This window comes from Typopeltis vanoorti, chromosome 6 (assembly GCF_054136105.1).
Source record: "Typopeltis vanoorti isolate ZY-2024b chromosome 6, IOZ_Tvanoo_1.0, whole genome shotgun sequence".
In the NCBI taxonomy this organism is placed as follows: Eukaryota; Metazoa; Arthropoda; class Arachnida; order Uropygi; family Thelyphonidae; genus Typopeltis; species Typopeltis vanoorti.
Window position 1 is genome coordinate 96,757,188 of NC_143554.1, and position 111,111 is coordinate 96,868,298.

The 111,111-nt window shown below is 35.3% G+C and overlaps 1 protein-coding gene across 2 annotated transcripts; it reads left to right on the top strand.

Moving 5' to 3' along the window:
- The first annotated feature begins 5,126 nt into the window (after positions 1-5,126).
- LOC150105729 (proton channel OtopLc-like) lies at positions 5,127-99,377 on the top strand. Of its 2 annotated transcripts, none has more exons than XM_090394325.1 (6): positions 5,127-5,223; positions 70,636-70,750; positions 76,111-76,372; positions 85,103-85,263; positions 85,539-85,713; positions 98,223-99,377. In XM_090394325.1, coding segments are annotated over exons 1-6 (1,629 nt in total). In that variant the 5' UTR covers positions 5,127-5,221; the 3' UTR covers positions 99,137-99,377. The 2 variants fall into 2 exon arrangements, with proteins under 2 accessions (XP_090250451.1, XP_090250450.1); XM_090394324.1 differs by lacking the exon at positions 5,127-5,223 and adding an exon at positions 13,879-14,009.
- The last annotated feature ends 11,734 nt before the right edge of the window (positions 99,378-111,111 follow it).

Genomic DNA, 111,111 nt, shown 5'->3' on the forward strand with positions numbered 1-111,111 from the left:
AGGATCGATAATATTTAACTGAGAACCGTAGTCACAACAGTTCAAATTTGAGTCCTAACGATTTATTCAATGTCCTACGTAAATGGCTTTTGAGTTAATGCCGCGACGTTCGGTGTATTTCGATCTGAATATAGAATCTTATAGCTTTTCACATAAACAAAGGGAACACATTGGAAAAGCAAATTGTAGTTTTGAAACAAAACGATTAAACTTCAGAAACAATCACGGGCGATTCAGTGGTTTTATACTATTTTAATCAAGTGAAGTTTACCTCAGAATCCACTGACTTATATTTTTAAGAACTTCCCTGTGTTTCAGCATTTTCCTTGCTTTCCTCTGTCGTGTGAGATGATCTACATTCTTCTCCGATTTATTTTTTTATTTTATTTATTTATTTATTTATTTTTTTGCTTCACAGGTATCACCTGCAGCGTTCTTGCTTTCACATTCAAGATGTTAATCGTCTTTTATAAAAAGACGATTAACATCTTGAATGTGAAATATGCGACGAAATGCAATCTTCAGTTCAATTTCATTATTATTACACCCTAAGTGTGACTAGGAATAACGAAATGCTGAATTAAATTCTCTACGGAGATCAGATTTCATCATTATGAATCTCATCTCGTCTCATCTTCTTTATACCCTCTTTTACATTTCGGTGTCGAGGGTTAGTTAATCATCGGACCTCAAACCTTTCACAGGATAAGGTGGTCAGTCAGCCCTACGCTCCGGTGTATCCTATCCTTGTAGTGTTGAGTTCTCAAGGCCGGTTTGCCTGCTTTGGGGGATGAAAAACCCCAGGATAAACTGGGAAGAAAACCCTACTGTCCACGCCCAAGGCAGGCTAACTTGGCTATGTCTGAGGAAGATCCTTCAATTCCTCACGTCACCGACGGGAATCGAACCTAGGACACTCCTTCCCCAGGCACATAGTTGCGAAGCACACAGCCACTAGACTAACCGCGCGGACATCATTATGAATAAATAAAAAAATATATTTCAGTAGAATACAGATTCAAAACGTGATGATTTTTCAACTAATTATGGCCAGAAAAATCTAACTGGTTCTTTTTTGCGTTCAAACAATTGCACTATTGGTTTCGTTGTGTTGCTGATTCTTCTTCTTCTTCTTCTGCAGCTTGTCCCGCTTAAGCGGGGTCGCTGTTTCTGATGAGTCTCCTCCATATTCTCCTGTTTTGGGCTGTAACCACATCCAAGTTCTTCATCCTCAAGTCCTCTTCCACCAGCCCTCTCCATCTCTTCTTTGGCCGCCCACGCTTCCTCTCCCTTGCACATCCATCTGCATGACCTTTCTTCCCACATATTCGTCCTCCATCCTTATTACATGACCAAACCATCTCAACCTTGCCTCCTGTATCTTCGCTCCTAAGTTCGTAACTTTCACCGTTCCCCTCATATAGTCATTTCTCAGATGATCCTTTCTGGTCACACCGCACATCAATCTAAGAATTCTTATCTCCGCTATCTCCATCCTGCTGATGTTATTTTTCCTCAGGGCCACAGTTTCCATAGCATACGTCATAGCTGGTCTCACTACTGTCCTATAGATTTTGCCTTTCAGATTGATCGGCACCCTCTTATCGCATAGCACTCCAGCCATCTCTCTCCAGTTCCTTCAACCGGCTTGTATCCTGCATCCCACTTCCTTCTCAGCCACTCCACTTCTTCCACTGTTGAACCTAAGTATCTAAAGTCCCTCACCTTCCTTATGACATTTCTTTCCAGCTCTAGATCTGTCTCCTGGCCGCCGCCGCTTTGCAACACATATACTCTGTCTTACTTCTGTTTAGTCCTCTCTACTCTATCTGTATTGTTAACCTCTCTCTCTTCCAGTACTTTCCTCCATCTTTCCAGTTTAGCTGCCACTTCTTCTTTTGAATCTGCACACAGCAAGATGTCATCTGCATACAACATTGTCCAGGGCGCGTCTTCTCTCACCACCTCCGTCACCACCTCCATCACAATATTAAACAGAAACGGACTTAATGCTGACCCTTGATGCAAGCCAACTGTCACTTGAAAACTTTCTGTTTGTCCCAGACAGATCCGAACTCTTGTCTTCACATTTCTGTTCATCTCCTGCACCAGCCTGACATATTACTCTGGTACCTTCTTCTCCCTCAGACACTTCAAGACTTCTTGCCTTGGCACTCTATCGTAGCAACTCTATCTGTGTTGTTAATATCTATTGAAATGGAAAGTAAGGTGCATTTTGTGGACATGACATAACAGGTGACCAGTACATAGTTCATTTTTATATTTCGTTAAAAGGTTGAAATATCATGTTGAAATATAAGTGTATATTTCTCATTGTAAAATATTAGAATTAGGGTATATAAATATGAAAATGGGCCATAAATTCGGAAAGTTTTGAAAGATGAAAGACGTATTACTAATAACAACTATATGAATAATAAATATCTCCTAATTTAATCGCTAAGTTTTCTTAGCATAATAACAGGGCTTTGATGGTATCAAATAAAAAGTTAGTTCGCTTTGTGCAAAGGTTTTTTTCTTTAACAATAATTAAGCCCTTGATTCTGTAATGACAAAAAGAAAGGGAAAAAACAAACAAACAGAAGCGCTGCGTGGAAATATCTAAATGTGATAACGCGCTCATACTTCCAGAAAGAGAATGACGATACTTTTAGCATTCTTTGATTATACGAATGAGAAGTTTCAGTTAATGATGATGATTAAGAAGAATATGAACCGTCCAGACCCCATTATACATTTGGACATTTTGAACAGTTCAGTGCATGTTTGTAACTATGTAAAGGCGGGACTTTTATCTGCAAACTTGAGTACCCTTTCACCCGAAACGCCCCTCCTCTCGCCTGCGTCATCGTTATTCATGTTCAGTTACAAAAATTCAAAAGATTAACCCCTCAATTGTCTTCTCTCTCTCGCTCGCTTGCTCTCGACGAGAATAGAATAGTTAATATACGGCAGAGCAGGATTGCTACTCTGTCGTAATTCAGACTACGCGAGCACGAGGTGGGAAGAGTTGCTGAAGAAACTCAACGAAGGATATCATAACTGATCCCAGATTAGTGCTGTGTGTGTGTGTGTGTGTGTGTGTGTGTGTGTGTGTGTGTGTGTGTGTGTGTGTGTGTGTGTGTGTGTGTGTGTGTGTGTGTGTTTTGAAAAGATTGACTTCGCATTCAAAGGACATAATTATCGAATGAGTTTGTAGATTAGAGACACAAATGAGTCTCAATATATGGCAGCTTTATGAAACTGGATAATATAGACATATTTTTAAAATACAGATAGTAATATTTCTTATCAGAAACTTAAATTCTTTAGTTCATTTTAAGCGCATCAATATCTTATGAAATCTATTACTCACTATAATGTTTTAATACTTTTTAAATTATTTCCAGCATAGTCACGTAAACAAATATTTGCTAAGAAATGATACAGAAGTGAAATATTCTCATCAGTCAGTGCTTACATGTGAAAACGACCACCTACTTTTACAGAGAATGTTTATTGATATTATTGAAGGGAAATAAGAATATATGAGATACAATGTGTTAAAATGCACTTATTGGCAAAATCGAAAAGAAGAAAAAAGCTATGCAACGAAACTTCCGAATTTTAATTATTGTGCATCACGTCAATGAATGTTTAAGACAAAACCATGGATAATATAACCGTTCGAGGCGAAATCACGGCACTCACTGGGGGATGGGAATTGGCGATATGAGAGAGAGAGAGAGAGAGGCGCATCCTAGTAATGATACACCATATTAAAAATTGATTTTAAGAATCCCGGACGTCTGATTCGTTGTTTTATGGTATGTTTATAACATACCATAAAATAACATACCTGAAAAGAGTTCACTGCGCGGCTGTTTGAATATTTGCTAAAAATAAAAACTTGGGATTCCGGGAGGAAAAGTCCAGCGGCTTCGCATGTTATTGGCTACCTCACTTTAGTTAAAAGTGTTTTTATAAATATTCCTTCCTATTACTATGGACATCACCGTAGCTCAGTCAGGTAGATGACCAAATATACGCCCTTTGGTTGGGTAAAAAATAAAAAAAAAAATTTTTTTTAAAGTTATCCGGTTTCATAAGAAAGCACAGCAAGTCCCCCCCCCCCCCCCCCCCCCCAACACACACAACATGGGCTGAGAGCAACATTACAGTAAGTCAGCCAAGAATATCAGAGCGTATTGTAAGCAAGCAAAAAGTAGTCTGAATGCATTAAAGAACTAGTCTTCCTTCAATTAGCTCCTTAATCTAAGGAAGGGAAGACTAAGATATTTATTGAGCGTGTCTAGACGGGATCTGAATTAAGGATTAGAATACTGGAAACTCGATTCAGGGATATACGAAAAATCGGAAACCTGTTTCAAACTGAGCAGATGTTGATCTCGAACTGTAGATTCAGGTTTCATTCTATGTCCATAGAACGTGTTCAGTTATGTTTTATGCTTATGTGTAGAATCACACACTACCATGCAAGCTTTCGAAACCAGATCCGATGGAACAGAATGGTTAATTATTATTTCTGTAGTTCTCTTATGTTTGTATATTACACGTGTTCTTCTGTTCTGCAGGATTAAATACTCGATCTTCCGGTAGAAAAAAAAAAACTTTGCCACCGCCGTATGAGACCGGCTAACTCAATTTCACTTTAATGAAAAGACCAAATAAAGGCTGTTCACGACTTACACGGTATTAATACTCAGATATTTCCAACCAAAGGGCATCATCGAAGTCGACTTTGCTATGGAGGCTCCAGAACGTGTTACACAGATATAATTACATATTAAGTACTGATATTATATGAGTGCTTTCAGTACCACGTTGGGCTGATTAGAACGAAGAAAATATTTCTGCTTGGAAATAGCCACACAGCAAGTCTTTATTTCGTAGGGCAAGAAAACAGATTCACAATTATCGCTTCTCTGCGAATTACAACTCATGAAATGAAGATCGCGGACGCGATCTTGCATTTCATTCAGTATTTACTTTTTTTTTTCCCCCTTTCGTACATATTTCTTCACTGCGCATAGCATCTCGTGTTTCTCAAACTTCACCGAACACCAATGAGTCCGTGCTGTGCTGGCGCTTCAGCTGTGGTAAGACTACTCCTGTGTACGTGTGTCTGTAGGAAGGCGTCTTGGTCAGAGTGGGATGTTATACCACGTGTCCCGAAACGGTCATTTGAGACGATTGGAAAATGTAAGTCACTTTTTTTTAATGTTTTAATTATTTTTTAAAGAATATTTTAACTTACGCTCATGGAGAATAGCACCTACAGTACGGTAAAATCTGTTACTTTTGATTGTACCAACATTAAAAACCAATAGGATTTTAAAATTAAGTGACATCGGCGTTTTGCTTGAAGTTTTAATATAATAGCGAGAGTTTGTATAAAGACAAAACGGATTATCCAAGTGGTATATACATATGCTATTGTTCAAATTAAGCTGCATTTTAATGACAGTAGCTGTAAGCAACATCGACACGTTTCTAAGGACAGAGTAAAGCAATCTTTCAACATCTGCATTTTATTATTATGGCAGGCGCGCCCAGATGTTTTTCATGTCAATGGCTGGTATTCGGCTACTAAAACTGTATAACGAACTATTAAAATTTTAAGCACTATTGTAAAGGAAGCATTTATCATCAACTGTTCATGAGCTAGCTGATGATATCAGAGTTGTTTCAACAGATATCAGGGAAGAAAAAAAAAAAAACATAAACGATTTGTCTCCTCTTCGCTTAATACCATAAGAGTTGGAAAAAAAAAGTTTCATGCATGGTAATTAGTACAACTATGAATTTAGTGAGATCGGATATTCCTTCACTAATCCGAGACGCTTTTTTGGATCTTATTAAAGACCGTCTTCAGCAATTAATTACAAACCCAAGCGAACACTACTTCAGTCTGTATCGAAATTTATGTAAATCGTATGTTCTCCGAATAGAAATATAAAATTTTAAATCAGCAGATGCAGAAAACAGGTTCCATTCTTTGATCAAAGTATAATAGTGCGAGTGAGTACAGGATTACCATTTTTAATCACATCCACTCGAACAAACGTTTGTAAAGGGAAGTTTCTGAGTGTTTGTTTCCATAGAAAATAGAACCACCGTATTTTAAAGTTGCCTCAGTTCAGTATACAGATCTAATATTCTTTTTTGTTGTCGCGTAGCACCAGCAGTCAGGGCACTGCTGGTGTTTACGCGACTGCTAGTGTTTTACGTGCTTGTATAATTTAAACATGTATACAAACGAGTGTAAATGCAGCCTACACATTGCGATTTAAAATATTGCTATTCATTTGGCCGATGATTTTGTAGTTTATTGATTCGCAACGTGTGGCTACTGGGTGTGACCATTTTGCATCCATTTTGTTCGCATCTAGTCTAGTTAGCGGTCTCGTAACCAAAGACGGCCGACATAATGCATACACCGTATTTCGCAATAACAGTACGCGCTTGGCGATCAGCCCAGTGATGGGAGATTTTGTTTCGGTGTTAAAACTTAGTTATACTGCTGGCTACAAGTAAGTGGAAGGCATTCATTTCACAACAGGAAACATCAATGAAAAAAAAAAATTCCATGCAGGTTTTAATTTAATATTCATAATGTAATAAATGACTTCTCAACTTCTCACAATGATAATCAGTGATAGCTCTCACACTTCTTTAATGTATATTAGTGTGAAAGCTACACTGGTTTAATAGTTCTGACCTTACCAAACCCAGGTTACCATGCTTCTGAGTAGGAGATCGGCTCAAATCAAACTTGTTATTCCGGCAAAACAGCAAACCTGCTAGTTGGCACAAGCACTTCAAAAGTGAAGGGGGGGGGGGGGAAATAGACTGTGGATGTAGGACTTGATCACCGCATATATAAACCATTGTCACTGGCTAAGTAGTATAACAAATTTCAATTGTCCACATAATGAAATAATAATTTTCAGTAGTCGCCTTATTTCTTTGCAGTATTGTACATGTGAAGTATTCAATGAAAACATTCAATTTTGAAATAATATCTGCCTGTGTAATCTTCTGGCAACATATCTGATTCCACTAATGTTAGTACACTAAAAAAGAAAATCCATTATATGTTTACACGTGTGACTACGGTCATTGACTAGACAAATTTTTTCTAGGTCTTTTTTGCAGCAGTTCTTGAGATATTTGAGTTTTGAGATAGGCAAATACGACTTTTTCGTTAAAATCCGGTTAATCGGATTTTAATCCTGAAAACCAGTAAAAATCGACCATAGAACTCAGACTGTTTTAGAGCACAATACAAGCTGAGCTTCTGCAATTTATATAGTTATTGGTTATGTTGAAATCATTGAGAGTTCAGGTATAATATCGATATTATAACAGAACTCTCAATAATTTCAGCTCTTCAGATGAAGTGTATAAAATGGTATATATGACACTAGTAGAGAAGTGTAGAACTAATAAATGTGTTCTTTATACTAAAACTTTCGACAATAATACGAGTTGTTTGGAATCACGACAGGTTGGCAGTTGCCTACCATACTTTCTCCAAGATGACTTCAAAATCATCAGCCGCCATATGCTGTGTGTTCAGCTATTGGTGACGACTACGGGTGGAGCCTGACTGTCTACCGATTCTTAGTATCAGTTCGGACTAAGTAGTCCCCCCCCACCCACCCACCTCACTTGGGGATTAAAAAAGGCGTTAAAGGATTTCTTAAATCCACTAATTGTATATCTCTGTTGATATTATTTAAAAATAGTTATAACAAAGCAGGAGCGCGCGCGCGCGCGCACACACACACACACACACACACACACACACACACACACACACACACAGGATAGGAGAAGGTTGAGAGAAACAAAGAGCATGCCTAATCCTGCAGTAATCTGAAAATATGATTAGATTAGTTATTATACAAAGTTTTATATTCCTATTAAATCAGCAAATTTTTCTTATTTGTAATGCGGATAAGATGAATGTCATAAATATAAATGGGATGGCATTATCGTTCCTAATAAGCTAAGGATTACTTCTTAATAATGATTTCAGTTAAGTATTAGTCACCAAAGTGTTCTTAAATCGGTAATGCAATTTGACTTTCTTATTAGTAGCAATACAATAAGCTTCGATATCAGCAATTCATCAGACTTCTGGGTAGTAACACATCTGTATGACGTCACAACAATCTCAAGTGTAAGATGAATGACTGTTATATGAAATCACAAAAAAAAAAAAAAAACGTTTTCCTTGAATTGTGATTACACAATTATAACTTCGAATTAAATCATCATAGAAATGAGAAATCGCGAATGTTTCTTTTCAGTATATATATATATATATTTATTCCGTATGAATTCGGTGATTCATTATCTAACACTGAAGTTCCGCTTATATTTTGTTTTAAATGAAATGGTTTCTCTTATTTCATGGACCAGTAATGTTAGCCATTAAAACGTAACCCGTGAAAGACGCGCATACGTTATACTCACGCGCACACAATTCCATCCCAAGTCATCGCGTTTAGAGGTAAAAGAGACAACTACGAAAAACTGCCATTGTGAAACTAGACTGCGTACGCTTCGTCTCGTCTAGTTTCGCTTCAGTTTCGTAGTCTCGTGCCTGTTCCGTGGCACCACCTATGACAGCTATATTTTAATGACAAAAATATATTATGCATAAATAATATTATGATTTTAAAATTCACTTTAGGAGAGAAAAAATTCTGCTATTTTTGAACTTAAAATTTTATTTCTTTTTTAGTTGGATGTGTCCACAATCCCAATGACAGACTAAAATTAAAAAACTAAAGACATGTCAAAATACTTTAGGTTACGTGTGCCTGCGTGAAATGTAAGATAAAGTATGTAGCGTACCAGCTAATTTGTCCAAACACATTAGCCCGTTACTAGATTGTGAATGGAAATCTGGGAAGCCTACCAGCTATTTTGAGCTTGACGCCCGTATTATTATTATTATTATTATTATATCATTGATGGTGTGTCAAAGATCACAATCTTAATAAGTCTTAATTTGCCCTCTAAGACTGCAGTAGATATTATTTTAAAATGATACTGATGTTTTTAAAATGCAGGGACGATTGCAAAAATTGCAATCGTCCCTGCAGATAAGAAATACAGAAAAGTTTCTGTATTTTTATCTTTTTTTGGAATTTGATATCTTCCTTATAAGTTTAAGTGTTTATTTTTTAAAAAAAAATGAATACCAGATAAACTATAAAATTAAGCATGAATGGGTGAATATATCGAAAAGTCGAATTATTGCAAGTCATTTTCACGTCAGATGTAGCGGAGCTTCTTCGTCAAGAGTCGTTTTATTGCAGAATCCTTCTTCACAGTACACTTTATCTGTTCATCGCAGTCATTCGTATCTTTTATTCTTCAAAAGATTACCTGCTGATAAATGCATTGAGATAAAATGTCTTTGCGATAACAATATTACGATATTACGATCTGCTGACCTACAACTAAAAATAAAATACTATAACAATATAATGCTCATCTTCCACAACTACTCTGGTGCAGACAATTAACAGTGCGTAAAACGTGCGCGCGCGAATGTATGATAGAAAGAGAGAGAGAGATTTTCATTGCTCAAGATAAACATGCATGGACTATTCGTCATCACTCTAATTTGCTAATGGTCAAAATTCAAAATTCAGCAATGAACCAATTCTGCATACCAGCGGTTCGGTTCGGTTCCGATAGACCTTTTGATAATCTTGAAGTTGAACTAGAAACGCATTTGTCCATTATTAGATTATGAATGGAAAGACACGTATCTGCAGAGGTCATTGACTATGAGACTGCTTACACGGTCTACTACGGTTTCTCCTTTTCAATTGTAACTTAACCATGGTTTTTCTTCTTCTTATAACTAGATACTGCTAATTAACCTTTTCACCTTTACGTGATTACCCATTGAGGGCAGATAGTTCCTCTACACAAGGCATGTCAAATATGCGGTCTCACTTGTTAACAGCAAAAAAAGGCCATAGTGGGTAGACGCATTGTTTTAGGATAATACGAACTGTCAGCCATGTGTATCTAGAGAATAATTACAAAGGCCACGTCTTTGAACAGCCACATTTCACATCATATATTTTTTTCTTCTTCTCATTTTTCATTATATACTTAATGTACAACATATAATATACTTAATGTTAATGAAGAAAACGATGTAAAAAAATCTAATGTAGGCAAGTGCTTAAGCTCCCCAAACCTTTTTTTTTTAATTTTTTTTTTTATAGAGGACTGTGCCACGGAATATACATATTATCCAGTTTTCTCTCCCACCTTTTACAAACATTTCTTCAAAACATTGCAAACGATATATAGAATTAACGATTACAAGATTACAAAATACTTAGTTCTAATCGTCAAATCGTAGGGCTTTTACCACCCAACCAATAGAATTTTTAAGAACGAAAAGCTCCCGTGGTAACTGATAATAATAAAGTTATCCAAATGCGTTCTGTCGTGCTATTTATTCTAGATGAAAAAAATAAAATACTAATATTCTAATATTGTGAATGGTTACAGTACAGTAGACAGGACAAAGCATGCAGCCCACGTTCTCGTTCTAGCAGCTGAAAATTGTCAACAATTGCGTTGAATCATGAGATGAGTGGGTTCTATCTGTGTTAGCCGATCCCATACGGCGGTAGCAGGGTTCCGGAAACTCGGGTTTTTCATCCCGTGTATAAGCAAATCGGCCATGCGAACACATGCAATCTACAGACAGAAAAAACACTGTTGTTAGTGGTGATAGGCGGTAGATGGCGTTGATGGTGGGGGTGATAGTAGTAGTGTCAAAGTGTGTGTGTGTAGATGGAGAATTGAATAGCAGGGAAGACGGTGAGATGCGTGTAGCGGAGTAAAGTAGAGTACCCTTGCGAGATGAGTCCTTGGAGGTGTCGTGTAATAATAATAATAATAATAATAATAATATATCAGTTGAGTATATTCACTGGTCTGTTTAATGCAGTATAATCGATATCGCTTTTGAGAGGGACTTGGGGATTTTATTAGGAATGGTTATTGTACAATGCGATCAAGAGCATCTCTTAAGAATTCTATTCGATTTCTATATTCTGATTGATGCTTCGCAATATTTTCTTACTTGTATCGGATTTGCATACTAAATTAAAAGATACTGAATTTAACTTAGGTCCCTGTATTTCCAAGCAGAAAGCCTCTCTAAAAAATTGAAATGATGTGGGACTTAGAGATTAACTATAACCAGGCTAAAGGATCATCAAAAGCAACTGAAGCTGATGTGGTTGTACAGCGAAATCTGAAACTCAAACTGGCTGCATCACATTACTTCTGGTGTATGTATCAGGAGAATAGTGGAATTAGTCACCTAAAACTTCTTCATCCATAGAAGTAGTATAATTTTCTGATATTTATGATACAGGGGAAAATTACAGTATTTAACATCCAAAATAATGCGAGTTTACAAAACATAGCATCCGGTTGATTACTTACGAAAACCTACTGAGAAAACCTTTATTTACTTATCGCTGAAGTTAATCAAAGAATTCTGCCAGCACATTTAGATCGTAATTGAGAGTTTGTCAGTATGCTTGAGAGTGTAGCGACTAATTAGTGTTTCATATTATCTTTTGAAATAGAGATGTACGCTATCAAAAAAAATCGAAGTGAGGTATGAATTTTATTATCTGGTTTTTACTAGATAGATTGTGTCTAACATAGTCCTTGTTGTAAATATAAGAAGAGTAGTATATTTTAGTTAATGCTTTGTAGCATGTACCTTCCTCAAAGTAATAGTTAAAACGGGCAGCTGCCAACTTACGATTTTTGTTTTCAATTTCATTTCTTTGAACTGACCCATTTTCTATAATATCGTATTTCTTTTCTATAGAGAGTATTGAAAATTTAGTAAAGATTTACATTTAGTATTGGCTTTTCTATAAGACTGTACATATCCAAAATGTCATTCAGTTTCGTTATCACTAAGCATGGGCATAAAGTACGTGATAAGCTAAGTACATGATTCCCAGTTCTTTAGAAGATAGACTTTACTTCTAGGCTTGATTTAAAAATGGATAGCAGACAAAATTAATAGATCGACTTCATTCATCTGTAAATAAAATTTTTCTCCGAGAGTTAATGTCAGTGGCATAACAATGGTAACGATTTTGTGAAGGTATATCTAATTAAAGTTTATACAAACTCATACATACCAAACTTAGGCTTATCTCTTCTTCCAAGAATCTTATTCCCACTAAGGAGTTTGACCTACTTCAAAAAATTTCCCGTAGACGATCATAAACAAGCGTTCATATTAATCGTCCATCACGTTATATGTTCAAAAGCAGAATGCTATTAAACGCAACTATTAATTTTCCCCAGAAATCCAATTTAATACATGCGAGCATTTAATGCCACGATATAACAGATTAAGAATAATAATTTTAAGTTTACTCACATCAAGTTAACAAAACTTCCGCCTGCCTGCTTTCACACATTCTTTATTAACATTAAAAGTAATATTTTATTTTAATGTAAATTTTCGTTTTTTCGATTCTGTGAAAAAATAAATAAATAAAACACTGCGTAAATTACTTGTTCTTTGTCGCTTTATAAATGGCGTCACACCAGACAATTAAAACTCAGGTCAGTGCATGGAAAACGGGTCAGTTGCCAATAGCTCCCAACACGGAACTGTGTAAACCTTGTACAGGTACAATCCAGCCATCTCTGACGAAGTCGTTTACACAGCTTGACCAAATAACGAATAGATTCTACGAAACAGGAAACACAACTCTAAAATTTATGAAGTACTCCTTAAATGGTATATTTTTCTCAACATAATATTAATCATGCCCTTGGAATTTTACTGAATTTGGCCAATTCGTAAGCTTAGGGAGTATAAAAATTAAACCAAACCATCAACTAGATTTTCTTTGTAAAAAAAAATATAAGTATAATGCCGATTCTTCCTGATATGGAGAGACAATTTCAGATATTCAGACTGGCTCGCTGAGGGTGAAGGTGTTATAAACATTCGAGAACAGACATTTAGAACTATCTGAAAGGCGAGAAAAACAAACATGACCTACAATATGTAATACCGTTTGCCTCAGCACGAATCACGCAAAGGGAAAATATTCCTTAAGCGAAATATCCCCTCCTGTTCCAAAAGTAAGATCATTCCTAAGTAAAAAAATATAGTAAAAATATTATTCTGAACATTCAAATTTGTGAAAATAGCTGACAAGGTTCTCGTTATTTCTCCAAAGATTCAAATTCCTCTTCATACAATTCTATTGAACAGTAACCTGACACTGAAATATTCCTGAACAAGGCCGTATTTAATTGAATATTTAAGCTATTCATGGTCAAGAACGAGGTTTAAGAAATTTTCCACGCTGTTGATATCGAAGAAAGAAGCTAAGGTTCGCTTAGCCTATTCATATTAATCTAGTGCCAGACGCTAACCCACTCCACACTTGCGGTTCACAGTTAATGCTCTCGTGAGGTGTGTGCCGTGAGCGTCGTTGGCGACCTTCACACAAACTCGTGACCAACTTGACCAAGCAGGGGGCAGCACACTCCAAGAGGCCGGTTAACAACACACACATATACGCTCCCTACTCATGTTGCTCTTGAAGATCGGATTGTAAGAGCAGCTTGGAGACATCGTCCAGCCACCCACGGGAAATATGAAGTCTCAGCTGTTGTTGGAGTGACCGACAAAGTTTTAAAATGAGGGCACACACGAATGAGTATAGCCACACTGGCGTGGACTTTAGATCCAGTCTTTGGTGAGAGCTGGTTTTTGTGTTCGGCCCACCAGACAACGGCACACAGCGGAAAGCTACCTACATTCGCTGTTTGTATCTGCTACTACTGTTCCTTTTGTTCACCATGGGTGACGTTGGAGCATCATTAGAAGACGGCACGTGCGAAAGAAACGTTAGAAATTTTGACAGCAGATGGAAACCGAGGTAGGGTATGCTTTTGCTTCTCTATTGTCACTGTTAGATTTATAAATAAGCACCAATATTAAGGAAATATATTTTTTGAACTTTTTATATCTGAAAAACACGAACTAGAGAATTAGTATGGAATAGCTTGTTACTTTGCATAGCAATTTCATTTTGCTTGTTGCAAATAAATTTTTATCCTAAAAATAATTATTAACTACATTTTTGTCTCAGTATTTAATTAATGAGGTAACTTCCACGTGACTGGGAATTATTTGGCAAAAATAGTGAACAGATCTATGCATATTCAAATAACACAATACTACCGGCCGATACAGCTACTCGGAAGCAAAAGCATGTATCACCTACTCTTTTGCCCTGCGACATTGCCACTTGTACCTGTACTAAAAGAATAACATAGGATAATCTTTGCAAACTGCTTTTATAATTTTGCAGATTTATACGACAGACATTCGCAACTTAACTTTGACTTCAAGTGCTGATCATAAAAGGGCATGTGTTACCAGAAAGTGTCCAAAGGCCAAAAAAATCTAAGTAATACATATCCATCAGTAGACAATAAATGTAATGTACTGCGATTCAAATACACACACACACACACACACACACTGATTTAATAATCAGTGTGTGTGTGTGTGTGTGTGTGTGTGTGTGTGTGTGTGTGTTTGAAATAGATTAAAGGAAACATTTTTTGATAAATAGGGCTTCACAGATTTACTACTTTTTAAAAAAAAAATTACGTTTTTACTTTGATATTTGTTAAGTCTAGAAAACTTGGTTATTTCATAATAGAGCTGCAAGTCTTTTATTTTTATCAATATTCGGAGCAGTTTGGGTGATTTTATTATCATTTTTATTTTATTAATTAGAAACAATTAGACAGGTTAGGCTCTGTGTTTAGGGGAGAGGAAAAGAAAATTATATTTTAATAAAAATAACAAAGGTTTATGATTAAATTATTGAGATTCCGTAACCCACCTCATCCTAAAACAATATTTTGATTTTAAAAAGATCATTATCCTGAAGGTATAGATTTTGCATCTTTATCTAGAACTAAAAACATCGGATAGTTGAAGTTTGTGTGTATGAGAGAGAGAGAGAGAGAGAGAGAGAGAGAGAGAGAGTATAACTGATAATATGTAATAATATGGATATATAAGGAGCAGCATAAGTCACTTTGTTGCGAAAAAATGAAATTGCTTGGTAACGAATAATACTTATTAACTATTATACTACCGTTCAAAGTATTGGAGATGATATCGAATGGCGGTTGTATTTTTGAATCACTGAAGGGAATATAATGCAATGTCACCAAACCAGTGCAGCTAAGTATAAAAAATCCACTAATAATTGTTCTGGGTAAAACTACTTATGCCACACCCAGACCAGGACCAGGTTGACTGATGGAAATGGGGCCTTTTTGGGGAGTGAGATATCGCTCCTAGAAGCTAATTCTCCCCCCCCCTCCCCGCAGTCTTGAAATTCAATCGGATTAAATATTTTAAAAATTGATTAACTTTCACCTCAATTTCAAGAGTTTTATAAATCTGACACTGGATTTGTTCTAGATAGTAAAGGTCCCAAATCATTCTATTATCGGATAACTAATAATGAAGGATAAGATTCTGTTTTGCGTAATTTATCTGAGGCGCATTCTTGAAAATGAGTTGGGGGGGTAATTTATGATTTGAATCTCGAACGGGTTTTTAAATGCAAGGGAAAGCCACATTTTTTCTTTTATTAGTGACATCGGTAAGAATTTTTTCGAGTTCAACAGTATAATATTTCTCCAATATTCATTTGAAAATATTTATTTATCCGATGCATATTTCAAGAGAGAGAATGGTCACGATTACCATACTGTAAAACTCAGCATTGTGACATTCTCAGATACAAACTTTTGAAAATTCCGGCACCACGTCCAGACTGGTTGGGTTAAGGTAAACGGATAAGGTTATCGATATGTTTTATTTCTTTCGGATTACGAAAATAAAAACATAATTTGTCTAACACCGCTGTTTATGAATGGCACGATCTTTACAAAACAATATTTTTTATTATATCCTCCGATGACTAGCATTGCTAGATGTTCAATTCCTGAAACCAAGACACTCACTTACTCATACTTAAAGTCATGCATTGTATGATGTCATCAATAGACAAAGTAAGAAAATGTGCAATCTTTACTGACGTATGCAGGATTTTTAATTTTATTTATTTATTGAGGGGAAGAGGAACACTTGCTTTCTGAAGATGGAGTGTAAATAATCAGCGGAGATTCCAAAAAAAAGTTTTATTTCTAGTCTTTCACGACCGTGAAATTTAAGTAGCATTACTCTCCCCACTCCCATTTTTGGGGCGTTATCGAAATCGATAAATAACTTTTCTTATACATTTTTATCTCTGTTTTCGAATATTTTCAATTGTGTGTGTATATATGTGCTCGCGTTTTTTCAGCAATTGATATCCACTTGAACTTCGTTTAATATTCTCAAAATCCTTTTTACCTTTCTTGAGAAAATAAAACGTGCTTGTATTTTATGAAAATCTTAAATGATTGTTTCATCATGTTTGGTAATAAAAAACAAGACAATTGAGTGACGGAAAAAATGACATAAATATTGATATCCTACAAAAACAATCAAAAGATGTTTTGTTAAGATGGGTATACCTTGTAGAGAAAAACTTAATTTCAAACTGATTTTCAAAAAAACGGAAATTCGGACGTACTGAAAGGTTCTCTGGCAGTCTTGACTCCTCACTGATAAAGGAATAGGCCTACTGTGTGTTCCCGCTCTACTTATGCTTCTTACCATTAGCTGTATGTTCTTGTTAATACTTCTTCAATTTGATTACTCTTTGGATACCTCGTGCATGTTATCACTCGTGTTTTTTTATTATTATTTTCTATTAATCTGTAATTTTTCGAGGGGAGAAGTTCATGCATATTCTATCATTTTACAATTTTGTGTTTCAATCCCGAACAATTCATGTTATGTGTATAGAGACTTCACTATTAAATTTCAAGGAGGAAATGTTAACCTCTCTGCTCTTAAAATTTAGTTTAGCTATAAGTTAATGGAACACTACAATATATGAGTACCTCATATACAGTACACTGTACAATCTGAGACCTTCCAACTGAGAAAAATGCCATTCACAGTTAATTTAACAGAAATCACATTTAATGTGATTTCTGTTAAATTTTCCAGCTCCGACTTTGCAAGTATTACTTGCAAAGTCGGAGCTGGTGTAATTATTAGCCTGTTCAAATCTCAGAGATTTTTAAGACTAAAAACCGTAGGATTAAAACAGATTTTGTTTATTGATGGTATGAAGCCCCAGGAAATGTAGAATTCAGATGATAAGTATTGAATGTGATGTAAGATATAATTATTTCACACTCTCATCAGGAAACATTAGTCCATCTAGGGTAACGACCAACCTCAACATCATTTAACGCCTTTGTTGAGCGGCAGAGTTAATATCCATCAGATCTGGGTGATCTAATTTGCCAGAAACTCAATCCGAAGATTGCGTATTCTACATTCTAAGTCTGAAATCTTCTAATGAGGGAAAGAGTGATCGAAATTAAAATATTCTTGTTTAAGGATTTGTGGAGCGCCATCCAGTGATCCAAATGCTGCGAAACTTTGAAGGAATGCATTATGCGTCATGCAGAAGCGATATCTGAGGAAAAAAAGTTCCAAAATTCACCAACAGGGACGTTATAAGCACCAAAATGCATGGAATTTGCATATCACAAATTTGTAGGCGCAAGGAGGGTTTAAAAAGATGGACACGGGATCTTCCCCTTCATTCTGGTTGTTAATACCGTCCATAGTGATGGCACTAATCTTGTACCAACCGTGCTTTGTACTTGAAGCTATACTACCTAAACAAATGCAATGCTGTTGCTGCACTCCGCAAATTTTGTCGCCTGAATAAATGCCATTCTGCGACAAATGATTAGTCGTTTTGAAGAAACGGTATCCTTGGGAGTTAGACCTGGCAGAGATCGCAAACTAATCAGTTTACAACAAGTGAATGAAGTTGCTATTGCCGTTGTGGCATAGACAGGCACACCCATCTGTCTACTGCCGTTGTGGTATAGCCAGATGGATGTGCCTTATACAACTGTCTCGAAAATTCTATGGAAGATTTTACATTTCTATCCAATTAAAATAACCGTGACATAGGAGTTGCACCCACCGAATTTTGAAGTCGACTGACATTCACTTTAACATTCTTTGTTTGAGTGGAGTTGGACGCTGTAGCCGTGGATGATTCTGTGGGGAGATGATACTCGCTTTCACCTGAACGGAGCTGTGCATACCCACAATTGTTGGATATGGCCTACGCAAAACTCGCATGCAATCCAACAAATTCTTTTGCATTCACCGAAAGTTATTGTCTGGTGCAGTTTTACAGTTTCCCTTAACATTGGGCCATTCTTCTTTGAGGACATTCGCCAGTCGGGCAGTTACTTCCCGAAAGGTATCGCGATATGATAAATAGTTTTGTTGTGCCACAGCTACAGCAGCGCCTATGCATGGATTTAGTCATTTTCATGCAGGATGGGGGGGGGGGGGGGTCCTTTCACATATCAGTCGATCCGTACAGGAGGTTTTTTCAGAACATTTCATGGAAGCCAGAGTGATCAGCCGTGTCTTTCCCAATGCATGGCCATCTGATTTGATCCTTGTGATTATTTATGCTTGAGTCGCTTTCCTCCTTCTTACACAGAAAAGTGACTAAATTACATTCGGTATATCATACAACAGTCCTGGTGGTGAATTTCAGAACTACATTTTTAGCATTTGGATCACTGAGTGACGCTCCACTCCACTCCACAAGGCTTTAAACAATGATATTTTAATTTTGATCACCCTATATATATATATATATATATATATACAGGGTGTTCGGGATAAATTTGACATATTTATAATTAATTATATTTTTCCGTAAGTTACATGTATTAACACACACTTCTCTTCATTTAAAAGTTTGGACCCTTCTTCATTCACATACAAGATGTCAGAAAGGATGGATAGCTGGAACCCACCTGAATCATGGAAGAGAATAACTTGTATCATGATGATTCGTGCCCGCCATCAAAATAAGGATATTACGACTGCTGCCCAATGCTCCCTGAATACAGTAAAAACAATCAGGCATGAACTAGAGACTTGCAATGGTGACTACGAGGATGTAGCAAGAAGAAAGATCCCTAGCAGACGATCTGATTGCGTTCGTACAGCAGAATTCCTCGCAAATCTGCAGGAACAGGTGTTGAAGAACCCTGGCATTGGAATTCGGGCTTTGTTCGTGGAGTTGCTAACTGTAGTCAAGCCCTGGATAACAAGGGTAGCCAATGGTAGGCCGTATGTATGGCAGCAGGATTCGGCCCCTTGCCACACCTCTGGGAAAAGTCAAAAATGGTTGTCTGAAAATTTCTACGACTTCACCAGTCCAAATGTTTGGCCTCCAAACTCCCCAGACCTTAACCCCATGGATTATTTTGTATGGGGCGCAGTTGAAAAAGACACCAATCGCACTTCCAGTAATACAAAAGCCCAGTTAATGGATAAAATTAAAACAGTTTTTGCGGCCCTTCCCAGGGAGACTGTAGCATCAGCTTGTTCGAGGTTCCGAAGCAGAATTGAAGCTGTGATCGATGCTAATGGTGGTTATTTTGAGTAAATCTTGTTGATAGTATTGTAATTAACTCTGCCTGTAATGTTTTTTTGTCAATTCATTAAATTTAATAGATACAAAGATGATTTTCTTTTTCCTTACGAAACTGTCAAATTTATCCCGAACACCCTGTATGTATATATATATATATATATATATGATGGCGATGATGAACTGCTATTTTTCGACCCACTACAGGGATGAAGAAGGCCTTTCCCATTGAGGGAGGTTTTGGGTATACCACTCCCATGATGAAATTAGGGTTACCAAGTAATTTTATAAACGTAGTTATTTAAAAAAAAAAAAACTTACACACACACACACACACACACATATATATATATATATATATATATATATATATATATATATATATATATATATATATATATATATATATATATATATATATATATATATATATATATATATATATGTAAATATATGTATATGTAAATATATATATGTATGTATATATATGTAAATATATATATGTGTGTGTGTGTATATATATATATATATATATATTGAGTGACGTTGGGTGACTGAGTGTGTGTATATGTGTGTGTGTGTGTGTGTATATATGTATATATATATATATATATATATATATATGTATATGTAAATATATATATGTGTGTGTATATATATATATATATATATTGAGTGACGTTGGGTGACTGAGTGTGTGTGTGTGTGTGTGTGTGTGTGTGTGTGTGTGTGTGTGTATATATATGTATATGTAAATATATATATATGTATGCATATGTAAATATGTATATGTATATATATATATATGTATATGTATATATATACATATATATATACATATATATATGTACAGGGTGTTCGGGATAAATTTGACATATTTATAATTAATTATATTTTTCCGTAAGTTACATGTATTAACACACACTTCTCTTCATTTAAAAGTTTGGACCCTTCTTCATTCACATACAAGATGTCAGAAAGGATGGATAGCTGGAACCCACCTGAATCATGGAAGAGAATAACTTGTACCATGATGATTCGTGCCCGCCATCAAAATAAGGATATTACGACTGCTGCCCAATGCTCCCTGAATACAGTAAAAACAATCAGGCATGAACTAGAGACTTGCAATGGTGACTACGAGGATGTAGCAAGAAGAAAGATCCCTAGCAGACGATCTGATTGCGTTCGTACAGCAGAATTCCTCGCAAATCTGCAGGAACAGGTGTTGAAGAACCCTGGCATTGGAATTCGGGCTTTGTTCGTGGAGTTGCTAACTGTAGTCAAGCCCTGGATAACAAGGGTAGCCAATGGTAGGCCGTATGTATGGCAGCAGGATTCGGCCCCTTGCCACACCTCTGGGAAAAGTCAAAAATGGTTGTCTGAAAATTTCTACGACTTCACCAGTCCAAATGTTTGGCCTCCAAACTCCCCAGACCTTAACCCCATGGATTATTTTGTATGGGGCGCAGTTGAAAAAGACACCAATCGCACTTCCAGTAATACAAAAGCCCAGTTAATGGATAAAATTAAAACAGTTTTTGCGGCCCTTCCCAGGGAGACTGTAGCATCAGCTTGTTCGAGGTTCCGAAGCAGAATTGAAGCTGTGATCGATGCTAATGGTGGTTATTTTGAGTAAATCTTGTTGATAGTATTGTAATTAACTCTGCCTGTAATGTTTTTTTGTCAATTCATTAAATTTAATAGATGCAAAGAAGATTTTCTTTTTCTTTACGAAACTGTCAAATTTATCCCGAACACCCTGTATATATATATGTATATGTATATATATATGTATATGTATATATATGTAAATATATATATATATATATATATATATATATATATATATATATATATATATATATATATATATAAATAAGATTTTTTACCTTGGGAGTAATGTATATTAGGGTTACCAAATAATTTTATAAACTTGGTTATTTTACTCCTAATCCGAAGTAAGCAAACAGTTAAGTTTGCGCTTGAACGTAGTTCAAGTCTAAAGGTGGTGCAACACCAGGGAAACTCATTGTAAAGGTGGTTTCAGGCGCAAACTTAACTGTTTGCTTACTTGGGATTAGGAGTAAAATAAACAAGTTTATAAAATTACTTGGTAACCCTAATATATATATATATATATATATATATATATTAAAGATACCAAGCTATTTTAAACCTGGTTTTACTCCATTTCCCAAGTAAGCAAACTTGACTTGTTTGTCTGTTTGCTTACTTGGGAAATGGAGTAAAACCAGGTTTAAAATAGCTTGGTATCTTTAACATTTAATATACCCAAGGTAAAATACTTTCTACACACACACACACACACACACACACACACACACACAACCACACACACAGTGATGTATATACTCAGTGATTCAAATGCTAAAAAAAGTAGTTCTAAAATTCACCACCAGGACTGTTGTATGATATACCGAATGTAGTTTAGTCAATTTTCTGTGTGTAAGAAGGAGAAAAGCGACACAACCATAAATAATAAATTTTTATTCACTTCCATCATGCATTCATGGGCTGTACTGTTCAATGTGCTGCTCTTCCTAGTATGCCACAAACTGCATCCTTTGCACAGTGTGTTCAACGAACAGAACGCAGTTGGTAGGGACTGATGTTACGCACATGCTGCATTATGCTGTCTCTCAGCGCTGCAAGTTATCAGCATGATCCCGATAAACTGTTTTTGAGAAATCTCCAGAGCGAGAGTCACAGGGGTCAAATCAGGTGAACGAGGTGGCCATACATTGGGAAAAGCACGACTGATCACTCTGGCTTCCATGAAATGTTCTCAAAGAATCTCCTGTACGAATCGACTGAAATGTGTGAAAGGACTAGCCCCCCCCCCCTATCCCTCATGAAAATGACTAAATCCATGCATAGGCGCTGCTGTGAGAGAGGATGATCAATACAATTCTTCTCGGCGTTGGGTTGTTTAGAAATATTGTCTTGCCTAAGCAAATAAGAAAATGGATTCAGCCCGTGTCTTATGTCTGTTAATTGCATGTCTTTTCCTACAGGTTTCTTTGCCTTATGGAATGAAAAACTGAGTTTCCGGGAGGGGAAAAAAACTCTTCTTATGAGACCGGCTAACTCATCTTAAGTTGAAAAGCTCATATAACGGTTCTGAGCATATTCGACAGATTCAAAGCATGTCTATCCAGCCAAAGGCCATCGTAGTTACCGACTGAGTTGCGTAAGAGGAGATTTCTATAATTTTTGTCTCTCTCATTATTATTGAACATTTCTCTGTGTCTCATGGAAACTTTTGGTCAACAAACTGATCTAAATGAACAGCGCCTATTTATCAATTCCTAGTAACTAAGTTTGAAAGATTTTGCTCCGTAATTGAAATATAAAACAAAACTCCCTTCGTTCTAATAACGTGAATATGCCTTAGGAAAACATCGTACGACTTATCCATTTTGCGAAACATAGCCGATATATTATAAATATTAATAACATATTAGCGGAGACTTGAAAGTAACTTTCGCTTACTTGAAAGTTACTTGAAAGTAACTTCCTTAGTTTACACGAAACACTGTTTGTGAATGAGATAACCATACACGAGAAAGTCATTATTAAAAGATACAATGGCCACTTCGGCAAACATTAATTACAGAATTCCCCCCCCCCTCTCATACAAAATTAAAATAGAAATAATTTTCTTGCTACCAACTGCATATTTTTTCACACTCACTTGCACGAACGATTAAAAACTTACAGAACATTAATGTCAAGGATAAGCTATAAGTTGCAGCAACCGGAATCCTGTTCTCTATCAAATATGAACTTACTCAGGCCTAAAATAAACAAGGTGGCGGTTTCATGCCAGAAATAAAACAATCCATTACCTAAGTATGGACACTCAAGTAAGTACTTCGCATTGGAGAGTATTCAAAGCAGTGGCCACAAATGGTGCCTCGACTTGAACGAAGAAATTACGAGTTACTTCTTAGGAACTTTTCCATCCATCCATTTCGTCCAGAAAATGTTGTCCCCTAATTAGGGGTTTTAGGCAATTTAATGCATCCTTCTTGCCATTCCTCTAGGAGTAAGTATTTTTATGTCTGTAGAACTGTGTGTTCTACAGATATAAAATGCTAGGTACATAATGCAAGGTAGTCGAGCTCGTAAGGAGGTGGCAGGATTATTTCATTTTCACAAAACCGCTAAACAGCCCACAAGAACACGCAAGTATTAGACACATCGGACATGTAACACTGGATTCACAGCTTTAAATACTTCGACTATAAATCTAACCAAGCAATGAAATTGTAGTAATGCATGCTAAAAATTATCCCGTGGTGAAAATACGATGAAAGTTAATTGTGTGTGCATTTTATAACCAATCCATTCAAATTATCTATAGAAAGAAAAGAAACATTCCGAGACCAAACGGTTATCAAAAATAAAAATGCACATCCAAAAGTTACAAAACAGTCTTTAAAAAATAGAACAAAGATAAAAAAAAATTGCCTTTGTTCTAACTATTGATTGTTTATGTTTAAAATATTGCTATATTTGCCAGCTAGGATCCTGGTGGTATCAATTTCCGCATAAAAAAAAAAAAAAAAAAAAAAACTGTACCTCATAACAGAAAGTCCGAAGTGTTTTTAGCCTTAGTTCGAAGAGTTCTACTAGGTGGCGGTCGTGGTGGGATACATTCTTCAATAAAAATATAGTATCTAACTGGTTAGAGGTCACTGCAATTCTTTTATTCCGTGGGCTCGGTTGTGAAGCATTCCTTTTACAATTTCTATTTGCGCTGTTGCCTAATTTCGAATAGAATCAGTTCGGATGTAGGCGTGATCATCCGGTGAAATGGTTGGATGCACCTAATATTCTGTAGCACTCATCCGGTAGGAGTGCTACTGTAGAAGGATATATCGTAAAAAAAAGAAGCACGATGGCTACTAATTACGACATATGTCGCTAATTTGTATGAAAGTAGGAACACAAATGCTTTAAAGGATTTCGGGTGGTATTAATGATATTTCATTCACTGCCATCTGCCCATTTGAAGCAATCTGTTTTGTGCGTGCATCGTTCTAAAAATTATACCCTATTGGTATTAAAATCAAAAATCAACAATTTCTCAATTTTTTAATTGTTGGTTACCTAATCTTGGGAAGAATAACGCTGTAATGAAGTATTCGATTTGCATATACCTTAACCTCAAAACCTTGATCTCAATTTCATTAGTAAGTAGGTTAGAGTGTTAGAACACTTGAAAATGATCTGATGTTTTTAATTATTAAAATTAATCACTTGTAATAACTAAAGAACCCAAAAAGTTGAAATCATACCAGTGACAGCAAAAGATCCTTTTACTAACTAGATCGCCGGTATTGTCTCATTATTCATTGACATAAATAGGAGTGCAACGATTTTTTACATTTCCCACCCACCTTATTATTTTGAATTCTTTATTTTATGCTTAGGTTTTATATATCAGTTTCTCTCTACTTGCGCTCTCCGCGTGACGTCATTGTATTCTGAAGGGCGTCTGTATTTGAACGCAACAGACAGGCTGGCCTTGCATCGATAGTAATGGATTGTATTTCGTAAGCTGGTGTCAAACCCTTAATTCATCTTGCTTCGGTTACAATCAACTGAGGTATATTAATTCCAGTTTAGGAGAATTCCAGAGGGCATATGGTAAATCATGAAAAACAACAGAAAATGTCGATGTTTTAAAAAATAAAAATAAATTTGAAAAAAGCTATAAAATCATTCATACATAATATGATACGGTGACAATATTACCACCATATCAGATAATTTACATCTTTACGTGTTTCTGGATGTCTACGTAGAAAATTCCTGTGGCGAGGACTTACTTTTCAGCATTTTCGCCAGTAATAACTAGACATATTAATAATGATTGCATAAATCCAATAAATTGCACAAATAAATCCGCGATAAGTCCTTGAACTCTTTGGAAGTGTCACACAATAATAATAATAATAACTTCAAATTTTGAAATTCACTCTTTTCAGCAATTAGTTAAGGTAAAAGAATCAAAGTTCCCTATAGTTCAAATCACTTAACTACGGGAATTGAAAAAATAAATAAATAAAGTTTACCACGCATTGAACTTACCTCAATAAAGCGATGATACTTGTTAATATGGAATTTTACATGATCTAGGGACACTTCTGTGGGTCAAAAGTAATAGTGAGATATAATACTATCCAGTTTGCAAAAATAAATGTCGTGTTTTTTTTTTCTTTCTTTCAAAGAGAGGCACCATCTACAAATTAACAAATCCGAAATATAAAGACCGAGAATGCTACATTAAAAATAACAAAGCAATGAGAAAAATTAGAACGCAATCGTAAATATAAAAATATAAATCACGAAAGTAAACTTATATTAAAAATGAGAAGAAAACTGAGAAAGGAAATCCGTTTTATTCGTGCCGGTATAAGGAAAGCAAATGACACATGGCATAAAGAATATGAGAATTATTTTATAAAGGACGGAGGAAAGGCTCAAAGTTTTTCCTTAAAGGTCCATTTCTCTCATGGAAGGCGAGAAAAAAAAATACATAATATGATGAAAATGTGTAATCATATTATAGTTATGTTTTTTTTTATATATAAGGAAGTATAACCACATACCAATGCCTATGAGTTCTCCGATGATCGCTATTCAGACAGTTCAGTGTGGAACTTGAATTCGGTTCTATATTTTTTTATCTTATTGTTTTATAACATTTTATCTAAATGTGAATAATTGACAAATAGATTGTTAATGCAGTTGTTAATAATTGACAAATAGATTCAACAAGAAATTAAACTTGCTTGTTCAATATTTATAAAGTAGGGTACAGTGGTTTACAAAAGGCTAGCACTTCGTGAATAATTGGATCCATTTACAATTCATCATCTTCTCATACCAACTTTGAGCCTCACACGGGAAACCCTTCCCCTAGATAATTCGATCTATTCTTCATTCACCGCAGAGTACCAAGCTACTGTTTTTTCGCTCAGTTGGTATCGACGATGCCTTTGCTATCGAAAAAAAACTGGGTTCGAATCCCGTCGAAGGCGAGAAGAACCTTTATAAGGACTTTTTGGCTGAAAGCAAGTTATCCAGTCTAGTAGAGAAGTAATAGGTTTTTCCAACCACTAAAAACAGGCAAACCAGCCAGGGAATACTCTCTGGCTGTCTTGCCATTGACTTAGTTGCTTCAGAAGTAATTCAAATACAACATAAGCTACCAATTTTCTTGCTAATATTCGAAATATTCAGGACATAATGCCTTTCACTAATTTAATATATGAAGTTTTCGTTCTCCCCGATTTATGTAAACATTAACTTCGGATTTCCATTCTCTCTCTCATTACTTGTATCGGTCACTTCACAAAAAATTATACTCCACAGCAGGAATGATTTAAATCAGAAAGGAAGAATAACCCTTATGATTTTGGAACTTACTCCAGCCAAGTACAATCAATTCTTATATATAGTACATTTATAAATAGGTCAAAAAATTTATAGTTCCAAGAGAGCGATCTCACTGCTTCTTTATATCACTTTTGTCTTAGATTTTACTTTACAAGTGTGCTTTACGATTTTAAATAGCGTGTTCCAAAATCCAAGTAAAAAAGGAGGGGGTTATATTCCTTTGGAATGTGACCCCTCTCCTTATAACAAAAAAGAGTATAACGCATATTAAAAAATAATCCATATTAATTTTTCCGCTGCGGCCAAATGCTTAGATCTGGTAGCATGTAGCAAGAAAAAAAAAAAAAAAACATCCCCATAACCCTTAATTTTGTCGTTGAAAAGATAACATTTTTCTTTCGCGAGTTTCATAAAATGCATAGGCACGTCAGGAATTGTTCTTGTCCGTCGGTCTATCCATTCGTACAAAAATATGTTGAACTATTTCCATTTCCTTTTTTTTTTTTTTTTTCAATTGGATCAATTGCAGGAGCACATGATGGTGTCGACTCCCCTTCCTTCGTAATAATGTAATAGGGGATTAACAACGAACATTGTAAACCTTTCGTTACAACATAAAAGCACAACTAAAACTTACACAGTCGGAAAAGCTTGCTCTCAAGACACCAAAAAACATTGAACTTCTTCAAACCACAAGTCTCCAATAAGCAAGGGTCTCTCTCTCATACACAGGCAGCAGTGAAATTCATCTAGCACCTCAAGACGTTCTCAGACACCCATGCCCATGGTGGGATTCAGACACACAGTCTATTGGCAGGGACGACTTCTCGGGGGTGCAGTGGGTGCAATGCACCCGGGCCCCACGATCGAGTGGGCACAGTCGGTACACATTTGTGAAAACGTATTATATTTCGAATGTGCTTTTTTTTTTTTTTTTTTTTTTTTTTTTTCCTGTGCCAATCATTTGCAGGTAAGAAGTTTTACAATGCGTTTATTTCGAATCCTTTAATTTTTACTTTTGAAAAATATTTTAGGGCCCTAAAAGGTTTCTTGCACCGGGGTTCCTTTATAGAGAAGGCCAGCCCTGTCTGTTGGTTGGAATCGCTATAGATTCGGAAAACGAGAAAGACTATAACCATACCGAAATTATCAACTGTTTGAGCAACACGTTTCGGAAAATGAATGTTAATCGGTGCAATAATATTTTGTTTAATCACATTAATTAGCACAACATATTTTTATAGTTATTCATGTAATTAACTACTTTATTCATTCACTTAATACGGGTTTCATGCAACTGCTGTGATTGATCATCTTCGAGGATCTACCTCAGCGGAGTTATTACAGCAGACTGGCAAGCAGTTGCTGGGGGCCAGTCATCCGATTGCCTAGGACGAATCCAGGGGGCAATGGCAGAATAAAGGCGACTGGAGAAAATCAAGGGCTGTACAGCACTCTATTCTGCTGATCGTCCGAACGTATAGCCGACTTTAAAAAGCAAAAAAGAAAGCAATTTTTAGCATATTTACTATGCACATAATTTTGTCTAAAAAAATTCAAATTGGCTTATCAATAAAACGGAATTATAACTTTAAAAAAAACGTGAAATCTTTCTTTAAGCACTCATTACCCAAGGATTAGCTGAGTTTTCAGTCAGCTAATCCTTGGGTAATGAGTGCTTAAATGAGTATACAAAATGCCTTAGCACATATACGTAAATTTTATGTTCTTTAAGTTAGTAATTATGGATGTTTTGCACAATCTTTATTCCCCCTTCCTTTTTGAGTCATTTTGCAAAAAGAAAAAAAAATGAAAAAAAGAAAAAAAAGTACTTTCACTATGTGGTTCACGGACAATTCATCGCGATGAAAAAACATCGCGGGTAAATTCATCGGGGGAGGAATTCATCGGGGGGGGGGGGGAATTCATCGCGCGAACTATTCATAGCTGAAAATATTCGCTAGAAAATTGAAATGATGATACCGATATATGAAAAAAGTAAATGCAGTGCAAGATAAATTTAGTTATATATAGTTTTTTTATGTATTTCATGTATTTTATGATTCATCGAGGGATTTACATAATGATCATAGGATTTACGTAATTTTATTATCATTTTCTTTAATATAATTACTCAAGAGTGCACCTATGTTCTTAAACTAGCTCTGTAAACGATAATAACGTACAACATATTTTTCGTATGCAGGAAAAGTGGGGTTATTTCGAAATACACGTGTATTCAATAACTGAAACACCTCATCTTCTGAATTAGTTCAGATAAAAAAAAATACATCACACAGGATGGGTGTCTAAATGCGCAGAACAGAAAAATAGTGAACGGTTAGAAGAATAAATATTCTTAAATATTGTGGCCTTTCTCCTTAACTATTTCTAAATATTTTATTCTTCCTAATAACTATTCTAATTCCATCGACAGAGCTGCAGTAAGAAAGAATATTAATAACTTTATACGGAATAAAAAAAATTCAGAGAGCTAAATATAATCGAAATATTAAATGACATATTTTTTTTCATATGGGAAATATTTCTTTCTTTCTTTTTTTTTTTCATATATATCCGCGAAGAATTTTCCCGCGATGAATTGCCAGCGATCAATTTTCCCACGATGAATTGTCAGGACACGCACTATGCTAGCTTTTCAGAAATTTTTCTGAACGATGCTACCAATACGAAAACAAGATTCGTTTTATTAACTAAATTTGAGTGAACATTTGTAAGCAGTAACATCGTTATGGGTATGCAGTAGAAGTGCAATTTCATTAATTTGCTGTCTTGTTATGATATTAAGTCTCCTGTGCATGAAATGACGTAATGAGTAAATCTCGAAGTCTGAGCTAAACATCACCGCTCATTGTGAGCTATGTACATATTTTTTCGGTTTATCATAAAAGAAAAATGCAGCGTGAGAAGTGCCCATGAACATGAAATAACCCTGGTCTACATCAGAGTGGTAAACTAAATTAATATCGGCATGACGATCGCCTACGATTTACATATCTCAACAAAACGCCGTGGAGTGCTTAGACTTTAAGAACTTTTTCTTGTAAATTGTTGCTGAACTAAACACTTCCCCATTTCTTGAAATGGGTAGAAAGAATTGTTTTTGAACCAGAAGCGAAGGGAGCGGATTTAATCGACGGGAAGTTAGATCGGGACGTTGAGTAAAACATCTAAACACAGAAAGTTACTTAACTATACAGACCATTACAGTTTCCATATAAAGATAATGAAGAATAGCTTGATAATGGACATACAGAGGTGATAGTTTTTTTTTTTTTTCGAATAGATACAATTTACATGCAGAATTTACTTATAAGTAAGGCTGACCACCGTATCCTGGAATAATAGTTTTGAAAGCCAAGGATACATCGGGCGAGTTATCGGCACTTAAGGGTTCTTTAAGAACCGTATAAGTTTTATAAGTTATAGTTTTAATTTCTATCTCACCCATTTTAAGCGAATTCAATTGTGTATAAAATGGCTACGAAACCAATGTAGTGTAGCTCATAGTTTTTATTTAAACTTCTATACTGTATTTCATTTTGAGATGCTTATTAGTAAGGGATGAAAATCGTAACGCAGGCTACGTTTTACAGGAAATTTATTTTATTCCTTTAGAATTTATTTCGTTCAAAGTAGAACAAGATCGAGGTCATAAAGTCATCTTCTTTGTTGAAATGAGTACGTAGGAAAAGTTAATAATTTTTCAGAGAGAGAGAGAGAGAGAGAGAGAGAGGGATGGGAAGAATGTTAGTTTGATGTCATTGGGGATGGGAGTACTACGTGATTTTCAGCAGCAGTGAATGAATTTTAAAACGGTTAGTTTTGCCCCTGTTGGCAACGTTAAGAAGAAATGAATAGTTACAGGTAATACCGAGGCCAATATACACCAAGGAGACCTAAAATACTGAGAGAGGAGCCGACGATCCCGTCACCTCATTTCTTTATCAGATCCTAAACAGTCAGTTTTAAGAGGTGCGAGCAGCCACAAGACACGGAGAGCTGTATCCCACACATTTTCACGGAAGAGTTGCGGCCAACAAGCCTTTGTGGGCACATGGTGGACTAAGCTACACAGAACATGAACCGAACAATAGAAATCAGCTCTGTGAAGCGTTCTAGTCACGCTATGGACGTCTTTGGGTACAGAGATGCCTACAGACCGTTTTGAAAAAACCTGAGTGTGTGTTGCCCAACGATGCAGTGTGAAGGTGACAGTATAATAATGAGAGGTTTGCTTCTCTTGGTATGAATTAAGTCATCTGAATGTCATACATGGGATCATGACTATTACGAAGAAAATTGATATTCTGGATAATTATACATGTCCTACATCGTGGCAATTTTATGATACCGGCCCTTACTTTCCAACATGATCACTTCCAGTCAAAAATAATTAGTTAGATGTAGACGTGTTTGTACGGATAATAACAGAACTAAACACTAGGCAGAACAGCGTAACGATTTTTACCCGATAGACTCTCTATGAGATGGAAGGGATCACAGCATTAGAATGCAGTCTAATGAACGAATCAGAAAATTTCATTCATGAAAACAAAATAGCCTCCTTCTTTAGTAGAATTTATTAATTTTCCAAAGGAGATGAAACAGGAGTGGAGAACAATATTGACAGTTTTATATAAGAACAAAAAATCTTCTGACATCGATGTTCTAAATCATTGAAGCAATTATGACGCCTAAGGCGAGAAAACATAATTAATTGTTCTTAATAAATAAATTCTTTTCTCTGTCTTCGTTTGTGTCCTCCCAGTTGCGTTTTGCAGTATACATCGTACAAGTGATTTCTTAAAAATATAAATATGGATATCAACTTAATGTAAAGATCTGAAAAAAGTTCTGGAATATAAGGATTTTGGCTGGCAACGAATTCAATCAGGAATCATATTAAAACGTTAACTAGTAAACTTCGAAAAGCTGTTATGTTGACGAACAGCTGCTCCTGTTTTTGCAGTATTAGTGAAAAAGTAGAGGAGAGAAAGAGAGAGAGAGAGAGAGAGAGAGAGAGAGAGAGAGATGAAACTGTGTTATGAGAAAGAACAGCAATAGTGAAAATGCCTAACGCGAGAAGAAACAAAACATACGAAAGAAATAAAACGTCTTTGTAAAAGTGAGTCAGAGAGAGAGAGAGAGAGAGAGAGAGGTCTTCAATTAACCGAACTTAGTTTTCTAGACAGCATCAAGAACTTATGTTTTCTTATGGCAACTTATGTTTTCCATCTCGCCCACCTGATAAGCCGCAGCCTTGCTTTGGCACTAATTAAAAACAACTCAATCCGATCTGACCTTGTTTGGTGATACATTACCAAAGACAAGGGGAGGTGGAGTGAAATATTTCTTACCAGAAAGGACTCTGTTCTGGTCTTCACTTCACTATGAAAAGTATCAAGACGATAAGTTTAAGGCATTTACTATCGAGATCTTGTAATTTCAAATGTATGAGCAGTGCAACGTAAGTCAAATGGAGTGAACAACTATAGACAGATCAGTGAAAAAGTGTTGTTTGTGCATAAGAGGAGGAAGAAAAAGAAGAACGAAAATACAGAGCGCACCAGGATGCTCTGTCATTGGTAGGGAAATAATAGAAAAAACAACATTCATCGCAATATGTACTGAATGACCGGAGGAAGGAAAACTGGTCACTTCATTACAAATGGCGGAAAGTAAACCACATGTTTGTTAAGATATCTAAGCCAGATATGATCACATGTACTGAAAAGTTCAACAACGAATGAGTTTTTCCCTAACCTTTCCTTATTCTGTTTACAGATAATATCCGCTAAGAGATTCGCCGTAAATCGACAGTGGTAGATCCGTATGGATGGTGACTAATTAGTTGGTAGGCCTTCGAGTGGTAAAAAAGTTGGCTGTTGATGACCCTCTGCACTGTTTTTAGAGATCCAATGCTAGGACGACGCGACGATATTTAATGGCTTTTTCTCATTTCACAGTGGAAACCCAAGGATAGATAGGGGGATTAAAGTTTGAAATTCGGCATGAAGATCATAGTCTAATTAAGAATTATTTTAGTGACTCGTTTAAAGGAGGTTACTGGTCCCAGAGAGAGAGAGAGAAAAAAAACGCAATCCAGCCTGGAAAGGAAGAGTAGAGGCCATCCCATTTTGTATAATTGTAGTGCTAAAGGATATAAAGAGAAAAGCCGCAGGCGAAAGAATGATCTTTTCCCAGAAAAGGAATTCTGAATAGAATTATGGTCTATGCTGATATCTACAATATACCTACAAGGAGAATTAATCAAGAAAGGCTCAAAATGTTACGAAGATGGCGAGGATGATCTGGAATTACGTTAAACAGATGGTTTCCAGTAAGAAGAGTGAAAACGGAAAAGAAAGAAGCCAGCTGGAACATAGAATGAAGAATAGAATGAAGAATTCAGCTGGCCATACAATTTGGCCAGCTGAATTCAGACAATCGTGCTAAAAGATGCTTCATTCATTTGATACCTTTGTATACATTAATGATCAGGCCAAAACTGTCTTCAGTTCTCAACTTTCGTTACCAAGAAGGTTAATGAACGCTAAGAGAATCGAAAGTATTCAGCGAAGAAATTCATAAGTGCATGGGCGAGACATCATAACCTAATTCGTAACTGTCATAATGTAGTTCAGCATGAAACGTTTTTGAATTTACGTAGACAGGAAAAAGGTACCTTAATTGAAGTTTATAAATCAGTTTATAATTGTTAGTTTATAGTTATAGTTTATGTCATATAAACTATAACATATAGTTTATATGACTATATGAGGTTCGTGGAAGAGAGAATCTGAGTAACATATGTTTCGTCGGATCCCTCAGTGAAGACATTCAGTATACGACTCACCTGTTGCTATTATTTTTTTAAATTAATCTCCAGTACTAAGTTAATTGGTCTCGTTCTAAGATGGTGGGATTGGTTTTCTTTCGGGCGCCCTGGTTTCCCCCTCAGAAGAAGAAAAAGAAGGGCGGCGACTTTACTTGAGTGTACAGTAGGAATGGGTAATTTGTGAAGTTCATGCCGTTGTCCTTTTTGAACAAACTAACTTCTCTTGGTGGAAAAGTTAAAACATTATAATTCTTACTTTTGTGTGATTTTGAGCATTAGAATGTAATACAGTTATTTATATGATTTTTTTAAAGTCTGCACTAAGGGCACATTAATCAGGGAGGACTATCCAGATGTGCTAGGCGTGAGCCACACACACACACACACACACACCTGGGAAATTCATGAAGAAATAATTTTTGAGCAGTTATTATTATTATTATTATTATTCCTAATACCTCCAAGGAGTCCGAAGACTCATCGCGGGAGGACACCAACAACTATCTCTACACCTAACCTCTACTACGAATCATCTCCATCAACGCCATCTACCGCCCACCTCCAACACCACCACAACAGTAATTTTTGTCTGTAAATTGCGTGTGTTCTGAAGGGCCGATTTGTATGTATGCGGGATGAAAAACCCGAGTTTCCGGGAGAAAAAACCCTGCTACCTCCGTATGAGATCGGCTAACTCACCTTCGATTGAAATCTACCAAATAAAGATTCCTCCCGTCGCGACGAGAATCGAACTTAGGCCTATTCCAATCGAAGGGCGCAATGTACCATCGTTCTTCCAATTGCGCTACGGAGGCGCTTAATTTATTTACAAATAAATACACATGAACTGTTATTACAAATATCAAGACACTCCTTGTGACTGCAAATCAGATAAGGCGAGAGTTTCCGTGGAAGCACGCGTTAACTGGTCACATTCAAGCGAGAGAGAGAGAGAGAGAAAAAGAAATGTAGTTCCCTGAATTTGCGAAGAGGAACAATGTGATTTTTAACAAGTAAAGGAGAGCGGAGATCTTGCAGCACACACAGGTAGGAGCATGCATGCATTGACTGAAATTTGCGCGGAATTATATGGGAATGGGTTCTCAACGGCACAGATAGCTTAGTTCTACTCAGTAGATTAGAAGTGAAGTAAAGTGCAGTTAGTTATTCCTTGTTAGATAACTGTGTACTTAAAAAAACTAACGTTTATTATATCCTTATCGACAATCGGAAACAACTGAAGATATTTTGTGTATATTTTTTTTTCAAATCTAAAATACGAGGTCCAGTTGAAAATGGTTAAAGACCGTAAACAAATTTAAGAACTTTAAAATACTTATGTATTTTAAACTGGATATGTAAAATTTTGGACAAACACAGGGTTATAAGGTTAGAGGCAACAAATATATATATATATATATATATATATTACAGAGCTGGATAACGAAGCCTAAAATGTGGAACCTGCTAATTATTGTTTTTAGTAAACCTAAAGCACATATTAGTGTAATGAATGAGCTAGGGGATAGATAATATGAAAGATGCTCTCAGTCCTGACATTGCGCTTTGAGCCATTTCGCATCCCCAATAAGCAGAGTAGAGAGCTCAAACTACCTTAAGGCATTCAGTGACATCATAGTACAGTGGGATTCAAACTTACAGTCTGCTTGATTACAAAAGGGAGAGTGGCTATCCGAGATCTTAAACTGATTCCAAATTCGGCAGGCTTTATTTTCTATCTCACTAGTTTACATATGGATCATCATTTAAGAAGTCCTGGTGTAGGGGATGGGGGACGACCTCAACTTTCTTCGGTCATTATTCTCCATTCCCATCGGTTACTTTTGTGACTAGCTAACCCATATTTGCATAATTTTTATATTGTAAGTAAATATTGAATGAATGCTGCAATTATGCAAACAGTTATAAGAATAAATGTTCTTGGATATTGTCCATACACGAATATTAAAAACAAGGATCGAAGTATAAAGTAGTCCAACTTAACAAAACTGTCGCGTGAGCAGTGGATCGTACACATTTAAAAAATATAAATTCTCAAGAGGGTTTGTTCTAAAGATGTAATTATGTGTTGCAATATACATTGTTTATTTTTAAAATAAACCTCCATGTGATGCACATCAGCGTTAATCATGAAGTTCATCGAACCATGAACTATATCAATAGCATACGTTTTGCTTATTAACACCTGTGGGTGTTGACCTGTTAAGGGTAATTCTTGTAGCATGGCGAATTCATCCACTATCAAAAGTAGTATGCCACACTAGTTAGCGTTCCTCGCGTGTTTTTTGTATAAGGTATCTTAAGAACATTAAGTTCCAGTGATTTGGAGTTGTAAAAACTAGGTGACTCACCTCGACGGTGCATGAAGGCAAGGCTTTGAGAAAGGCGTTAGGCAGATTATACGGATAAAGATTACGTGACAAACTGCTGCACTTATGTATTAAAGAGTGTGTGAAAACGGTTGGTACACAAAGCTGTTTGAAAGTACCCAGACCAAAATATTGTGAAAGAGAAGCTGACTTTGAATTTTAAGATTCAATTAAGGAACTGTTACTTTTGAGACGTTTTAATTTTGAACATGATGCAGAAAGTGCTTACTCTTTGTCGACTGAAAACCAAATAATAGTGACTGACCAGCTGCATAAGTGAAGGAACAAACAAACTTATTGTAGACGCAACGGCATTTCATTATTGAAAAAAGTTTGGTGACATTTCTGCTGAACCTTCTTATTGACACCAGCGCTTAGATTTAAAGTAACTGGTCTCACATCGCAATTATAAAACAGAAATTATTTTAAACACGGAAATGAACCATTGTACATCTGTAGCGTCACATTAATTCCCATTCCGGGTCGCCTATTAATACTCTCGAATTCTACCAGCATTATTTGGAGGCCAAGTCTCAGAATGTCTCTCAGTGTCGACGAGACCCTTCAGAAAGATTTGCCTTCGAACAGTCTAGGATATACATAATGCACTCACTTCATAGTCTTTGTTTGTTTTTCTTTAGCGTAACCGATATTGGCATATAGTGTTGTTATTTTAAATCAATGCTATACGGGTGGTACAATCCTCTGCTTATCAACTCTTCCCAGCTGGTTGACAAACATAGGGACAAATAAACAATTCATTTTATTTCCTATTATAAGTAGTGCATGTTGCAAGGACATTCATTAACGAACGATATAGCACTTCGCACATATCCATATTAGCAATGTCCGTAGCGAGTCTCTAGGAGGGCGTGGCATTTGCCCTTCAGCTGGAAATCTCGAATTCGAATACAATTCGAAGGGGGGGGGGTCTATGTAAGTTTTTTTTTAATGCTGAAAATAAGTTCGCCGTTCTCATACGGGGATAGAAGGGTTCCCCCCCCCCCTTTCCGGATGCTAGACTTTTTATTCCGAAAACCAGGAAGCGTGGTCAGGAAGCACACATACGATTCACAGACATAATACACTAACCACATAGTCTTTTTTTTTTTTTTCCCTAAATTCTAAACAACCCAACCCACGAATATTCAAAAATAAAGCAATTCTGGTAGGAGATGAATTTCATCGCCCAGTGTGAGATGAGACCACCTCACTTATTAAAGGCTTCAAGTGGCGTGAAAAAGTACCATGTTTAGTCTCTAGGGCAGAGTTTTCGGGCTATGTAAAAAATGCCAATAAATAATTCCGCTAACGCCTTTTATTTTCAAGTAGACATTCAACTGGACAGAAATATATCCATATGTTCACCAGTAGTTGAAGAAAAAGAAAGAAGAAAAAAAAATATATCTACGCGTTATCTTTTTCTATTGGTTATTGGGGGTTAGGCGTAGAATTCCTACTGGTGTTGTATCCTATCCAATCAATGAATTATTGTCTGGGAAGAGAAATTATTTCTGACATGAGAGATAAAACGTTTATTTCTCTGTACATTCTTATACTGAGTTGAACATTTTTTAAATGTTGACAGTTGATAAGAACACATATTTTCGCAATTTGCACATCAATTCAAATCTGCATCCGTTTATCACTTCTTTGAAGTTGCGTTAAGCTGAAACTTATCTGTCCATCCTAACTAAAACTAATTCAGTTTAAGTACAGTTACAGAGTCTTTATACTTTTATTTAAATAAACTGTATTCTTGTCATCGATTTCTTATGCAATGACATAGAATAAGCAGTTCAGTTAATAAAATCAGCGACTTCGAGACAAAGATGAATCGGCGCATGACCTGACCTTAATGATCCTCTCCGTATGATTAAATGACCTTTTATTTTATTTTTGCTGGTTCACTCCCACATTTCTTATCAAACAAACATTTTCTGTAGTATTACGTCGTATTAATTTGGAATTCAAATTAGAAAACCATCAAATCAATATTTCTACCACTTCATTCCTTCCCTCCTTTATTATTTATATCCAATAAGATGCTGTTGTTGTTTTTTAATCATTAAATTCTAGAAGCGGGCGGGATTAAACATACGCGAAATCTGTATTATCACAAAACTTGTGTAGGGCAGGTATGGAATAAAGCTCATGTCGGTCACCTGCTGAAGTTTGTTTGGGTCAAAAATTGTTTTCACAAAAAAAAATGTTGAAGGAAAAAAATAAAAATAATAATATGAAGATAGATTTTTTAAAATAATCTGATATATTTATCATTCGACTAAATTCGAATAACAGCAGGAAATGTTTTAATTCTCAAATTCGCACAAAGGATCAGTTTGCACTCAATATTTTTGAAATAAGTTTCTTACCTAACTGCAAGGTTTTATGAAGCCTACATGATTCTAGTCGTCGACTTGAATTAAATTAGAATCAAGTTTTTTCCTAGGTTTTTTAACCTGGTCTTGAATTTGTCTATTTGTGAGCAGCTAAGTAGGTTTTAATTTATAATTTTTTATTTAATTAATTTATTTTTTGCCTCTTCGGCAGTTTGTTGTACTCTCATCTTGACGGCAGAAATGCACTCAACTGCCGCTGATAGTCAAGAATCATCCTCCTACTGATTAAAAAAAAAAGTAAAGGATTAAAGAAATGCCTGCTCTCTCTCTCTCTCTCTCTCTCTTTCTCCCTTTTCGGAATTAAAAATATTAAAGAATAATTGCTATATTCTACGCAATCAATCCATGAAGTGATTTACTTGTCTTCCAAGAGAATTACTATGATCCCATTTTTATGAATACTATACAATAGCACCCAAAGCAAATGCATTATTATCCCTTTTGTTTTCAGATTGCGGGGAAAACATAATATTCACGATCCTTCTGTAATATCACATTCAAGTATTCATCAAATCAATATTTCTCCCACTTCATTTCTTCCCTCCTTTGTTATTTATATTCAATAAGATGGTGTTGTTGTTTTTTTAATCATTAAAAAACGTCCAAGCCACTAATGAATTACAAATTCTTGAAGCCTGTGGGTGGGATTAAACATACGCGAAATCTGTATATCTGAAAAAAAAAATGTGATAAAAAATATTTTGACCTGAATGGTGTATAGACTTAACAATGAAGAATTCTCATCCCACCAGTTTACGTAAGAATTAACGTAATTAAATTACCAGAATTATTACAGGATATAGAAGATAATAACGGAAGAAGTAAATCATATGAACGATAGATGGCGCAACTACCAAACTATTATTAAAGCTCGATTATAGAAATAACAAACTGTTAATCACTCCTCTGCTGTTTATATTTCCATTAACTGAATTTAGCAAATAAACTGAGTGATTCTGATTTCCTGGACGCTAGTTAAAATTCTAATTTTAACTAGCTGAAAACATTAAATGAGTAACCTAATTTTAGTGTTTTTATGTAGACTGGGGGAAATTTCAAGAAGAAGTAATGCTCGCGAAAGAGCGAACCAGTCTGAGAACCAGGTCAATGAGCATCAGGTTGGCAGAGACAGGTAAAGCAAGATACTCTGCACAGTCCTCATCTAAACCTCGCCATTCTATCGAGACCGCGTCCTAGTTATCTACAAGAGCGAAGTTAAGCACTACTACAGAACCAAATACAACATGATATAAACCTTTTTTTTTTTAATGCCATATACATGACCATCAAGGAATGAAGATGAACGATTTACTGTCCTATTTCATGTTCACTCCTGTCTGTAACTTTTTATGAGATCGATGTTTATGAATCCAAACCGGATCCATCTAATTTAAATTTACCCATCTTCAACTAATATACACACATAGAGCTTTACAACCTTTAGAAATAATTTCTTATAACAGTTAAAGCAGTTGAGACATCTACAAACAACAGAACATTTCTCAGGTTTGCATGCTTATCACACAGGTTCAACAAACCTCACTTGTGCAATATTCAAGAATACTTCGTATTATGAATTAGACAGTTCACTTTACTAGACTGTATGCTCGCAGGTGATTCACTAACTGGCACTCCAGAACTAAGACCATTAGAGATGTTTATAAAATCTGAAATTTGCCAGAACTGTGATGTGAGCATTCCAGCTAACTTCTTCCTAGGTTCATACCATTTTACTTAATTATTTGCCGTGCACTTCCTTTATAAATATTTTTGCAGTAACTAAAGTCGTATTTATCCTAAATCATGTATTAAAAAAGTGAATAGTGATTTCTTATGATAAAAATATTTTAGAAAGCTTCTTAGTATGAAAATTCAGTTATTAATATAATACAAGTCGACAGTGGAACATGAGGACATTAAGTCTCAGCTCCTACGAAGATAAAATACTTAACATCCTACATATGGAAAATCTTCAGATTTTAGTGGGATGACTAAATAGCCCTTCTCTTGTATCACAGGAAATATTTAATAAATTCTTAAATAAAATATTTAGTAAATTTAGAAAGGTCAAACTAGCCTAATTCAAGTTACAGCTAAAGCTGCTGTTGCTAGTGTGTGTGTGTGTGTGTGTGTGTGTGTGTGTGTGTGTGTGTGTGTGTGTGTGTGTGTGTGTGTGTGTGTGTGTGTGTGTGTGTGTGTGTGTGTGTGAGGATAAGCTGGGGAAAAATGGGTTTCGCTTTCCAATGGGAAATTGGGTAATCAAGAAATATGCATTTTATAAATACTTATCTAACTTATATAGAAAAGATCAACGTATTGAATACAACAGTAATAACAGTCGTAGTATTACAGGCCGTTAATGCCCACGTCCTGCCAAGTATCCTTGGCTTTCCAAACTGTAATTTTAAGATAAGGTCTTAATCTTATGAAAAAGTCTTGTGCCTAAATATATTTTTTTTGCGTGTAAACTGCATGTATTCTCCTGGCTGGTTCTGCTTCATTACACGAACAACAAAAAAAAAGAGTTTCCGGTAAAGAAATCCTGCCATCTCTGGATGAGACTGGTTAACTCACCTTCAACTGAAAAGTTCGGATAAAGGTTCTTTGTAGCCAGTCTTTTAAACCAAAGGGCTTCGTCGAAACACCAACTGAGCTACGGAGAATCTCAATCATTATTAATATACATCATTTATGAATATTTCTACAAGCTTCGGCTAAACACCCTGTTGAGATGCACACAGTAACTGATCATAGCACAACAGCAATAAATTAAGGCAAACATAAATCAACGATGATGATACGAACATCAGTCAATGAGTTATATGTGTTTGATGTTGTCATTTTTCTGTCCGCTGTACTATAAGTCTATTGATGAATGTGCACACAACCGTAAACATGAAAGTACATTGTTATTTCCATTTGACCTTTAATTGCCTTAGTGAATTATCTATATGAACAATTAAAGAAGCAGAAGCAGGAATAATTAAAGAATTGTACTGTTTTGGCAGTCTTGCTGCAATGAAGCATTTGAATGTGTTCAAAAACGACTAAACAAGCTCTCCCTAACAAAAAATAAAATAAAATTAGAAGAAGAAGATCTGGAAGCCAACTACAGTGACCAGTCAGAATAATGAAAAAGCGTGCACACTAAACAGTACGAACATTTAAAATAAAAACATCTCCCACAATTTACTACAAAGATCTGAAATAAATATATAACTATCCGAAAAATTTTCACTTCTGCTTCCCAAATCCAGTGTGATTTATAACAACCAAAGTTTCCGGTATAACCATCCATTCATTCTTTAGACGGGTTGAATCCCGTAATTAGAAATTTTAGGCAATTTGATGCAGCTTACTTGCCATTCCTCTGCTGTGTCCCTCTAGGGGTAAGTATTCACGAGGCTCGTTTGTCTGTTTGCAAGAGTAAAACTCTACCAGTGCAGTATGAGACCGGCTAATTCACCTTCAGCTGAAAAAAACCTTGATAAAGGTTTTTTCAGCTGAAGCGTTTTTTCTTCGCGTCGTAGACAGGATTCGTCTTACCAACCGACTACGGGGATCCTTCCTGTAGTTAACAAACTACAGAGCTCATCCCTGGTGGAGGGCGCGAACCGCATCAAGGGTTGTTCTGTCGTGTCTCACCATACAATTATCAATATTGTTATATGATAAAAAGTGGATATTAACTCCAGCGTTATTTCATAGCCAAATACAGAAACTATAAAAGTTTCGTGTGGAATTTGAGCTTACGAGAATACACTTGCCCTAGCCGGACCTAATAGGGAACACGACCGCTAGCGTTCGTATATTTGCCTCCTATTGGACCATTTTGATAAGGTTTCACTGGCTTGACAGCTGTTTCGAACTTATTGGTTCATCCTCAGATACCAGGCAGAAATCTTAAGAGAGCAAAAACTCTCCTGTAATACTAAGGAACGATTACCGTTTCTGACATAAAGGGCGAGGCAAAATGCTTTTCAAACTCCCCGCTATCTGATAGGGAAAGAGTGAGTGGAAAAATTTATGAGCCAACTGCTCACCCTGAGCGGGATTGAAGATTAAATATCAGAATTGGAGTTTAAGATGACTTTTGGTCGTTTATGTTTGAAGTAATCTGTTGCTTCGTAATTTGCAGCTAGTTGAACCAATTTGTTGGGGTGTACAGATGCTTTTGAAAAGAACTTTGTTGCTATAGTTTGCAGGAAAATGTAAATATAGGGGACATCTGTGTCCCGATGGAGTTACACATTTCTTACGAACCATGAAGCGTTTAGGATCATTCGTAGACATTTATATTTTGCACACATTGTAACTTGAAATATTAGTATCAGCGGTATGGCTCCAAGTCGGAGAAGCATAAGTGAGTATAGGACGAACCATTAGTTTGTAGATAAGTAACTGTTCCTGTTGATTAGAGGATAGAGTTGAGCAATGGCTTTTGATGTCTTTACCCAGAGTGCTTTGATATGGCAGCTGAAAGTTAGCCTTCTGTCCAGTAGCACACCAAAGTATTTGACTTTTGTTTGCCACGGGAGTTTTGTGTTAAACAGGAAGATGTCCCCTTTAGGAAGCATCGGTCTTCTGGTGAATAGCATGGCTATAATCTTCTGGGGATTCACTTGCAGATACCATTTGGCGAACCATTTTTCAATCAGTAGTAGGCTTTCTTGCAGTTTTTTGATGTCAAGATGTGGCTGTAGAGATCTGGCTAATATTGCTGTATCATCCGCGTAAAGGGCCATGATAGATGACAATGGATTGTGCAGGATATGTTTTTTTTTTCACACATGTATATAGAAAATAGAATCGGTGCTAGTAAGGATCCTTGTGGAACTCCAGCCAAGATACATCTTGGCTGGAGTTCCACACTGTGCTGATACCACACCGTTGATCTCGATTTGCATACGCCTGTCAAAAAGGTATGATTTAATTAGGTGAACCATTTCCAATGGTATTCCAGTTGAGATCAGTTTATGCAGTAATCCGAAATGCCAAATTTTATCAAATGCACTGGCTATGTCAAGGAAAACAGCCCCAGTGTATTGATGCCAATTGTATCCCATTGAGATGTATTCGACTAGTCTATGTATCTATTGTATGGTAACTATGGAATTGACGGAACCCAAACCGTTCTTTAGGAAGAATGTTTAACTTGTGTACGGAGGCTTGGAGTCTGGTAAGAATAACTTTCTCTGCAATTTTACCCAAATTTGAGATGAGGCTGATTGGCCTATAATTTGGAGGCAGGTGCGGGTCTTTTCCCGGTCTTATGGATTAGAATTATATCCGCCACCTACAGCTGGAAGGGAAATGTTTGAAACGGAAGATGGAATTAATTGTGTTGGTCAGATGTACAATAGCTATACGAGACAGCAACTTTATCACCTTGTTAGTGATGCCGTCAAGTCCAGGAGCCGTTTTGTTTTTTAATTTCTTGATTATATCATATATTTCTGCTGGTAATGTGGGTGCAATTTGATTGGAGCAGGTTACAGAAGATTTTAATGAACATCTGACATGTCGATGGATCTTGTAGATGTGATTGAAGTCTAGATGTTCATATGAGGGTTTACATTGCTTGTCTAAGTTTACTGCTATTGCCTTCGGCTTTATCTGCATCAGTGTGGATGAGGCCCAGATCTGTTTGGAGAAGGGGGAAGAGATTTGTTTTTGTTTTTGATCTTTCTGATTAGATTCCAAATGGAGCGTTTATCAGAAGAGATAGAAGTCAATCTTTCTTCCCAAAGTTGACTTCTATGTGCTTTAAGGGCATCTCTCCTGACCGGCGCACCACAAGACAAACGAATCCTGAATAGGCTCAATTCTGCAATCTTGTGGTGCCCGGGTATTGTGAAACCTTTTTTTCTAGCTTTATTTTTCTCCTTGATCAGGTGCATGATATCTTCTGGCAAGTGGCTGGGCCTGAGGGCAGTTGTGGAAGTAGTCACTGCTGTAAAGGCTGTGTTAATTTGTTGGGTCAGGTCTTTAATAGCTGTTTCAATTTCTTTGGATATTATGAGTGAAACAGGACCAATATATTTCGGGAGTACTTTGGTCAACCTTTCCCATGATATGAATGAGTGTGTGGGTGGGGGGAGAGGCATTTTTTTCTTCGTTTCCCAACTGTAGCAGTATTGGATTGTGATCAGATGAAAGATCATTTAGTGTCATTAAACTGTACTGGAGTCTCACATTCTGCAGTATGACTATGTCCAAGACATCAGCCGTGCCATACGTATTATGATGATAGATTCAGTGGGACCTGCCACAATCGCGTTGTTGAATCCTGTATAGTTAGCAAGTATGTGGCCGTTTTTATTGGTAGTTCAACTGTTTCAGGCGGGATGCTTGACGTTTAAGTCACCGGCAATGATAACAGGCTCTCTGATGCCCAAGATGGCGTCCAAATCCTAGGACAGTAATGATTTAAATGGAAGATTGTATGCTGCATAGATTTTTTTAGTCTACCAGCCGAGCTCGTGAGAACTTCTAGATTAGTAGTAGGTGGGATATTTACAGAGTGATGACTAATGTAATTCTTTATTAAAATGGCAGTGCCGCCGCCTCTGTGAGTCAGCCTGTCAGTTCTGTACAGATGAATGCCTCTGATTTTGGGGTTGTCCGATGATCTCATATCGTTTCACTTATCAAAACTACATCCGGCTGATATCTTTGGGTAAACTCTTGGAGCTTCAAGACCTTATTTCTGAGGCCGTTCGCGTTCCACGCGATAATCTGCAGTGAGTCTGGATTTAGTTTATTCCTTTTCATGAGTGAGCGCTGTGAGGATTGTTTGTGTATCCTTTATGAATCTTTCAGTAGAGAGTGGGGTTGGATCTGCTGAAGTCTAGTAGCATATTTGCCAGAGAAGAGGTGATGATAGCTGTCAGGTTTGTGTGTGGTACTAGCTGATCCTGTTCCATTAGTTATCTGTTTAGAACGGACTATATCCGCATATGTCCTTGTCTGTCGTTGCTGAGTTATTCTTTTAAAGGCCTCTGACTACGGCAGATGGGCTTCTGACAACATTTTTGCTGGTCTTTGAGAAGCTGTGGCCTCTGACGTGGATCTACTGGGGGAGGAAGAGTGTCTGTCTGTCTCCGATCTTCTATTTTTGAGATTTGAATGCATCCTCTGTAGTCGGCTATGTGTGGGCCACCGCAGTTGGCACATCTAGCCGGAGTGGTTTTCGGCTTTGTGCAGATATTGGTTGGGGTGACTCTCCGCACATTTTAGACATTTAAACTCAGCCTTTCACATTTTCTGGGCGTGGCCAAATTTTTGACATCTATGGCACCAACCTGTTGAAGCTCTTTTCCTTAAGGGTTCTGGGCTGATTTTCAGCCCACGGATGGATGTCAGATCATTCTGCTGACCTTGATGGGTGGTAGGTCCTGATGGTCTAGTTCAGCAGCCACTTCTTCTGTGGATATGTCTTCAGACACTCCTCTGAGCACTACCTTCAGAATTTTCTCTGAACCAAGTGAGAAGGTGTGATACTGAATTCAGTAGTCCATCACTGTGGTGGGCTGAATCTTGATGCCGTCAGTGACATTTTTTGTCACTGACGGTGACAACTTGGATTTGTCGGAGTGGTGTATTTTTCGTAAGCGAACTCTCGGTTGGTGTGTAAAGTATTTACTAAAATAAGAGCCAAAAGACTTCAGTTCGGCGATGCAAAAATTACAAAAATTAAGTGGATATTAAATCCAGCATTATTTCATATCCGAATACAGAAACTATAAAAGTTTCGTCATATAACAAGTTGTTATATGATGTTAATTAATATTCTGGCTTAATAATACACATAAATTTTTATTTTATTACAGTAAAGGTTTGTGAAAATTATTTGATGACGACTTCAATGAAAATATTCCTAATATGAACGGGACGCAACGCAAAATAAAAATAAGCAAACTGTATAAATTTTGGATACTAAAAGTCAAATTATCACTACTCTAAGCAACAACAACATAAGCTGGCACTTAGAATATCAATCAACATTTTTATTTTTCATCTAAATGGTCGTGCGGAGCATGACAAGGTTTACAAAATTTCAAAACAGAAAATATTAAATGCATTTTACTTCTCATAAGGGAGCAATTCAATTTGCAATTTTCCTGCTATAACACATGAAAAAGAAATCACTACTAGCAATAATTTCTGAGAAACGACAACTCAAGTTACACGTTAATATTAAAAAATTATCTATTCAGTCTTGAGTGATAGCAGAAATAATAACGTAAAACACACATTAGTCTTTGTGATATTTATTGTGATGTGGATGAATTAAATAATATCTGAAAATAATTCATCCCGAATATTTATCAACTGTCGATAACAGAGAAAAAAAATCACACAAGAAGAGAGAGAAATAAGAGCAAATCCATTTTTCTTGTAGATCCTTTTTTTTTCCATGGCAACTTTTTTCATGAGACAAAGCAATATGAAAAACTGGCGCAAAAAGCAGCTTCTGTTTTTTAAGAGCATTTTAATTTTATTTAATGACTTAATTCTAACAATCATGATGGAGCGGCATACGAAATAATCATAAAATATTAATGTGAAAGGGATAAAGGGAACATATAGGTTTTTTCTTGTTAGTGTGTTATTAATTATTTTAATTCACACTATTTCAGGCAATAATATATGGTGTGGTTAAGGCCCACAAGATGGTAGCAATTGTCTTCCATACTCTCCTTCGCAGATGCCTATTACAATCATTGATAGTCTAGTACCAGTTATCTGTGATAACTAAGGCTAGTTTAATCCCTTTGGAGATAAAAGAGCATTATACAGGATTTACTTTTTATTAATTATGTTTATTTTTTATCACTTTCAGTGTTTTATTAATTATTTTTATTTACATTTTTATCATTAACAGCATTCGATTTTTAGATATCAAAATACGATCTTTTAGTCATCTTAATTCTATGCTGTGTATTTTTTCAGGAAAATGGATATAAAGTAATCATTACAATTATCGACTGCAAAGAAAAAAGGCATACGCGTTATATCAAAATATTTTAAATGTATGAAGTATAGACGTCAGTGAAGCTATAATCACTTTAATGCTTCACGAACAAGCAGCTCTGTATTCAAAATTCAGAAGTGTATGTTTCGGATACAGTGGTTCAACTTTCAAAAATATAATTTCATTTTGTTAATTTTTTTTTCTTGTTGTTCCAACAGTCTATGTTGTCAAACAATCCTGTATATTATAAATAATTTACTGATTGAGCCAAAATACGAAAATTACTGTTAGTTTTCGCATTAACAATTTTCAAAATTGAAATTATATTTATAATTTGATTTTTTTAAAAAAAACGGGGAGGGGGAACCTTGACAAAAATAAAATAGTATAAATCACAGACAGTATACGTTATTACTTTTACGAGAGTAAATTTTAAATATGACAAATGCAATATCTTTATTAAAATAAAGATATTACTTATTTAAAAAATATAAATTTCACTGTTTTAATACCTGTTGATTAGCTTATGAAACTGCCATAGTCATTGCTCATACAGAGAGCATAATTCTGGTTTATTATTAGTGCAAGGAAATGGAACATTAACTGTTTAAATAAAGAGAGCATCTAGAAATATTTTCCCATTCAAAAATTTACAGCATTCTGACCATGTAATTTCTAAGGCCATCTGTGATTTAATTTATTTTATGCGCCATTTTGACATGCCTATTTTTATATTATGTAATTTCAGAGTTCTCTGGAGAACAAAGAGATGGCAGTGCCTCTGCCCTTGAATGTTATGGTGCATCATTTCACATTTTTGTGCGGGTTACAAAAACAGTTCCTTAATTGATAGTTTTATAATATAAACCAAATTCAGCTAACAAATCTATAGCGTATCTGTATAATTACTTTATGTACTAAGGATCTATAAGCATTTTTCTCTAATAAAAAATAATAATTCAAAATATAATAGTTCAAAATATTTTGAACTACCTAATAAAATTTATGCTTTCCTTTAAAATAATAAATATAGCATTTTAAAATTATAATAATTTATAATAATTAGAAGTAAAACATTGAAACTATTTTTTTAAAGAACTATAGATGCTACACAGTTATCATTCGTCTTCAAACGCTCCAGATTCATTAGTACTATAATTTCTCAATAGATGGCAGCATTTTATATGTAAGGGAGTTACGTATACGCAGTATATCAACTTCATTTTCTATGGCTATGTTTAGCATTAATAGCCTGATACATAGATGAAAGCATTTATTATTATTATTATTATTATTATTATTATTATTATTATTATTATTATTATTATTATTATTTGACACCTCCAGGGAGTCCGAAGACTTTCCTCCCTTTAATTCGTAGGAATGAGTTTGCGATAGTTTGCGTACGCTAATTATGTATTAGTACCAGTACTAGATTGGAGAATTTTAAAACTACAATTCATAGGTACTGTTATACTTAAACTTCAAAATGTTACCATTTTATTAACAGCTTTCAGACATCTCATCTTAGCTTGATTACTGCTTAATTTTTAACAAGAAAACGGCAGAACACTGTGTCATAGCACAATTCTCAAATAACATATTAAACAATTTCTAAAAATCTCAGAGATCCGAGTCTGATATACCTCCTCACCAGGGCTGGATTTAGACTTGCTGAGGCCCTAAGCTATACAAAACCCAGAGACCCCCCCAGGTTTCAATTACATCAGCTGGTCTCAGAAAAATTAAAAATATATACGCCTTTTTAATACATGAAAATATATTGTCTTTTAATTTTTATTAAAAAAATAATAAAGTATGCGTTTACAAAATCACGGAAATAATTATATAATTAAAGGGTTTTAAAAACGACAAATAAGGCTCATAGAACAGAAAGTTTTAAATTAAAATAGGAAAATAAAAAGTAAAAATTAAATTAATATAACAACATAATTGGTAGTATATAAAAAATTAATCTTTTATTCAGGTGAAAATTTGACAGTAGACATCACATAAAATTGGGTACCCAAAATTCCAAATAATACAGGTACATATATATATAATAAATTAATATTGAAAATATGGAGTGGATAAATTGTTATAATACAACAATATTTAATAGAAATAATTATATTATATAATCCTCTAAAAGGCTCTAAGTAAAAACATTTTCTTTCTTGATTTCCCCAAAGCAAAATCATTAATTATGTCATCAAAAGATATGCTACGTAACTTTACCGTTCACAATAGAAATTAACATTTTAAACTTTTAAAATGTGTTATATTTATTTTTCTATTTTGGAAGTTTGTAGTTTTAATTTTAAAAAGAATATAATCTTTAATTCTTTTGTATTGTTCTATTATTCCCCTGGGGGCTTTTTCTCAGTTAAAGTTGGGAAAGCCGAAAGACAATGACCTTGGGGCAAGCCCACTTGGAAGGACTATTTAAGATTAAGAGTGGTCAAAAATTATTGGATAGATACCCTTTGAAGTTAGCCGACCTTTTAAAAACTCTCAAATAAATGCTTTTGAAAAAAAAAAATAAAAGAAAAGAAGACAAAATATCTCAATCACTTTCACAATGCGCCAAAATTATTTTAATGTTATATTATGTATATTTAAAATTGTTTAGAAATTATCATCGTGATATGTTCTACGAATATTTTTTTATCAATTTTTATATTTTTTTGTTTTTTTATTTGAGGCTCCGGCAGATTGCGAGGCCCTAAGCTGTAGCTTTTTTATCTTATACGTAAATTCGGCACTGCTCCTCATAAATAACATCTTGACTGTGTACCATCCCTTTCGTATTGAAAAGGATAAGTCTAAATATCTGTATAACACATGGGAACACCATTCCTCCTGGACAGATTTTGATGAAATTTGGTATTTAAGATCTGCGTTAAATTTTGTCAGACAAATTCAATTTTGGCATAAATCGTACTGTTTTCAGTCTCAAAATTTGGCAAAACAATTACAAATCAAAAATGGTTATAGTTGTTGCCTCATTAATTTAATAGTACCTATGTAGAGGAACCAATAGATCCTTCGCTCAGAAAGACCGGAGTTCGAATTACAATCAGAACGCGAGTGAAATTTAGATAAGTTATTCGATCTCGAAGGTTGTAGGAACTTTACTCCCCCTTCCAAAAAAAACAAAAAACAATCGGGATTTTAACCTCGTAAAAGATATAAATCAGCTAAAGGAAATATGCAGTAAACAGACATAATATGCTACCTCAGCTGAAATTCGGAATAACTACCCGTTACTTTAAACTTACGTATTTATAAATACAGTAAATCACTAAGTAATACTCTTCTTGTAATTAATCTTGCCATGTATTCATATTAGGCACCCATTTGTTTTCATATCACTCAAACAGCCGCTCATCACGATCCGATCCGTAATTATCAGCAAAAAGTGAATGTCATTCATCATTAACCATATCATTAACTATTTTTTTTTACTATTTTTGGACAATTATTTGTTTCAGTCAACTACAGCTTAATAATAAAATAGCATTGCATATGCTCGATATTAGAAATCTGGTAATATTCCAATTTGCGAAGATAACTTTTTTTTTTTTTTTTTTTAAGCGAGAAAACCAATTGTATTGCCTCCCGGAAAGTGATGACTCGATTAGAGCATAATATAACCAAAGACGTTACTGGCAATATTATTGAACGTGAATCTGTTACTGCTGTTTGATAAAAGTCTGGTTTCAAGGAGCTGATTGTTAGTTGAATGAAATGATAAAATCCGATTGCATTAATTTTCAGTTTCTTGAATTATCACCATCATTTATTTTTCAACAACAACAAATAAAATAATTTTGCTATTAGAAATTTATTTAGAAAAAATAAGTGTTTTTTTTTTTCTTTTTTGAATATACCAGAATGAAAATATGCAAAGAAATCGAAATAGCAGTTAAATACTTGAATATCTGCAGTACTTAATTTTAGTTATTCCATTTATTAATCGAAGTAATAAAATATAATTTCGATTATTATAAGGTCGACTGAAACAACACTTTACTCATCGCATACGTCAAAACGCTCATTGTCAATCACGCGATATCGCGTGTCGCGAGTTCTCACCAGGCGGCCGATTACGCGTTATCGCGAGACGTCGCTAACTAAATAAAAAAATTTAAAAAAATTAGCCACCACACGAAATTCCAATTTTCAGCTTGGCAATGAACGTGTTAAGGCATCATGAGACGTCGGACCCATTAGTTTTGTACTGTTTCAGCGTTAATTTGTTTAGCACTAATGAATTTTTTTCTTGTACCTACTGTATTAACTATATCTTAAATATTAATACTAATAATTTATTTAAATATTACTTGATAACTCCCCCTCTGACAGAGTACAGTTTTACGATAAGTGCACGTCTTACTGTTCAGAATCTTTATATGCATAATATATACCTCTAAGGAAATAATGACATTCACCTTTCGCAACAGATATCGTGATGAGCGGCTGTTTGAGTGATGCCTAATATGAATACATGCTGTGTACGTAACTCCCTTCCAAGAAAAGTATTACTTAGTAATTTACTGTATTTATAAAGTACAAATATAAAATTTTAATTGAAGACGAGTTACCTGGTCTTAGACAGTGCTAGCAAGTGTTTTTTTTTTTTTTCGAGGAAACTCATGTTTTATCTCCAGGTCCACTAAATTAACAAATATAATGCACTGGTTTCATAACTTTAAATGCTGAAGCCGTAATTCCAAACAACATCAACTGTATTCTTACTCTTTATTTACTAAAAAAATCCTGACTTTGTAAATTTCGAGCAAGCTAAGTGGAAATGCCATTTAATGAATCTAATTTCATACTTTTTTAGATAATAAGAAAAATTATTTTTTACTTTTGGGAACGTAACTGAACATATCATTAAGCCACACACACACACACACACACACACACACACACACACACACACACACACACACCCACACACCTCGATATCATGTAGGCCCTTATCTGGCACTGATGGCACTTTCTAGCTTTTTTTAGACATACTCTCTACACGTCTGAGTCCGATATTGACCATTCTTCATTCAACGAGACTACTAGTCTATACACTATTGCTGGATACAATGGTCTGATTGCAACAATACTAAACTTTGTCCCAAAGTTGCCGTCGTAATCCTAATCGAGACTGCCAAGCCATTCAAATCTTTCCACACCATTCTTCAAACGGCGCTATCAGATCTGATACTCCATACCAGAGAATACCAAACTCTTAAATCTTCACTTTTCTGATTTTCTCTGGCTCAGAAATTCATATGTTATCATGCTGTATTACTTTACTGTCTTTATCACTGTCTAGATTCTGATAATTACAGCGACCCGTTTGAATATTTATCTCTGAAGCTTGAAGCTGGAAAAAATGAAGACGTTTGTTACTTATTATGAATTAACACAACTTTGTTCACCAAAAAATAAATTAATCCTCAGTTCACCTCTTCGCAACAAACACAATAACATCGTCAAAGTTTCCTTTTGTATAAAACACTCTTTCATCAGCTGCTCTGACTCGTGTCCTTTGACACGATGTTACTAAATATGATTATCTGCCTGAGTTCTGTTCCTTCTCATGATCCATTACTATTTCTGAACTCTTGAAATAAAATTAGCATATCAGAAGTAACTAGAAAGAAAAACTCCAGTCCAAATCAGACTATGAAAGAACTATGACTATGGTATTATAATACCACAAGTGCCTGCACTTATAAATGCAGAAACTTTTTTTATATTCAAATGGTAATTGGTAGTCGTACTTTCCCCTCTCTATCTCATGCACAGATGGTACCACTATAGCACCACCCAAAGATAAAGCTAACTTCTTGCCATAATTCTTCTCCTCCAATTTCAGAAACCAAGGTAAAAATCACCTCTCAACTATAACCAAAACCAGCTCAATGAATGTGTCATCTATCTGAGTTTTCTCCAGAAATACAACAGAAAACTACTGAACAGCTTCGATACTAACAAAGCTTGAGGATATTCTTTTATCCTCAAGCTTCTGGAACGCTAGTTTTTATCCGAAACTCATGTTCCAGAATTTAATTAACCCATCATACTGTCTTCACAATTAATCACTCTCATCTAGCATTTACCCGATATTCTGCCTATTGCCAAAACGGGAGATAAACTCAGCCATCAAACTACTGTTCCCATCATCCTAAACTCCAATCTCCTCCCTCTCTTTTCCACTCTATCTGGAGATCCGCCAATGTGAACTCCCATGCTCTCGATCTGCAACAGATATCTAAGCTAAAATTACCCAGCTTTGGACACAGGTAATCGAAAAGTCGAAAGAGATTCGTGAGGTCAATCGTCACATTCCGAAATTTAAACAGGTATAATATGATGGAGGCCTGCTTACCAAACTATCATCTTATGCATTCTCTTTTCAGATGGATCGCCAGCTTCCTCCCTTCCTGTGGTAAGAGGATTTTTCTCTCTGACTTAAATACTATTCATAGTGTTTCCTAATACATCCTGTTTTTAAGGTGATAAACCAAGTGGTTCTGAAATATTCTAAGTTTTCCAAATACAAATATTTCAAGTACACTGCCATTCCTCTTCATGTGACAAACCATGGAGTGCTCAAATATTCCAAGCTTCAATATTTTCCATAGTCAAAGCCAAAAACAGTGAATTCATTGCCATATTATTGTGAATTTCAGTGCTTCCAAAACACAGTCCTGCCTCTAGCAACAAAGATTTTACTTCACTTCTTATCCTTTGATAATAGTTAGATCGTCCGCGAAGATCAGATTTATCCGAACTCACTTTTATCACTAGCCGTTCTAGCACAAGCATATTACATCCATAGTCTCTTCATTTTCTAAAAGCTTGTCCAAGACACTGATTCTCACCTGAACAGTTGCCGACCCTATAAAAATCCCAAATTTGTCCAACTTTATAATGCTGTTTTCGTATTTAAAGTGATGTATCAAAATTATTCCAAACCGCATGCAATCCAGAAAGATGATCGTATATTAAGATTCCCATCTCCGATTTACTCCAACTTTCTCATATATTTTATGATAGGATATTGGTAACCAATATAGCTCCACTAAAAACTTTACAGCCTGGCAGAAGACATTCTCAATGCAATCCCCACTCATCCATCCGATGAATCGGCTGTTATGTGATTCGGTGCTTCATATAATGGACCTATAATGCTCTGTAGAACAGTTTCAGTGTTCTTTATACACGTGTAGCATACTCTGGGCTGCTGATTACCATTATTGATATTTGAGGATATCAACAAAAATTTACGCCCTTCGGAAGGGCAGATGACTTATATTCAGCTGCCCTTCTGAAGAAACTGAGATCGTGAAGCTTTTCCTCATTGTTGGTAGGTGTGTTTGCAAGCAACACTTACTTATCAGCAATAAAGTTTACTGTTTAGGACTTTTTGGAAAATTTCTTACGAATAAAACTAATAACTTACCTAATTTAGCAAGTGAAGCAGGTTATGTATATCACCCCTACATTGAGGAATTTTCAAAGCTTATAGCACAATAGTGCTGCATGTGAGAAAATGGTGAAGAAGAAGAAAGAAAAAAGGAAGGAACCAACTGATGTATTTCTTTAACAGCTGGAATAAGCAAGGCTGTTCTGAAGAATTCAAAGAAGGGGATGAAAAGTTAGTTCGGTAAGTTCGAAGCCGAATTGTATATGGCAGATAGACTAAAAATAAAGTGGAGAATGATAGTGGGCAGCCTGTAGAAAACAGTATGAAAGCATGTATAGAAAAGGCACAATGTAATCTAGTGTAATGTAACGTAATGGAATAAAGTAATGTCATGAATGCATTGTAGGAGAGAAACATGCAAAATCTTTCTCTCCTTTTCTTCTAGCTAACAATTCAAGAAAAATAGAAAAATCCATTTAATACGTCCTTTCCCCTTTCAATTCGTTAAAAACGAATATGGCAAAGCTGATTTAAAAACGGGAAGCATCATTAATGTATAGTAAGTCGCTAATTAAGAAAAGGGGAAATATTTTCTCTGTCGCCATTTGTAATGAAAGTAAATTGTTCATTAATTAAAACATTTCCTCTCTCTCTCTCTCTCTCTCTCTCTCTCTCTCTCTGTATATATATATATATAAATATAATTCTTTTTGTTTTGTAAACGGATGTTAACAGTATGCTTCCATGTTTCCATGGCAACACTAGCTCCTAGTCAGCAGGATAGTTTACATCTTCAAGAGCGAAAATGTTACTCAGTAATAAGATGATCGTCACTAAGTTAAAGTATTCTGCATTCGTGTCCAACTCATTACTGTAAGTATGCCATCCATTAAGAACGAATAGACAGTATTCTAGCATTCTACGCGCTCCAAGCCCTAGTTCTATCATAGTAAACCTATGGGTATATGTATATCAAGCACACAAGACAATATTTGTTCGCACACGACTGAAATACGAGAAGGGGCGTAAATTTTTGTATCTTTGATAAACGTTTGGGCTTGAAAAGTGGAAACAATGGTTTATGTTTGTAAACAAAGAACGGTTTGGCATATAATGTAATTAAATGATTCAATTTTTCCCCCTACAAAATAAAGGTAAAACAGGAAACTGGGAAGAGGATAAAGAGGTCAATGCCGCTGTTCCGTCAAAGCATATACGAAAGATATCATGCTTAGCTGATTGCTATAATATGCATAAAATTCAGTTTTGTTTCGTTTTTGTATTGTCTAAAATTCCGAATAGAATTTAATTTCTATACAAATAAATTTTATTTATTTGTATATAATTACATACAAATGAAATGAAAATAGGTACATAAAACGAATAATTTACTTTAAATGGCATTATAATGAACATGTGTGCGCGTAATAAGTCGTATCTTCATGAATAAGAAGTCATTTTTCTAAGGAAAAGGCAGTCTAAACAACCAGGACCATTCATGTCCCCCCTTTTTTTTTATTTTGCAATTTTAACGTCACTTTTCACACTGCATTATTTCAAATGAATTTTTTAAAAAAATTCCTGTTACTTTTGACAGCATGAATCCCATCGTTACCATATATGAGAACAACGTTATATCAGCTGTTAGATGTCTAAGCAGTCTGGCATGCGCGTTCTTCCGAACAATGGCCCAAAAGCACTGGTGAAAGAAAGCACTCCCGTACCTGAGATAGAAATACAATGCGTTCTCACTCGGGCTTTGCATACCTGGGTAGTCAAGCGTTACCGATGTTCCTGGCCGCCTGGTTCAGGGCAACGCCTACATAGTGGTAAATGGGCAGCTTTGTGTCGGTGGCCTGGATTTACAACAGCGTGCAACACTAAAGGGGGAACAAGAAGGGTGTCTGATCTCTCACAAGTGAGAATGTGTTACCTCTGTTCAGTCTAAAGACGTTGCCGGAATTAAAAGTCAGTTGGCATTATTGCGAATTACGAAGGTTTTAAACTGGAATGTATTCGTAACTGAATCGTGAAATTGGAATATTTTACGAAATCAGTTACGTCACATTCGACAATTAGCATTAGTAAATTCAATCACAAAGTGGACTGACTTCTTTTAAAGTTCGATATACAGAAAGTGGGCAACATATTCTCAGAAGAGTCTGTGATGCAACTTGCAAAGCGAATCTGTTCAGTTAAACTTATTTCTATTGCTGTACGCGTGGGAGTAAATTGATGTATAACAGAGATTTTCGTGTATGTTATTGTCAATCCTATGGAACAAACATCTCGCCCACGGGGTGTTTATATCCCCAGCGAGCAATTCTCATCACGTTATCAACGTTATTTCAGTCGTCAGAATGGAACAGTTAATTCTTCTGGTTCCAATACTACTGCAAATTCGTCGACTTCGGCTGTCAACAAAACCGCATGTCGAAAGAACCGGTAAGTCAGTTTCTCATATGTAATCAGTGCAAACTCATGCTCTGACGATCTTAATTCATCCTCCATTAGCAATATTGAGGCCTTTGGGTTTATTCAATAATTTGAATCAGTTTTTTTTTTCTCTCTTTAACTCTAACAATTTGAATAAGCAGAATAACTTGATACTCGAAGGATTTATCATATATTGCTTAACACTTTCCTGAATTTTATCCACCCCTCAACTCACTCACAAATTTCACCCCCCCACACACAACTATTAGTAACCATCCTATGAACTACAAGTTTCTTTCACAAAAAAAAAAAATAAATAAATAAATAAAATAATAATAATGCTATTTTAATATTTGGGTGAAATAAAGTCAAATATATTATTTTATGTAATAATAAAAATATATGCTAAAAGATAGTAATGTATAATAATTTTTTATCTTAATATCTTTCTAATTTTATAAATATGTCAAGATAAAGTTATGATACCTTTTTTGATCTGCTCATAAGGCGACAATGCATACAATCCATTGAAAGGAAGTAACGTAGTTATCCTAGTGATGCTGTTCTGCATCTTCATTTTTCTCTTTATAATTATTACTTTGTCTAGTACTGAAACAAAAACAATATGTATGGGATTAATTTTGGGACTTTATTTTAGAAAAATGCATGTCTTTTTTTATTTATTTTTATTTTTTAATTGCTTGTCGATAAATTATGTAACACTGTTTTCTGTATTTTAGATTTTCCCCCCCTTCTTTCCTATCGCAAATTCTCACACATTATAACTTTCCCTAAAAATTATAATTATGCTCAAAATTGGGCCCATACAGACAGAATTTCGGCTTCATAATATAAAATATTACTTTTTAATAAGTTTATTATTAAAATTATAAATATGCGACATCTTATTTAATTTAATAATTTCATTTTGGTAAAATAAATTAAAATTAGTACATAAACTAATAATGATTCTTCATTTTGCATATCTTAATTTATTATACTGTACAATGATCTTAAATATCCAATAAATATAACAGAAAGGAAAGCTAACATCGAGCTCATCTATAGTTCATCAAATCTGTAAATTTAGTCCTCAACTCTGTCCAGGCTAAATTTACAGATTTCTACATCCTCCACATCTATTTTTCCCGTGCCTACAATTAAGTAATTTCAGTGGGCTTATTTTGAGGGCTTAATTATTTTGAATTGACTTTAGAAAATGCTCGAATCTAAGCAATTTGAATTTCATCTCATCTCACTGCCAACTCAAAAATTGTTAACTGTATGCCAGTGTATATTTCATTTAGCTTACTGTAAATATAATGCGCCTTACTTTTGTTTATATGGTTATACACCTATAGTGCATTAATATCATGAGTGGACGTTGTTCGGTTTGAAAGAAAGGTGAAGCAATTAATAAAACGAGACTGCATTAATACGTGTGCTTTTTGTCTTTGTCTTGCAAGATCAAAAAGTTCTTCCGTCTCTGTGCAAGCCAAGCTAACTCACTTTCAGTTGATAAAGACCTTATAAAGGTTCCTCATGCTCGAGACAAGTTTGGAAATATCACAATATCGTCGTGAGTGCGCTACAGAGGCGTCTGTGCATGGGCTATGGAAATCAAGTAGAGTTTTAATAAGTAGAATAGCCGGACCCAGACTCGGTGTGTCTTTTAATTTTTAATTCAACGCGATACTCGATCTCAAATTCTACAATTCCGAATCCAAATCTATATACGTTAAAGATCATTAAAAAACAGAATTTTGTCGATTTTTAATGCTTGAACTTCTTTACCTTTACTAATATTGCTCTGTTTATCATCATATCTGCACTTCTAATAATACATAATATTGAATTCGGATTTAGAAAATATCTAAGCTTATTTCACTCTGTAAAGAAACAAAACACTATACACAGATCTATCTAGTCTTCTGTTTCGGTGGTAATGCATATTACAGCGGAGAGAATACAACGGAAAGTATTAAAGATGATATCTGGACTGTGAAATATAGATTATGAGGAGAGATTAAGAATTTGTGAACTAAAAACGCTATGAGACAGGGATAAATAGAGATCTACAAACTTTTTGAAAGGGTTATACAGGGTACCAGTAGATGGAATGTTTGGAATTTTTCATTTTATGAGGGGTGGTGAGAGGACGAGAGGGCATCCATGGAAGTTGAGGTGAATGCAGTCAAGAAAGGGGTCGGAGCTAGATTTTTCTCTCATAGAGCGGCACGTAACTGGAATGGCTTGCTTTTGGAGATAGTGAGTGTAGGTAGTGGTAAGGAATTCAACAGAAGGTATGACGTGGTGTAATTGGTATGTGGCCTCCCTCGACTCTCTGGAGATCTAGTAATAATAATAACAACATTATATATATATATATATATATATATATATATATATATATATATATATATATATATATATATATATATATATATATATATATATATATATATATATATATATATATATATATATCTAATATTTTAGTCACTGAGTATATACAAAAAACGCCGAAAGATAAACACCGAAGAATTTGTGTACCTCTGATAGCACCGTTTTACATCCTCAGCTTAGCAAATAACAAAGGAAGACAACAGGAAAAATAAAATGATCAGAATGCAGATAACTTGATTACAAAAGGCCTTATTGTCTGCATTTTAATAACATTAACACCATCAAGGACAATGATCAATTATTCGGTCGTGATTCAGTTGATCATGATCGAATTATTGTCCTTGGTATATATATATATATATATCATCATCATCATCATCACCATGCGTATCAAGGATTTAGGCCTAGCATGGCCTGTTCCGGCCTTAGAAGTCATCGCTGAATCGTTTAAGAGGACGTCCTGGTTTCCTTTTTCCTAATGGCTTGTACTCTAAGGCTTGTTATATCAATTCAACAGATCTTTAATCCTAATTACTGATGCCCATAGCACTGGAAACTAGAACGATTATTAATAAACAGTACAGTCGTCACCATGCTATCAAACGATTTGTGGTATCTACTCATCACGACACATCTTTAATTCATTTCTTAGATTTAATAAATCTAATATTTTAATTAATATGAAAAGCCAAACGGCTATATTTTCTGGCGAAGTTAGTTAAATTAAGGGGATAAAAATCCCTTATTATTTTAAGATCTAATTCGTTGGATATTTTAACTTAACACGCTACTATGACGAGACTTTAATGGAAATTGTATATCCCTGTTCAGAGTTTACGATCATCTTAATTATAATATAATATATATGGGCACACCACTCTGGCATTCGTATAGTGAAGGTATGTAAGTTCTTTTCACTTAAACTTTGATATCATCCAAGTCTACCTACTCACTGATGAGACCTCAAAAAAGGTTAAAACCGGTCTGGGTAGTGACCTCTCCTCATAATGTAAAGCAGTATTACATCTCCTAGGAGCTGTATTTTCACATTATGAGAAAATATCAAGGATAGTGAGGGAGCTTGTTCCACCTTTGCTTCGAGTTGCCTTGGTGTTGTACTACCAAGTGGTCCCTTACGCTTGGATTCGCCGATAGTTCTTCGGCATGAAACTCGTAGATCGTAGTTTTCGATCTTAGAATTTCGCATACTGGCTGTAAAATAATAAGGGATTTTTATCCCCTTAATTTAAATCTAATATTTTTTAAATGTTTGTTTCTTCATATGATTTCTTTATTTTATTATTTCATATTCCTTTATGTATTTTTTATTTTTTGGCAATGCTACATATGCACTTCAATGCCTGTTGATTATTGATATCTATATAACAGGAATTTTTCATATTGCACGCTGTTTCCGAAGTACTTTGAATGAAATCCTATCAATATTCTGCTCTCCCTCCCACACCGGCTTCAGCGATAAATTTTAAACAACCACCTTAGCATGCTGAACATGCTAAGATGGTTGCTGAACTTACTGAACATCAAAGTAAACGCGTGTACGACAGATGTACCTGAGAGATCTAATTCGTTGGATATTTTAACTTAACACGCTGCTATGAAGAGACTTTAATTGAAATTGTATATCCCTGTTCAGAGTTTACTATCCTTTATCTGAAATTACTGACAGAGGGAAGATAGCTAATCTGAGATTCTCCGTATTCTATTAAATGATCATTGGATATTTATGATTGTCACGGGATGTTAATTTATGATGTCATTCATAATTCATGCTTTTAAACCAACATTTCCTACTGTTGGTTTAAAAGCATACATTTTTTTTTTTTTCTGAAGTAGGGAAATCGCGCTTGAGTTCTTAAAAGTTGTGAATGCCAGCAACATTGTCCATGGTGGTTAATTTCAAAGCATAATGATCGCTATCCAAGTAAAAACAGTTATTATATAATTATCGGTAGAAAATTTCTGTAGGACTATTAAATATTGTACGAATAACTGAATATGCGATATTCACTCCAGCAATCCCTTAGCTATGATGTTATTTAATCGGAGAGACCTGAATTAGATTCTTGTCATAGTACGAAAGGAATACTATATGCAGTGGCTTTGCAACTAAAGGTGAATAACCAATCGCAAACGGAAAGCAAAGGATTTTTTCTGTTTCGCATAACATGCAATTGGAACATAGAACATGCAACTAATTACACACATAATGTATTCCCCCTCCCCATAGCTTTAATTATTTCATTTAGCAACTAACTAATGTTTACGCTAATGGTGTTACAATTAGTCTTTGTCAATTTACTCTATCTAATCGTTATTTCACGACAAAGCTGAACTGTACTAGTGGAAGTATGCCTCTATATTGCGAATTCACACTACATACTTCAATGCTTCACTTCCTTATGGTTTCCTCTCTCTAAAAGAAACGAACTCGAGAACAGTGTTAAAAAAAGTAATGAATGCGGATGCTGTGATCATTTCCCGCTGAACTGTAACAAATGTTCGAGTTTAACTGCGCGCTCAGAATCTTGGTTACAATAATTATTCACAGCAACTAACTTCTTTTAAGTAGGACTGTTATGGAATTTTGACGTTTGGGTTTCAAAAACATATGCTATACAACATAGGCATGCTTTGTTTTTCAGCAGGAAAAGCAAGTAAATGTAATAGCGCGTGCTAATTATCCAAACATCCATAACCTTGAAATCTGCTGACTACTGGAGCATAAATAATTGGCCTAGACCTTCGTAGCAGTGTAACTTTTCATAATTCTGTACACAAAAACACCAATAGATTCTTGTATACACGGTTATGGATTCCTTTCACGGCTGGACAGGTATACCAATTAACTAAATTGCCCACGTAGCATCTGTGTGCTTTGACTAATAAGTATAACGACATAAAATAAATTATCAAAATTACAATCAGTATACGCTATAGAATCGAAAACTGTTCATTTTCATGCCGTGCAGAAACAAATATAAACTACAGAGAGAGACAACATTAATTCCGATAGTTCTAGCTCTCTGCATATCACTGCACTAGCGTATCTGCTTCACATCTGTTGAGATCGCGTGGTGTTCGCATGATGGCAAGCGCAGTTTATTTTTAAGAGAGCAAATGAATGGGTTGAAGTATAAATGCAGAAACCCTGACAAGGCAGTCCAGTATAAGTAACAAATATATGTACGTAAAAGAAAAGCTGCCTGCTGCATCTCCTAAACATTTCTATGCAGGAACAGATATTTTGGTTAACATTTTTTTTTTCCTTTCGTCAATTGCTCAAAGTGGGACAAAATGGCGGGCTGAAGGGTTAATGACATTGATACAAATGTTCAACACGACATGTGGCTGCACTAACAGGACATCTATCTGTTTGTGTTATTTTGTCTGGTTGAATAATGTCTGCTACGCGTTGTGAATAGGAATGTTAAATCCATACGGATTCAGAGGAAGTGAATAGTTCAGGACGACTTTCTTACGATTCAAGAAGATTATAATTAAGAAGGATTTTCTTTCTGCACCGTTTCCATCTAAATTCCTTAACAGAAGAATTCCTGTTTCCTGTCGGTTATTTTGAATTTTATAAGGAAATAATAATAAACTGTCATGAAAGGTCTTAAAATGTTCATGCACGATCTTAAATTTTTTTTCAATAGGAGTGTTTTGTTTTCGTGACTCGTTTCTTTTGTTATATCGTGGATTTATCTACCCCAGCTATGCATGATAGATCTCTATTAGTTTCACAAAAATACTAATGTCCTTTAGTTTAATAGTAACTTCGGCGAATTTTGAACCTCACTATTAGATCGTATTGCTTTGTATAATATGGAATTCAACACACGTTATACTTTTAATTAAAAGAAATAACCAGGGATTAATTCCTCTAACGAAATAGATGAAGGTATTGGACCCCCCAAAAAATAAAACCTAACCTAAACGCTTCAGTAGTAGGCACTATTTACTAAACTGCAGCTAGATATTCAGTTCGAATATTCAGCTACAGTTAAAAAGTTCAGACTTCCTATTAAATTATGAAAAATGATATCTACAACTCTGTATTTCGTTATGGGGTATATTCAATAACACTCTTAGTAGTACAGCTTGAAAGAAAAAATTACTTTGATATTAAAAATGATAAAAGTTATTAATTATCATATTATTATCAATCTTTTAATTCATAGCTTCTGCATGTCTGCATTAGCACGTTCCTTCTCAATTTATTCTTTGACTACGCTTTTCTAAAATATCCCGCTCTGTCTAGCTTTATTCATACATCTATACAAATCAAACATTCACTTGAAATTATTTAAAATTCTGAAATTATGAAATTAAAAGTTGCTATAATAATAAAATTATTATAGTAACATTTGTTCCAAACTGCGTTCAGGTGCTTCTGTCCAGTTGTTAATCATAAGAGAGCGCACATTTTCTTTTTTTTTCTTTTTTTTTTTTACTTTTTACTTTTCTAACTGTCCTAGTTTAATCTCTAAGCTTTCTTTGTGTTTCGGTTTTTAGGATAAATGAATAAATTCACAAAAAGAAAACATGAACACATGCAAGACGCAACAAGATTCTAATAAATGATTAAACTCTCACGAACCAGTGTTACGTATGTACTTTAAGATGAGCTGAAATTAGTCCACAGTAAACGGATAAAGACCTGCACCCTCTCATATTAACAGCATGGTGCTGTTATATAACTGGCTATCGTTTGAAGTAAAAACTGTCTGGCTGTTAGTGTTCTGATTTCTTTAGCAGTATGACGCTTTTTTTTTTTTTTAAATTGTAATTTTCCCTACTTCATCAGCCAACTAGTGTCTGGGCTCGGTATGTAGAGCGAGCAACAAAGTGTGACCAATGAGTTTATCCTTCTAATGGTTTTAAGACTAGGTCAGGAAACATTCACTTCCGGTTTAGTACATTTGTCCCGGTCTCATCTTAGTCAGTTCTAAGTGAAGTCGTAACCTATCGAATTTCTGTCAACAAGCAAAAAACCAGCATTATGACTCTGTACATTACATATTTCAAGCAGATCATATTTTGATTATTTTAATATCAATGTGATGATTTTCTTTATTTCCTTACTTGGTCTCTCCCTCTCTCCATCTCCTCTCGAGATTGTTCTTGAGAAAATATTGAAAATGTTCATCACATCATTATTGAATAATATATTAATAAAGAATAAAAAAAGACCAAAAGGATTCAACATGGAAGTGAACATTATTTAAAAAATATATATATTAAATATACTCGTGAATAAATTTCTGATAATATTTTTAAATGCTGTAATTTTTAATTTATCCAATAAAATACGATGTTTAAAATTTATGTAAAAATGCTAACAACGGTATACAAGAATCGAACAAAAAGTACTAGCACCCACAGTACACTAAAACCTTTTTGTATATGCTAGAAATGGTTCATCGACCAACCGCTCAGATTTTTGTACTATCCAATTCACATCGTGAAAACAACGTAACAGCCCATGGAAATGTAACTTTGCTCAATCGCAATGCCATTAAGTCGTGAGAACGTTATGTGTAATTTGCAAATCCAGTTAGCCTCTTGTACATTACAAACTCATACATTCGTTTGTAAGGAAAGGAGGCGGAACAACTATACAAAACTTTATTCTTTGTGGAACCTTATCTTGATGCAATGGTTTCAAAAGCAGACCCACTCTTGCTAGTCTTAAATGAGCGGCGACTAACCACATACTTTCGTTAGTCAGTTTAACCGATTAACCTGTTCCAAAATACTGGAATGCAAGACTGCTAATTAATTCTGAGGAAATTATTGATTTAAAGGAATGTGTTTACTTCCTGGTGGAACTTTTCATTGGATCTTTGACAATTATTCTCTCTCTCTCTCTTTGTGGAAATTGTCAAACAACTGCCAAAGACTGGTCTCAAGGAATGCAGTTTTAGTGTTAACTAAACGAAGCACTGACCTCCATAATACGTTACAAATCATAATGAACGAAAGGAAAGAACCGCGAAAGGATTGACTGGACTGAGGATAGAAATTGTGAAATTCCTCCTGCTTTAACGGATTTCTTAGTAATTTTAGAGAACGATTAACACCGTCACGGTCGGATAATGTTAAGTAGCGTGACGACAATTGAACTGTAACTTGTTGAACCGAATGCTTCACTTGTTAGCTAAGACAGTAATTTACTTCTTTATCCTACACTATTGAAACTCGAGGTATTTGAAGCGGTTACAGAGGGCCTGAAACATCAGTCATTCATAAAAAAATAGCGATCACTTTGTGCAAGAAACACTCAGCAGCTAAAAATATTTCCTTGCTGATTTGAAATACGACAAGACTGTGATAGGTAAGAACTGACCGAGACAGGAAGAAACTGGGTCAGAATGAAGGAACATCCGATTATACCGGGGCACGTCAAGACTTCAAAAAACAGCATTTACTTGGTTATATCTATCAAGTTAATTTGAAAGCATGCAGAGACATACTATTAACATAAGACATATTTGCAGAGAGAGAGACAATATCAAAATAGTATCGCTCGAAATTGTGCGAAAAACAAACAAAAAATTGCAGTTTACTCGAATCAGATATGTTTGATTATCATTTTCATGAATAACTTGATTATTTTTGTAAAAACAATAAATATTAATAATAATTTTTGAATAATAATGCTTTTAAAACACTTCAGCAAGGCTAATTCTTAACATAACTTTTGTATATATTTTAAGACACTACAGTATTAATTATTCGGAAATTTTGTATGCATAATTATTCATACAAATAAAATAAGTTACTAGCATTAATAAGTGCTTAGAAATTGAAAATGGTTGTATCTTTAAAGTTCAGTGGGATAAAAAAAAACATATCTGAACAGTAAGTAAAAATGCATTCCAGATAATATTTTTGAACCTCAAACATGCTTCACTAATTTTGCTAAGTATTTAGTGAAGAAGAGTAACATATCCCATTTTTGCCATTCGTGCAGTTCTTAAAACAAAGCACGTTTTGAGCTAATTCAACTGAAAAGGAAAGACAGTTGTGTCTGAAGATTAAGGAATATTTGAGAAATAATGCTTAACTCAAAAAATGTGTTTCTTTATGTAAAAAATTTTTTATTTTATCCTTATCCCTATATTATTGTATCTTTATTTTATCCATATATAAATATTTAATAACACTGCGCAATCGAAATCTTTTAATTCTCTCTCCAAACTAATAATACCGATCCGAAGTTGTTCGATAGGGAACTGAAGAGGGTGAACAAATGTTCAACACATATTTTGACATTTTGACTGTCTCCTTCTCTGGGAAAGAGAACCCAAACGTCTGAAATTCTGTCATATTAGTGAAGACAGTGTAGGTTTTCGTGATTCCTGCAATATCGATGCAACTTGTAGCGAAGATGGAACAAGAACCCATGCAAACGATAACAGTATCACTTTCAGAAAGTGTCGTTCTTAAGGCAAACATACTTTAAGAAACCTAGAAATATTTTATTGCATCCTTCTTTATTAAAAATATTCTAGATGATTTTCTGCCACGTGGATTATGGTCTTGAAGATAGGCTGGCACAGCTCATAAGGACACCACAGCACAGTAGATAAAAATCATTAAGTATTGTAATTATTCCCTTCAATTCCCTTGACTAAACTAATCTTCAGAGCATTAATATTGAGTGGATTTGAAAAACAAAATCTCGAAACAAATGGTGAATCCTTGCTTATTAATGGCCTAAAGCTTTAAGTACCAAGTTAGCTACTTAATCGTATTTCCAGATTAGCTGACACATACTCAATTTATCGCAGACTATCAAAATCAGAATAATCTACAATAACCAAAAATATTCTGATTCTGACTGCATCTTCCCAATTATGCACAGGTGTGCTCCAGAACTAACGCCAGTTCTGTATCAAATCTACAATTTCCGATACTCAACTTGCAGCTTGGAAGCAACTATTTTTATTAAACTATTCACACACACACACACACACACACACACACACACACTGTTTTCAATCTACTGACCAATTTTCCTCATATCGGTCCTCTCTAAAATAAGGGGAAAAGGTCAGTAATGGTCAACTTGCTACCACCTAGAGACTCATTAGTTAATTAGCGAGTATCAGGATTGTGCAACTCTAGATCCACAGCAAATCTAGCCGACAGCAGTTACTTTTAGACACTTCTGAACATGAAAAGGCTTGAAGAAACTTGACACTATGACTGGGTCTGAGAAACAGAGAGAGAGAGAGAGAGAGAGAGAGAGAGAAAGAGAGAGAGAGAGAGGCCTCTTCAATGAAATATTTTTATGAGACTCCCATCCACGAAAGGTTGTAAACCTCTAGTACATTAGCAGAGTGGATTAGCTAAGCTATATTCTAATACTTTTATTTTATTTGTTCATTTATTTATTTATTATTGGGTAATCCTTTTCTAGAGATCAAACATGGAACTTTTTTTTTCAAGCTACTGAAGTCCTAACTACCGACCTATGGTCTATCCTGTACCGTTTAGCTGGGTGGCTAGTTTCCTCCTGGACGTTCGGTTTTTATCATAATGGAAAGCTTCCTCGATTGAGTTTTTCCTAAGCATAAATGATTCTCACCGATTCAAATCCCATCCAAAGTTGTGTTGACTGTAGTCAACACAACTTTGTGTCGAAAAAAATCAGAAAATTTTCTGACTCTTATTTCAGAAAATTTTGCGCTCAAAAACAGTTTAATCATCAAGATCTTAAATACTGATCTCCTTATCATTCTTCACTAGGATGCTGTTTATGCAACCTGACAATCGTCAATGTGACAAAAAAAAAGCAGTTCTGTCTTATTTCTGGCAAGGAAGTTCTCACATCACTTCCCTTAGACATAAACTTCAAGTATCAACAGACAAGATCAGATTTATATTTTGGGCTCACACTCACTTGTAACCTTTCATTGTATAAATAAATTGCATCCACTGACTCCATAAAATGCCGTGTTCTTTTTTTTTTCTCAAGCCATTACTCCTCTTTCGTGTAACTGCTCATTGTGTATAAATACCAAATCCTAGAATATGTTCTCATAGTTATGGATAGGCAATGTACTATGCCTCTCCAAAATCTTGAAGCTATCCATAAGAAAGCAATCCAGTGAAATGATGGTTCCTTCCCCCTCTCTGACAAGCTCACTCCAAAATTCTTTTCCCCCCCACATGATCTTCTTTTGTATTAGTTGCTTCTATACGCATTTTCAGAGGCACTGTCCTACCGAATTGACTCCCATAATTCCTTCACTTTTCTCTAAGCCTAAACGAATATGCTCAGGTAATATCGATTAGCAGTATTATAGTCAGGTATTTTGGGTCATTATTCATTCAATATGACCACCAGTCAATGTACTTTTCGTCCAAATGTTCTGTTGGAATGAGCAGATCTTTGTGAAAGTCGGTCAAGTTTTACCCCATCATTTTGCAAAACCCATATCGCAATAGCACTTACAATATGATATGATATGACTCATTTTCGCGTTAAAAGGGACATGAGTCTGTTCTTTAAACTATGGCAATGTTCGAAAGTATTGCATTATCTAATGTGTTGCATATTCATCAGCATTTATCATTCTAGTGACTACAACCAAAGGTCCGAGTCTATACCATCAGAAAAAACTCTATATCATTACATTTCCTTACTCATCATCATACGTATCAAGGATTTAGGCCTAGCATGGCCTGTTCCGGCCTTAGAAGTCATCGTTGAATCGTTTAAGAGGATGTCCTGGTTTTCTTTTTCCTTTTTACATTTCCTTACTAAATTTCACAATCGAAATGATGCACTCGGACATAAGGCGTTCCTCTGACATCCGACGTCTAGGTTTACCCATCCGATCGGAAAATGGTGCAGCGTGATTCGCCACTCTATATCACCGATTTCCAACGCCGTACAGAATAGTTAGAATGTTCCTTTCACCAGTACAGTTTACGATGTGAATCGTTTGCACACTGTACTGCCGAAATTTTTATACCATGCTTTCTCTTGGTGTTCAGTTTCCTGGAAATTTCTATACGTTTCTTGGCTGATGTGTGTATGTATTGGGGGGGGGGGGGCTCACAGTTGATTTCGTGTGAGGCAGTCATTTACCGGTAGCAGGAATGAATAAGTCAGAGATGCGGCATCCTCCAATAACACCTCTTTCGAAGACCTCTCCGCACTCCATTGATATCATACAGATGTACAGCTGAAAGGGTATATACATTTGCTCTATGGCTTTGAAGCAGGTATAAACTGTATACGCCAAGTATAATGCTAGTGTGTTTTTTATTCTAAAATGGGGGACTATTTCCTGCTGTCTCCATACTTATTTTAACATAGTGTATTTATGTACATGTGATATCTATGGGTTTATAATCTTTCATGTTGGACTAATAAAAAATTCTTAAAATCAGTGGTTGAATAAATAGCGTTCTTATTATCGACTACTTATTTTAATAAATATAAATGTATGTTTCTGCGAAAGTTCTCCAAATTATCTTATTGAAAGTTTTTATAACGTAATGTATGTTTTTATCTAGGTTTCTTAACTTTTTTTATATAATTCATAGGACTCAGCAGTTTATTCTAATGAGCTCCATCTATGCTCAGCTACTTGTGGTCATCTGTGTTGTATTTTTCACATCGGAGATAGTAACACCGCGGGTGCCTCTTTTCTACTTTGAGGTAAGTATTCCTTATCTTTTTTTGTGATTCAGTAAAGTATAAAGAAAGCTAAACAAGTAATACTAATTCCTAGTTCCTAGTAATAGTCAGAAATGAAAATTAAGAGATGAGTGCAAGTTCACATACCCTAAAGTGACCTCAACCTCTTATGCCACATTAATGTTAACAGCACATAATAGGCTCATTTAAGAGTAATCAGAATTATTTGCTAATAGTGCTTTAATAAGAATAATAATTTGACTAGATTTAAATCCTTTTATATATAATGAAAACTAAATTGCTAATGCTCTTAAGATGGTAGACGGCATTTCCCAAAGTGTAGTGCGCGACTTGGTATCGGCCCTTAGATTCGGTGCGTAGAAAATATAGAAATTTAAATGTGGCAGGTGTTATTTATTAAAACAAAATATATATATATTTTGTTTTAATTAAAGGTTTCGAACTTTCCGGTGATAGTGGGCTTGCATAAAAAAAATCATTCAGTCAACTGCAGTATACTGTGATCCGAAACATCTTATTGATGTGAAAGGTTGACGGATGAGAAGAGTTTTAAGAATCATATCTGAATGCACAACGCGTTTGTCCCTATTAGAGATTACCTCACTGATACATGACTGTCAGCTAGAAACAAACAGCTACAGGTATGAAGTAGTACAAACACTGACGCTGAACATCTAAGAAATTAAAAAGGGATTGCTATATCTATCGCATCCTAGGCCCAGTTTTTCCTTGCTAAGCAGGATCAGCATAAATCAATACCCTCATCGTGCCAGGAGGAGGCAATGCTGAGCCCCAGACATATCGGTTGAGAGATATTTGAACGCTTACTTGAATTTTGTTGCCTACTGAGTGCTCCTCTTTAAGGTAACACTTTATCTATCTGGCAACAGTTACTTCTAGTAGGATACTGCTCTATCACAAAATACCCATTATTCGGGAATGAGTACAGTAACATGTGAAGTCGCGTTGTCATAATTCAGAAGTCTTCTCAATCTATTTCCCCATGAACTATTCATAAAAAAAAGAATTAGTCAATGATCTCCCTTTAAACCAAACCAAACCAAAAAATTAAATGCCATTTGTTTTAATTGATTGGAAGTAGTAGTAATTTGATGTACTTTTAAGAAATAATTTTCTTAGAGACGATGGAATGCGCATATAAAGTTTGAAATAAAAAAGTTTTTAAAACAGTTAATCTAATCACTTTATTGGTGCACTTTACAAGTGACCTGTTTAAAATTACTACATTACTGTCGTATCTTAGCATTTCTGATTACAAGTCCGTGGGCATGCTGTTAACTACTCAGGTTTTTTTATTTTAATTATTTTAACTGGTTAAGTCAAATCTTTATACAGAAATTAGCTGCAATGACGTTATCGTAGGAAAGTCAGTAAAAACTAGGGAATTAAAAAAAATTATTACAATCAAGACAAGCCCTATAAACTCAAAGAACTATCATGCTCGTCTAGAAGAGGCTTTTACAAACATCCATGCCCAACGTGGGATTCGAACCCAAAACGTTTTGAGGGAGAGCGGGTACCATCACCTGCCCAAACAGGCAGGCAAAACCATCTATTTCCCACGTTCATATTCTTCAGTATGTTCATACAATTAATGAAAATAAATATACTCAAAAACGAAAGCAAATTACGCCTCGTATCAACTATCGAAAGTATGACACTATAACAGAATGTTTTTAGTATTATAATCACACGCGAAAGGCTGTAAAATCATTAGCACAGTAACGCCATTTGAGTTACAAAAATCATTTATTGATTGACACAGTTGCTACTTGTGTGTAACAGTAATGCAAACTGTTCAGAGTTATCCAATGCAATTGCATAATACATCAGTATTGTATTCTAGAAACTCGGCTACAAAATATGCAATGAATGTCATTCTAGAGTATAAAAGATGCAGCTGTATGATGAGTATGATGATGACGATGACAACAGAACTTGGTGCAGGTAGTGCTGCCGTTAGACATCAATCAGTGGATAACAACTTAAAGCTCAGTGTTCCGTTATGAGTAAAACATGCGTACCGCGCATTTAAATTTGGCAAAGGAACATGCTAAATGGAATTCAGCTTAATGAAACATTGGAATTTTTCGGATAGGTCGGAGTTTTGCATTTCAATGCGTTGGATGTAGAGAGACTTTTCGCTAAAGTTGTCTGAATTATATCAAGTTCATGCGTTCTAGATTTGATTTGGGTTCATTTCGAATTAAGGGAAGGTGGTTGACTACATTTCCTGCTAGAAACACTAAAAACACAAAGCTGATGGTTATGATGAAATCTTGAAAAGAAGATTACTTCCAACTGAACAATTTGATGCATTTGAAGACTGTATTTCAGGATGATTCTGCACCATGTCATTGAACTTAAAACGTAAACACATTTTTATACCGACACTTCTAATGGATTACAAATTAAAAGTCCACGTTATTTTAACATTTTCATTAACATCTTATTCTCTCTCTTCTTAGGAAAACAAACTCGTTGAAATGATAAAACATCAGAAAACCAACGTGGCCAGTTAACAACTAGGATGCTAATCTTATTCAGCACTATGCATTTGATGAGGAAAAAAAAAACAATAAGGAAGAAAAAACAACAGCATAAGGAGCAATGCAAAAACGGAGAAAGCGGGTGTAGTATCATGGACTCGGTACAAATTGATGTAATCTGATTTCTAGAATGCCAGAGATGTGATGTGCTGGAGTATAGACAAAACATGGTTCAGCGAAATAATGAGCCAAAAACAAACAATATTCTGGTCATACAGATTCAAATATAAATACATTGCTGTATTTATATTTGAATGTTAAAGTATGTTTAATGTTCAGCACTGTTCATGCAATGTAAAGTGTAAGCCATTTGACTACATAATATATTTCTCCGTTTTTGTAATTTCGTAAATAAGCATGCAAATAGAGGCTATTCAAATTATGTGAATAGAATTCAAGGTAAGAATATAAGCAACATACCGGCAAGCACTGCATTCAACGTGAACTAAAATAGCACGGAGCACCGAGTGAAATTACTTCGAAAAGTTCATGTTCAGCAACAATAGCATTTATTCTTCAAAAATCAAAAAAAAAAAAAAAAAACTGGACTAGATGATTGGAAATGGATACTTTGGAGCAACGGATCTCGGTATATTTTCCTCAGATCGTAGAACGAACCGGGATTTGAAAGTGGAGCCCACAGAATCTATCAACAAAAGTGCATTGTCCCAACTGTATAGTGTCGAGGTAGAAGTGTGATGGTGTCAGGGAATTTTTCGTGGTATAAAATTTGTTCATTGATTATTACTGATACTATCATAAACAGAGAAGTCTTCCTCAATATGTTTGATAGATAACAAATTTACAACAAGTATGGAATTCTACGGTGAATGGCCATAATTTTTAAAACAATGCTTTGCGTCACACAACAGACTGTAATATAGCTAGTATTGAATAACCCACAATGCCTATAATGGACTATCCAGGTCTGAGTCCTACCCAAATCCGATTGAACACTTGTAGAATGATGTAGAACCACATGTAGGTAATGCAAGTCTTTGGAGGTCAACATCACTGATAGAACTCAGGACCGCCCCTCATGAAGAATGGAAGCTGATTTCCCATGATTCTTGTTACAAGCAGGTACATCACACTGACTGCTGTGATACAGACCTGTTTAAAATGGTAATATTTGATTCCTCCCCATGTATTTCTGTTCTGTAATATGGAGAACAGAATACTGTATACTTACTGCATTCTCAGTGTTGATCACAAAAGAATGTCATATGAACTATATACGACTTTGTCTGGCAATTCAATAGGAACTTGAATAAGGTCCTATTCCTAGCATTTGCAGTATCTTATTTAAAATAACAAAAACTTAGCATCGCTGTTGCAGTCTTGCCGTAACTAGCCTTTCAATTGGAAAGACCCGAGTTTGGAATTCAGTCTGACACCGAAGAACCTATAAAGAACTTTTCAACTTCAGGCGAATCAACCAATCTCATAGGAAGAGAAGAGGGTTGGACAGTCAAACAAAATGTACGAGGAACACAAGACCATTTTAAAGTGGTATTTTAAATTTGAGAATGTTGTTGAAGTTAAACGCCAACGGAGGCGCGTGTTTGCAACACAACGTCCAACACGCCTGACAATTGCACGTATTTGTGATAAGTTTGAGATTAATGGTATCGTGTGTGATGTGCACAAGGAAAGATCCGGGAAGCCTCGCACAGCAACAAGTCCTGCTTCCTCGGCTATAGTGTTGAAAAAGTTTACAAGCTCGCCACAGAAGTCTACCACACAATGTGCATGTGAGACAGGGGTTAGCAGTGCAAGCATACGGGGCATTCTTAAAGAAGCTAAATGGAAAGTTTACATCCCAAGATTATTACATGCAATGAAGATAATGATCCTAATCGAAGAACGCAGTATTGTGAGTGGTTTTCAACACATGGTAGATGAGGAGTTTGTGGGGGGGATTCGGCATAATTGTTTACTGGGCTCAAGAAAATCCGGGCGTTCATGTGGACAAGGAAGTCAAATTACCGGGGCTCAATGTCTGGTGTGGATTGTCATCTAGGGGTTTAATATGACCATTCTTCTTTGAAGGTATACTGTTACTGGTCAAGTGTACCTAGACATGCTGCGCACATCCATTTTACTTGTCATTCATGCACTTTATGGGAATGATCAATTTCTCTTCCAACAAGATGGCACCACCAAACTACCAGAGACGTCAGAGCTTACCTCGATGAGAGTTTGCAGGGACAATGAATAGAATGAAGAGGTGCAGCTGAGTCCCCCCCCCCATGTTCTTCTGATTTAACACACTTAGACTTCTACCTATGGGGGACTCTAAAGGATGTAGTGTATAGTAGAAAACCAGCTACAGTGGTGACCCTTCGGAAAGAAATTGAAACTTCATGATCGTTTAAAAGTAACAGCAATCCCACCGGACACTTTGGCCAAATTTGCCCAAGCAGTAGTTCTCCGTAATAATAAGTGTCTGGACCCTGATGGTAACCACTTTGAGCACTTCGTGTAATTGCAGAAGTCAAAGGTAACTTGTCTTCATCCTTTGATGACACGTTTACGTTTACGTAAACGTATCTCTAATACGTTTCTGTATACGTTTAGTATTACAATTTTTATACAAGTGTTTCTTTTGCTGAAGTGTGTATACATTTCTTGACGGACTCTGTATATATATATGTAAGATTGGACTTTAAAATGTTGAGAACCAACCTTTATTAAAGTTCACTAGATGACTAATACAATATAAAAGTATTATCTAAACATATGATTCTAGCACTACTTGTCTCTGAAATATCTAAATTTTTTTGTTAGGGATTCTACTTGTTTCTCTATTCCGTCAGTCTCCTTTTCCTTCTCTATGTATACACCTACCTGCTCAGGGAACCAAACGGCAGTCATCACAAAAGTAACAGAAAACTTGCTATTTTAGAAGGCTTCAGGAAAATCGGAGATAAAACACCGAAGCGGGAGACTCCCACTGACGGTAATGTTCCTCCCATAAGAATAAGAAAACATCGGATATCGGAGAATGATCGGAGTCATGGAAGTCTTTTTCTTAGGATTGGTGCAATAGGTAAGATTTTTTTTTCTGCAATGCTATACTCTTAGGCTGTTTATACTGTTCTTGAAGTGGCAACCGAGCAAAAAAAAAATTCGCTAAGTTATACACAGAAGAAACCTTTAATTTGGTAAAAGCACTTGCTGCTCTTTACTAACTACCGTGTTTTAAGTTCCACTTAGTAAACTGTTCTTTCAAGCGTAATTTACAATTATTTTCATAGTACGAGCTTTCAAGAGTCTGCGCGGTTAGCCTAGTGGTTATGCGCTTAGTGTTTTGTTGAAGGATTAAGAGCGTCGTAAGGCGATTATCAGTGTCCTCACCCACGATCGCTAAGTGCTTTCCGTGAAGATGCTTACTGTCTCGAAAACATCGTCAAGTAATCCGACCGTCCCTAGTCTGGCCGTTCGTAAAGAGAATTCCACCAAAGTAAACGGATCGAAGAAAAATGTATCAGGAAACGCTACAGTTTCTTCCATGGATACCAACGTAGACATCATATCTTCAATAAACCTGCCTGAGGAACTGGACTGGAGTAAGGCCTGCATCCTACAGTGCGACCCAGCTGGAGCCCCGTACACCGAGGAAGACATCATAGAAAGCCTCAAATCCAAGGTAAGAGGTTCAGATGTCTGGCACCTCGGTGTCCTCAAATATAATTATATTTTCCTTATTTCCTTTAAGTCCATTGCTGTGAAAGAAACGTTTGTAAATTTTAAAGAATTGGATGTATGTAAACGTAAATGCAAAATCCTACCAATATCTAAAAATCGTAAGCTAGATATTATTATACACTGGTTATCCCCCCCCCCCCAAATCCCAAACAGACTTGTGTCAATGCACTTCGAAAAATTTGGAAAAAATCGAATGCATTGAACAAGTCACCAGTAACACCAGGGACAAGGAGTGGGCACATGTCCTTTCTAACAAAAGGAAAGTAACCATCACCTTGAACGAAGGCACCAAAACTGAAGAAATACCGTATATGTCATAAAAGTTCAAAAAATGACGGGAATAGTAATCATCCCAGGACTCCCCCCCCCCCCTGCATGCTTTCGCTGCAGGAAGATTGGTCACTTAAGAAAAGAATGCAGTGCTCCGAAATGCGAGCAGTGTAATCGAATAGGCCATAACATGAAAGAATGTCCTGGGTAGACATACGCATCGATGTTAGCCAAACGAACGGTTGTAGACCAGCCAAGTACACGAAATGAGCTGGAAAAAGCAGACGATGTTCAAGAGAACAACTTAGAAGACATGCAACTGAAAAAAGTAAACGAAAAAAATACATCCGAAGATATTAGCAAAAAAATACTCCCAAATAAGCAGCAAGAAGAGGGAACACCGTGTGCAACCTCTGAAGAAAATATATGTAGAGAGGACATTACAGAAGCAAAAAAAAAAAAATGCCGGAAAAGATGAACTGCAAGAAGCAGAAACATCTTGCATAACCTCTAAAGAACAAAACTGCAGAGAAGACATTGCAGAAAAAAAAAGAATTTGTCAAGAAGAATGATAAAGACGAGCTTACTATAAGTCCGGAAAATCTAGGGGGGGAATAAAAAAAAGCCCAGGTGCTTTCACCCCAAATAGAAGGAACAAAATTAAATTTATGCCTAATGTAAAAGCAAAAAGGGAAAAAAAAGATAAAGTAAAAACTCAGAGAGGAAAGATCTGCTGATTTAAAAAATCATGAAGAAACCAATTAATATAGTGAGCATTAATTGCAATGGGCTAAACAGCCAGCAGTCACAGAAATTATTAAGAAACATAATACATCAGAACCATACAGACATTGTAATGCTACAAGACATGAGACTAAACACAGCAGAAACAGAAAAAAAATTTCACAGAAGCCTGCAATGTCATTACTACATCGCTGGCGAGCCAGCACAAGGTAATGGCATTGCAGGACTATCAACAGTCATAAGAAAAAAAAAAGCAACATACAAATAATATCCCACACCATAATAGAACACAGCGCCCTCGAGGTTGAAGTGGTCTGGGGAGATGAAATAGTATGGTTAATCAACATCTACGGCCCTACTAATCACAACAACAAAAAGCACTTCTGGGAAACACTTGGAAATAAAATGCTAAACATAAAAAATATCATAGCAGCCGGGGACATGAACTTTACTGAAAACAACAATATAGACAAGGAAATTAAAAACACTTCAACAAAGAACAACTTCACACACATAATACAACGATGTAATATAAAGGACACATTTCGCATACTATATCCTACACGGAGGGAGTATACACATTTTCCCCCCACCAATGCCTCGCAGTTAGACAGAATATACATAAGCCAGCATCTAAAGTCCACTGTTAAGGAAGTTTGCCATGCACCACTAACTTTTAGCCTTGACCACCACTTGGTCAAGGCTAAACTGTCCCTTGAGACCTTAGACAGCAACACATATACTAACGGAAACTACCCGCTATGGAAACTAAATAATAGTATTATTAACACAGATCAATTTACATCGGAAATTAAACAAATACTAGACAATGTTAAAAAATAACAAATGTAACGGAGGCATGGAACAAATTTAAAATACAAGTAAAAAAAAGCCGCCATAAAGATAGGGAAACAAAAAAAATACAACACAAACAAAGAAAAACTAAACATAATTAAAGAACTAATGCTTCTGCATTAGTTCTTTAATTATGTTTAGTTAATTATGTTTAGTACAACACAAACAGAACACTCCCAGAAAATAAAATAGCCATTAATGCACTCAAAGCAAAACTAAAACAAATTGAAATAAAGAGGCTGAAGGGAACTGGGTTCGCGCTAAAATAAAAACAATGGAACAAGATGAAGGAAGGACCAAAGCTGCGTGGCTCTTTGAAGAGCAAAAAAAAGCAGAAAGCGCAATTTAATAAAATAAAACACGAGAGGTTAGAAATCGAGGGAGATGCAAATCTCCTCCGATTCTTCCACTCACAATACACGAATACATTCTCTGAAAAAGAAAATGACGAAACAGAAACACAAAACTTCTTGACACAACTACCAAGACTCACAGACAAGGAAGCAGAACACATAGACTCACCAATCACGCCAACAGAATGCAAGAAAATCATAAAATCCCTATCATTACACAAATCCCCAGGACCCGACGGCCTCACTGCGGAGTTTTACAAAGCGTACCGAAATACACAATTCAGAGAGCATCCCAGAACATTTCAACCTCGGCTACATAGCATTAATTCTCAAAAAGAAAGACACAGCAAACAACGAAGAGACACAATGGAGAGGAATTACACTCCTCAATACAGACCAAAAAATTTTAACTAAAATAATTTCCGAAAGAGTGCAGAGACACATAAACCAGATCATATCCAAATCCCAAACCTGCGGAATAAAAGGCCGAAAAATAGAGGACAATATCCTTCAAATTCGATGTATATATGAGCACTACCGGGCAACACAACAACTATGTCGCCTGGTAGTGCTCGGCATTGAAAAGGCCTTTGACTTAGTGAGTCATCATTACCTACATGAAGTCATCAAAGCTGCAGGTTTTGGGAAAAAATTTCAGAATCTCATTTCAAATATTTACACCACAGCAGAGTCTCGCCTAATCATAAACAAGAAACTGTCTGCACCGGTCAAAATTAAATGCTCGGTCAGACAGGGAGACAGTCTCTCTCTATGATCCTCTTTGGTCTCGCCTTAGAGCCGGTGATACGAGAAATATCGAAGCATCCCGGCATAGCGGGCACTCACATAGGAGGTGAAGAAAAAACAAAAGTGCTCGTCTATGCCGATGATGTAACACTAACCGTAACTAAAGCCGAGTCCTTCACACTCGCATACAATATACTCAAAAAATTTGAAAAAGCGTCAGCACTCAAAGTAAACCTTCACAAGTGCCATGCGATGTTCGTGGGCAGGTGGGTAAAAAGGCCTACTATGCCGAACGACATAAAAATAAACAAACACCTACCACTTCTGGGGATCGTCATAGGGGAACAAATCCAACACAACACACAATGGGAGCTTGCACATACAAAAATAACCAAGAAAATTACACAGATGAGACACAGACAACTATCACTAACAAGTAAAGCTAAAATATGCAATCAATACTTACTGTCTAAGATATGGTACCTCATGAACAATACCAACTACAACGGTCAAGAAGTAGATAGAATACACAGAGAGTGTGCAAAATTCATCTGGGGTTCCAAATATGAACCTATCAGAAGATCCACAATATTCCATGACATTGAGGCGGGAGGACTCGGCTTAATAAACGTACACCTAAAAACTCAAAGTGCGAGAACAAAAATCATAGAGAGAGCTTACACAGAGGAAAAAGCGTGGAGCGCATATATAATATATTATATGCAGAAGATAATGCCCGACAAAGTAATATGTTCCCTTCCGCGTTCGAGTGGCAAAACACCAAGAATGTTCCACGAGATTGCGGAAGGTTACAACTTTATTAACAAATACATAGGAATAAACGAATTCTTGAAGATGAGACCTAAAGCAGCACACATCAAACTCACGCGCACAGTTATACCACCCCCACAACACCGGGAGATTGAAAGAGGGACATTAAGACTATCAAATGCACTTAAAAAAGCTTTCAATCTGCCCATAAACCCAAAATTAAAAACATTCTACTACAAAGTACACCACTTTGTAGTAGAATGTATAAAATGTATAGAATAGTAGAATTCTACTATGGAACACGGTTCAAACATTCATAAAACACTTTATGAATTATACTGGTTAAACGAAGGTAACATTAACACAATTAAAGCAGTCATTATTATAACAACCATGTACTCGATTTGGACATACAGATGCGACAAAATTTACGGAAGGAAAACAGGACCAGACATATTCAAGAAAATAAACAATATATTAAAAGAAACAATCACAGATACCATAAACAGAAACAAAATAACAAAACACCAATGGCGGCAAATAGGTCTCATCTCAGAATTCGAAGAATAACTGCAAATCATAGAAATAAAGGACCCACCATAAATTTAAAAAAAAAAACCCCATAAAACACACATATACACGATAAAATAAATATACATAAGCGAAAGAAAAGCATATTGTAAAATTTTTCATTAAGCTGTATAACCACTTGTACATTAATTGCTTTATGCTATAATTAGTTGTAGTTCTGTGCATAATATTTGTCAACTATAGAGGTTGTAGTTTAGTTTTATGTATCAAAAATGTCAATGACAGTTTATATAGTGGAAGAACTTGATGACATTTTACTGATCGGGTGGGTAACTCAAATCTCTGCCAAAATGTAACCCTCTCCTGCTATGTTAAAACAAATACTACATATGTATATAGACAGTTGCAATCTGAAAGTGATAATAATGAAACAATAAACCATGTAACGATATGCAAAAACAAGTTTTAGTAATTATATGTTAAGAATATTTATGATATGTAAAGTAACTACATGTGTATGTATAAATATGGTATATGTAAATAGCACTTAACACTTCATGATAAGTTAATAATGTATAATCCAAACTATATCTGTATAATCCAAACTGTAAATGTATAATGTACAATCCAAAATGTTTACAGTCCAAATGTAAAATTGTCAAGTCAAACATAAGGTCTGTAAAGAAGTGTTTCCGAAAGAATAATTATATGTATTAAGTAAAATAGTCATATGCATTAGAAGACATATTATATGTAAAGTAGTAATAGGTATATATGTATATGTGTGTATATGTACATACATGTATAAATATATATATTTATATATGAATATTGTCAGATTAGTTAACAATATAAAATCATTGTTGTATATTTAAAAACAAACCTTACATAGATTTAAGGAAAGGTGTCCCCTCACAAGAGACAATAACGTAGATCGAATCCCATATGTAATTGAAAATATACCACAAAAATATAGGAATTTCATTATAAAAAGGAAATATGATTTATGGAAATAGAAATGTGACTGGTAACTTAAATTCATAATACAGAATTCCATGAATAGTAAAGTTATGTTACATTAAAAGAAAAATACTGCTCAACTCATGCAAAAAGGACTGCATGAAGAAGCAGACACTGAGCAGATTATGATGTTAAAAATAAGGAAAAATAAATTGTACATAATATATATTATTAAGATATCAAGAAATGTAAATCAAAATGCCAATTAGAATAAGCATTCTATGTACAAATGTATATATTGTAAATAGTTGTATATATATATTTATTTTGATTGTACATAGATGCTTTAATGTTAATAAAATATACCTAGTGGTTATTCGCTTCGCAACCATATGCCTGGGGAAGGAGTGTCCTAGGTTCGATTCACGTCGTCATAATAACGTAATGAGTATTGCATGATGTTGACGTAATTAGTATTGCATTACGTCATCACTGAACATTGAGTATTGAATGCGAGGGTCTATTAAAGTACAAAAAAAAAAAAAAAGTATGTTTTAAATAATTGTTAGAAGCAATTTATATTGTCTCTGAACTTATGTTTCATGTTACTCCTTTGTAATATTTGATATAATCTTTGATTCTTGTCCACATTCCATCTTTTAATAGTATCCTATTATTTTACGCTTTACTCTTTTATTCATATCTCAATTTTTAAATTTTAATCAATGGAGTTCAATCTTACTATTCTACCTATCACTAATATCATATTCGTTCATCACCATTTCCAAGCTCCACTTCAAATTTCAAAGGTCGTTATTGACAAAAGCACAGAAAAGGTAGATAATATCACCTACATATGATCACTTCATTAAAATTTTAATTTAAAAAGAATTGCAGTCAAAAGACATGTTCTGATTCAAGAATAATTCATAACATAATAGCTTTGCTTATCTAGTTAGAAGCAATATTAATTATCAAAGATTGATAAGTCATAGAGTTGTTGCATAAAGAATAAGGGTTGGGTCCGTATATGAGTTGATGACAATCGGAATAAAATGGCTACACAACAGAAAAAGGGACAAACCTAGAGGTGCCATTCATTGTCTAGGAGCATCCACTGTCACCAACCCTAATTACATTTACCTGTTAGTGTGCAGTGTGCATGGTGCAAACACGTGGAACAGGAAAGAGGATTTTATGCGGTGCAGGACATTTCAAAATGGACCTTTAAAATGATGAACTGCATTGAGAAAAATACACATCGGAGGAAAGCACCTGATGCGTTGAAGCATCTATCCATAAGGATAGATGCCTGAAAATTCGACAAACTGGTGGAACTGAACATTTTGACAGAGTTTGTGAAATCACTTCTGGTAGATTAAGAGTATGTTTCCAGTGGGATTGCCAGCCATCTCATTACATAAGATAAATAAGAAGTAATATGATTGCTCTCTCCTTCTCTTTCAGACAATGTGTGTAAGGTCTGAATGCTAGATGTCCTAAATGCCATCAGAAAAGATAAACCTCTACTCCCATAAATTTGCCATTGCCTTCCACATCATATACAAGTCCGTTTCCTTCTCTGCCTAAAGAAATGATAGTCCCACTGTCTCCGATGGAACCAACATTTACCATGCAGGAATTTATCGAATGCCCTAACTTATATGGTCTATTATATATTTATCCAACAGGAAAGCAGCCGGCGATTGTCGATTTAAAATAACATCAAGAATATACTATACAAACAGTCTAACAAGGAGATTCTTGCTCATTTTAAAATTTCTTTTAGTCACAGAATCACTGGAACAAAACAGATCCTTTTCTATTAGAGAGAATTATAAAGAGAGCTATGAATTTCTTCTCTACACACAGAATTTAAAAAGAATGACTTTCTTAAACTTGACTAGTTATGGAACGTACTTTTGTGAATGTGTGTTCTGTCAAACATACCTGCATTATTGCTAAGTTTAGGTGCGTTGCCAAAACCCATAAACACCTATTATTTTGGCCGTTCTTACGCAATCTATTCCGGGCCTATAGCTGAACGGATTTTATTGAAATTTGAAATCCTTCCAAAAATTGTCAAGCCATTCTAATCGGATCGTCTGAGGTGGCACAAAAAAAAAAATATGTTGAAGTTATATATTGCAATACCTCCATTGCAATATATATTGCAATAGAATTTAATAAATTTGGGATTCAGGATGTACATCAGATGGCCAAGTGATTCAGTTTTGGTTTCGATCGGATCAGTTTAATTGCAAAATTATTTGTCGAATTATTTTTTCTAATACACGTAGAAGGAAATTTTGAAATCACATCTCTCTCTCTCTCTCTCACTCGTTCGTTCCTTCGCTCTTTCACTCTGAAATTTCATACAAGAAAAAATACGGTGTACTACTAACTGGTAGCTGTTGGCAGAATTTTAGAATCTATCTTCAGATTCATCGCTTTTTGATGAAAAACAGCATTTCTAACGTGATCATAACACAGAAAGATCATCTAGTAATACGCGCCTGTAGTGATTATTACAATTTAAGAATTAACCTGCATGAATTAACTGCATATTAAATATTAACGTATGATTATTCAAATCTTTAAAAATTCTTTTTGTTAATTCGATTATGTTTAGTTTAAATCGGATCGTATTTAAATGGGAAAATTTATATCAATTAAAGCTAAATTCTTTGATTTAGAGAAATAAATCCGTACTAATAGTATTTGTATAGGCAACTAAAAGAAATCGATCACATCGGAGATATATATATGAACCTCATGAGTTGCACCTTCAGAGCGTGTGACGAAAATAACATAATTTTAGTTCTTCATTTACTTTGCAGCCTTTGGCCTTGGAACAATGGTTTACAATGGACTAGAATTTGGATCATTTTTTGAAATCCCACCGACATCTCCCTGTTACAGTATACTACTGGGCATTAATCCTGTGCTTCAAATGATGTTTACCTTCGCACAAATGTACTTCATTTTTGCCAACGCAAGAGTAAGTCACTGTATTTATTTCGAAATAATTTACTACATAATTTTAACAATGCCAAATGCAGTGAATGTTGTAATTCATTCCTTTTCTCAAAATTAAATATTAATTACCCAAATATTTAGATGAAGTAAACCAAAAGAATTATTTTTCATTAAGTGTTTTATCATTATTAGTATTTTTTCATTACGTGTTTTAGAAGATCGATAAAACATTTAACAATTCGTTATTGATGAAAAGCAAGTACAATACATCCTGATGCTGATGTTTTTTTTTTTCAGCTGAATATCCACAAATTCAAAGTGCTGGCTAGGTTTGGTCTAATGCACTTAGTAGCCACTAATATCTGTGTTTGGATTCGTACCGTTGGCAAGGAGACACTTCAAGAAATTGTTAAGAATCGAATCAAGAATGAAAGAGGAAGCAGTCTTGAGGAGTTGATCCTTCCTTTCAGAGGTAGGTTGAAGAGCCAAATTTGAATTATTGCCAACTAGTATATCTAGAACAATACTATACAGAGATGATACGCTAAAATACATTTGCCAGCAGCACTTTCTGTCTTTTAATGGCAGTGTGATCCATTTAATTTCACCGAAATTTTACTAGTCATTAAGGTTTTGTAAGCCTCGGTAGTTCAGTCAGTAATGACGATGCCTGTCTCAAACGGAGATGGCAGGGTTTTTGTTTTTCTTCAGAGAAACTCAGTTTGTCATCCCGGGATTATATCTAGAACTAGTATATCTAGAACAATACTATATAGAGATGATACGCTAAAATACATTTGCCAGCAGCACTTTCTGTCTTTTAATGGCAGTGTGATCCATTTAATTTCACCGAAATTTTACTAGTCATTAAGGTTTTGTAAGCCTCGGTAGTTCAGTCAGTAATGACGATGCCTGTCTCAAACGGAGATGGCAGGGTTTTTGTTTTTCTTCAGAGAAACTCAGTTTGTCATCCCGCAAAGAAGTCTATTCGAGTGATAGCTGAATCATTCGGACAACCGGGTTGGACTTCAGTCCGATTGTCCAAATGATTTTCCCTTTATAACCAACCAAGAGGCTGTGGGTTCGAATCCCTTTTGTGAATGTCTTTCGATGTTAGATTTCATTAGCTGGTATAAGACCAGCATTTTTCTTACTGGAAGCCCGAAGTGGCTTAATAAAGTCTATGTTTGGTCTCTAGAGTAGGCTTACTGGATTATCTAATCCTAGCCGAGTCACAGTACTAATACTAATACTAATGTGCTAAAGGATAACAGCCTTTTTGTGGGATTCACATAACAAATCCATAAACTGAAAGTGGTGATGATGATGATGACGAAGCCATATTATTTGTATATGAAATAGCTGATAATGGAATAATGCATAAAATATAATAATACATGAAATTTTAAGTAACATAATCCATTCAGCAAAAGTTGGAAGGTTGTGTATTTTGAAAGTCTGATATCAGGGTTTGTAAGAGTGACACTCTACCCTAACTAAGGCAGGAATGATTTTTACACGATGTTCAGTGTAAAGACTATTTTTTTGTTGTTGTTTTTTTTAGTTTAATCGATGAGTATAGACACATAGGATCGTCACAATGAAATAAAATTATTCTTTTAAATGGATAAAAAAATAAGCGACTCACTTTAACTGGTGCAAATCCCAGTGAAAAGAAATGTGAACATCTAAGAAGCAGTTCAAATATGCTAATAAACTGTGAGATAAACATAAACGAAATGTATTCAATTTTGGAAATGACTTACAGTTCCCTAATTTACATAACTGTTTCTGGAATGTATTACCAAAATTCATTTTAGAAATTATATATTTTGCTAGAAAGGAAACAATGGTTATAGAAACCTTTCAAATTTATAGAAATTTCGAAAACCCAAAATTACTTTAGTCGATGACTACTTAATTAAATCATGATTGCATTTTAAATACAACCCCCCCCCACCCCACAAAAGATTGGAAATTTATAGCAGAGTTAGTAGTATTCATGGAATAAGAGTTAAAAGAACTTTTTCTAGAAAAAAAAACAGTCATAATAACTTTTCAAGTCATTTTCGCTTCATCATTGGTAATGAAAATCAGCTATCACCTGAATAGATAAGTGGAAAAAGCCTCTGGCACGCAGGATGTGTCAGTAACTTTCCAGCTGCGTAATTTTGGTAGACCGTCATATTCTCAGAACAAGTCCTATTTTCAAAAAATTAGTTTTTTTTTTCTCCAAATAGGATACTGTCTAAACAGTGACAAAATGCAAATTTGTTGTTCTTGTTCATCACTTACTATACGGCAGTTACTGTTTGGAATTACTGTATGACCGAAGCAATTAAGGCTATGAAACTAGTGTATCACGTTGATAATTCTGTATTCTGACCGGTTTGCCTGTTTTACTGAATAAAAAACTCCGTCTGCCAACTCTGTATAAGACTCGCTTACTAACTTCAGCAGAAAAGACTTACAAGGATCCTTTGCCGTCTAGACAAGATTCGAATTTACGTCTTTACAACCAAAAGACACTGTCAGTAAGCTAAGCTAGGGAGGCTCACTACAGCCAAAATTAACTATCATCCTGTAGTTTGTAAAGCTAAGATAAGAAATCACATCAGGTATAAAGTACTTACAAAAAGTACAAATAACGAACATAGAGAAGAGGCTGTAAGAAAGTGAATTAACTAGCCTATGTTGGTACTTTGTATCCTGCGAACAAAATTCAGTACAACTTGCATTGGTATTCCAAAAAAAAAATCGAAAAATTAAAATAGTGCGTTCACATGTAATATATACACCAATCTAATAAATGCACGATGATATCTGAAACGTCTTTCATTAAGGAAAAATTAGAAGGGTTCCAAGTTGTATATTTTATTTAGCGTATGATGATACAACGGACGTGAGGCCCTTTTTATAGGGAAGTACCACACCATCTCAATCCCCCACCCCCCTAATTTTATCCGGGACCGGCATAGCTAACGAATCAGGCCTATGGCTGGGTCTTAAGCATTCCTGTCTATAATCCGTGTGGGTTCACGGGGTCGGTTTTGTCTGTTCTGGAAGACGAAAAACCTGAGTTTTCCGGTTGAAACCCCCTACCTCTGAATGAGACCGGCTAACTCACCTTTCGTCGAAAGAGACCAGATAAAGGTTCCTTACGTCATAGACGGGAATCGAACCCAGCTCTTTCCGACCAAGGGGCTTCGTCTATAGCGACTGAGCTATGGATGCGCTCAGGGTTCCAAACAGCGAAACTTGTCCCCTTCATGGTTTATCTTAATGAATTTCGTTATTGCTACAAAACTGTTTTGCTGATATGCAGAATAACTTAATAATACTGCTTTTCTTGACTTGCGAACTTCATAAAATAAAAATATCTTTTATACGCTACAGTTCTGCGAGGGTTCTCGGTTGAGGATTGAAACACCAAATCAGGCCTATGGCTTTGAATAAAAAATTCTAGTCGATCCACGTCTAGAATTTTTTATTAAAAATCCGCGAATTTGTCGACAGTCCTACTGCCTTTATTATCTGAGAGTGATTCGTCAAACACGACGGTAACTTCTAGGCGTTAGGACTGCCAACAAATTATCCAGATTTTGAATCCCAAAGAAACGTTTCTGGGCTGGATCAAGCGATTCGGCGTTTCAATCGTTAAACTCAGAACATTTGTGGATCTATGGGAAGCAACCTGACGACGTAGTACAGTATAAAGCCTGCAACGTTGAAATGTCTTATAGAATCCATGCCAAGCCGCGTACCGGCGGTTCTGAAAGCAGGATTGGATGCCATCCGAGAAGACAGTCATCGTGAAGGAATGTACTTATCAGCTACAATGGATAGGCTGTAGCATTAATAGCACGGACCACGAGTATCAGGGCTCTCAAGTATTCCCAAGAAAACATCCCCCATACTAAAACGTTGTCGTCATCTCTTACCGACATGGGGATGATTAGACGAAAATATCTACCCAGGTTTTAGCCTAATCTTCCATCTACGGTCCACACAGTAAAACTGAAAATGAGATTCATCTGAAAAGGCTACTTTTTTCCAGTCTTCAACTCAGAGACAAATTGCAGACGTTTGTAGACGTAGTTACGATGACTAAGTATAATCATGGGATACCATGAATAGGAACCTACTTCAGATCCCCATACAGAGGAGGGTACGTTGAGCTCTGGTCTGGGAAACACTACTATTCCTCTCCATCCCATTCCGTTTCACTCTTCGTCTATGGGCTTGCATACGGCTGGAAAATTTGCATTCGACGATGAGCGTGGGCGCCCACACCTAAATCGGCGACTGCTGTTCACTGTTGGAACACCTTGACTACAGCAGTCCGCAAACAGTTCTGCAATATTGCAGGAATCCAGATAGTTCCAATCGGTACTTTACAACGATGTTCTTTTCGAAGTACAATACATCAACCTTCTTGACTTCGTCGATCAGCAACTTCGATTGAAGAGTTCGTCATACACCTCCAGTATCATGTACACTGTCTTTAATGATACCGGTGTTACCTGTCGGAGTAGACTGACCCACTGTGAAATAACCGCAGTGGTCATAATACAGTGTGGCCTATAAGTCACGAAGGGGTTTAAATATTTAATAACTTTTTTATTTATTAATTATTTTTATTATTTTTGTGATAATGAAATACAGAACCTAGATTTTTTTTAATATTCAAAAACGTTATTCAAGTTTTAAACCCCTTTGTGACTTATGGGCCACCAATATTTTGACTGGACTATGTCCTTCCTTAGTTTCATTAACTGAGCTAGTTAAGCTCAACTGACTTTCGGGATATTTGAAGTTTAGTAACAGATATCTATATCGCAAAAACATAGGAAGGGTACACTAAGAATGCAGTCGAGTTATCGGCCAGCAAAGTTTATCCTGTACAAAGTATAAGCCGAAGAAAGGAATAGCATTATTGAAGAAAGGAGGATAAATCAATTGTAACAAGACCTTTCTCTAATATAATCATCTGTCATGTGGATAACCTTTTCTCGCACTTTTAGTAACTGGCAAATTCATCCTGCAGCAGGGTGCTGGAGCATTTGCAAATACATTCAGAAATAACGTGTAATGTCTTGTCTAACTTAAAACTGCTGTCTAGAATATAATTTTTTCCACTTTAGTGGAGAGGTTAAATTCACAGTAATCCATGTCAAAGGGATGGAGCGGATGCTCCAATGTTTCCCGTTTCATCAGTTTAGAAGTAGCGTGCTTTCATATAATCGCCACAAAACGCATTAGACACAATGTCACGACCACTTGGAATGCCCAGTCCTCATAACCAGTAAAAATTCGATACTCTACTCTCCCCCACACTTCGCATAAATTATATGCATATATTCGTACAAGTGTTACGGCTGTGTGGCCCCCGTATTGATACTCGAACATTTTTCTAATTTTGTGAATAGGCTTTAGGTCATGGATTTTTCAATACAAATCAAGCGCGAACAAACAATCGTTTTCAGCATCGATGAAGAACAGCGTTTTCATAAATGTATCTTATTCCCACATAATTGTCCACGGGAAATCCTACCACAACATAAATACACAGTAGTCTACGAGAACATCCCTAACTATGCTATGAAAATCGCATCTTTTGGTATTTATTTCATATTTAATCATTTTATCTTGCTTCACATCTCATCTTAAAATATTTGCGTATTAGGCTGAATTGCCTGTTACGGCCACGTAAATAGTTTTTTTTTTCTAACGCTAGTTACTATAAGTTGGATTAATTCTATCTCTACTGTGTACTACATATCTATCACGTACTATATGAAACCAACAAAACTCTTCTTCAGTTGAAAAGCCCAAATTCCCGTTGCAGAATTAGAATTACAAATATGCCTCACGTCCTAGACTGTATATGAATTCAGATCATTCAAAATATCAAACCAAAGGGCTGAATGTGCTACAGAAAGGTACATGATCTTATTTATATGTTTACTACACAAATGACGTGGCTATTCGCAATTAGAAGAAACACACGTATAAACCACAGTGAAAATTATTTAATTGTAAATATTTCATCCTAAGTATCTTAGGACATCATCAGTACAGTATTTAAACAAAATTAGGAATAACATACAGTTAGGGCGCATGATTACAATAGAATCTCATGAAAACGTGCATGTAGTACAAAAAAAAAAAAAAACGTTAATTATTTAATACAATTTTGTATGATAATTTCCCATCCTTTAGGAATAGTAAGAACGTCGTTGCGGTTTAGGTTTGGGCTGTGTAGTAGGGCTTCAGAAAACACAGCCATCCTAAATGGATATAATCCCAAAACAACTCAAAAAATCATCAGTCACTTCTGCATACATCACACCAGACAGGAAGAAGTCCATAGGATTCCCATACCTTACGTTAAAGGCATCTCAGAACGTCTTTCTAAAATTATGAAGAAATACAATTTTGCCACTACTTACAAACCTATCAACCAAATTTACAACTTATTACCTTCTCCTAAGGACAAATTCTCACCCTTGATGTTACCTGGTGTTTATGAGATTCCATGCTCATGCAAATTATCTTACTTTGGACAGACAGGTAGGTCTGTTCAGAAACGCATCTCGGAACATCAAGACCACACTCGTCTTCTTAAACTGCAGAAATCTGGCCTCTCTCAACACGGAATTGAAAATCCAAACCATAGGATCCATTGGGAAAAGGCTAAACTTTTACATAGATCTTTATTTAAACATGAACGTTTATACAAAGAAAGTTCTGAAGCCCTACTACACAAACCAAACCTAAACCGCAACGATGTTCTTACCATTCCTAAAGTATGGGAAATTATCATACAAAATTGTATTAAATAATTAACGGTTTTTTTTTTTTTTTTTTTTTTTTTTTGTATTACTTTAACACGTTATGCACGTTTTCATGAGATTCTATTGTAATCATGCGCCCTAACTGTATGTTATTCCTAATTTTGTTTAAATACTGTATTGATGATGTCCTAAGATACTTCGGATGAAATATTTACAATTAAATAATTTTCACTGTGGTTTATACGTGTGTTTTTTCTTCTAATTATGAACGCACCACAGGTTTCGTTATTTAAAAAAGTGGCTATTCGCTGTGGGCAAACTAAGAGGGATATTTACAATTTGATTGTATTGTCAATGTCAGGTTAATTTGGTAGTGTAGATTTCAACCGGATGTTCACCTGTGATCAAAGTGGAATTCTATTCCACGAATTTAACCTCAAAAAAGTTTTTGTTGTTTAAATTCGTGGAAATGTAAAACAATATTTTAATTAAATTATAACAGAATCCAATCATGTTTATAAGAAGATTCGTGGCAATTTCATCAGCAATCAAAAGGTTAGTATTCCGTGCACAGTGGTTAAATATGTGTCATCCATTCGGCGTCATTCATTCATTCATTGCCGACTCAGTCTTGATTAGGAAGCACCAGGAAACGAAACTAAATACGACAAATTTGTTTCAGCCAAATCGATAGCATCGTTTCATGTATCCGTATCCAAAGGAACTCTTTGTGCTAACGGTAATGAACGTCAAATGCAAACCCCTCCGACAAGAATTACCGCAACTTCTCTGAAGTGACGGCAAAGTTGCTGCTCTAGCATTACAGATCGTGGAATTGCGAATGGCAGAATCACAGTTGCTCACCCGCCTCATTTCTCAGTATGGGTAACTATGAAAAGAATAAGGTTAAGAGTAAGAAAAGATTAATGAAAACTACTCACACCTAAAATTATATTACAACAAAACAATCAATTAGTTTACTAACCTGTACGAAAGTTGACATACTAGAATTATATTTCAATAACAATATTGAGATTTAAGGAATCCCACGACCGCTATGCGAAAATATCTCAGACATCATGTGCAAAATTTCTGCACATATCCAAAATGTCTACATTCGCAATGAATATATCTATTATAATTAAATTCGACGATGCTGACAAGTAAAAATACTACTTTTTCATATTAGATATGTAAACAACATGACTTCAGAGGTAAACATCATGAATGAGCAATATTAGATATTCCTTAAGTATCATATTCATTAAGAATTCCATTCAATAATCATTCCAAATCAAAGACAAGCTATGAAAAGAAAAACTACATTTATCTGAGTAAAAACATTTCTTATGTGAACTAACCCCTTATCCCATCGTACTAATTACTAATCTATGACAGATTTACAGTCTTTTCTGGGTGAGATTTTCAAAAATAAATAAATAAATTATTAATTAAATTAAATAAAACGTAACAAGATTTAAGAAAGGACAGTGGGATTAACTTTATTCTAAATAACAGGTTGTCATACTGATAAATTCAATTAGGTTTCCCGAACTCATCTTCGAATACTACTTTTTTTTTTCTTGAATCCACCATGAAAACCTGTCAGTTAAGGATTAGATAATCCGAAAAACCTTCTCCATAGGCCAAACACGGAACCTTTTAAAGTCAGTTCAGATCTCTAATAAGCAGAATGGCCTTCCATTCAAAGATATTCACAAAACATCCATGCCTACGGTGGGATTCACACCCAAAGCCTGATAGCTGGAAAGCAGATATGTAAACCCTTCGACCAACCAGGCGGCAATACTATCACAATCATTCTAGAACAGATATTGTAGGTGTGCCATTGATAAAGTTCATAATTTTAATAATATAGTTATAGTAATATAGTTAAGCGCTTAATAACATGTTTCAAATGTTCTACATAACAGAAAGGAAGACAATTAGTAATAATAGAATTAAAAATGGCTGGAGTAGAGACATTGCCATTTATAAAGCATGTAAATGAAGATATGGAGACAGAATGGCCATGTTACCAGATTAACAGATGGAAAATGGACAAAAATAAGAACCGAGTGGATATCAAGAAAGGAAATGTCGCCTTTTGCGAGCTTTATTTCCTTCTATGTAAATCAAATTTAAATCTGATTTACATAGGAAATCAAATTTGTATCAAATTTAAAATTTGTAAACCTTTGAAAAAACCTTTTCAAACCTTTGAAATTTGTATCAAATTTCAAAAGTTTGAAATAATATGGTGAATTAACTAAAAATAGAGAAGACAACTAGAGATTTATGGAGGAAGTTTATATCAGCAGTGAAAGGTACGAGGCTGAAGAAGAACTTCATGTGATTAAAATGTAATTATTCATCAACATTTAAAATTTTCTCGATCAATAAGAAGTCAACCTAAAATTTTTGGTAACTTAATGTTGATATAATCACTTATGGTGCAAATACAAGTTTAAATTTGAGATTATGGAAACATGGTTAACTAGTAATAAAAATAATACAATTATCAGTGTTTCTAGGTTCTAACACAGTGCATGTTCATAGAACAAATAGGAAGGGGGGAGAACAGGAAGTTCTAATCTATGGATGCTCGACAATCACCTTGAATGACTACCTGTTGAATTTGATACCTTCGTAATATGAACTATCTACAGACTTCCTTTAGGCAACATGAGTATATTTCCCATCGTCTTCTGCAACAGCCAGCATTGATGTGTCATAAATTTATAATCATTGAAAATTTCATCAACGGATTAATGAATATCGTAGTAATTATTTCTTTAATCATGCTTTTGCTAATAACAGTTTTCCTCCTATAATAACTTTACCAAAAATACTAATATCTTTAATGCTATCATTAAGTTTATTCAATTAGAATACTTGGTCAATGACTTGGACATGCCTGAACATAATTCAGTAATTCATGCTAATTAACGATTCATACTAATCAATACATAGCATATACGCTCCTACAAGTTTAATGTTATGATCACAAGGTTAAAAAACTCATTTCTACCTTTTCATGTAATTATCTATATAATTATCTGTTAATCTTGCCTCTGGCTACTTTTTCAATATTTTTATAATCAAATTTGAGAAACACTTCTCATTGCATCTTATATGATTCTTTCCGCTAATAACAGCGGCAGTTGTGTTTTTGTGCGAGTCATTATTTTTTGCCAGAGGATGCCTAATTTTCAATCTCCCTTTTTGACTTTCTGTAACTTTTTTCTGTAAGATTTTCCTATCTCATTACGTCTCATTCGTTTGCTGTATCTACCGTTTCCCTAGTTCCGAAAATTATTCTGACCACTTTACCTTATGAAAGATTTTTCATACAGTCCAAATTCCCTAACAGCAAAAACATCTTTGACTTTAATGCCCACAATTCTAACTGCTTCCTATTTTCGAATTCCAGTAACAAAATTTAAGAGAAGTAGAAGTATTGGTTGTAAGTAACGATATAACGCAAAGCATTAATCTTATGACCAAAATCCCTGACAGTCCACTTCGATCACCCAACACTCTGGATCTTTTCTTAGTTCTCCTTCCAGGTACACTGCTCCTCTTAGCAATTCACAATCTCATCCAAGTTTTATATTTTGTGGAAGCCCTCTCTTCAGCCATTTACAACATTATATAGTTTGGCACTATGTCAAAGCCAAGTGGGAAGATCTCCGTTACTTTTACTCCACCTCCTTTCCATGATTGACCTATTGTTTCCGTTCTTCAGACCTAGACACATATGATTTTTTCACAAAAATTATCCATGTTGGAATGGAGGTTTTCATTTTTCATTCTGTCCAAAATTTCCATCCTACAGCCAAGCGACCGTTTTCCAAAGAGTGTACCAGGGCGGTAAAAGAAAAGAAAACTACATATCGTGAGTGGCTTGATACAAAAACACCAGCTTCATTCACTGCCTACAATGACGCCCACAATACTTACAAAACCATCATTAAAAAAGCTAAGTCTAACTTTGACAGGACTAAATGTAGAAAACTTTCTACCTATTACAACGATACCTTCTGGTCCCATGCAAAAGCTGTTGGCCGTAACTTTGTTTCTCCATGCTTCCACTTCTTTCTCGTCCAAATGGGCATTGTATAAGCATCTGAAGATACGGCTGACCTCCTGTAATCATCCAGAACTGTTAGCTATTCAACGACTACCAATATGGATTTCACCAATCAAGATTAACAGCAGGTCTATATATATATCACCTACTTCTGCACACGTGCCACAGAAAAAGAAAAATTCAGAGAAACCTATGCTGTTTCATTTGATATTTTTGAGGCATGTATATAGTTTCCATTCTTCAGACCTAGATACATGTGATTTTCAAACAAAAATTATCCATGTTGCAATGGGGGTTTTCATTTTTCATTCTGTCCAAAATTCCCATCCTACAGCCAAGCGACCGTTTTCCAAAGAGTGTGTATATACACTCTTTTTCCAAAGAGTGTATATTTATATATATAAATGACCTGCTCTCACTCACCTCAAACCCTGTTCCCAATTTTGTTGATGGCAACACTCTCTAATCATTCTTACGACAAACCTTTCGGTGCCGAAACATCTCAAGGTTGAAAGTCATCTATGATAAGTGCCCTAAACGCTGATCTCCGCACCATACTTTATTGAGGTGACAAAGCACAGAGGTTTTAAAAGAAGTTTTACTTCTTTTCTCGTAAAACATATATTAGTTCTCTTCTACTTCAATTGCTAATGCTAATTTCAATCATTAGGACAACATATTGTTTCCCGGACTGACATATTCACATCACTTCTGGAAAACACTTGGCATCCTTTTTCGCTCAGTATGTTAGTTTTCTTCAGTCCAATTGTCTACACTGTACAAATCTAAAATCAACCTCGGAATACTGCTCTAACATTGTGGTGGTGGTACATTCAAGATCTCTCTAAAAATTCTTGCAGTTCAGAAGAAAGTGGTTCGATTCATTGATAACCCGCTCCAACAGACTCGTCAGCAACTGTGTCATACATAGTTGCTGACGAGAATAAAAATAAAGGAATGCAAGCGACAGCTACCTACCATCCTTTTACAGTCGAACTGCTGACTTAAAAAAAAAAACTGTTGTCACTAGTCGTCTAATACCTCCAGCTCATCAAGAAGAATCAAGAGTCAAGAGCAAAGTAATTTGTTGATTACTTTGCTCTTGACCCCGGCCCACACATGGCATTTATTTGCTATAGGCCTTGCGGCCTCTCGTATGTGATATAAAAAATCTACAAAACTTAATGGATTAAAGAGATTCAAGCAGAAAGTGATTTTTACATCATTTATCCATGATATGTGCTGAATAAGTTTATAATTTATATGACTTGTTCTTAACATGTGTTATAATTGAGGAATATTTTATAATTCTAAGACTATGATCAATGATCACTGGACACTCAATGATCATTTGTTAAAAACCAGAGAAGAATTCTTCATTATAACACCGCCCAAGTTAGTTATGAGCATGCATTGTCATCGTCAAAAACATCCTTGCAGTTTACCAAAGGAAATTTATTTTCTTATAAATCAACGTACGAGAGCTGGAATGGCTAGAAAATTTCTACTATGCTAGTTTATTTGGTGATAACACCCTAATTAGTATCTTAGAGCGAAAAAACCGTTGTCTGTTCAACTAATCCAATATTATATATAATGATGTTCTACGGTGAGTTGAGTTGGGAATTAAAACAGAAAAAAAAAGACCTTACTTGCCTGCTCCCCAAGTATGGACTAACTGGAAAGTCAGCTGAATAAAGGACAAGAAAATGTTTCACTAATATCGATGCCCAAAATTAACCCTGTCTACGTCTCTTCTATTGATCTAACAAGGATACACGCACGCACGCACACACACACACACACACACACACACACACACACACACACACACACACACACACACACACACACACACACACACACACACACACACACACAGCGCCTGCTTTTGATTACAAAGAGAAATTAATAAAAATTCATGGCTGTGATTAGTCCTATTGGAATGTATAAAATATTAGATATAAAATTACCTCTTGTACACTTGATGGCATATTTAGCCAAAATAATATAATAAGAATAAGATGATAGTTTTACGAATAATATTTGTCAATGGACTAAAAGTTATTTTTTCTCTCCCTCTTTTAATAGAAAATATCACTTTAAACAACAGTAACCCCTGCCAGAAGCAAGATATTATGGGCTCCATTGTGTCCGACTCCTCTCCATTCCTGTTTCCTTTCATAGTGGAGTACAGTTTAATAGGAGCTGCTGTTCTCTATGTCATGTGGAAAAATATCGGCAAAGATCCGGTCTTTCATGTGGAGTCACCAAGCGATGATGGTGTTTCCCGTGCATCTAGCACTCAAGCTCTTCCAAAAATGAACTGTGCTGGCTCCAGCAAAGGATTATTCTTTGGTCTGTTAATCCTTGTCATGGCAACGATATGTCTAATTGTATTCTTCGTGCTGATTGAAAACGAACACTACAGCTTACTAGCCATTTATATGTCTGACCTATCCCACAGTGCCATCACGGTTCTTACAATCTTTACCATCATAATTGGCTTCTTCAGGATAAAGGCTTTACGTTTTCACTCCGACAGACGAGACCATCTTCGAGATATCTTACTAACAGTTGCTGCGTATGGTCTTTATGTATATGCCATGTTCAGCATCATCGCTGGGACCCTGTCTCGCAAGGACTATATCCCTAACTTGCTGGTGATGATTACTAGCTGTCTTACTATTATTCAGGTGACTTTACAGTCCCTTTTTCTCGCCGAAATCACATGTAGAACAACGTATCTTCCAGAGCACGATCAGACGAAACCAGGAAGGCAAGTGGTGGCATTCCTCATGATGGGAAATCTAACTCTTTGGATCATTTACACATTTGAAATGCAAAAATCAGAAGCAAGCCCTGTTCAGTTGGGATTCTATGGTTTTATGGCATGGACTGTGATCATTAGAGCAACACTACCCTTAAGCATCTTCTACCGTTTTCATTCGTCCATAACTTTTGCAGAAGTGTGGAAAAACTCCTACAAAAATGTGATCACTTAAAAAAAAAAAAGAAATGTGGTAGAAGAGTGTTAACCGTAGACAGCTATAGTGTGGCAGAGTAATGAAGTTACACTACAGAACTGCTTCCTAGGTGATATCTCATGATCTCATAAAGCAACATACACACATACACGGGAATACTCATCGATACCGTGAACGTTTAACTGCTGCACGTGATCATCCCTAATCGGAATTGTAGTCATCTTGTATTTAAATTTTATATAATATATATAAGAAGCGAGTCTGTGGTGTTTTAATCACTCTTTTAATGTGAAAAAACAACATTCAAATACGTAAGTTTATTGTAGTATCGAAATACATGTTTAATGATCACAATAAACAAGAATTAACTGGTGAGTTAAATACAGTTCAGCAACCCAGCAGTTAATATCTCACAATACCGCACGAATGCACCGTAGTATATCATAGCTGAATACTAATTAAAAGGCTTAGAATGTGCACTATGAACTAAGTTCTTCCTCTGGAATGTTTGAAAATATCACTAAGAAATTCAAACATATGATATTTGTTATGCTTTTCCTAATACCATGCATATCTAAGATTCTACCTGAACCTATAGAGATAAAAATCCTAGTGAGATAACTGCTTATAAAGGAAAATATAAATGACTTTGACACACCATACTGCTCTTTAGGTTTTAAAAATTAAATATCCCTAAACGTGGTATTAATAAGATATTCAACTACTATATGACAAAACAAAAAATCTTCCTGTCGTGATTCTCTGACATAATACAAATATTCTTTCCGAAACATCTGTCTGCTAAGATGAATGACGTCTGTCATCTGGATTCCACTCATATGGAAGATATATATTCTCACAAGTGAGGTGCAGACGGGGTTGTGTACTTATCTGATCCCATCAGCGCTGCAATATCTTTATTGCATTTGCTATAAACAGAACAGCCTAACTGCCAATGTCGATAGCAGGTCAGGCTAGAAATGAACAACAGAAAAGGCTTTCCTAGCAATAGCTAATGGATGCTGTATCCATCAGATCATTGACAGAGGATAAAGGGCTGCGTCCCCCCTCTTATTCCACCCTTTCAGAAATCATGATTATGAAGAGAGAAACTTGCGTGTAGACGAGTGGGTGAGAGACGCGATATAAAGCACTGGTAAGATATTTATAACCCTGAGAATAATAACTGTTGGAATAAGTGTACCAAATGATTGCTAAAGTGAAAGTGCCGGTATAGCAAGATATTGTAATTTCCATTAACTAATTCGGAAATGAAGAATCATCTCCGAAACAAAAGTGTTTAGGAACATATCAATATGCTGGAAAGATGGCAAAACGTTTGAATATTATGGAAATCTAATTTGCTACAGGGATGTGTGATGTTTCGATCTGAATATTAAATTATGCTTACTCGCTTGATGTAACATGTGTGTCTAAACATTTTTTTAAGCTTACGAAAAGTATAATGACAAATATTGCGGTGAGAGTATGAGATTTCTGGAAAGGGGTGGATATGAATTATATGCAATATTTCCTAATTCATTAAATTTAAAAAAAATAAATGTTATCAAGAAGGAAGAGCCCATAAAATGCAAGTTTTTATAATAGATAAACAGGATTATTATTAGTCGTATACGTCAACAATCAAATATGATTCAAATTTAAATATCTAATTATTTTCGGAAAGGAAACCAGATGGATGATCGCTTCACCTATAAAATACTGCTCACAAAAAAAAAAATAAATAAAATAAAATAAAATAAAATATATATATATATTTACGGGTCACTTAGACATACATTACGTGCAGGCGCAAACCTGACTTATTTGTCTGTTTGCTTACTTGGGAAATGGAATAAAAACCAGGTTTAAAATAGCTTGGTATCTTTAACATATATTATACCCAAGGTAAAAAACTTTCTACATATATATAAAGTTGAAGTTCCAGTAGTAAATATAATTAAACATATCATTTACACTTGCGATTATGTTTTGTCAAGAAACTGTTGTGCTGTTTATTATTTTCTAAATTATTTTTGTATGATGTATTCGATGGAAGGACAGGGTATCTGACTGTTTCTGATGGCATCCACAAGGTCTTCGCTACAACAGCCAAACAATCAGAGGTTCTCATTATAGCAGTTTGTCGTCTCTGCTAATCACAGGACATCCTTGTTAGGATGTAAAGATGGAGGGAGGGAGGAGACAGCTTGGGAAGTAGAGGATATGGCTCTTTCTCACAGCTGATGAAACTCTTACGCTTCCGGTATGGTTTGGTTGTGTGGTAAAAGTTATTTATTATTAGTATAATTAGTTATCCACGATGATCTCTCATCGCAGAGGTCATTATCACAAGGAAGCAGATTTTGGGGAAATAAAATGTAACAATTTAAAACCGGGATGACTTTATTTGGGGGGATTATTGAGTGGGTGTCGAAGTGTTTCCCTTATATTATCAAAAGCGTGTTAGTAGACTGTGAAAGATGGGTGTACGTTTCTCATGTCTCTGCATTTCTAGTTGTTAGCTATTTTATGGAAGGAATATTGTCGACTACATCATACTGGTAAGTCATCTTCTATAGCTTAAGTCCTTCCTTTTGAGAATGGTTACTAAATATCTATACCATATGGGATACCACTAGACACTTTGCTGTCTCGAATCAAGACAGGAGCATCACTAATATATTCCCGTATTCGTGGCGCCCAAACTACAGAAAATAAATTCAGTGGAAATGACGATTTTATCATAATAGTACTAACTCCAGTATTGTGAAATAACAACGACATGCGCATTTATACTTTTTAAAATTTATTTGGTTCTAATTCAACTATGCTATTTTAAAGACATTTTTTCCAATATAATATAAAGAATTTTTGGAAATCGGTAGGGAAAAAAGTCAGTCATATATACATATCATATTTGTATATATGACATATTTTAATATAAACATTTTATACAGTTATGCTTATTAAAATATAATACAAAAACATTTCAAAAAATTAATATTCACCATTATTCATTGAACTGCTTTTGTGAAATCTACTTTTCTGCTTTTAAAACTACATTTTAATAGTCTAGTTTTTATTTTAAAAAAATACTTTTCCTTGTTCATTAACAATTCCAAGGCGTTCAGAAAATAATCTTAATATTAGTGAATTTTTAAAAAAAATTAATTTTCAATCTCATACTGCAATTAATCAGTTCTTTGAATTTGTTGAAGACTTTTTGAATTATCAAACTAGATAATAGTTTGATAATTCTGATCCTTATTATTTTTTCAAGTTTGCTGATTACTTATTTTAATTCAATCCATGCAGATTTTTAAATTATTCATTGTTCTTTCAAGCTGTCACTACGATTGGTTGGTTGGTTGATTTGGATTTAAGGCCGAAGCAACTCAAGCTATGAGGCCAGTGTATTATGTCTATTAACTGCATGTGTTTTAAAGGCCGGTTTCCCTGTCTTGCAGATAAACTGGCCATAAAACTTCACCCCGGAAACTCGTGATGAAAAACCTGAGTTTCTCGGAGGAAAACTTCGGCAACCCATATAACACAGTCTAATTCACCTCCTGTTGAAAAGGCTTGATAAAGGTTCTTCGCGTCATAGTTACCACAAAGTCAATCCCATTCGGAGAATAGTAGAACTTTCAAGTAAAAGTGGCAGTTTGCAAAAAAATCTGTATGTAGTAGCGAATAATGGACACAACATGTTTATTGCTCAATGCGCTGCTGGCTTGAGTTATTTTTATCAAAGAGGTGATATAGGTGATGTACTAAATGATGTTTGGGTTACTAAGCCAAAGACCAGGCGATCTTTTAGTTTAATTGTTCTTCCTCTTACAGGGAATACAACCTGGAAGTTATATTGCTCATTAAATATTATTGAAGGATTAGTTCAGTAAAGGTAACAACTGTCTTTTTCTTTTCTGTCTGAAAATTAACGATTTCATAACCAGAATCAGGTTAAAATCAATGAGACCAATGACGACACTTATTCATCTTTTTTTCATTCAGCAGGAGTGGCTATCATTTTCTTTACTACTTAAATCAAAATATTTTTTCCTGTTTTCTACCAGTAACATTATTGTCGCAGTTAAGAAACCATTTCTTTAGTGGCATCAGTTATTACAGCCTTCGTTGCCTATTCGATAACGCGATGCCCTTTAGTTGGAAACATCGGAATTCGAATCTCATCTTGGACGCGAAGAACCTTTACGAATGGAGGTGAATTAATCGATCTCAGGCGGAAAAAAAGTGTTTCCTCCCGAATACAGGCATACCGGTCCCTTTAACATATACACAGATAAAAGGTCCTTAGGAGTGTACAAGATGAGGCAAGCCGGCTCCATTAAAATTGGTAAATCACTAAACCTGGAAACTCCGTCTATCTTTGGATGAAAGCCGTGGAGGGAGGAGAGAAAGAAAGAGAGAGAAAGGTTATACTTTTACCTAACAATAAATGCTTGAAAAATGACTATTTCTTTTTCATTAAAAATGCATATTTCTGTAATGTCTTACCTTTCAGACTATATACGAAGGTAAATTGAAAACTTTTCAACACTTTTTACATGACATATTGCAGCGTTATGAACATTTCGGAACACAAATGATAGATGAAGCCTTAATTGGCTTTCATAATTTTCATTTTTCCCTAGCAGGTGGCGACACTGTAATAATCGTTATGGTAATCCAAGCATAATGTCTCTTTTTCTTCGTGTACGACAAAAAAAGAATGGCAAATCAACAGACAATTATTGGCTGTTATTCTCGCTATAGGGAGAAAATGTCAAGCCGGATGACAAATTGGTAGTACAAATAGTTCAAACATGAACGAACAGGTATTAACCAAGTCTGGTCGACCGAGTATCACAGATTAGAATGTTTATGTTCTTTTAGGACAGCTAATTAATCATTTTAGTCGATTTCCTGTCTTCTGACACACTGTCAATGCCGAATCATGTCGCGACACAGTGTGGCGTTTGCGTGCTGCCATTAAAAAAAAAAAAAAAAATCAAAACTCACATTTGCTATAGTATGAAATAAATATCACTTGGTGTAACATTGTGAAACCATAAATACAACACAACACGTTTCTTCTAAAGTGTCTGAATAAAAGGAACGCCATGTTTGGAATGCGCTGGCATCCAATGCCGTGTCGATTGCCTGATTAAAAAAAAAAAACAAAAAAAATATATGGATCCAGCTTCTATTTGTATATTCCAAAAGTTCGCAGCATAAAAGTACTTTTTCGAAGACTTGTATTTTGCAGTCACACTCTACTATAAAAACTTGCATCCTGGTATAAATACAACCAACGGATCCTCACTCGTGAAAAACCTCTGGCTTCATAAGTAAAAATTATTTCGATTTAGTAATTTAATTTTTTATTATCAAACCCATTCACAAAAATCTGAAAACCTATAAAGCCAGTTCCGTGAGCCTAGACAAGAGCTAGTTAAGCTCTTATCTTGTCCTGCTCTGGAAACCAAGAGTGCTTCTTATGCTACTGGGCCTAATAAACACAGTGGTAGTATCGCATATGATGAAGAACTAATTTGCAATGTGGTTTTTTATTGGGTAACTCCGACAGAACAATTTCCAAGCCGGAAAGAGTTTTTGCCAACATCCATCCATAACACATCTGTTGATGACAAAGCGAAGTCATTACCCCCTTAGTTACAGAGGTTGGCATCTTTTGCTAAAATTCTGGCTAACATCATTGCATTTTGCAATCCGGAAAGAGAGCAAGCCTTGATTACTATAAAAATGTAGTTTATCCATACTTTTATGTGTTCTAATTCCCCTCTTCACACTCTGTTACTATTCAGTGATCCTAGGCTTAAGCGTTTTATTTCCTTTAATATCTTTATAATCTCTAGCACATAAGATTAAAAAAAAGTAACAGATATTTCTGTTGTTAGCATCGTCATTGTATGTTCATACTATGCTGCAACTTCATTACAACATAGTGGAGGACAAGTGGGGGAAGAACTTAGGCCTTTATCATTAACGTAGGCTGCCTTGATTCTCCTGATAACAAAAGAAAAAAAAATGCTTGATTCAATAACAACCCCGTATAATTACAAAGTTAAGTAGAACGTTAAGACTAGAATTACAATTCTCGACGGGATAGACCCGCGTTTCCTGTTATTAACCTTCCTTAGGATTTCGCCTTGAACTGATGCACCCCCAGTATTCTTCCTCAGCTATTGAATATAACTGTATCATGAGCAGCTGTTGGTTTCTAAATATGATCGCCAAGAAATTCACAGTAAAAACAAAACATGCATAGTGATAAAATATGCACTATTTCTATACTCTGTAAACTGAAGGCGTTTTCTCTTTTTTTCCCCCCTCCATTAAAATGATAAAAGTGCATTCCATGTTTCGTTGAAAATTTTCATTAGGCGAAATCAAGTCCTTTTTTTTAAAATTCACAAATAACTAAATGAGAATAAACAAATACTAGAAAGCTCACCATATTAGATTCGTCTAACTTCTTTATGTAACTTTCTGACTGGTGGCACAGCGAAAAAGTTTGGGGCATCCCAATACAGAGACATGAATGAGGAATCTAATAAATGTATTTGTAATGTTAGCTAATTCATTAGAGTTTTATTTATATTTGGAAAATACCATTATATTATAATATAAATATTCCATCAATGTAAATGTAATATTCATTCTAATCGTGCAAATGAGCATATCAAATTATTATACTTTTTATAACAATTCAGCTCAGAACAATATAATCCTATCCATACAAGAGTGGGATGGATTTTGTTATGTGATGTACTATTTTCCATATTAATTTCTTTGCCTGTAATTCAAGGAAGGTGTTAAAGTCATCGTAACATTTGCTTTATATTATGAAAAAAATTAAAAAAAAAGACCCTAAAACGACGCAGAAGCTTTATTTCGAGGCGTGCACAGCATTTTTATGCACGAGGAAAAGGAGTCACAGAACATTCATTATTACAGCTTAAATGAGACTTTTTACGTATATAATCGAAGACAATTTTGTTGTACTTAACTGTCATTAAAATGATTCAAATGAAAGACTGCAAATTTTAATTTTTTTCTTCTCAGTCAGTCCCCCTAAGACTGAGGGGGACTGACTAATACTTGTGATGTATTAGTACACTAATTATTAGGTATTAGTCTTTTCCTCCTGTCCCTGTCTTCTGTATGAATGAATCCCGTATCCTGCAACCTTAGTCCAGTTACAACAGAAATTTGATCCAGCCATCTCCCGATATTACGAATTATCATTTGCCAGAAAAAAATTACGACGAAAGCTTCTTGAACCAAGGAATCGAAACCATAACTCAGTTCTGGTTTCGACTAGAAAGTTTAGAGTTACAGGAGCATCATTTACTGTATGTCCTAAATCATATATATTTTATTAAATTCCATTCAATGAGAGCAGAGTTATCATATGTACTTGTCGACTCATTTTTGCCTCCTTTTTACCACGACAAATCATATGACTGGGCGAAAAGTTAAATGAAAAACTGGAATTGCTTTACAAACCTTTTTAAGAATTAGAAACACAAATTTCAATAAAATGTGCTAGCTATAGGGTCCAGAACCAAGGAATTGAACCAGGGAATCGAAACCATAACTCAGTTCTGGTTTCGACTAGAAAGTTTAGAGTTACAGGAGCATAATTTACTGTATGTCCTAAATCATATATATTTTATTAAATTCCATTCAATGAGAGCAGAGTTATCATATGTACTTGTCGACTCATTTTTGCCTCCTTTTTACCACGACAAATCATATGACTGGGCGAAAAGTTAAATGAAAAACTGGAATTGCTTTACAAACCTTTTTAAGAATTAGAAACACAAATTTCAATAAAATGTGCTAGCTATAGGGTCCAGAATAACTTACAATGGCTACACGGATTTAACAACTGCGGTGTATTTTGCGAAACACCTAAAACAGCACTATATTGCATTGCCGATATCATTTTTTGAGTTTTTATCGTGTACTTATTTGATTGCAGTCAATTGTTATTATTTATTCTATATATCACCCTTTCGTTCTTTTTATGCTAACACATGAGGCATTTGTTGTGATGCTATATATCTGAAATTAATCCTTGTTTTGAATTATATTTTACGACGGAATAGAGTTGCTTATGTCGTTCCAATAAAAGTAAGTTTTGTATTCTCTGACGCTGTCGAAACCTTCAAGAGTAAAAAATTGCAACTAAGTTGCGAACTTGTGAAATAATGTACTGATGAACGACACTTCCCAATAACAGAGAATTCCCTTGTGATTGGGGAGAAAAAAATCTAAAAATCACTTTTTGTAAAACCTCTTTATTTCAATACAACATAAAGATGTTGAACTGAAGATAAAATTCAGTTTCTTAACTTTAATTGTACAAAAATTAAAGTTAAGAATGTTTGCAATGGTGTTAGAGGCTGGGCACAGATTTATTCCAAGATAGTAAAGATGTGAAATACCAACTCTTGAATACTGCAAAATCGTGTATGTATTATCCTTCATGAATACTTTCGACATCGTGCAAATGTTGAAATGTTCAGTTATGAGTAACAAACGGTGTTGACATAATATTATAAGAGATAATATTATTAAAGCTCAAATATTTTCAGAAATTCAAACGGAAAATGATGAGTTTCTAATCATTCACACTTCTGAAATCTCTCATTTCTCATGCCATAACAACAAAAAATCAGTAGTTATTCTTAGGGATGTAGAAAGAGAGAAACTCTAAGTCGGCGATCTCAGACTTAAATGGCAAGCTTCTTTAATTTATTTAATGTCTACGATATCCTTTTGGCTGGAAATATCCAGGTTTGAATCCCACTTAGGACACGAACAAAAACCGGTATAAGGGCTTTTCAACTGAATGTAAAGTGAGTAAAAATCCTTCCGCCACCCTATGGGGGAAGGATTTTTTTTCTTCCCCCACCCGAAAATTAATTCAGATTTTTCATCCCGAAGAACATATAAATCGATAAAGAACACACGAAATTAATAGATAATTCAGTAGCTTCATAGCCTTAGATGCTTCAAGTCGTAACTCTAAATAAGTTAAACAGCGTGTGTTCTATATTATGTAGGAGAAAGTCGAGGGCTGTTCTAATCGTGCGTTTCACTGGTTTTTTTATATCAACTCAATACAAGTTATTGCAAACCAACTGCACACAATCGAATCGTGGACAGGGAAAGTAGCTAAGAAGGCAGAATCTACTGACGTGTTCCTTGAAAAGTCGGAGGTTCTATTTCTTGGCAAAAGCAAGTATAAGAAACTGTTGTAGAGGATAGAGGGAATAGATGGAATCAAAGAAGAGGAGTTAGTTCGGTAATCTTAAAGACAGACTGTAAATGGATGTTCACTAACAGCTGTACACATTTTAGTGAGCTTAACCACACTGAGGTTAAGCTCAGTGTGGTTAAGATGAGAACGAATTTAGCTAAGTAACCATCATATCTACTGAAAAAGCAAGAACTGAGTGTTTATGAGAAAGCGATTGGAATCAATGCTAGAGAAAGAGAGAGAGAGAGAGAGAGAGAGAGAGAGAGAGAGAGAGAGAGAGAGAGAGAGAGAGAGAGAGAGAGAGAGAGAGAGAGGTCATCTGTTAATAAGATTGTCCTTTTGGATATATTACTATTATTATCATAATCAACAGACCTCCGTGGAGTCAAGAGACTCGTGGTGGGAGACCCCACTCTCACATGCACAGCTCATCATATTCGACTTAAGTGCATTCACTGTCTCTGCACTCACCACACTCTCTCAAACAATGCATTCCAATCACCTATCACTTTTCGTGCAAAAAATCTCCTCCTCGTCCCGCTTGCTCACACCCACCATATACGGCTTCCAGAGATGGCCTCTCGTTCTCCCCCTGTCTCCAGATACTCTATGAAAATGCTCATCACCACGCTAATCTGATAATTACCCCTTGCCAACTTTATATGTCTCGATCATATCTCCCCTCTTCCTTCTGTCCACCGGGCTCTGTAATTTGCATTCTCGTCTCTGGACTCTCTCCAACATCTTATCATCCTTTTCAAAACGTGGTAACCAAATCTGTGCACAGTAATCCATATGCGACCTGATCGAAAAATCTTGTACAATGGAATCAAAATAGCCTTACTTCTACACGTAAGTTTTCTTCCATCATTCACACAATCCTCTGTGTTATCCTCACAGTTTTAGCAAAATGTTCAAGAAATTTCAAGTCCCTACCCACAATAATCCCCAAATCTTTCATCTCCTCCACGTCTTCTAAAATATCCCCACCAATCCTATACTCTGCATCCCATATTTGCTTCCCAAATTTTAAAACATTAACTTTGCAACATTAAACTGACATCCCACACACTCATTCAGACAGTTTGTTCAGGTCCTCTTGCAAAACTACAACATCTCTACTTCTCAAAACTCTCCCCAACTTTGCATCATCTGCAAACAACTGTATATCACCCTATTATATTATATCACTATATTGTCAATCATTTTAGGGAAGTTAGTTTGCATCATTTCTAAATAATAATTTTCTACAAGTGAACGGATTTGTATAAAAGGTTTTGTAGCTATATATGTGAAAAATAACGTTCTGAACGCAAAAAGGGCTCCAAATTGATTGTAGGCTGAGAAGATTATATGTGCTGTCTGTGCCAGGACTGACTAATGGTGTTATGTCAGTCCAAGAAAATACATCTGATCTTCTCCAGAGATCTGGATATTAGCAAAGGTAAGAGTAATCGACGGAAGATCTTTCTTGAGAGAAATAGAATGTCTTTAATTAGGTAGCACTGAAGTTTACAGGTTGTCCCCACCTTACTGGAAAATGTTAAGGAGAAAGAAAACGGTCAGTGATCCAAGCTGCAAAGGGCGGAAGGCAAATGCAAAATGGTAGTTTGGTATGGGATCGCTATATCAGACCCGATCATATTTCTAAAAATATCAAGAGCAATTAACCACACAATTTTCTCCCAACCTTTCCATTGCTTGTGCTAATGAGTAAGGATTCCGCCATTCTCGATCTGCTGTGAGAGTGGCAAAATCACTATTATTGGATTCTGATTAATTGATAGGCATCAGGTGGCGAAGTTGACTAACAAGTTAATGACGTTCTCGTACTTTTCTAAGGGAAATAAAGTGAGAAAATTACTGATGCCTGCATGTTTAGGAAGGCAACTCTGGGCCGCAGCGATTTGATTTGAGAGAGACACATTTATAATGTCTGAAGATATGTGGTAAAAGTTTAATGGATGAAGAGTAGTTATCAGATTCGTAATAAAAGAACCTAAATTCGTGTTACCCGTACATTTTTGTATATAAAAATTCATCGGCTAAATATAATAAACTTTCTTACTTCTTTCGTTTTTGAAGCACATTTTTGGAATCTTTGAAACATTGTAGAGACTATTCTTCGAAAGCAGAATTTTTTTATAACCCCTAATTTAATTTCCCATGTTTACCGAATTCCACTTATATAAACTTCCCTGCATTATAAACATGCGTTTCTGCTCTTTAAACCAAAGACGCTGAATGAAAAAAGTTAAATTTAAAAGTAATTAATGTTATAATGACACCCATCAGGTGAAACTGTTTTTTTGTTTAATAAAGTTTGAATTGTTCATCAACAAGGTATGTGATCGTTTTTGTGTTGAACCTTCTTATGCTCTTCTTATAGAATTCAATAATCAGTACTAAATATCTCGCGCTTCAGTCCAATATTTTCATAACCTCGCCTTCCAGTGAGATATGGGGCGAGGCTTGGATGCTATTCCCTACTCCCCTTAATACACTTGTTACTGCAAATAAAAATGTGAGAAATTGACCTAAATACAGGGCTCGACTTAATTTATAAGGAGCAGTTCCTGTTTTCATTAAGTCTCTCATTATATTGTATCCTGTCAGCATCAACAAATCATTTACTTCTCCAACGTATGTGCATATCATTCCAATAAAACCATTTACCCCGGGGGAAAATCTATTC

Coding starts and splice junctions, on each gene's coding strand:
- LOC150105729 (XM_090394324.1), top strand. CDS start 13,930: ATGGGTGACGTTGGAGCATCATTAGAAGACGGCACGTGCGAAAGAAAC. Junction 70,751..76,110: donor TGCCTCTTTTCTACTTTGAG/GTAAGTATTCCT, acceptor TTTTTTTGTTAG/GGATTCTACTTGTTTCTCTA. Junction 85,264..85,538: donor TCATTTTTGCCAACGCAAGA/GTAAGTCACTGT, acceptor TTTTTTTTTCAG/CTGAATATCCACAAATTCAA.